Source organism: Micromys minutus (assembly GCF_963924665.1).
Source record: "Micromys minutus genome assembly, chromosome: 23".
NCBI classification, from domain to species: Eukaryota; Metazoa; Chordata; class Mammalia; order Rodentia; family Muridae; genus Micromys; species Micromys minutus.
Genome location: NC_137958.1, coordinates 17,527,198 through 17,671,376, shown reverse-complemented (window position 1 = coordinate 17,671,376; position 144,179 = coordinate 17,527,198). Strand labels below are relative to the sequence as shown.

Here is a 144,179-nt window from a genome sequence, read left to right as displayed (position 1 = left end):
TCAGTGACTGCATATCATGTCTGTTCTTTTGTGACTGGGTTATCTCACTCAGGATGAATTCTCTAGATGCAGCCATTTTCATAAGAATTTGGTTAAGTCATTGTTTCTGATAGCTGAGTAGTACTCCATTGTGTAAATGTACCACAATTTTTGTATCCATTCATCTACTGAAGGACATCTGGGTTCTTTCCAGCTCCTGGCTATTATAAATAGAGCTGCAATGAACATTGTGGTGCATGTATCTGTGTTGTATATTGGAGTGTCTCTGGGGTATATGCCCAGAAGTAGAATAGCTAGATCTTCAGGTAGTACTATGTCCAATTTTCTGAGGAATCGCCAGACTAATTTCCAGAGTGGTTGTATCAGTTTACAACCCCACCAACAGTGGAGAAGTATTCCTCTTTTTCCGCAACCTCACCAGCATCTGCTGTCATCTGAGTTTTGGATCTTGGCCAATTTGACTTGTGTGAGGTGGAATCTCAGGGTTGTTTTGATTTGCATTTCCCTGATGGCTAAGGATGTCTAGCACTTCCTTAGATGTTTCTCAGCCATTCCACATTCCTCAATTAAGGACATTTTATTTAGCTCTGTACATCATTTTTTAATAGGATTGTTTGATTCTCTGGTGTCTAACTTTTTGAGTTCTTTGTATACCTTGGATATTAGGCCTCTGTCTGATGTGGAGTTGGTAAAGATCTTTTCCCATTCTATTGGCAGCCATTTTGTTTTCTTGACAGTGTCCTTAGCCTTACAGAAACTTTGCAGTCTCATTAAGTCCCATTTGTTAGTTTTTGACCTCAGAGCTTGAGCCATTGGTGTTTTGTTCAGGAAATTTTCTCCTGTGCCTATGTGTTCTAAGGTTTTCACTATTTTCTCTTCTAATAGTCTCAGTGTATCTGGTTTAATGTGGAGATCTTTGATCCACTTGGACTTGAGCTTTGTACAAGGAGATAAGAAAGGGTCTATTTTCATTCTTTTGTATGCAGAGTGCCAGTTGGACCAACACCATTTGTTGAATAGGCTGTCCTTTTTCCATTAAATGTTTACAGCTCCTTTGTCAAAAATCAGGTGACCATATACATGAGGGCTCATTTCTGGATCTTCTATTCTATTCCATTGATCCACATGCCTATTTCTGTACCAGTACCATGCAGTTTTCAGCACAATTGCCTTGTAATATATCTTGAGGTCAGGGATAGTGATTCCCACAGATGTTTTCTTGTTATTGAGGATGGATTTCGCTATTCTAGGTCTTTTGTTATTCCAGATGAAATTGCGCATTGATCATTCCAACGCAATGAAGAACTGGGTGGGAATTTTGATGGGGATTGCATTGAGTTTGTAGATTGCTTTTGGTAGGATGGCCATTTTTAAAATGTTGATCCTTCCAATCCATGAGCATAGGAGATCTTCACATTTTCTGTGATCTTCCTCGATTTCCTTCTTTAGAGGTTTGAAGTTCTTGTCATATAGGTCCTTCAATTACTTAGTTAGAGTCACACCAAGGTATTTCATAGTTTTTGTGACAATTGTGAAGGGTATCTTTTCCCTAATTTCTTTCTCCACATGTTTGTCCTTTGAATATAGGAAGGCTACTGATTTGAGTTAATTTTATATCCAGCCACTTTGCTGAACTTGTTTATCAGCTGTGGGAGTTCTCTGATGGAATTTGTGGGGTCACTAAAGTACACTGTCATGTCATCTGAAAAGAGTGACGTTTTTACTGCATCCTTTCTGATTTGTATCCCTTTTATTTCCTTTTGCTGTCTAATTGCTCCTGCCAGGACTTCCAGTAATATGTTGAATAGGTAGGGGGAGAGTAGGCAACCTTGTAGAGTCCCCGATTTTAGCAGGATTGCATCAAGTTTCCTACCATTAAGTTTGATATTGGCTGTTGGTTTTCTGTACATTGCTTTTATTATGTTTAGGTATGGACCTTGGATTCTTGTTCTTTCAAGGATTTTTAACATGAAGGGGTGTTGAATTTTGTCAAATGCTTTCTCAGCATCTAGTGAGATGACCATGTGATTTTGTTCTTTGAGTTTGTTTATATGGTGGATTACATTGATGAATTTCCTTATATTAAACCATCCCTGCATCCCAGGGATGAAGCCTACTTTGTCATGGTGAATGATCGTTTTGTTGTGTTCTTGGATTTGGTTTGCAAGGATTTTGTTGAGTATTTTTGCATCAATATTCATAAGTGAGATTGGTCTGAAGTTCTCTTTCCTTGTAGGGTCTTCATGTGATTTAGGAATGAGGGTTATTGTAGCCTCAAAAAAAATGAGTTAGGTATTATTCCATCTGATTCTATCTTGTGGAATAGTTTGGAGAGTATTGGTATTATGTCCACAATAAATGTCTTATAAAATTCCGCACTGAACCCGTCTGGAGCTAGGCTTTTTTTGGTTGGGAGGCTTTTGATGACTTCTTCTATTTCTTTAGGTGTTATGGGATTATTTAGATGGTTTACCTGGTCATGGTTTAACTTTAGGATCTTGTATCTGTCTAGGAATTCATCCATTTCCTCCAGATTTTCCAATTTTGTGGAGTATAGACTTTTGTAGTAGGATCTGATGATTTCTTGAATTTCCTCAGTTTCAATTGTTATGTCTCCACTTTTGTATTATGTCTCTGATTTCTGATTTTGTTAATTTGTATACTCTCTCTTTGCCCTCTAGTAAGTCTGACTAGGGGTTTATCAATCTTGTTGATTTTCTCAAAGAACCAGCTCTTGGTTTTGTTGATTCTTTCGATGGTTCTTTTTGTTTCTATGTGGTCTATTTCTGCCGTAAGTTTGATTATTTCTTGCTGTCTACTCCTGTTGGGTGTATCTGCTTCCTTTTGTTGTAGAGCTTTTAGCTGTGCTGTCAAGTTGGTGATGTATGCTCTCCAGTTTCTTTATGGAAGCTCTCAGGGCTATGAGTTTTCCTCTCAGTACTGCTTTCATTGCATCCCATAGGTTTGGGTATGTTGTGTTTTGGTTCTCATTGAATTCTTAAATATCCTTAATTTCTTTATTTCTTCTTTGACCCTGCTATCGTTTAACAGAGCGTTGTTTAGTTTCCATGTGTATGTGGGCTTTTTGTTGTCTTTGTTGTTGTTAAAGACCAGCCTTAGACCATGGTGATCTCAAAGGATGTATGGGAGCATTTCAATCTTCTTATATCGCTTGAGGCTTTTTCTGTGTCCAATTATGTGGTTAGTTTTCGAGAAGGTGCCATGGGGTGCTGAGAAGAAGGTGTATTCTTTTACATTAGGATATGTTCTGTAGATATCTATTAATTTCAGTTGGTTCATAGTCTCTGCTAGTTTTACAGTGTCCTTTTTCAGTTTCTGTTTCCATGATCTGTCCATTGGAGAGAGTGGGGTATTAAAGTCTCCCACTATTATTTTGTGGGGTGAAATGTATTTTTTGAGCTTTAGTAGGGTTTCTTTTATGAATGTGGGTGCTTTTTTATTTGGAGCATATATGTTAAGGATTGAGAGTTCCTCCTGACAGATTTTCCTGGTAATAAGTAAAAAGTGTCCTTCCTTATCTTTTTTGATAACTTTTGGTTGGAAATTTACTTTATTCGATATTAGAATAGTCACTCCAGCTTACTTCTTGGGGCTGTTTGCTTGGAATTTTTTTCTACCAACATTTACTCTAAGATAGTGTCTGTCTTTGTCTCTGAGATGAGTTTCCTGTATGCAGCAAAAGGCTGGATTTTGTTTATGTATCCAGTCTGATAGCCTATGTCTCTTTATTGGGGAGCTGAGTCCATTTATTTTAATAGATATCAAGGAATAGTGGTTGCTGTTTCCAGCTATTATTGCTTTTGTAGGTTGGGTTGTGTCTGTGTCTCTTTCTCCTTTTGGTTTTCTTGCTTAGGAGATTTCTTGTTTTTACTAGGATATAGTTCCCCTCATTGTATTGGGTTTTTCACCTATATTTCGTTGTAGTGCTGGGTTTGTGGTCAGATATTGTGTAAATTTAGATTTGTCTTGAAATACCTTCATCTCTCCATTTATGGTAATTGATAGTTTTGCTGGGTATAGCAGCTTGGGCTGGCACTTGTGCTCTCTTAGGGTGTGCATGATGTCTGTCCAGGCTCTTCTAGCTTTCATAGTCTCTGCTGAGAAATGGGGTGTGATTCTGATTGGTCTGCCTTTCTATGTTACCTGACATTTTTCCCTTACTGCTTTTAGTATTCTTTCTTTGCTTTGGGCACTTGATGTTTTTACTATTATGTGTCAGGAGGCATTTCTTTTCTGGTTCAACCTATTTGGAGTTTTGAAGGCTTCTTTTATGCTCGTGGTCATCTCATTCTTAAGGGTAGGGAAAGTTTTCTTCTACAATTTTGTTGAAGATATTTACTGTGCCTCTTAGGTGATATTCTTCTCCCTCTTCTATTCCTATTATCCTTAGGTTTGGTCTTCTCACTGTGTCCTGGATCTCCTGGATATTTTGGGTTAGGAGCTTTTTGGTTTTTGCATCTTCTCTGGCTGTTTTGTCTATGTTTACAATGTTGTCTTCGGCCCCCGAGATTCTCTCTTCCATCTCTTGTAGTCTATTGGAAATGTTTGCATCTGTGACTCCTGATTTCTTTTTTAGGTGTTCTACCTCTAGGGTTATCTCTTTTAGTGTTTTCTTTATTGTGTCAATTTCCGTTTTAAATTCCTTCTTCCATTCCTTCATCTCTTTGGTTCTGTTTTCCTCTAGTTCTTTGAGTTCTTTGAGTGATTTTCTTGTTTCCTCTTTAAATGCTTCAGAATCTTTTTGCTTTTCCTCCTGTTCTTGTTTAAGGATCTCTATCATCCTCTTGAGGTATGATTTTAGATCTGTGTCTTCTTTACTGGAGTGTTTGGCATTTCACTGTTTGCTGTGATGGGAGAGCTGGGTTCTGGTGTTGCCAGGTTGTCTTGGTTTCCTTGGGATATGCTCTTTCGTTTTCCTCTTGCCATCTTGTTGTCAGTGATATGTTTTGGCCTTTTCCTTTTACCTGGTCTGTGTCCCTGGATCTCCACTGGTCCAGGTGGCGGATGGTCTGAGCCCTGTTCTGAGCCCCAAAGAGGCCAGGTGGGAACAGAGGTTCCAATGCTGGGTTCCTGATCCCTCTCTTTCTGTCATTTTTGCTTTAATATCCTTTAACCTTTTCTCCTTTTTTTATTAGATACTCTGTATTTACATTTGAGATGTTATCCCTTGTCCTGCCCCACTCCCATCTCCCCACCCCCTCCAGTTGCCTTCACAAAGCTCTGATCCCCCTCTCCACCTCATTTCTTTTTCATTCCCATACATTAGAAAAATGTACCCTCTCTGGAACAAAATTCTCTTCTCACATTTATGCCAGACACTGCTATCCTCAGCTACATATGCAAATGAATCAATAGGTCTCTCAAAGTGCACACAAAGGTTGGTGTTTCACTGCATAGGAGTTTTGGCGGGTTTGATTGGTTGATAATGTTATCTTCCCATGAAGTCGCAACCCCTTTCAGATCCTTAGGTTCTTTCGTTAGCAACCTCATTGGGATCCCTGAATTCAGACCGATGTTTAGCTACAAGCATGCTCAGCTGTATCTATATGACTCTAACATAGTCCCTGAGCTGGCATGTCTGTCTGGTCCTTTCTCTAGCTCTTTCATTGGGGTCCCTATGCTTAGTCTGATGGTTAGCTGCAAGCATCCTCTTCTGTATTTATATGACTCTGGAAGATCCTCTGAGGAGGCATCTGTGTCTGATTCCTGCCAGTAAATATTTCTTGGCATCAGCAATAGTGCTTGGGTTAGGTGGCTGTAAATGGGGTGGTTTTCCAGGTGCGGCAGTATCTGTAGATCTTTTCTCCAATCCCTGCTCCTCTATTTGACCTTGTATTTCCTCCCCTGTTTTTATCTCCCTTCTAAGACGGACTGAGGCATCCACATTCTGGTCTTTCTATTTTTGGAGCTTCATAAGTTCTGTGGATATTTCTTGGGTATTCCAAACTTTTTTTTTGGGGGGGGGGATGGGGAGGCTAGTATCAGCTTATAAGTGAGTGCATACCATGAGTATTCGTTTGTGACTGGGTTACCTTACTCAGGATGATAGCTTCAAGTTCCACCTATTTGCCTAGGAATTCCATGAACTTGTTGTTAATAGCTGAGTAGTACTCCATTGTGTAAATGTACCACAATTTCTGTATCCATTCCTTTGTTGACAGACATCTGGGTTCTTTCCAGCTTCGTTCTATTATAAATAAGGCTGCTATGAATATTGTTGAGTATGTGTTCTTGTTAGATGTTGAAGTGACTTTTGAGTATATGCCCAGGAGTGGTATATCTTGGTCCTCAGGTAGCACTATGTTCAATTTTCTGAGGAACCACCAGACTCATTTCCAGTTTGTACCAGTTTACAATCCCACCAATAGTTGAGAAGTGTTCCACTTTCTCTGCCTCATGACCAGAATCTACTGTCACCTGAGATTTTTATCTTAGCCATTCTGACTTGTGTAAGGTGGATTCTTAGGGTGGTTTTGATTTGCATTTCTCTGATGACTAGAAATGTTGAACATTTCTTTAGGTGCTTCTCAGCCATTCGATATTCCTCCATTGAGAAGTCTCTGTGTAGCTCTGTACCCCATTTTTAATAGGATTATTTAATTCTCTAGAGTCTAACTTCTTGAGTTCTTTGTATATATTGGATACTAGCCCTCTATCAGATGTAGGGTTGATAAAGATCTTTTCCCAATCTATTGGTTATTGTTTTGTCTTTTTGACAGTATCCTTGGCCTTACAGAAACTTTGCAATTTCATGAGGTCCCATTTGTCATTTATTGGTCTTAGAGCATAAGCCATGTCCTTAATGGAGGAGTTAGAGAAAGAATTGAAGGACTTGAAAGGCTTTGAAATCCCATAAGAACAAAAATAACAACCAAATAGAGGTTCCAGGTATTAAACCACTGTCTAAAGATCAACATGGACAGACTCACGGCTCCAGCTGCACATGTAGCAGGGGATGACCTTGTTAGGCATCAATGAGAGGAGAATCCCTTGGTCCTACCAAGACTTGATGTCCCAGTGTAGGATAATGTCAGGGTAGGTGAACCCACTCGTAGAAGGAAAAGGAGGGGGAATTGGACAGGAGGTATGAAGAGGAAACTGGAAAAGGGGATAACATTTGAAATGTAGATAAAAAATATTCTTTTAAAAAGTAAAGGGGGAGATATGGGACCATGAACGGCAGCCTGGTCCCTTGTTGAGTTAAGGCTAGAAATCCTGGTGACTTTGAAGGGAAGGTAGGAGCTTTGTCTGATTCCCAGGCACAAGACACCTGTCATTAGCCACAGCCCTCCATAGATTTGTGGCCATCAGTAAAGTAAGGGCAATGCCCCAAGCCCCTCCACAGGTAGAGAGTGTGACCCGTGGTCACTAGGCTCAAGGCTCAATGCAAATCTCCATTTTCATGAGGTATCTAAAGTCATGGAGGCTTAGCCAATAAAGTCTCCTTCCCAGACACTGCTCGCTGCAAAGAGTATTTAACCTCAGGCCCACCCTAAGAAGTGGGGTATGGTTCTACACAGCCACTTTCTGCCATGACAATAAATGCCTGAAAACCATAGACTGTCTCTTATCATCAGTATCAGTCATGGGGAGGTATGGAGAAGGCCTTTGCCTACAGGGCTGCCCCTCTAATCTTCAGTAGAAGGCTTCTCTGTGCTCCCAGCCACCAAGCCACCAAGCCTCCAAGCCACCAAGCCCTGCATGCTGTGCGACCAGCCAGAGCTCCCTTCTTTCCCCCTTCCGCCCTGGCTAGATCCAGTTTCCGGGCTCCCCACTCTGTTTTCAGCTATTTTGTGGCACCCAGGGGCACCTGAGCATCCAAGAACCTGAGAACCAGATTGCTTGGGCCCCCCAACTGTCCCAGTCCTCAGATTGTACTGTCCCGGCCCCAAGCAGTGTCTCGCGGCTTCCCAACAGCTGGACACCTGTATGACTAGAGCACTTGTGTTTGCGATGTTGACCAAATAATGTTGCTGGAGTTTTCTTTCTTGAAAACGTAATCCTGTAAGCTCTAAGGGTCATGGAAAATGATGAAGACTCTGAGAAGCCATCTTTGGACCATGAATACAGTTTGCAATTGTTTTTCACAGGTCAGTAGTACCTCCTGTGATGATTCACATCTAGCGCTTATATTCACATATTGTATTTTTAAATTAGCATTAGTAATTGTGAACACAGAGTGAACAGCTGTGATGAGTCATCCAGTGTCTGTTTTCCCTCCTAAAGTATCAGAAAGACTGAGCTTGGACTTATAACACATGGTATGTGCTATGTTGTCCCTAAAGTTATCTTTGCCTAATCTGTAGCAATCTGTTATTGACAATTGTATTGCATTTATTGTATGATGTCACTGCCTTAGGCCTTGATCATAAGTTGAACAGAGAGAGAGACAGAGAGAGAGAGAGAGAGAGAGAGAGAGAGAGAGAGAGAGAGAGAGAGAAATGGATAGATAGATAGATGGATAGATGGATAGATAGATAAATAGATAGATAGATAGATAGATAGATAGATAGATAGATAGATAGATAGATGGGTGTGGGTGGGTGGGTGGGTGGGAAGAAAGATGGAAGAATAGAAGGATGGATGGATAGATAGATAGATAGATAGATAGATAGATAGATGGGTGTGGGTGGGTGGGTGGGTGGGTGGGAAGAAAGATGGAAGGATAGAAGGATGGATGGATGGATAGATAGATAGATAGATAGATAGATAGATAGATAGATAGATAGAACCTTAATTGTGGAAGAATGAGGAATTCTCCCTTTAACTTGCTGCTTTTCTTCCTCAGAGACAGACTCACGACTAATACTTCAAGAACCCCTCCTGCACCCACAAGCAATTGCTGTGTCATCATAAATGTTTGGTCAGCACATGAGCAGTAGAAACTGGAAGGCTGAGTCCAGTGTCTTGCACAGCTCACTGGAAGCCCACGTCCAAGTGCTTCACCCTGACTAAGAGAGACAAAGGAAACTCTGAGTGTGGTACTGTCCAGTTTTTCTATTCATTTGGAAAACAAATAACCAAACCGCTTATACTGGTTCTCATTTATGCCACATACTTCAGAAAATACAAAAGTAAAATGAATATGGCATTGTAAATATATTTTGTCATAAATGTGTGCTAAGTTCCCCAAAATAGTGTGTTTCTGGTATGACAACATACAGAGCCACACTCCCCCCCCCCCTCTACTTATATCTGAGGGAGTTTCATTCCAGTGCTAGATGAAACTATTTTCAAAAGTCTGAGAAAGCTCCTCTAGTGAGTTTGAAGGTGCTGCAGCCTGCCAATAACCTCACAGTAGTGTGGTAAAGAAGTGTGGTTGGCGTCTCAGGATTTCTCTTCTCTAATGTTCAATTTCATGTTTTGGGAAGTGTCCCAAAGAGATTGGCTTCTCCTCTGAGCCTGCTCTCTTCTAAATGAGACCCAAGTGGAGGTTGTCACAGACCAACTGATCAGAATCTGTGGCGATTCCTTTTACTCAGTCTGGAGCCCAGTTTGGGAGGGAATCCTTACTCCTGCCCTGTAAGCTGAGCTGTGAGTGGTACAGTAGGCAATGGGAAATCCAAAGACGAAGTAGACTCAACTCTATGGCTCTTCATCCTCACGTGCGTTGTAAAGTGTGGTTTCTTGTATCATTGTGGTAAGAAGGAAAGGAAATGGTCATGGTTGTGGTAGAGGTGGTAGTGTTGATTGTGTGTATGAACACATGTGTGTATGTGTACACTTGGTTCCAACCTTTGCCTTCCATAGCAGTACCATGTGCTCTGAGTGCTTAAGAGTTTCACACTGTCACGTGCCAACTCTTCACATGAACTGCCTGCATTATTGCTCCTAGCAATTCATTTTGGTCAGTATGGTATCATTAATTCAAGTTCATAGTGAAGCCAGAGGGAGCCAGGTGACTAGTTTGGGAGGAAAACTGATAATTGAGTAGCTGCTCAGCTCCGGTGTCTATAAACTTTCTGTACAATCCCAGAATGTCACAAATGATGCTTTTGCAATTAATACTCCATGAAATAAATTACATATGCAATTGTGTGAGAAAGAGGAAGTTGAAAGTTTTGGTTTCATGGTGTTGAAAGCTAGAGAATATAGTGAGATGTTTATGAATAATTTATAAAATTATATTTTATAAATATTTTTAATTAAAACATTTTATAAATAATTTATAAAATGTTATATGAGAGAAATCATAGTCCAAAACCAGGTTTTATTTCCTTTATGATGACCCTAAAAAGAGAAAAATAATGCAAATAGAAATGAATAAATATATATTCATATATTTCAATTGTCAAATATGGAATTTATGGTAAAACTGTGGTGAAATTTATTAAAAAGAAACATAAGTTTTGTTCAATTATTAAAACTTTGCATTTCAAATCCTGATAAAATGTATTATTCCATTTTTATTTTGAATTAACAGTTCCAAATATTAAGCCATTTCTGGTATTGAATTGTTTTTATCCTATAAAATAAAGGGTTTCTTTGAGGTTAAAAACAGTGTCAATTCATAATCCAGACTGACATCAAAGTAGCAACACTATGTCGTCTGCCTTGGAGTACAAGGCAAGTGTAGGCATACTCATTACTGTTTTATTCCTTATTATTTTGAAGATCAACAAAAATAAAGCTATATTTGTGAAAACATTCAGGGTCCTTTTTCAGCAATACTTATATGACATGGAAGTTTTGTTTGTTTTTGTTTTTGTTTTGTTTGTAACTGCTGAAGCTGACACCTGGGAACAGCCCCATGTCTGTTCTCCTGATGTCACTTTAGCAGTGTAGTTATAGGAGAATGTATATATTTAAATATACAGGAGAGGGCAGCGAGGTGATAGAAAGTGCCACCTTCGATAAGAGAGACAGTGAACTGAGTAATGATTGTTTTACTGATTCATCTTGTTCATTTTTTGAAACACAGTTTAGGATTGCAGATGTAGTTCAGTTGGGTTGGTAGACATTTTGTTTAGCATCTATAAGGCTATGTGTATCCCCACCCAAAATCTCAAAGCATTTAAGGGCACTCTTAACTATATAGTGACTTGGTGGCCAGTGTGGGATAAATGACATATGGCCTCCAAATGAAAATCTACAAATACCCTTTTCAATACTCAAAGACTGTTTAACCTTTCCAGAATCAAGAGTCTCTTAATTTGAATATAACGTTTATGTCATAATGTTGTTTGAGGTTTGATTTCCTAATACTGTTAGGTCTTCTACTATTGCGGGCATACTATATCCAAAATCGTTTGTAATCATCAAATGAAAATGTCATTGAAGATAGAATTTTAAAGAATTTTGTTTAATAAATAATAAGTATCATGTTGGGTAAGTATATAGCTCAACTTAATGTTCCCATGAGCTTAGTAATATAAATATTATTATTCTCAGTTTACCAGGAGGCAGTGGAATTTCAGGAAAAGCATAAGCATAAAAAATTCATTAAAAAAGCAGTTTCCTGTTACTGTAGCAAAGATGCGACTCAAATGGTTGTTTGTTTGTTTGCTTGTTCGTTTGTTTGTTTGTTTGTTTCTATTGTGGTTCATCACTATTGACCACACACAACTAGAGAGAAAACGATATTAAAAAAAATAAGAAAATAAAAAAGCACTAATGACTAACTTTATAGACTTTCACATATGATATGACACCTGAAATTAACAGTGATAATAAATTAGTCTAGTTTTAAATGCTGAAAAATTTTTACAAGATATGTAACAATGTTTCTAGATGTGTGTGTGTGTGTGTGTGTGTGTGTGTGTGTGTGTGTGTGCTGTGTCATGTTGTGTATGCGCATCCTTAAGATCACATGGCACAAAGGATACATTTTTGAATCATAGGATAATTTTGTGGAATTAGTTTTCTTCTTCTATCTTTATGTATGTTCCAGGTTTTGAACTCAGATCACTAGGATCGTGTGTCAAATGCTTTTACCTCCTGAATGATCTCTCTAGTCTCTCCCAATTACTTCTTACTGTTTTATAACTCTGTGTCCTGTTAGGTGTTGAAAAATTATAATTAAAAAAATTAAAAGACTGTCTTCTTCTCTAGGTTAACATTTCTTAAATATTTTTCTATTCATTGTTGCCCAAGCCTCTTTTTTTTAAAAATGAGACCTGGGTTATGAAGGTATAAAACAGGTATGCAAAACACTTTTACTAGGAATAATCATAATGAACACTTTAGAACAATTCTTTAGTATGCACATAATTTTACCATTTACAGAGGATTAATATAAATTTTCATATTGATACATCAGACTTGCTTTTTTATTATAAAAATTGTAAAAGTAACTCTTATAAATTGTTGTTGAGGAGGATTGCTGCTAAATAAAAATCACCCTTTCTAACTCTTTCTCATTCTCTGGCTGGTCCATTAAACTCAGCTGTTCATACCCAAACTCCTCTCCAAGCTGAATGATTCAAACTGGCTTCTCTCGGCTTCTCACTGAATTGCTCTGCTTGTACTCTGATTAACTCTGGCAATTCATTCTAATCCAACCTTTCTCTATAAAACTGTCCTGGTAAAACTTCTTCCTCTCTCTCTCTCTCTCTCTCTCTCTCTCTCTGTCTTTCTCTCTGTCTCTCTCTCTGTCTCTCTCTCTCTGTCTCTCTCTGTCTCTCTCTCTCTCTCTCTCTCTCTCTCTCTCTCTCTCTGTTTCTCTCTCTTTCCCCCCCTGATGCTGCTGCTACTGCTACAACTCTCTTAATTCCTTTCTTTTCTGTCTGTTCTAAGAGTTGTGTTAACCTGTCTCTGACTCATTCTGTCAAATCTTTCTTGGATTCATCATTTTGTCTGCTCCTTAATTAGACATCACTTTTACATGTGGCTGCTTTTTTTCTACAAACTAGCCTTACCTCTATTGTATGGGATTAGAGGTATGTACTAAGGACATGTGTACATTCCAGTCAAAGAAATTAAAAGTGTATTATCCCATTCAGATCACACAGATCTAGAAGGTCTTTGTTCATGATTCCTTGCCATATTACTGCCACATTGCTGTATTAAAATTTCTCTACAACTAGTAAGTTATATTTTGACTCTAGATTTGATACTTCAGAATACAGAAAGTCTTCATGTTTTCATGAATTGATTGATAGATTGATGTTATAATCACCAGTGTTGAGAATTCCATTTCACACAAAATTGTAGTATAAAATACCTCAAGTATATTAATGTCTGTATAAGAAATTGTTGGAAACTTTAATTCTAAACCAAAATTTATTCAATGATTCTTTTAAAATCAAGGAACTCAACCAGCAAATTGAAATCTATTCTTGTAACATAATATATTCCAACGAGCAAAGAATTTGATATTTACATTCTAAGGAATAACAATAGGAATATATTAAGATTGTTTGGTTCTCATAATTAGACCATCGTGTTTCTATAAGAACGTAAAACTGTATGTAATTCCTAAGGTACAATAGTCTTGAATATGATTTAAGATGTTCTGGGTTGTGGTCCAAAGTGCTGTGTCATGTGACAGTGCAAACTATAACTCTGTGTTCTGAGCCAAAACTACTATTATGTTTTGTGATCTACCACAACAAGGCCAGAGAGACCTCTGATTTATTACACAGTAGTTTTGGGCTGAATTTTGGTCATTGATGTAACTTTCAGGTTATGTACAGAATATGGAGTCACAATACACAATTTAAGAAGCTAAGATGTAGACTGGAGGAAGTGCCTTCAATGCTTCAGCGAAAGATCATATAAAACAAGATAAAGTAGACACCACAGAACTTAAAAGGATCAAAGACTGTGGGGTAAAAAACTGGAGTGGCATATCAAAGTGTAGAGAGCAATTTTAGAGGATTCCTTAAACTCGACATATAAATCTGTGGTCAAGTATTTGCCTAGTATATGGCATAGGAGACCCTAGATTCATTTCCTAGTAAACCATAAAATAAAATAATTATAGTAATAATAAAACAAAGAGCACTCCATGAAGATAGAAAGAGATGTTTCTGAGTTTTGGTTTCCCTATGATTTATTTGTGTTCACTTTTCTCTCAGACTTTTCCATCACTGTTTTGTATCCCATAAATTCTCTACTGCAGCAGAAGAATCAATGCATACTATAGTGGCTAAAACCTGAACTGATAGGGAAAAAATGCATACCTCTCTCATTCCTATCCCTCTGTATAGAGTTCTTAGTGCAGCATACTTCAGTCTACCACTTTGCTCTCCATAATATGAGAAGCAGATGAGAAAGCATTGAGCTCTACTGTACTCCAGTTCAGACAAGACATGGGTTCAGGGATGTGCTCTGCAATTCTTAAAGGGAAGTCCTTGTGGCTGGCTAGATGTAGTTTCTGGCAATTAGGGCCAAGTGCAAATGTGACCATTGGTCAGAAATTGACATATGGAGTTTACATACTACATGCATATCTTTGTAACAGTAAGAGGTAGTACCACCTACAAACATATAAGAATAATTTTCACAGAATGACTCAACCATTAAGTGATAATATTTTACACCCAGTGACTGATTAACAGAAAAAGTGACTAATTAGCATAAAATATTTATTTTACTTTAGAGGATAAAAGGCCAAGTCATTATTTCCCATTTAGGAATGAGATTGATGTATTAAGGGGCACAAATGTAAATTCAGCGTAGCTCAGGTGTTCCATTTTTATAAAGTATATGTATAAGTACAGTATTTAATTTTTACTTACACCAAAATAAAAATTAATTTAGGTTGCCTGCTTTTCAGTTTATTTCACACACACACATATGCACAAAATACGTACACATTTGAAATTCTTTAGTGATTTTCATTTATGCATGCATATGTACATATGTACATACACATATATAAGTATATATCTTGGACTGTCACGGTACTCTTGAGAAATATTCATAGCTGTTTGCAAGGTGTTGCCACTGATCTGTCTTTTTCTTAAAGTTTATCCAGTCTTCACTGCACCATATTTTTCATAGATGCTATTATTTTTCCAGTCATGTGGATTCAGACTAGAAGTTTTGGAGTCATCCTTTCCTTTCTTTGCTCTTTCATCTTCTAATTATGACCTGTCTCCAAGCCTTACCATTCCTTCATCTTTGCCCCCACTTCATTCTCTCAGCCTTCTCAGTCCCTCCAGCTTTCATCACCTTAGACGTAAATTCCTGAGAAAGCCTTCAGGCTCATTCCCTTGCCTCCACTCCATCATCCTCTGCTTTGGCCTAAGATCAGGGGCCTGTCAGTTCCACAGTCACTAGCTAGTCCAAACACTTCTTCTGGGATGTCTGGGCTATTCTCATCTATGTCTGCTTTCTAAAGTAGCCCAGCATTTACTCTAAACTCTGGGGAGCCTGTTTCCCACCTATTCTCATACAGGCTATTATGTATCTGCTTTAAATCTCTCTCTCTCTCTCTCTCTCTCTCTCTCTCTCTCTCTCTCTCTCTCTCTCTCTCTCTCTCTCTCTCTCAAAGTTAGGGTCCTGCATATTTCTGTGTTGCATGTTGAAAGAAATGATCTTAGGTCATGATTTTCATATTATCATTTGCTTTGGTCATTCATTACTCTCTAGTATATTAATGTGTATATCTTACTAAAAAAAGAAGTATATAATTCTTGTGTAATATCAGTGTTACTTTTGTCCTCAATGGTTTTTGTAAGGAGAAAAGTAATAGCTTTACTTATTAAACAAACATCATTGCATTTATAAATACATATGAAAAGTGGGCAAGATTTTCCTCAATGTTAAATATTTCATGACTACTGACTACTTTATATTTCATATGTTTAATGAGTTTGGCTTATTTATATTCTTATCCTGACCTAAATATTCAGAATATTCTTCAGTCAAGGGGAATATGCTAAGAGGAGAGAGTTTGCTTGAAAGAGTTTATATATATATATCAAAATGCATTCTGTGTGCTACATATTTTTACTAATAGTCTTACTCTATTAAAAACTCAAAATAGAAGAACATTTGAGTTTACATATATACTTTAATGTCCTTACAGATAACCATCAGCAGTATAATTTTACAAACTAAAATCAGCAAGATACACAACTCATAGTTTAGTGTCCTTGGATTTAAATAAGAATGTGGCTATTTCAAACTTGTGATTTTTTTTTCTATAACTTACTCAAAACCTTCGTGAGCAAAGATAGAAAAGAAATGGGTTGTTTTTAGTAAAATGAAGCTGCATAAAATCCCCGGCAGCTCAAAAGTTGGCATTCTGGACTTTTTCACAAATTACAACTGCAAATTTAACAGCCAACCTTTGGGACTTCAATGCACCAGGTAGGGGATATTGTTCCATAGAATAATTGCTCTCTAGGGAAAAGGCATTTTGGTGACTTTCATGTTAGAAGCCAGCATAAGTCAGTGGGTCATTTATCATTAGTGAGTGTCACTGAAGAGGTAAAGTAGAAAGAAAAGGGCCCAACAATAGTAACTCTCAGAGGGAAAAAGAATAGTGCAAATGTTCATGATAATCTGTCTGACTTACATCATTGCTTCATGTTTAAAATACATGCAAATATCAAATTTAAAGGGAACCTGATAAAACATGTTTTAGAACTGATTTTATCGAATGAAATTTTAATGCTTTTACACTTAACTCATTAGGTCTGAATCAGAAAAACAGCAGAGAAATTTGAAAAGTTGTATGGTCTTAGCAGTCTGAAGTAAACATTTATTATTCTTTTCTTTTATTGGGTCTCTTTGATAAAAACTTTGCTTGTATATTTCTCTACTTCTGCATAAAAGTAGCGAATTATAATTAAAGATAATTATGTCGTCCCAGACTGAAATGATGCTGAAAGGGGCAAATAGGAGGGAATGGAGATGTTGCTTTTATGGTTTTATTTGAATTTTGGAGATTGTCACTTGGAGGGGGGGTCCTTTTCTCTCTCTCTCTCTCTCTCTCTCTCTCTCTCTCTCTCTCTCTCTCTCTCTCTCTCTCTTTGAGGTTGTAGATTAATTACAACATTTCCCCCTTCTTTTTACTCCCTCTAAACTCTGCTATATGGTAAAAGTGGAGCTTCCCAGTGTTCAGCTTCAGACAACAGGAAATTTCTGTGGACATCATGGGAGGGTCTGAAGGAGCTGAGCGGATAAGATAAGCTGAAGAATCCTCTAACGACCAGGATATTTCAATCGTTGTTTTTAGGACAGTGATGGCCACGCCCACATTAGCTGTGTTTCAGTGTAACCTGAACAAGGTGACTTGTATCACTGTAGTAGAATAGGGTGTCTCTGGGGGTACTAGCACTCTTTACACCAGTTTATTTTTCTGCTGTTGATGTCACCTCAGTCATACGTGTTCATACACCGTTGCCCTGTAACAGCATTTCATCCCTCTTGTCATCAGCCATCCTTTCATGCCCCATGTCAATATCGAGGGGGCGCGTAGACCTCGATGAAGCTAGAATAAATATGGTCAGAAAAAGAAAATTCGACTCCACTGAGATGTGAGGTACTATTGAACTGAGAGTAAAATTTTAGTGATCCAATATATGTAGATATATCCCCACACAGGACTGAGTTTCTCAGAAGAGGATGTAATGTGTGCACTGGTCATCTCACTCTTCAGACCAGAGAAAGGGCAATCGGTATGAAGAGCCACAGGGTGTGCCTGCTGCCTGTTAGCCCATCTCAGAGATCTGAAAACTAAAGCAGAGTCAACCTCAAGGCAAGATACATAATTGATTCATCTCTCAGAAGCAAATAACAGCGACAAAATGAACAAAAGTTCAGCATGCTTAAGAAAAAAAGGAAGAAAAAAAAGGATGCACGCCTAATAGAAAAGTGACACACAGGGGATTTTAAAATGGCTGATATCTGTACACCTTCTAGGACTTAATGTTGGGGAGAAATGACAGACAGAGTGTGGAGAACACAGGAGTCTCATCTACAAGAGAGCCTCTCTGATGTAGGTTACCACCAGAGACCTCACTATCTCCCCGAGTGAAAAGCAGACATTGGAATTTATAGTCCTCATCAATGCTACGGAATGTGAAGAATGGCTGCTCTCCAAAGGAAAATTACTGTAGGATTCAGAGAGGGGGAGGGGAAGGAGTAGGAAGAGAAGACAGCTTAGGCAATCAACTCAGAATCTTCCTCTGGTGCAGGTGGCCACAGGCACTGGGTAGTGACAGCATCCTCTCTGGTAGGAAGGGTGGGCTTACGTGCCAGGTTTACATTTAATTGTAAGTGTGATTTAATTGACAAAGTTGTCACAGTATATCAGAGAACCAGTGGTGGAACCAAGAGCTGAGTTTAGGACTCAATGCCTTAATTATTAAAATGACACCCAGAAACCCTGCTTACACAGCTGCTTCTCATCACAAGTAAAACAAAGATAGAGCTTCCTGTATAGTAAGTATACATTTAAGTGTATTTTGAAAATACACTTATATGTATATGTATGTGTACATATGTGTGTGTATGTGTGTGTTTGTGTATGTGTATATATATGTATATATGCATGCATATGTATGATATTTGATCTTTGGAATCAAATTCAAAGGAATAAAGCTTCATAGATGAGGCAGTATATTAAGACCAATGCCATTTTAGAAAAACTAAAATATTTTGAGAGTTTAAAAGTTGCCTTCTCAGAATGTTTTGATACACGTACCTTTCTTTTTACAATAGCTAATTAATTATTTTTACACTTGGGGCTTGAGAAAACAGTAATAGTGACTTTTCTTATCTCTACTGATCAGTCTTGGTTAAAAGTATATTTTTGTCAAATATTAAAATGGCTACACCAGTTTGCTTTATAGATCTAATTGCTTAAAGATATATGTGCATATGTGTGTGCATATGTGTATTTAACTACATGAAAATGTATTGTGTGTGTGTGTGTGTGTGTGTGTGTGTGTGTGTGTGTGTGTTTGGTTATGTGCATGTAAGTACAAATGCTCCTAGAAGTCAGAGACATTATATTCTCACAAGCTGTGGAAACAGATTGTTGTGAGCTGCTCTTAATCTCAGCCAATTCTCCAGTCTCAGACATTGAAATATCAATAACAGAAGTCACTCATGACAAAATCTTCCACCAGACCCATGCTACATGTTAAAAGATTGCTTTTCAAAGCAGAGTATAAGGAACCATACCTTTGATACCAGCACTTGGGAGGCAGAGGCAGAATGATTTCTTTAAGTTCTGAGTCAGCCAGGGTTCATGTAATGAGTTCTAGGACAGCCAGAGCTAATACAGAGAACCCTCACCACCACAAATAAAAATAAATTACAAGAAAACAAAGCAAACTAAAAAATCCTTTTTATAAAAGCAGGCAGAGTTTTTGACATCTATGGACTATTTTCACCCAGCTCAATATCAAATGATAGAAAAAGAATTGAGTTGATTGAAGTTTCATATGTTTTAATCTTGAATATCTTATATTTTTCAGTCAATATAGCAAAATTATGGGAATGACAAGGATAATAAACTCAGAAAATTTTTCATTGACTTCAGTTAGTTTCAGTGAGACCTTTCTATTCTTACATTTTTAAAAATGAGCAATTAAAAATTGTTAATGTTCTGATTTATGGAAATTTTAGAAATTCAGAAGAGCTTTGAGTCTCTCTTTGCTACTATTAGGAAAAACTCGAATAAAATATGCATATGTGTCTAGTTGTAACATGTACAAATATATTATTAAATACATTAATGTACAGGTTTGAGATATTTTGTGTATTTATATGTGCCTTTTACCTACAAATCTAGAGAGGAACTTGGGTATTTTTATGTCAACTTGATACAAATTAAAGTCATTTACTTCATAAAGAAGGGGACATCCATTAAGGAAGTGTCTTCTGCATGGTATCAGGCTGTGGGCAAGCCTATAGGGCATTGATGACAGGGGTCATGGGGGCAACCATTATGGGTAGGACCATCCCTGGGCTGGTGGTACTGCATTCTGAAAGAAAGTAGGCTGAGCAAACCATGATGAGCAAGCCAGTAAGCAGCACTCCTCCATGGCATCTGCATCCTGTCTCCAGGTTCCTTACTTGTTTGAATTCTTGCACCAACATCCTTTGATGATGAATTGTAAGCCAAATAAACCGCTTCCTCCCCAACTTCCTTGTTTCATGGTGTTTTATCATAGCAATAGTAATTCTAAGACAGTTGGTACCAGCACAGTGGTGTGCTGAAGTGACAGACTTGACCATGTTTTTGGAAGGATTGTGGAGGGAGTTTGGAACTTTGAACTTGAAAACTTACAAGATGTTGAGCTCTCAGTAGGAGCTTGGAAAATAAGAGTGTTAAGAGCAGTATAGAAGATGAGGCCTGGGTTTTGAAGTTTTAGAGGCAAATTTAAAGACTCTATCAGTCATTTGAGAAGAGGGAAACTCAATTAAGAAAATGTCTCCATAAGGTTTGGTTGTGGGCAAAACAGAACAAAACAAAAAACCAAACAACAACAACAACAAAAAAAAAAATACCCCACAATTTGTTGCTGAAAACTCTATTTCATTCTTTATACTATGCTATCTTCTCATAAAATCCTTTAGTTACTCACAGTATTCTTCTTTACTAAATCACTGGAAGGGAGTAATTGTATTTGAAAAAAAAAAAAAAACCCTGAGGAAGTAATTGCAGCCTGGATTCCAATGCATACCAGTGTCACTAGAGAGTAAGTGTCAGTCCATGGCAGCTGGAAGATTCCGAGCTCCTGTCTGTTGCTTCAGTCATAGAAGAAGGAGTTTTGTGGATCCCAAAGAACAGGGATGGCAATAAACTATCGTTAAAAGAAGGCTTCCAATACTTAATCAGATAAGTAAATTAAAAATGATGGGAAATGAAACACACTGAGATAGGTAGCCAGTCATGAGGAAGAGTATGTGGCTTTCCTGCTACAGAGAACAGCTGAGTGGCTGAAATTCTGCCCTGTGGGTCACTGCAAACCTTTGTTATCATAGCATAGAGCTAAGTTTGGTTTTAAATTTAGTTTTCACTTAAGCAATATCTTAAGTATTTTTATTTTGTCAATTATACTGCATTAAATAGTAACACCAATATTGAAAAAGAAATTGTGAGCATTTTTAACATTTACTGCAACACCATGTTTCCAGGTTTCTGTAGAGCTTCTTTCCTAGCTTCCCTTCATGATGAATTGTAAACTTTAAATAGAAATGAATCCTCTTCTCAGCAAGTTGGTTTTGGTCAGTGCTTTATCACAACAAAAGCAACATGGAGCAAGTAGCTACATAAAAAATTGGGTATAGTCATGCCCATCTATGTTCTTAGTTGGTACAACATGGGTATATAGCCAGACCAAACTGGCACATTAGTCTAGCTGACCATAAAGCTCTAGGTCCAGGGAGAAAGTGTGTAAAAATTAGGTAGTTAAAAATAAGGTGGTGAGCAATTAAAGAAAGACTGGAGTTAACCTCTGGCTTTCACGAACAAATGCACACATGTCCTCTCTCACACACACACACACACACACACACACACAGAGAGAGAGAGAGAGAGAGAGAGAGAGAGAACCACTACAAGTTTTGAATACTTTAGATGGTTTCTGGTATTTTCAAACCTCTATTGTTATTGTTTCTCAGTAATTCCTCTTTCTTTGTATACATATATATGACCAAAAGTTCCCAAGGGGGGAAAAATCCATTTTATACAGTCCACCATGTGTAAAGTTAGATTGATTTATAGGCATATAAATCATGTGTTTGCACCTGCATGAACAAAATACTGCATTTGGGAAGGATTTCTTCTTGTGAAGCCAGGTTTTAATAGAGCCAAACCTGGCAGAATGTGATACCTTCTGTTCCATGTCTCTTTAAGGACTTTATCCCATGCTACATTGAACCTATGTCCTCCAATCATATTAATAATGTTAGCTGTCACTTGTTAAATTCCTTTGGCATAGGAGGCATTTTATGAAATTATCTGTCTTTCAACTCAACAGAAGTCCGAAAGGTCTTGATTGTTTCCAAAGGTTTGAGATGAAAACAGTGCAGTTCAGACAATTGAAAGGAATCAAATCAATATTCTCATTGGTTTCATAGCTCCTATAACAAGGCTTCCAGGAAAAAGCTCTTCAGACCTTGAAGAGAGAACTTGGTATCACTTGCTTTATTCTTCTTACAGTGATTCCCAAAATCAGAGCAGTCTAGACCTACTTGGAGTTGAAACTCATTGTATACATGAAGCTTTCTAAATACTGTTTTTATTCCTAATTATTTTCTGATTTTTGATAGTTCTCAAGATCTACTCTCCTGTAGTGATATTTTTTCTCAATAATTTGCCAAAACCTATGATTACAAGGTAAAACTTTCTCAGTATTACATATCATAGAGAATCCTGAGATTAATGTTTCCAGGATTCAGGATTTACATGGGGGCATTAAATGAGTGAACACACTCTTCTAAAGATAGATGTATAATGCAACCAATTTAAGCTTATCCCTTACTAGCTTACAAATAAATGAGACTCAGACTATAGTTATTTAATTGGGCTTTGAAAATTTCTGGAGGGTAACCCATAATTTTTCTCATTGCTGGCGTAGCTACCTCCTCTGTGGTGTACCCCACATGTTTGCTATTTTTCCTAGCCACACGCTCATCCTCTATCTCCTGGATTACTCTCCTCCCCTGTTCTCTCCTTATCCAACCAGGTCACTTCAAACCCTCCTACTTCTAATCCCTCCAGTAACTGGCTGTAGCCAATCTTATTTAACCAACAGTTTCAAATCAAGGAAGCAGGTTTGAATAAGAAAAGCTTGCAAAAATAAGTAGGCCTATAACTTCCCATATAGAACTTAGCATTCCAATACACAGCCATAGAGCAAACCTCATCAATAATGTAGCTCAGTTGAAGAACATTTATTTGCCTAATGTTTGTGTGGTCCTATATTCCGTCCCTAGAACAAAACAGCAGCAACAGCAAATGAATCAAAACAAATATTGTGACTATAAAACACAAGCCATTTACTGAATGATGCTATGTCCCCATATTGAAAGCTTTAACAACAGGTTCCCCTTATACCAAAGGGTGGCTAATGTATGTGGGTCCTAGGTTCAGTTCCGAATACTGCAACAGAAACATCTAGCTAAAACACAAAATCGCATGAAGTAAACTGCTTCTCAATAAGAACCTCTACTTTGTCCTAGTAGAATATTTCTTCTCTTTATCAAAGATATCTATAAATGGAACCTTTTCAAATATGGCAAGTTCTTATGTGCTAGTATTTAGGTTCAGTTGCTTATGCCCAGTTTTATGACTTACACAAATACATGCAGAATCATTCATGACAAAGGCCATGGATTTGTTTGATTTTAAGAGTTCTCTGGACTTGAATATCAGATAAGTATATTTGCAATTCACATTTGCATTGGCTGGCTTTGCACACAAAACATATTAGTTTCTGACTCAAAAAGATTGCCTTTGATTGAGCTAAGACTAGTCACCTCTCTCTTATCTAAGACTCTACCTGATATCTGCTTTTATGTTGCTTTTATTAGGAAGTTGCAGTACCAAAGAATGAGAGAGTAAGGTTTTGAAATGTGAAGTTTTATTTCTTTTTAATATGAGTCTTCAGAAAAAAAAATCACTTGGTATTTTTGTTTCCTTATAATCTATTAAATTTTAGAATTGAATAACTTCGCTGTGTGTTCTTTGGTAGACTGGTAACTATTAACTTAATGTGACATTTCCTTCTTATTTTCTTTCCAGAGAAAAGAATCAAACTTAAAAGTAAACACTAGACCCCTTATTATTTCATTCTCTGTAACTGCATAAAATGGCTTACAAATAAGATTAGTATAAATTTGCGATAGAAATTTGCAGGTTAACCTTCCTGATATTAGTTAATTGTAACCTTCTGTTAGTCTGTGGTAACCTTATTTCCAGGGTTAGAGCCAATTCCCCCCAACCCCCGCATTAGTTCTTCCAAAGGGACCACATGTCAGAGATCCTTGGAGCAGGGTACAATTTAAATTACTGGTGGTCCACTAGTTATTTTCAGTCTAGGAGAACAAACACCAGATGTATTGTGGAAGGCTTTAAAGAGCATATAAAGAGACTGCAGTCCATTTTTCAAATGGTGGGATGCACAAAGTATCGTCCTGTATAATAATCTCACTGTAGAAGAATTCAATTCATGTATCAGCATGTTCGTTGAAATAATTCCATAAATGAAGAGTCCAGTAACTTTATAAAAGTAAGACATGATTCATTCTTGATCTCTAGCGACTGACCCAGTTTTACATGCCTGGATAAAATTGAGGCATGTTGGTTTATGTTTGGTGGAAAATCTTATTTAAGGTTGTTTGGTTATGTCCAGCCATTTTTCTTTATTAAAGAATCAAAATATCTATTAAACAAGAAACAGTTTAAAGCCACAATCAGTGTTATAATTTTGCTTATTAAGGATAAGACAAGTTTTAAACCATCATTCTTCTCAACAGGACAAATATATTGCTACTTTGCTAAGTTTGTCTCCTTCCCAGCCTCTTCCCCCATTTGCTTTCTCTCTTCTGCAGACCCCTGCTGCTTTCAGGGTGACATTGACACTCAGCACAGCTACTAAACATGGTTTTTCTAACTGCTCCATAAGGCCAGGTGTGAATTGAGCAGCCACTGTGGCCAGCTGTGTGACGCCTTTGATCTTTTATTTACATGTTGGTTTCCTGTTTTGGTGCTAGATGGGAGTTCTTAACCAATCTGAGCTAAGTGGATACAAAGTTTCCTACAAAGGTTGGATTTAGTCACCATCTGATATAAAAAGAACCTGTTATTAATGCTTTTGACATAGGGCTGTAGCACCATAAAGTAAATACCTTATGCTTTCTAGCCATAAGAAAAATAAGCACACTTTCCTATGGTGAAGGGATTTTCTATTGAGTGATCACTATCTACTAATCTCCATTTCCAATGAGAGTAACTTAAATAGAATGTATTACTTGTACTCTTTCATGAACTTAACTGGATATATTGGATGACATTGGAAAAGAATTTTGCACTTTAATGTAACAGATGGGGAAACCCCTTGTACCGTTTCCTAGGGAGATCAAAATCTGATGTGGGTAAAGCCTGTCACACTGTATACTTCCTGTTTTGGAAATAAAAAAATAAAAATAAAAAGGGGAGCAGGAAGAATCTGGATGTATGGCTTTCTACGTTAGCATTTACATATAGAAAGTTTAAGTATTTTCAAAATTTGTGGTTTCAAAAAAAGTTTCATTCTTTTTAAGGTTGACGTCACTGTTTATAGGACTAAGAAATGGCATAGGAATACGCTGCTTACCTAGCTTATACAAGGCCTGGGATCCATCCCCACCATTATCAACATGCATGAAGATATTTCTCCAACTTCTACTATCAGGTGAGCTAAAAAATGCACAAAATCAAAACAGTGGAAGGAATAACATTATTCCTTCACTTGTTTATGAATTCCAAGGCTCAGCATCTATAATGTTTAAGCTACTTCTTGGTGGTAAAATATTGTTTTGGGAGGTAAAGTGTTGGCCAGACCCATATTTAATCACAATAGATCTAGATACAACTAAAGTTATCAAGACTAACCACTTGGCTACCTACTGGAATGTAATGATGGACAGTTATTTGCCTCTGAAGATCTTCATTCTGGGTAAGAAAACTGTGGCTTCTGCATTTACCTTGCAAGTTAGAGGAGGACTGTTAAGTCAAATATGGGCTTAGAGATAAGAAAACAAAACAAAAGCAATGTGTTTCAGTTGCTTCTCTGACATTTCTTGTAGCGGTCACAAAATCAAAGGTACACGTTTCTCCTTTTGTCAGTTTTTAGTGCTCTAAATTCTGTCTGAAGGTATAAATGATTGCTAATCTTCTCCTTTAATTTTTTTTTCTCATTTTGTTTTGTTTGTTTTGGTGGGAATGATAATCCTGACATTGGTCAGCAAAAGCCAGTTCTACCATTTGGGGTTAATTTTGAAGCAAGATTTATTAAATATTAAATGCTGACCAAGAGATAAAGTTCAGTCAGGACCACTCCCTGGAATTTTCCAGCTGAAGAGCCTCAAAACACATGTTGCAGGGATGTATTTTGTTTGTTTTTTTTTTTAATAAGGACAAACCCATAGGCCACCACCATACTTTCTCATGAGGCTTTCTTATTTTCCAAGAACAACTCCCAGCATTTTGGGCATTACAGCACCCTGAGAATTTTTTCTTTAGTTTGTTTTGTTGATTTTTTTTGTTAGCTTTTTTCTTGTTTTGCGACATTATCTGGGAAATAGACACAAATGCTTACATTTTTGGAAAGAAGTTTACCTCAGAAGAGCATGCTCAAATAGGTTGTAGGTGAACCATCATAGGGAGATTATTAAAGGGACTTGAAATGACAAGTTTAGATAAACTTTTGAACTCAGGATATTAATTTAGAAAATACTATGAATTTAAGTTCAGGATTATCTCCAGAAGGGTATTTTTCTCTTGAAAAGAAAGAGACAACTATACACTATTATGTGGTTTATAAAGCCAAGTTTGGTAGGGAGCAGTATAGTGTGTAGGGTGGAACTACCTTAGTGAGCCCATGCTAAATCATCCCTCCCCTCTGAGGTACCAGCAATAAGACAGGTCCAGTATAGCATAGAGTTTATTTGGGTGAGGAGAGACAAGCAGAGGGAGAGAGAGAGAGAGAGGGAGAGAGAGAGAGAGAGAGAGAGAGAGAGAGAGAGAGAGAGAGAGAGAGAGAGAGAGAGAGAGAGAGAGATCAGCAAGGGAAAAGAGTCAGAGAGAGCAAGGAGAGGCCAAAAAGTCTTTTTTTCTTTTATAGCAAGCCAAGACTACCTGGCTGTTGCTTGCTAACTGTTGGGAAAAGCCTAGAAGGAATGATACCACAGTGGAGGTGATTGATTATGATGAGCCAGAACCGAATTTGTTTCTACCAACACAGTAATGAATTCAGAGACATGTGAAAGTACAAGGAAGCCTCATAAAGTTCTTCAATAGTTTTAATTTGCCATTGTGTTGAGTCATGAAGGCTAGCCATTCTGATTGGAACCAGTTTTACTGGGAAGAGGCTTATCTCCCAGATAGTAGAAATTATAAGAATTAATCAGGAAAAAATTATCATGTGATCATATAACGAGATTAGAAAATTCTTCCCTAGAATAATGTTGAGAATAATTAATGGAACCAGTAGAAAAATGTAGATTATGCAACATAAGAAATAGCTGACAGAATGAAAATAATATAGTATTGTGGTAATGAAAATAATTATAACTACTCGCAAAACAAAATCTATAAAAAGGTGAGTGTTTTAATGTTGAAGTAGAAAACTTGAGCTCTGGACTTTTTAGAAAATTTCTAAAGGAAATAGGGATAGGTCAGGAGCTGACAACAGAGTCATGATAGCTTCTCACGAGGTTGGGATATACCAAAGGCAGAGTGTTGGAGTATCCTGAGACTGATGGTAGATCAAAGTGTTGGTTATTATAGTAGTAGTCTTAATATTCAGAAAACACTGTCTTAGACAAAGTTCTATTGCTCTAAATTGCAGGTATGAATTATTGATCAAGACAATTGTGAAGGAGGATACAAGCCATGGAAAGAGCCAGGTATTCTCAGATTCTGGATTCTAAAAATGAAGCTTCCTGGTGGATAAGAAGAGAACTTAGCAGAAAAGAAACATCATTCACCTGTTATGGCAACCTGCAGCCATGTCAGGATTCCTCTTGAATAAAATTAATAATTGTTCAAGATCTGAAGATGAGAAATGTCTTATAGCAGCCATCAAAGTCACAAGCATGCAGTTTTCTTTGCCTTTCTTCATAGTCAAAAGGGCTGTCAAAACTAATATAGACTCATAGCCATTTAATCACTGTGACTTTAGAAAAATCATATATTATTGATCCTCTGTCTACTCCCCTGCTAATGGGCAGTATTCTACATCTCATTTGAATTTGTTAAATGTATGAAGTGCTGTGCGTGTTTCTGACAAAACAAAACAAAACAAAAAACTCAAAACAGAAATGCCCTATGAGAGGGGCACTGGTTGTGAACTTGCATGCTTTTAATCCCAGCACTAAGGAGGCTGAGGCAGGCTGATCTCTGAGGTTGAAGCCAGTCTGCTCTACAGAGTGAGTTCCAAGACAGAGGACTATAAGGCAAAATCCTATATCAAAAAAAAAAAAAAAAAAAAAAAAAAAAAAAAAAAAAAAAAAAAAACAACAACAACAAAAAAAAAAAAAAACCAAAACAAAACAAAAAAAAAAAAAAAAACAAGCAAACAAAAAAGCATCTCATGGCTGGTGACGGATAAGCATTATAACTATGTAAGGCCATAGAAGGAGTTAAAAGTTTATGGTGTTAATCTGTCCTGTGATTCTAGGACTTGTAAAAAGAGTGAGACGTGGAGAATGAATGGTTTTGGCTCTCTGTCACCATTTATGTCCAGTGTAGAGTGAATATGGGAAAAGTGTAGTTACTTTGGGAATCACAGTCTTTTCTAGTACTTTATACAATTTATAAGCAACTTAAATTAAAGGAACCTCCTGTATTTTGTTTTTATCTCATATGAGTCCATATAGGATAAAATAATTAGAATATTACTTGTTGATAAAGTTATGATTTTAATGTATTAGATGGTGTTAAAGGACCAACAATTTTTTTAATTAGAAAAATTGTTGATTCAATTGAATTATAAAACTTTAATAAGTTTAAAAAAGCAAAGTCAAGTGAGGACAATCATTGGAGATATTATGTCGTGTATACCTACTGTGGAATATGTCATCTTTGTTTTTTGTTTGGTAGCAACCTAAAATTTGGCTCAGTGTTTCACAGTTAAACACCATGTTACCATAACAGTGAGACCAGGAAAACTAATAGTCCAGTATACTGAGAGTAGCTAGGCATTCATGCCTCTAAACATATGATCTTTCTATACTTGTTTTTAGACTACTTAAATTCTACCATCTAGAGTTAACATACTTAGCCCACAAATGGTCTCTGAAAATGATTTGGTCACAAAATAGAGCTAGATATCTATAAGTAAGGTCAAATATTTTTGACATGAGCCCTATCCTAGGAAAATGTTTGCCAGAAGCAGTATAAGGAAGTCAGCTGGGCTGTATCACTTTCTGCTCATCCAACTTGACCATGGGTGACCGAGGATTTGAAAGCCAATGCTTTCTTATTAACTCTCTATTTGCCCGGATCATTCAGGCTGTTGTTTAGTCTAAGAGACTTCCAGCTTTGTAGGTTCCATTCAAGATTTTCTAATCCCCTCCCAGTTGGCTCTTGTAGTGCATTCTTGTGAATGGGTGGGTCTCCTGAAGGTTACCATTTTTCTTACTTAGAAAGAACAGGGACATAGACCTATTTTAATTTTTATTCAGCAGAATGGCATTCTGTAAGACTTTTCCTGCGAAAAGAATTCTATCACTCCTGATAGTAATGTAGTTGAATGTGTGTGTACTCAATATGCACAGGGCACTGCTTTGCCTCTTATCAGGCACTTGCCATTGTAGTCAGCTCTAAAAACACTCATTCTTAACCCTGTAGCATCTACTGACATTTGAAGAATGCAGTAGAGTGATGATAAATGACTTCATTTCATCACATAACAAGTTAGTGGTCAAATCTGAATTTATGCCTCAAGTGTCAGCAGATCACTCTGAAGAACTAACTATTCTTGTTTGAACTTCTAAGGACTTGGAAGAAACACATGCATGAAGTGAGTGGTACAAATCTATTATACAGATCAAAAGTATACTCTCAAGTGTTGTTATAGTCATTAGGGAGAAGCAAAGAGAATTTGAGAATTTTCCAAGAAGGTGCAAGTTTGTTTGTTTGCTTTTTAAAAAAAAAAATAAAATAAAAGTTGAAGTTAAGAATTTTAGAGGGGAAGAGCAGGTGTTAGGAGGGAAGGAAGCACTCTCATATTCCGGGGGGGGGGGGTGGTCCAAGCCTGAGGCTTTTGCAGCTCAGGCACTTGCCTCCAATGCATAAAACAGAAGAGAAATGATCGAGGAGAGCAAGGAAGGGGATTTCACTCTGAAAACAGGATCAAATAAAGAGATCCAATGACTCCAAGTTATCTTTGGAGTACTGATATGAAGTTTGTGTGTAAATGGTTTACTAATGGTATGCACTATTAAGTTGTCCTGGTCAAGGTGTGCTTCTACTCATCACTGGCCCTTCCTACAGGGTGCTATATAAGTTAAAAGGACTGTGGGAAAGAAGTCTACTCCTGGGAGGCCAGTCCCTTCTTTGCCTCATGTCAGGATATCTGTCTTTCACTTTAGCCTGCATGGGATCCTGTGGGAAGTGTTTTTTGTTTTGTTTGGTTTGGATCTATTGTTTTCATAGTCTGGCAGTTGAGAAGAAGGACACAACTGTCTCTTTAGAAACCATTTCTCCTTTCAAGATGGTTTCAGATACATTTCAGAAACAGTATAAAATCACTGACAGGCCAGGGCACCCACATCCAGAGTAGACAGAGGTGCATGAACAGCACCTTCTCAGAGGCTTTCCTGAAGTCTTCCTTCTGTTTCTAGAGCCAAATAGCAGCATGCTTGCTTCACCTGGAATTGCTGATTTTTTGACATTCATTGTACTTGGATGTGCACTTTGGCAGACAGTAAGCAGGAACTGGAATCATAGTTGGACATTTGGCACTTGTGGTTTTCTTGTCAAGAGCACCAAGAACAGAGCACATCTATTGATAGGCTCTGCAGTGCACACCACTGACTATAACATCTGATCTTCTGTTCTTTCCCACAGTCTGGAGTAAAAAGGTGCTCAGTAAATAATGAATTAGAAAAAAAATCAGAGAAAAACTCTCATGGTTGGTATAACAAAGATGCCTACTTTTTTACCCTCCCCCTATGAGATTTCTAATTGGTCAAAAATTTAATTGGTATTATAATCTTTTTTTTTCTGGTATGGAGTGAGAGAGAGAGAGAGAGAGAGAGAGAGAGAGAGAGAGAGAGAGAGAGAGGAGAAAAGAGAAAACTGGGTTTCTTTTTCCTTGCTTATAATTATTCTCTCCAATCAGGAGGTAGTTTCAAGGGTGGCCAACACTGTCAATCACTCTGTCCCCTCCTTTGAAACTCACTGATTATGGGAAAGCGCTTTGCATGTAATCACTTCAATTACTCAGTAAAACTTCCTGTGTTCTTTCAGCTGTGCCTGAAATGTAGGATTTTAAAGACACTTTGGTACATTCTCCTTACATTCTTATACACAAATTAAGGAAACTAATAAAATAACTCTTAAATATGACCACACATTGAGTTATCCAAATTAGCTTGCCCTGCGTAGTAGACGTCTAGGATTAGCACAGACAATAGAGATGGCAAAGGCATCACAGAAAGGAGCTTTCTGCAGAGGTTTAATCCAAGACTTCAGATTCCAGGGAGATTGCAAGCTGGGAACTTGGTCAGCAAGCTATTGCATTTGAAACCATTCATTTTGTCAGAAATTCCTCTGGCATGAAGTACTGGGGTTACTTTATGGGTGATACACTTCTCTGGCCTTGAACTTGGATTTAAACAAAACAAAAAAAGCAGAATTGAATAAATATAACAAAGTCCTGAACCATAAAGCATCCCCAAACAAAGCATCCATAGCAATTCCCTTGCCCTTGACTGAACTGTACAACACAGGACCTGGTATATTACAAAAGAGATTCTCTGCATCTTTGAGGGCAATGACCTGCTCCAGTATATTGTTATTAGTCTGCTGGCAAAGTGGACAGGGGAAGTTGCCAGGTTTCAGACCATGGGTGGTGTGGGGTTTGCAGGACTAAACTGAGGACTCCTGCCCCAATTGGCTCAGTGATGGCTGTCTTTTCAGAATGGCCAGTCACTCAAGCAGCATGGTGCCAGGGGTCATAGACTTCTCCGTGTGAACCTCTGCACCCTTAGAAACCCAGTCATGAGCAGTATAATGAGATCTTGGTGGTTTCATGTTCCATTGATAGCCTTCTGTAATTTAAGCACTCAAAAGTATGTCAGCATCTTAGGAAAAAATATAAACACATCTGTTTTAATCACCCACAACCTTCAGAATGTGTGCCACACACTAATGACACTGAAGTGCATGAGGCCTGGACTGGTACTTCAGGAGGTCGTAGTTTAAGAAGAAGGACCCTTTCCCAGTACAGGATGATTAGAAGCCTCCCTACTTTACACTGGGCTCAGGCAATCATTCCCAAGGGTAAGAATAAGTAAGGTGACTGGTAAAAGTCTGTCTCCATAGAAGTTTCTGGAGATAAACATTTCTTGCATCTATTTATCTATCTATCTATCTATCTATCTATCTATCTATCTATCTATCTATCATCTATCTATCTACCTATCATCTATCTATCTACCTATCATCTATCTATCTATCTATTTATCTATCTATCTATCTATCTATCTATCTATCTATCTATCTATCTATCTATCTATATATCTATCATCTATCTACCTACCTACCTACCTACCTATCATCTATCTATCTATCTACTTACCTATCCATTCATCATTCATCTATTACTCATCCATCTATCCATCCATCATCCATCCTTCCATCCGCCCATCCATTCATTCATCCATCTACCTATCATCTATCCATTCATCATTTATCCATCCCACTGATCTATCCTTCCATCATCTATCTATCTATCTATCTATCTATCTATCTATCTATCTATCTATTTAACACTTATTATCTAACTATTATCTGCATGGTTATGCATAGAAATGTGTAAGTCACAACTCATACGTGTAGAGTAGAAGACCTTGAAAGAATCATTTTTTTCTTTCTTCATGTAGAATCTAGGGCCCAAACAGTCATAGTAAATGTTTTAACTGATGATATATTTGCTGGCTTAGCTTCTGAATTCTTGAACCTATCCTTAGGTAGAGCTAGTTAATAACATTTCACTTAAAAATGTTTATGTGCCCCTAATATAGTGGTAAATAATATGGGCATGAAAATCAACATTTACCAGTACTAAATTATACAGACATTTACTTTCAAGCTATATATATCTATATATCTATATCTATATCTATATATCTATATATCTATATCTATCTATCTATCTATCTACACACACACACACACACACACACACACACACACACACATATATATATATATATATATATATATGAATATGTTTAGGACCATTTCACAAATTATTGTAACATTTGTCCTAATTAATAAATTATTTAAAATGATTTTTATCAACCTCGTTATCAAACAGCCATTAAATCAAAGCAAAATGAACCAATCAACCTACCAGACAAAAATGGTATAACTAAATACAATCCAAAGATAGGTAAGTGCAATTCCAAAAATTAAGGTAGGAAAATAAAAACCATTTTTACCATAATTAAACATTTTTCCCAGGGGAGCATAAAAATGTGTATGTACAGAAAGACCCTGCTGCTCACAACATACAGTCTCTTTACATTTGAGCTGAAGTGTCTTTGGCAGCAATTTTAGGGTTTATAGGATTCAATGGAACATAATGATTACTGTGTTCTGAGCCCAGGTTACAGTGAAGCTATGTAAGGCAACACAAGTCGGTGTTCCTCGTAATTGCCTGGCTTCATTATGAATTTGATTTTAAAATATCTTTTGGTCCCTTCATTGTTCAGAAACTTTTATTGTTAGAATTGAACGAAAATTATTGTCATAGTTGCTATCAGGACTTGACATGCAGTTTAGAAGCTGGGTGTCAGCACCCACATCCTCATTTTATTTATCTCTTTCTTGCTCTCTTTACCCCTCTCTCTATGTGCATGTGTGCACGTGCATGCATGTGTGTGTGTGTGTGTGTGTGTGTGTGTGTGTGTGTGTTTGCATGTAGTTTCAGAACTGAGAAGAAGGTATAAGATCCCCTGAAGTTGGAGTTCTAGGTGCTTATGGGTTTCCACCTGTAACAGAGGTGTTAGAAACTGTATTTAGACCTTCTGCAATAGCAGCAAGTTCTTGTACCCATTGAGCCATCTCGACAGCCTCTACGTTTTGATGTATACAGCTCCTGAATATTTTCACTTCATTGTTCTTAATATGACAGAATTTAAGGCAGAAGAACTGTGAACTCTTCATTTAGAATCTGTTCAATTTGCTCTGCTGTAACAAACTGTCTCAAATGGATAACTTATAAACCATACAGATATATTTCTAACAGCATTGGAGACTAGAAACTCTAAGTGCTGTAGGTTTGGTATCTGCTGAGGACACTCCGTTAATATATGATCTCCTGGTGCCATGTGGTACTATGAGTCTTTTACAAGGGCATGAACCCTAGTTATATGAATGGCTGCCCCTACAATCTAATACTTCTAAGGCCCTATCACAGCAATAATCACTTAATATCTTTGGGATTATGATTTAAAGACAGCAATTAGGGGAGAAATGATTAACAATTTAAGCATAGACATTTTGAAGGCAGTTTCATAAGTTTACCATTTTGCAAATAACAATAGTTAGGAGGTTTCCATGCATGACGAATTATCTCTCAAGTCACGAACTTATGAAGAATTTTATTATTCCAGTCATCAGTTCCCTACAGTCATTTACATCAATGTGTATAAGATGATAAATAGAACCAGAAAGCAATTGTTTACCCCATAGTCGTCATGACACAATGGCATTACTAGGCACAGCTTACCTGGTAGGTCTGTACTGTATGTAGGGTTCAGTGCTAGCTGATGTCTTTTCTCTATCAGAGACCTCCATAGCTCTTTCTAGTGCTATTAAATATATCCAGCCATGGTGGAAGTTTCTAAATCAGTTGGAAATAGATTTTTCTGGGTCCTTCAACCAATGCATGTAGCACCTTAGTAGCAGACAGTCAAGAACAATAGAGATAGTTTTTGTGTTTTGGAGACCTCTGAGGCCTACCTGACCAATAACACATACAAACAAACCCCATGCCTGACACTGAGGAGTTTTGTTGTTCTTCTTCTTGTTTGTATATTTGTTTAATAGCTGGTGAATTCTGGGCCAATCATTTTGTTTCTGTTAAAACCCTTTACAAAATTGACTAGTCTGTTTCTGATAAGATTTCTTCACGCATTTTTAGTTTGATAATGCTACCTGCAATCCCCTTATGTTCCTCATGCCCTGTCGTCATCCACTGTCAATTTTTGACACCCAGTGTTTACTCCACATTTTTCATATCCTGTGTGTTCTACTTTCCTCTCAAATCATACCTTAAGTGCATTGAAGAATAGCAGGCCCCCATATGGCCTTCTCACACACCTTCATTTCACTCACCTCTCCCTCATTTCCATTTCCCTATCCCTAATCCCTTCTTGCTTAAACTTCTCCACCCCAATTATTCTCCTCCTCTTCTTTACTTATAGTCTACTTACTTCGATCTAGTGATAAATGCAGACCCTCCCCCAATGGCCTCTTTCTTGTTTCTGGACTTCTATATCTAGTTCAAGTTAGACTTTACTCTAGAAGTGTTTTTAAAAATAAAACTAGATATAGAATTACCATATGATATGACCCATGTATATCAGTTCTCTGATATACCTAAAGAACTTTATGTCTACTACACTGATGCTTGTACAACCATGTTCACTGCTGCTATGTTATATGTGCTATATTCACACATGCTATATTCACACATGCTGTATTTCACACATACTATATTCACACATGCGATATTCATACATGCTGGGGAATAGAATCAACATAGACTGTCCTTTAGGAAATGAATAAATAAGGAAAATGGGATTTTAAAAATTCATCTATAAAGAAAAATGAATATTTTAGGTAAATGAATAAAACTGAAAAAAACATTATCAAGTGATGTTATCCAGTCCCAGAAACACAAATGTACTCTGTTCACATATGTGCATCGATCGGTTCTGGTTCTTTTTTGTATGAGAATTTCCTTATTATTTATAAAACCACTAAGCAAGTACATTTATTTAGTAGTAAACATAATTATACAAGGAAACAGGTTAAATTGTTCCATTCAATTCTGAGGGCAGTAAGGAGTAAGCCAAACAATAAATATATTTACCCCTTTCCAAAACCCAATTTCAGTAGTATTCTGAAAAAATATTAGCTATGTTTTACACATGAAAAACTGTTTTAAGGGGGTCATGTTATAGACTTAGGCTGGCACATTTAAAGAATTAAGAGGAAATCAGACATATGAACAATTTTAAACATATAAATTATTTTAAAAACAGCTTTGCATTTTAAAAATGGTCTTGAGTAATTCGAGTCTGATGCTAATGATTCAAAAAATGCCACTGAAGATATTACAGAGTCTTAGGTTTTTTTAAAGGGGAACTTACAGTTGGAGTGTGTTAGTCTGACACTGAAATGCTTTCTACAATGCTGAATAAGGCTGAAGACAACTGAGAAGTCAGATAACAGGTGCGTCCTGGAAATGCAGCTTTCCAACTATGTTGCTCTGCCTGGAATTTCTTCTAACTGATTGTAGAAGATTGTAGGCTTAGATTATTTTTAAAACCCACTTTTAATAAGGGTTCTTACATGCTTTAACCTCACTTTAAGCCTGCCATCTACCAGGGGTCATGGAAGGAGAGGTTAATAGAGGAAAGGAGGGTGTAGACCTGTTTAGAAATAGGGTTTTTTAAGGAGCAAATTCAATCTGTGTTTTCAGGATATCAGCAGCTCAGTTCAAACAAATAAGCAGTGGCAGTTTGATTCACTCTCAAACACCATGTACAAATCGGCAACAACTGACTCTGCAGAAGTGGCAAGAAGTCCCAGAACACCAGAAATATTTTAGTGCTTTTCTCTCTATGAAGTCATGACAAATGATGACCAGCTAAGAATGGTAAGATGTACCAATACCACCCAGCCTTGTCAGGGAAAACCAGGGTCAGCAAAGCCCAGTGATGACCAACAAAGAATGGTAAGGCATACCAATATCATCCAACATTGTCTGCTTCCACTGTCTGTTGGTTTATATTTATATCCTTCCCAGATATCACGTGTTCTCTCAAGCATCTGCTCTAGCAAAACAGCACATAACCTTTTGTCAGGCTGCTTTAGAAAACCACCAAGTGCCTGCTCTTAGCAACACATCTTCCCATGTGTCTGCTTCAGCAAAAGCATCCTCTCATAAAATTTCCAGGAAAGCATCACATGACTCAACTGAGTTTTCAAAGAAACCAGAAAATTTTACTTCACCCGATTTTCTCCAAATCATTTAATAACCATAAGACACTCCTAACGTATTATTTCAGCTTAGCTTCATTGAGCCCAATTGAATTTTTCTATCCTGCTGGACTTCCAGACAATCATGCTTTCTATCATTTATAAGACTTACTATTGGAAATCATTTAAGTCATTATTGATCTAAATATCTGTTGTCTCGTCACACTAAATATGTCATCTTTGAATACCACGTGAATTCCAGTTGGTGGTTTGTTTGTTTGTTTGTTTTGTGCTAGGAATCAGTCTCAGGTACTTGTGCATAGTTTGGTATTGCTCTTCCAAGTGATCTTCATTTCTAGCCTTAAATATTTCTCATTCATTTTTCCCCTTTTTTTCCAATGTTATCCCCTTTCCAGGTTTACCTCTCTTCCATATTCCTTCCTGCTTGCTTCTGTGAAGATGCTCCCCATCCAACCAACCTACTCCTACCTACTTCACCACCCTGGCATTCCCCTACACTAGGTAATCAAACCTTCACTGGACCAAGGGTTTCTACTCCTATTGATGCTAGACAATGTCATCCTCTGCTATATATGAGACTGAAGCCAGGATTTACACCATGTGCATTCTTTGCTTGGTGGTTTAGTCCCTGGGAGCTCTGGGGGTGGATGACCAGGTTGGTTGATATCATTGTTCTTCCTATGGGGGTGCCAACACCTTTAGCTCCTTTGGTCCTTTTTCTAACTCTTCAATTGGGGTCCCTGTGCTCCGTCTGATGGTTAGCTGCAACCATCCTCATCTGTATTGGTAAGGATCTGGCAGAGACTCTAAGCAGACATTCATACCAGGCTCCTGTCAGCAAGAACTTCTTGGCAATCAGCAATAGTAACTGTGTTTGGTGGCTGCATATAGGATGGATCCCCAGGTGGGGCAGTCTCTGAATGGCCTTTCCTTCAGTCTCTGTTTCACTCTTTGTTCCTGTATTTTCTTCACACAGGAGCAATTCTGGGTTAAAAATTTTGAGATTAGTGAGTGATCCCATCACCCAACAGAGGACCTTGCCTAATCTCTGGATATGATCTCTACAGGTTCCCCTGGCTTTTGTTGGGTGGTTCAGCTAATCTCATCACTATTGGGTTCTCGGCAACTCTTGCTTTCCTGGAACCTGGGGCTTGCAGGTGGCTACCTCCAATTCCCCATCCCCCATTGCTAAACACCTGTTTCGAATTCCTGGCCTTCTGCATATCATTCCAGGCTACTCTCATATCTGAACCTGACACCCCTTTTCCCTTTTATCCTCCGCTGCTTCTTCCAAGTCCCTCCTATCCTTTACCTCCTATGAATATTTTGTTCCCCCTTCTAAGAAGGACTGAAGCGTCCATATTTTGGTCTTTCTTCTTCTTGATCTTCATAAGGTCTTTGAATTGTATCTTGGGTATTCCAAGATTTTAGACTAATAACCACTTATCAGTGAGTGCATACCATGTGTGTTCTTTTGTGACTGGATTATCTCACTCAGGATGATATTTTCCTGTTCAAATCATTTATGCATAAGAATTTCATGAATTCATTGTGTTTAATAACTGAATGAAAATTTACCACATTTTCTATATTCATTCCTCTGTTGAAGGACATCTGAGTTCTTTTCAGCTTCTGGGTATTTTAAATAAGGCTTCTATGATCATAATAGAACATATGTCCTTGTTTTATGTTGGAATATCTTTTAAAGATATGCCAAGGAGTGGTATAGCTGGGTCCTCGGGTAGTACTATGTCCAGTTTCATGAGGAATTGCTAGATTGATTTACAAAGTGGCTGAGCCAGCTTGCATCACCAACAACAAGGGAAAAGTGTTCCTCTTTCTCCATATCCTCACCAGCATCTGCTGTCATGTGAGTTTTTGATCTTAGACATTTTGACTAATGTGAGGTGGGAACTCAGGGTTGTTTTGATTTGTTTGCATCCTAATGACTAAGAATGTTGAACATTTCTTTAGGTGCTTCTTGGCCATTCCATATTTTTCAGTTGAGAATTTTTTGTTCATCTTTATACCCATTTTCAATAAGGTTATTTGGTTCTCTTCAGTCTAACTTCTTGAGTACATTGTATGTATTGGAATTAGCCCTCTATCCGATATAGGATTAGTAAAGATCTTTTTCCAATCTGTTGAATGCCATTTAGTTCCATTGGCAGTGTCCTTAGCATTAGAGAAGCTTTGCCATTTTCTGAGGTCCCATTTGTCAGTTGTTGATTTTAGAGCATAAGCAATTGTTCTGTTCAGGAAAAGTTTCCCTGTGCGTATGTGTTTGAACCTCTTCCCCACGTTCCCTTCTATTGGTTTCAGTGTGTCTGGTTTTATGTGGAGGTCCTTTATACACTTGGACTTGAGATTTGGACAATGTGATATGGATGGATCAATTTGCATTCTTCTACATGTTGACTGCCAGTTAAACCAGCACCATTAGTTAATTAGTTGGCTACTGGTTTGCTCTATGTTGCTTTTTCTATGTTTAGATATATACCTTGTATTTCTGATCCTTTCAATAGTTTCATCATGAAGGTGTGTTGAGTTTTGTTAAGTGCTTTCTTGGCATGTAATGAGATGATCATGTGGTTTTTCCTTAAGTTTGCTCATATACTTGATTATGTTGATGGATTTCTGTATGTTGAAACAACCCTGCATCCCTGAGATGAAGTCTACTTGATCATGGTGAATGATCATTTTGATGTGTTCTTAGATTTTGTTTGAGAAAATTTTATTAATTATTTTGACATGGATATTCATAAGGCTAATTGGTCTGAAGTTCTCTTTCTTCATATGTCTTCATGTGATGTTGACATAAATGCAATTGTGGCTTCAAAGAAAAAATTGGGTTGTGTTTCTTTTGTTTCCATTTTGTGGAATAGTTTGAAGTGTATTGGTATTCGGTCTTTTTTGAAGGTCTGATAGAATTCTGCACTTAACCCATATGGTCTTGGGCTTGTTCTGATTGGGACACTATTAATTACTCTTTCTATTTTTATAGAGATTATGGGAATACTTAGATGGTTTATTTGATCTTGATTTAATTTTGTTACCCAGTATCTGTCTAGAAAACTGCCCCCCCCCCTTTTTGGAGTACTATCTGATAATATTTTGAATTTCCTCCATTTTGCTGTAATGGTTTTCCTTTCATTTCTGATTTTGTTAATTTGGATACTGTCTCTGTGCCTCTGGTTATTCTGACTAAGGGTTTATCTATCTTGTTGATTTCCTCAAATGACCAGCTCTTGGTTTTGTTGGTTCTTTATATAGTTCTTTTTGATTCTACCTGGTTGATTTCAGCCCTGAATTTGACTATTTCCGGCTGTCTACTCCTCTTGGGTATGTTTCCTTTTTTTTGTTCTAGATCTTTCAGGTGTGCTGTCAGGCTGTTATGCTCTCTCCCTATCTTCTCTCCTGATTCTTTTTGCAGCTACTCAGAGTTATGAGTTTTCTTTTTAGCACTGCTTTCATTGTGTCACATAAATTTGGGTATATTGTGCCTTCATTTATATTGACTTCTAAAATGTCTTTATAATTTGTTTCATTTCTTCTTTGACCAAGTTATCAGTGAGTAGAACACTGTTTGGCTTCCATGTATATGTGGGCTTTCTGTGGTTTTTGTTGTTCTTGAAGACCAGCCTTAGTTCATGGTGATCAGATAGGATGCATGGGATTATTTTGATCATCCTGTACCTGTTGAGGCCTGTTTTGTGACCTATTATAGTTTGAAAATGTACCATGAAAGGCTGAGAGGAATTGTTTTATTTTGTTTTAGGTCGAAATATTCTATAGATATCTCCCACTATTATTGTGTGAGGTCAATGTGTGCTTTGAGCTTTAGCAAAGTTTTTTATATTAATGTGGATGCCATGCATTTGGAGCAGAAATGTTTAGAATTGAGACTTTACCTTTGTAGATATTTCCTCTGGTGAGTATGAAGTGTCTTTTCTTTTCTTTCTTTCTTTCTTTCTTTCTTTTTTTTTTTTTGATAACTTTTGGTTGAAAGTTGATTTTCTTTTATATTAGAATAGCTACTGCAGCTTGTTTCTTGGGGCCGTTTTCTTACAAAATATTTTTCCAGCCTTATACTCTGAGGTAGTGTCTGTCTTTGTCACTGAGGTGCATTTCATATAAACAGCAAAATCCTGGGTTCTGTTTATGTATCCAGTCTGTGTAGTCTTTGTTTTTTTATTGGGTAATTGAGTCCATTGATTTTAGGAGATATTAAGGAGTAGTCATTTTTGCTTCCTTATATTGTTTTGTTATTAGAGTGACATTGTGTTTGTATGGATATCTTTTTGGTGGATAGTTGAAAGAAGATGACTTTTTTGCCTTTTCTAGGGTGTAGTTTCCCTCCTTGTTTTGGAATTTTATATTTATTATCCTTTGTATGGCTGTATTGTAGAATTTTCATCATATAATATCTTGCTTTCTCCATCTATGGTAATTCTGAATTTTTCTGGTTATAGTAGTTGGGGCTGGCATTTGTGTTCTCTTCAAGTCTGTATAACATCTGCCCAGGATCTTCTGGCAGTTAGAGTGTTTTTTGAGAAGTCTGGTGTAATTCTTATAGGTCTGCCTGTATATGTTACTTGATCTTTTTCCCTTACTGTTTTTAATATTCTTTCTTTGTATTGTACATTTGGTGTTTTGACTATTATGTGACAGGAGGAATTTCTATTTTGGTGAAATTTATTTGGAGTACTGTAGGCTTCTTATACGTTAATGGCAATCTCTTTATTTAGGTTAGGCTTTTTTTTTCTTTAATTTTGTTGTAAATCTTTACTGGCCCTTTACATTGGGAACCTTTACACTCTTCTATACTTATTATCTTTAGATTTGTTTTTCTAATTGTGTCCTGGATTTCCTTGATGTTTTAATTTAGTAACTTTCTGTTTGTTGCATTTTTTTTTTAACTATTGTGTCGATGGTTTTTATGGTACCTTTTGCCCCAGAGATTCTTCTCTCTTCTATCTCTTATATTCTGTTGGTGATGCTTACATCTATGACTACTGGTCTCTTTCTTAGGTTTTCTACCTCCAGGGTTTTCTCCCTTTGTGAATTCTTTATTCTTTCTATTTCCATTTCTAGATCCTTGGTGGTTTTGTTCAATATTTTCACCTGTTTAGTTGTGTTTTCTGTAATTCCTTAAGGTATTTTTATGTCCTTCTTTAAGGGCTTCTACTTGTTTATGTGTATTTTCCTTTATTTTTTAAAGAAAGCTTTCATTGCTTTCTTAAAGTCCTCTATTATCATCATAATATGTAACTTTAAATCCAAATCTTGCTTTTTCAGTGTGTTGTGGTATCCAGGACTTACTGTGGTGGGAGAACTGGCTTCTGATGATGCCAAATAGACTTGGTTTCTGTTGCTAAGGTTCTTTCCCTTGCCTTTTGACATCTGGTTATCTCTGGTGTTAGTCGGTCTTGCTGTCTCTAGAGCTTTTCCTTCCTGTGGGCCTGTGAGCTTTTGATTTTAGGAGTGAGAGCACTTGTGGGAGACTAGTTGTCTTAGAGCAGGATTTGGGTATGGAAGGCTATGCCACAGCCTTCGCTCAGGGGTACAAATGGAGACCAGGAATATTTCTCATTCTTAAATCAAATGTATTGGTTTGATAAATTTTAAGGAATTTAGTTTTGAAAAATGTTACCTGGCTAGACATGCTTGGTAAGCAGCCTCCAAAAGTTTTGTAAATAAATGAAACACAATTTGGCAAGATTATTTTAACAATGATATTCCCAACTACTGACTACTTAAAGAAATATTTTTGAATTTATTATATGGACTTTATCTAAGTGCATTTTGAACATATGCAAATGTAATAATATGCATAATATTATTATCAATATATCCTTAACTTATTATGTGTAAAGGAAAGCAAATCGTAGCATGCAAAATTTGGAAAGCACATGATTGCTTAGCTATTCATGATGAAACAATCTGGGTTTAATATTTCAAATCTAATATTATTATCTGAAGCAATATAGCAAAAGAATTATTTACAAACTACCATATTATTTCAAGCTGAGTCTAAGGACTGGGTGTATAGGTCATTACTACAGCATTTGCTTAATATTAATAATACCAAGCATTTGATCATTAGAACAGATAAGAAAATGACAGGGGCAAAAGTTAGTGTGGAGCATTAGGGTGTTGCAGTAAATATTGAATATGGAATTACTTATCTCTTTATCTACTCCAGAGGTCTTCCTCCATGGACAGACTCTGTCACTCACTTTATAAGTTACGCACTCCACGAGATTCCCTTCCTAGGTGGTTCACTCTGCCTGCCCTGGTGTTTCTGCCCTGGCGTGTTTCTTTATCCCACTGCCTGGTACAAACATGACTCTAATGCCTGATAACTTTTTCATACAGGTTTATAATTACATTTTCAATCCACAAACCCTCTATACCATAAGATTACATCAAATGGACAAAGATACAAACTGCCCTTTTATAAGAGATAAAAGGCCTATAGCATCCCTTAAAAATATTCAATTCTACCTAATATCAATTACCCAGGTCTGCTTCCTCCGGCTTCATCTTGATCTCTTTTTCTCAATCTCTGTTCCTCTTCCTTTTTCCTACCTTTTACTGCCTACCTCTCCACTGTCCAATCATGAATCTACATCAGAGTATATGACAGTTTCATTGTGGAATGAGGTTTTAATCTCTCCTTTATTTAAATGACAAAGATTTACCTATTGCCTTCTCCAGTTAAGAGGCAGGAGGCAAGAGCAGAAGGAGGCAGGTAAGTTTGAAACTTGCTTGTTTGTTTTTAAAAGAGTGGCTATGTATATGATAAATACTTAGGAAATGTAGGGTTTCACCAGTAACTGCAACCTGCTTTAGGCTGGTTGAATTTAAGTGGTTATTTTTCTTACTCATTTTAAACTTCCTCCTAAAAGAGGGGTTTCTTTTTCTTCTTTTGCTTTTGCACAGGCAATCTGCCAAATGTTAATAAATTTAGTGAGTTCTGACAGGTCTGTTTATATATTTGTGAACCATGAGATCAGGGAGGTCCTGAAGCTGATATGAAAAGAGTGTAAGGTGTCACTTCAGTAATTTAAAACACATTACTGGACAGCAATTTTTGCTCCTAATGCTATTGTAATTGAATTTTATTCCTATTGAAAAACAAGAAGAAAGCATCTCTAATTTGAATGTGAATAAATATTTCAAAATTTTTCTTCATGAATTCTTTTGTAGAGACCCTTCCTTCACTTTTGTATTTTAAACAACCTTTAATAAATGTGTCTTTTCTGAATTATTATACATTTCATCTTGGATGAACAGCTGAAATTTGTATGATTAAATATTTACCTCTTATAGCTACATAACTGAATCACATGTAAATCTATGAGCTGACAAAACCTTGTAAGTAGAAAAGATTACTTGGAAAAATCACACTTTAAAATTATTGCATTTATGAAAATTTATTATGTGGGAATGGTTTTACTACACAGTTTTAATACTGCTATAAAATATATTTGTGCACATTTATACTTTATTACTCATAAATATCCACCAAGTAGGTAGAAGGAGTGTCACGAAGCTGCTGAGAGAGTGATGCTGAGACAGAGGGACTATAGAAGCAAAATGTGAAAAGAGATGTTTGCATCTGGATGGAAATAGTGTACTGCACCACCAACAGTGCCTAACTCATTGCTATGAGGATTAAAAGATACAGTGTTATACAATAATCTTTCTAAGTTTTTGATGTATAATAGCTTGCCAGTAGATAGTAGGGCTAGGGTCTGAATTGAACTCATATTGACATCATTATTGATTTTTAGTTCATAAACAGAGACAAAGGTCTACTCCATCTGTTTGTACATGTTTACACAAGAGTGCACATGTGTGTGTATGTGTGTGTATGTGTGTGTACGTGTGTGTGTGTAAGCCTAATGCTAAAATTGGTATGCTCTTTAATCCTTCATTGCTTCATTTTGAGAAAGGGCTTCTCACCAAACCTGTTGCTCATTGATTCAGCCAGTCAGATTGTCAAACAAGTCTTGGATCCATCTGTCTTTCCCTCCCAGTACTGGGATGTATGTACTATTCCTGACATGGCTGATAGGAAGCTGAACTCATGTTCTCTTGAGTGACACATTTGAAGACTGAGTTATCTGCCTAGCCCCCCTTTCTCTCTCTTATGCTTTTTCTTTCTGTTCTTATCATCATTCTTCTCTTTTTTTCTTTTCTTCCTTCCCCTCTTTTCTCCTTCCCTCATTCCTTCTTCTTCCTTACCTTATTTCATTTCCTCTTTCTTCCTTTTCCTCCTCCTGTTCTTCCTTACTTCTGCTTTTTCCCCTTCACACTTTCCCTCATTTTCTTCCTTGACTTCATCTCTTGCTCCCCTCCAACACCAGATTTTTCTCCTCTTCCTTTTTACTTCTGTTGGTACTGAAAATTAAACCCAGAGGCTCACCCCTGGTAGATAGCACTTTGCAATTGAATAACATTCTCAGCCTTTAGATTGCCAGTTTTGATACACTGAATTGAGTTTCAAATAAGGGCTGTACATTCAGATTGACCTAGTGGTTTTGTTTTCCACATGAACTAGACAAGGGCTGAAAATGAATAGTTACAGGACTGTTGTCTGTCTATCCTATAACTTACGACTACTTTAGATTATTGGTAGTAGGTTGATTGTTTGTTTGATTGATTGATTGAGTGATTGATTTTAGAAGGCAGAATTATGATGGAATTTGAGATTAACATGAGGGAGAACTTTCTAATGGTTCAATGAGCCAACAGCAGAAAAAAATTGTACAAAATTTTCTGAAGAAGAAATAGGAAAGAAAAATGACTATGTCAGCTGAAGGTGTTGTTAAAAGCAATAGATTAACTAGGATGTTACATTCAATATTTTATTTAAATGTCTAAGAAATGTGTGTATCATTTACAGAGATCTTGAGAAAACCTCAAAGTGACATAGAATGATGTGAGAGGTTGGCCAACCATAGTTATGACTAAGACAATAACCCTTATAACCAACTAAGAAATAGAATCTTTATTACTATCAATGAATGTATTTCTATATAATTTCTACTTTCAATTCAAGTTCAGAATTGAAGAAAACCCCTCCCATCTCTAGGCTGCTGCGCTATTATTTTCCTATTCTTTACAGGTTCATAGCATGAATATTTGAGTTTTTTATCTAACTTTATTTACACTATAATTCTATATTTGCTGTTTATAGTCAAAGTCAACACTCACCTGTTAAATGGAGATAGTATTAGCACATAGGACATATGCCTTGCTATAGAGAGTAAACCAAATTAGAAAGCATGAGTTACACAATGAACTCAGAAGAGAAAGGGGATTGAGAAATTTTTATTTAGGCTCTAGAGTTGATCCAATTAACTATTTTCTAAAACTTAATATGAGAGATAGTCCAAAAATTTACATACATCTTTCTTACATGAGTGAAATACCAGTTTTAGCTATGGCAAATAGTATAAATATAAATAACTAGAAAAGAATGGATATTTGTCTATATTTGACTGACAAAGTCTTGAATTCTAGGAAAGTTGAAGAAGAAGGGAAGAAATACAAAATGAGCTATAGTTACTCATCAGTTAAATCATTACAAAGTAGTTCAGAAAACAAAGTATAAAAAATTTTGAAATAGTGATATGAACATACATATATAGTATAACTTTAAAAACTTTACTCAGGTTATTGTTAACATGATTTCTTGGTAGAATATTTCTTCATGGAATGGTGACTATGTCTCCTATGTCTTTAAACGACTTCAAATCTATTAGTACATAGAGTACACAACAAATACAATTGTCATTTCTGGGCAGGTTCAAAGATTGGATAATGTTTTAAAAAATTATTCATGTTTGTAATAAGATATATAAATGCAATAGTCATTGAAGGTATAGTAAATGGGCAATAAGAATGGGAAGGGGAAATACTTTTAATTACTTACTTTACACCCATAGGTCCTGAAGGACTTGACCAGGACCTTTTTTGTTTGTTTTGTTTTGTTTTTTAAGTTCTGTTTGCCAGATTTTATCCAATTGCTAAAACAAGTTTTTCTGTTCTTTTTAAATAAACGCTGTGTTGTTTTCCCTCCCTCCCTCCCCCGCTCTCTGCCTCTCTCTCTCTCTCTCTCTCTCTCTTTTTCTGCTACATCAACTTTTCTATTCTATTTTACACAAGCACTTTGGAGCTACATCCCAAAAGAGGCTCTGGGAAGCCTTAGGGTATCAGATAAACTTGTACTGGAGAAGAGCCAGCAGTATAAAAGTGTCTCCAGCTAGGATAATACAAGTTGTAAATTCCTCTTTCCTAAGGAATCTCAATAGATAAAGGCCTCCGTTAGTTTTGCAACTTCCCTTTTCAATGATAGAGATCTCTGTCTTTCAAAATAGCACTATTGTTTGCTAATCTTCTTGCAAAGTCAAGTGTAATTTTGGGGCTTTCTCCAGATCTCTTGAATAAACAGCACATTGCAACACGTTTCTCTCAGAAAAAGGTTAATGCATCATTGCACAGGCAAGGAAGAGACTGCTGGGAGGCAAAGATTACCACCAGAACCTAATGAGGACAAATCATTTTTTTAGAAGAAGCTTTGGTTTATCAATCACTCAGTTGAGACTACATTTAACACTAAGTGCATAGCATAGAAGTAGTTAAAATCTGGAACGTTACAAAAAGACAGACCACTCAGGGAGGCAGGGCGCACACAATAAGTTTCCAATTGTATGGGTCCAGATTACTACAGAATTGGTGCCTAAAAGAAACACAACTACGTCATCTTTGAAATTTTAAGTTTTAAATCTGACTTTTTATTTTTACAAGAATAAACTCAAGGTGATTTCCAGAGAGAATTCATTCCTGGAGGATCTAGGGGAGAGGTTCTTGCTCTTTTCCAGCCTTTATTACTCCACATCATTCAGTCTGCCGGTGCCTTCATCCATCTTTAAAGCCAGTCACTTTGACTTGATCCCTCAGCCATCACACATTTCTTTGAACATGGTTGGGACATTTTCTCTGATGTAAAGTCCTCATGGAATGGGCACACCTGGATGCAAAGGTACTGGAGTTTGGTCCCTAAATATACCCCAAAAGTCTTAAGTTAAAAATTTGATCACGCGGCTAGTGCTTTGGAGAGATGGTAGAATCTTCAGAAGTATAGTACAATGCCTTTCGTTCACTGATGGAGGGAGGCATGGAGCCTGGCTCTTTTTTGCTTTTGACATGTTCTCCTCTTCAATGTGCTGCATTGCTTTTAGACACAAAGCAAAGGTGCCTATCCTGTCAGTGAACAGGAAGGTTCAAAATTATCTGTCAACACCTCTCCCCAGTCTTTGTATGTTGTTTATTTAAGGTGTTCTTGTTATGACAATGAAACACACAACTATCATTTCACAATTGGAGTCACTCCTGTCACATGCATGCAAAGTTCTTTTTGCTGTGTGAGATATCAAAATTTGGGAATGAGTGCATGGGTACCTTTGGGAGGCATCATCTAATACAACATGAAAAAAATCCCCGTGTAATTATTAAAAGCGGTATGACAGCATACTCCATAATTTTTTTGAATCAGTGAATGAATGTAAAGGTGTGTGATGTAATAAAGATTAGAAGAGTATGTTTAGAGTCATGTACACTATAACACTTGTATAAAATCATCTGACTCATGTCTGGCTCTAGGAATATCATAAAACTATTTCAAGTCATAAGATATAATGATTTTAAGGTAAAATTTGTAATGCATACTTATTTATACTATTGAATGGCTTTGGAACAATCAAAATTAATATCTTGTAAATTTTAGTACTATAAACCACAAGCCAAAGATAAATCAGTCTTTTCAATGGATTGTCACTGGGTGTATCAACTATACTCCAGGGAAGTTCTCATGTCTACAGGTAACTGGCCAACACACAATGAACCCCATGGTTTTTATTACGAAAATGGATTTTGGATTTTGTTCTGGATCTACATAAGAAGACAAGTATTATAGAATTAGAATATTTTAGAGTTCCAGGACACAAGCCCTTTCTGGTTTTGTTTATTTGTTTTGCAAATTGACAGATCTTAAGTGACTGACAGGCCTAGTTATCTACTCTCAGGTAGCAGGCTACCCTTAGAGTCATTTATGATATTGTATAAACAGATTTTACTTAAATATTTCTGCATGCATACATGGTGTGTGTGTGTGTGTGTGTGTGTGTGTGTGTGTGTGTGTGTGTGTGTGTATTTGTCCAAAACTAAATGGTAAATTTGCTATTTTTTCTTTAGTTTAAGGCAGTGGTTTTCAATCTCCCTAATGCTGTGTCCTTTTAATACAGTTCCTCATGTTGTGGTGACCTCCAAGAATAAAATTATTTTCATTGGTACTGTATAACTGTAATTTTGCTACTGTGATGAATCATAATGTAAATACTTTTGTGGTAGAAGATTGTCAAAAGTGTTATGATCATAAAATAAGGTCAAGCACAAAATACTGACTAGGTGTATACTCGGTGTCTATGTAGTTGTTTTAGCATTCTGTTGCTATGGAGAAACACCATGCCTATGGCAACTCTTATTTATAAAAAGTATTTAATTGGGGCTTGCTTATAGTTTCATACATTCACTCCATCCATTATCATCGTGGTGAGAAGCATAGCTGCATTCAGGCTGACAAGGTGCTGGAGAAATAGCTTAGAATTCTACATCTGAATCTAAAGGGAACACGTAGAGGGAGAAAGAAAGAGTACCTCTGGGCCTAGCTTCTGCTTTTGAAAATCTCAAAGCCCATTTGCACTGACACACTTTCTACAACAATGGCACATCTTCTAATCCTTTCAAATATGCTATTCCCAGGTGACCAATTATTTGCATTTATGAACCTATATCAGCTGTTCTCATTCAAACAGACAGTAGTTTCTGGTAGTTGTTAAATTACACTAGACACTGTTACAGGCTCCTGCTTACAAGATAAAACACATTTATTCAATCACATACTCTATATACAGTAGTGAGCTGCTATCTTTTGAATTAAAAAAAAAACAGTTAATATTTTAGCAATGAGAAACTTTAATATGAATGTTTTAGTCCAAGCGTATTATTACTAAGGCTGTGACGATGGAACAAACACAAACATTATTAATTTCTCAAGACTCTATTTTCCTTAAGTAATTTCAAGTAAATAATTTTAAATTGTGGCATAGTGGAATACATCTTTAATCTCAGCTCTCAGGAGGCAGAGGCATTGGAATGTGAGTTCAAGTCAGCCAGGGCTACAAAGAAAGTTCCAGGACAGCCATGACTATAGCCATGACTACAGAACCTGCCTCAGAATTTAAAAAGAGAAAAGAAAGAAAACATTATGACACATAACCAGGAAAGAGGTCAAAACAAAGTTGGGCATACTAAAAATGCTTTTATGTTGTAAAATTATCTACTTAATAAAATTTTCATTAGCAGCATGTCATATAATGGATTTCTGTTTTTTTTCTTCCCCTTGGCATGAGTTAATATATGGACACATATGGAAAACCTAACTCATATTTGGTTTCACATATAATTTATTATAATATTAGCAGACACTTTGGATTAATAACTGTAAAACACTAAGGGACTTCCTAGTACCACTATGCCAAAATCGTGTCTTCACTCTTTATTTTAAATTAGGTGTTTTTTATTTGAGATAAATTAAATGTTTTAGTATATAAAGTAATTATAATAAGTAAACCTTAGTGAATCCTAAAGTGTCTTTTGTGTTTTGTGTGCCTATTCTATGTAACAAAGAATTGCACTTCTATTTTATGTGATAAATATAACATACACATCTATTGCAATTGCTATTACTGTACCTTTGCAATAGAGCACAACAAATTAATTTTTTAGATTTTCTAATTAGTTATTGCTATAATTAGAACAACGATTTGAACCATCTAATGTGATTTTTACATTATCTTAGTATGCTTATTAACCTAGAAATAAATAAATCCACAACAAGAACCATTAAGAACCAGGCATTGAAACTATAGATCATGGAGAATTCCTAAATAATTAAGTACTCGTTTTTGATAAGTAGCGCTCAAGACAATACTGACATGAAAGTTGTAATAAGGTTGAAGAATTAAAGACGCATGGAAGAATGTTAGCACTTCTTTCAGTGTAAGAAATGCTTAGAGAGATGCATGGCTTGACTTCTCCAGGAGAAATCTGTAAACTTTCATATTTACCTCACAACAATAACTTGTTTACTCAAACATACACCAAGAGGTTGTTGTACAAATTTAATGAAACATTTTGTCCATCCAGGCAAAGAAATTTTGTTTTCTTTTTCTTCTTCTTAACCCAACCGTGTGTTTTGTGTGTGTTGTGTTTTGTGTGTGTGTGTGTGTGTGTGTGTGTGTGTGTGTGAAGGTGTGCGTCTGGAGGTTAAAAACAGTCAAAGTAGGTACTCAACCACTGAGCTACATCTCCTGCCTCACGAAAGTTATTTTTTGGAAGAAAGTTATAATCTAGCCTTCTTCGTAGTGGGTGTTCTGCTTAATGTCATCGCCTATTCAGTATACGAGGCGTGATTCTGTTTTAGAGGTATGGTGTGAGAACATTTGGCGCATTTTCCTTTTCTCTCTTTTCTTCCTGGATTAGATTAAAGTTTTGGGAAAGGTACCTCGTCTGTCCTTTACACTTTACATTTTCTAGAATTTTGATATTTCCCAATAGCTTCATTGTGACTTGTAAAACCACGTGAAAGGTTAAATTGTTTAACCATAGCAAAGTTTTATATAATTAAAAGGCACAAGAGTTTCAGATACCATGGATTTCTTTTTCATCTCCTACGTTCCAGGTCTAGAGAAAAGCAAAGTTTCTGGTGGATTTGATAGTCCCTTGGCTTTCTACAGTCTCCAAAGATCCAAGGAAAGCCACTAACCTTAAACTCAAGACAAAGGTAAGACGTTTGCCTAGGACTCTACCACTTACCATGAGGATTCTGAGGAGTACAGATTAAGGGACTACTGTGTAAGTTATTTTTTTTTTTAAACTTCAGTACTGCCATGAATTGTAAATCAGATGTATACTCAGCCATTCAAATGTGTACAAAGATTAATACGTTATATAGGACCACACTATCATCACAATAAATAGGTTATAGGTCATAAGTATTTCTAAGTGCAACCAATATACCAGATGAATTGTGTACAATATAACATGTCTATCTGTGTGTTATGTATGTAAGTATGTATGTATGTCTCTATGTATGTATATATGTATGCTTGTATGTATGTGGAACATTTTCTCTCAAGTTTGAAACATAACTCCTGGTGCCTAGTGCCATCTGGCAAATGGAGTTGCCCTCAGATATCCCCAAGACCACAATAAATACGCAACATGTACATATAGTGAAAGAGGAACCTCCATTTTATGACATGGCTTTTAAGATGCAAGATGAATGGATTAAACAGTTGCTTTAAAAAATTCCTCACTGCGAAGAGTGAGTTTCGTTTTTCTTTTTTTCCCTGAATCTTCATTGGATTCTAAAGTCAGACAAAAGAAAGCATTTTCCCCAATTCCTGTATTTTACTGATATGCCTGGGTTCACATGCCAGGTGTGGCGTGCTTAGGGTTTATAACATTCGGGTACTTCAGATTTAACAAAGCAACCAACACCTGGAAATACATAAAAGCTGGCCTCTAAGCTCAAGGTGATGAGTGTTAGTTAACTAGGCCCTCTGGATCCAGAGAACAGTCCCACGTGGCTCAGAACACAAAACCTAAGAGGCAGCATCAGAGTTTAGTTTCAGCTCAGATTTCCTTGGGCTCTCAACGCCTGTCTTCTCTCTACTCCCAAAGGCAAGCAAGCCTCACTCAAGACATGCCTGTTTTAGAACAATCTCTCCATATGTACTATGGTATCGTTGATTCATAGATATTAGTAAGCTGTATGAAATTTTTCCTGCTAAAGTTTATTTAGCAAGTTTCTAGAGAAAGAGTGACCCTTCCATGTTTTATGAACATGTCAATTCCTACCCTTGATGACGTACTCCAACTCTTCCTGTCATTTTCCAGGAGGCTGTATTGTGGTCTCACCACAAATTCTGCAACAAATTTCCTGAGGGGGTGGCCAAAGTCTTTGGGGGGGGGGAGTTTCTGAATCTATGAGTTGATTGAGTAACCAGTAGAGTTCTTTTCGAGATTCATCAATATTGAACTAATTAAGAAAATCAACTTTGCCTTAAGTCTATAATGTGTTCTAAAATCCTGTCACTTGTTTCCAATTAAGCCATGTGTTTCTTCTGTAAAGCACAAAGCCTTGCCATGTTCTTAGCTCTCAGAGACTGCTTGGCTGGGTGTGTTACATCACATTCCTCAGTAGACAGGTGTTTTATGAAAAATAGCTATTTGGAAACACTTTTCTTGTGACTATGTTCCCAAAGCTCGTGTCTCAAATGAAAAACTCGACATGCCTCCCAAACAGTGAGTTCTTTTTTGTCCTTGTTTCTCCGTGTTCTGGAAAGCAATTATCATTTTTCCTAGTACCTAAAATACGACAATCAGTATTGGATCTCACATTACAATAATACGACCAGACACTTGTTAGTATATCTGGGTTGCTTTTATTTTGATTGTTTTTTTTTTTTTCTATTTCCCATCATTTCTTGTCATAGGTTGGTTGAATCACATTTTAGATGGCATTTAATGAACCATTCCAGAATAATCAGTATTATATCCAGGGATTCTATGAAATGGTGGGTGTCCTGCCTCAATTTTTGTCGATTTGATTCAAACCTAGTCATATCTTCAAAGAGGAATCTGGAATTAGAAACCGCCTCAAAGGCAAGTTGTGGGGCATTTTTCTTAACCAATGGCTGCTGTTGGAGGGCCTTGCTCACTGTTGGCAGTCAGTAGTGGGCAGTGGTCCTGGGTGGTATATGAATGCAGGCTGAGCAAGCTCTGGAGAGCAAATCAGTTGGCTGCATTTCTCCACAATTTCTGCTTTAGTTCCTGCTTTGAGTTCCTTAGATGATGGGCTATAAGCTCCAAGCTGAAATAAATCTCCTTTTCCACAAGTTGCCTTTGGTCTTTATGTTTATTCCAGCAGGAGAAACTTAACTATAAGAGAATATTCTATATCCTTATTATCTACTATGGGCATTGCTAACTATACTTATGAGCACCCTACTTCTTTTTTCCTTAGTTGTTACTATTTAAATTTAAATCCTAAAAATAGCTTGTGTAAATCACACAGGACTATCTATAGCTAGAGAGTTGTACTGCCATTGTATCTGTGCTTCAATAATTTGTAAATGATGCCAAATTTCGCATGCCTCCATTAGAATGGTTTCTCTTTGGGCTAAAAAAAATATTTGAGGATTCCAGGTAGTAGTGAATTTTGTAATGTTTCTTACAGCAAGGATGAATCAGCATAAATTATCCAATAGTGAGGTGTAAGTGAAAAACAATTTCAAGAGGCAGAAACAAAAAGTAAAGAAACCAGAGGAAAGGTGACCAGTGGCACATGTATGTGGACATATGGAAGAATCCACATACATGGAATGGTAAGACTTTAAGGCTGGAAGAAATGTTAGGAAACTCTTAATATAGAGTCTCTGCAAATGTTGCTGCAAATCATGTGCTAAATCATTTAGCCTAAACTGAGTTACTTTTCATAACTAAGCCTCAGTTTCACTATTTGTAAATCAATGGCATTATTAACACATGCTTCTTAGATATGCATAACACCCCTCCCCAACTTTTCCCAAAAAGAAGGAGGAGTGAGATAATGAGTAGAAGGGGGTTAGCTAGTTCCTGCTTGTAGTATCTTGGTTTGGTGATAGGGAGGGTTAGTATTAGACCAATTGTAATTATCCCCTAATAAATTCAATAAGTGACCCAACTAGAATTTGAAACTAGGCATATGAATGACTTGGATCTAAAGAGGGCCAATCAGAAAATGGTGTGTGCCAGAATCTTATTCAGTGGAATGTGTGTATTCACATGCAGGCAAGTCAGTAGTGGTCTGAGACCACAGGATCCATGACATCACAAGATTAGCTCGATGAGGATCACCTCTACAAACAAATCACTTGTGTTGACAAAGGTGGGTTTTCAAAAAAGTTAGCCATGTGTGTCATTCCCCATGCTCTGAGAACTGGAATAAGGGCCTCACACATGCTAGGAAAGCACTCTACCAAAGAGCCTCCTAATCCAGGCAAGTGTTCTAAAGGCACAGGGAGCCTGGAAAATGTGCACTAGAATACGAGCTTACTTTCAATCTAAATCATATGACAGACAAGAGAACTCGATATCAGGACAGATTTAGAATGACAATTTTTGACCATAGATATCTATTGTGTATTTAAATAATTTTACAAATTATGGCATATAAGATATTCTCTTAGAAAACTTCTCATTCTATGAAAAAAATCACAAATTTGAGGGGGCTTATAAAAATATGAACACTTCGCAATTAGCATGGGTAGAGGAAAGCTTTATGATTTAGAAAGAGTATATCCTGGCAGGCACAAAAATGGCAGTATTAGTAGTTATTAAATTTAAGTAATCTATTACAGATTTTGAGACTTTAAGTTATTTATATATGTGTCGAAATTTTTTTTAGAGGTGAAATCTTACTATGTTCACAGGTTTGTTTTGAACTCATATCTTCCCATGCGGCTGGGAGGTTAACATGGCCTAGAATGACCCCATATGTTCAAATCCTTACTGCTTGGTAAGGATTAGGAACTGCACCTTTGTTGGAGTAGATGTGTCTTGTTGGAGGAGGGGTGCTACTGGGGGTGGGCTCTGAGGTTTTAAAAGCATCTGGTCCAGACTCCCCATGCCTGTTTCAGGACTATCTGGATAAAGACTCTCAGCTATTGCTCTGGCACCATGCCTGTGTGCTTCCTGCGGTGATGATAATGGAATAGCCCTCTGAAGCTGCTAGCAAGTCCTCACTTAAATGCCTTCTTTTATAAGAGTTCTCTTATTTAAAAAAAAGTCTTATATTAATGGTAGCACACGCCTTTAATTCCCGCACTTGGGAAGCAGAGGCAGGTAGGTCTCTGTGAGTTCTAGGGCAGCCTGGTGTACAGAGGGAGTTTCAGAATAATCGAGGCTACACAGAGAAACCCTTCCTGCAATGCTCCCCCCTCCATAAAAAAGAAGAGTTTTCTTCTTCATTCTGCCTTTTCATAGGAATAGAATAGGAACCGGGATAGCCCTGTACCAATATGCCTTTTGTAATTTATTATTGAGTATTTCTTATGTATTCAGTTTTAGACTGATTCTGCTCATCACAATCTCGATCAATCAATCCTAGCTACACATGAGGCTGGAATGAATTTCTTTTTCCTATAGAGTATGGCTGATCAGCTTGAAACTAAACCCGTGTACTTATTATTCTTGTCACCTGAGTATAAACTGCTTTTTTAAATTTTGATGACTATAAAATGGGGACGATAATGGTCCTTCTTATGTTTATCCCAAAGTTTCCATAAAACAATATGAGGACCCAAAGTGTTTCACATGTACCAAAAGCCCAGTGACTATTAGCTAAGATTTCAATCAAGAGGAACCAATAACCTGTCAGAATAAAAGAAAAGGAATGGATCATTTAAAATAGGTGAAGGGTGTTTATTATACTCACTGACAATTACATTTATGAAAATATCTGTGTTGCACTGTTTTATCACAGATTAATTCAATCCCAATCTTTTAAGAATGCTTTTATTAGCAAATATTAGTCACATATAACAATGGTTTTCATTATGACATTTTGAAATAGTGCATTCTGATCAAATTTACTGCCAAATTATCATCTTTCTGTCCCGCCTCTACCACTCACCTTTCTCTTCTCAGAGAGTCTCCCTTCTACCTCTTAAGTCTCTCTCTCTCTCTCTCTCTCTCTCTCTCTCTCTCTCTCTCTCTCTCTCTCTCTATCACTCTCTCTCTCTCTTTGTGAAAGATGGGGTTTCTAATGAGTGTCATTAGGCTGGTTCACAAGAGTGTGGGCACCCACAGAAGAGAACTTAATTCCTTCAACAACTATTAACTGGCCATAGAATGACAATACCCTCAAGGAGGGCAAGGTCCTCATGAGAGAAGAGAAAGAAAGTAAAATACTTTAGTCCATTTATCCTACCTACAAAATTCACAGGGGAAACAGTTTCCTTGACTTTCCAACAAAGCTCTAGAAATGCTGTGGGGCAACTCAGAGTCCTGGTTGGTACCAGATTGAAATTGAGATGTTTTAGAAAAAGCACATGCACTCTTTAAAAAATGAAATAGATAATCGGGACATGGGAGGGAAACTTTAAAATAATGTGTGTTTGAATTAGCTTTTCTGTGCAAAGGAGGTGAAGGGAAAGAACTCCGGGAAACTGGTGATAGAAAGTATACCCTTCAGCACTGATTGTTCTTCCAAAGTTTGTGGGACCAAGGACAACCGTCTGCAACTCCAGGTCCAGGGGAGCTGATGTCCTCTTTTGGCTTCTGTAGGAAATAAACGTGCAAGTGGTCCACAGAGATAAACACAAGCACACCACTCATACACATAAAATTAATCAATAAAATTCTTCAAAACAATTCTCCTTCATGGCTAGATCCTTCACAGCCCCAAGGACCTACCAGCCCAGCTTCTTTCTTTCCTTCCTTCTCCCTCCCCCATTCTCTCCTCTTTTTTTTTTTTTTTTTTTACCTTTCTTTTTTTCTTCCTTTTCTCTTTTCTTGCCTTCCTCTTCTCTTTCTTCCTTTCCTGAACTTTTCTTTTCTCTTGGCTTTGCAGGTGTTTGTAGCTATGCTTTAAGAGGGTGGAGGTGGAGAAAGGCCAGCCTGCTGCTGACTTTACTCTTGCTCTTGGTTACCTCTGTAGGGCAGCAGGCTACTCTGGAGAAGGTCTCGAATTCTGTTGACTTTTTCTTTCTCGAAAGAGGTGCTAATTCTTCCGGGTATCCATCTAAGAGATACACAGAGAGGTAACTATTCCTCAAAATCCATGAGAAACAGTGGTCTCTGTTCTCTGACGCACCAGAGCACCCTTCCTGATGTTGTAATAAAAGGAGAAGTCTGGGCAATGATCTCACCAAAACGTGATACTCAGGGATCAGAGTCCCTTTGCTTCCTCCCTCCCTGAAGACTGTGTGATGCTGTGGGTGTGTGTAGGAGAAAAGCGGTTAAGGCCTTATTTAGGTATTAAAGTAGCCCCGTGGGTCTCAAGTGAAAGTCTTCGTGCAAACACACTGACACCTGAACATATGTGACTGTGTTCAAGGTCACAAAGACCAGTATCTATTTGCTTGACACGAATAAGCAATGGGACATGTCTATCCCTTAGATGGTTTAAGAGAAATGATCAACAGATACACCAGAAAACAGACATTTGAAAACTGTATTTGGGATCCTTTTGTAGTGGTTTGGGGTAGCTCTTCTGAGAAAAGCTATCCTGAACCCACTGGACAGGGCAGTTTTCTGGCCTGAAACCCTGGGTGCTTTATTTCTGTTGCTATTTCTTCTCATTCCTCAAGGCCACACCCTTTTCTTACCTGCCCTCTTTCTACCTGGGCTCTGCCCCCCTGACTCCTTTCTCTGCTGGGACTATCTTAAAACCCCTGGGAGCTGGGGTCAGTGTTCATTCCTGCATGTCTCCAGCACTGCATGCTAGCAGCCTAGGAGCTGGGGCTCATGTGGCAGAAGGGCTGCTCCGTTCTGTTCTTAGGCTGCTTCCCCTTCCTCTTTTCCCAGATAGATATGTAAACACATGCATTTTCCTGTTCAAACGGGGCGAATTGGTGTTCTGCCTGTGCCTTGACTTAGCGATTGGGCTGAGCCTTGCTCCTCCCTTCCCTACTCGGATAGGAGCCACAAGGATCTGGAGCTCAGGCTTCCAAATTGCAGCTGGCCTCGGGCCAGGTGACCTTTGCTTTGTAAGTTTCTTTCTGGGAGGGGGGAGTGAGTGGAGGGGGGAGCTGGGATCTGTTGCTTGTTGGGGGGGGGGGGTTGAGGAAAGGAAGGGGCTGGAAGAGAGTAAAGGGCTGTTGTTAAACAGTTTCTTACCGTAAGAGGGAGTTCAGACCTAGATCTTTCCAGTTAATCACACAACAAACTTAGCTCATCGCAATAAAAGCAGCTGAGAACCGACTGCTTGCAACAGGATTCTCTCTCAGCCCGGCATCTCCTGCAGAGGGATCAGCCTGCTCAAACTGCGAGCGTGATGTGGGGGACCAAACTTCTGCCGGTCCTGTTGCTGCAGCATGCCCTCCTGCATCTCCTCCTGCTCCCTGTCGCCATCCCCTATGCAGGTAAGTTTACTTGTGCTTCACGGAGATTGGGGTTGCTTTAAGCCTCCCTCTGACCTTGCTCTTTCTCTACCCTATTCCCAGCATCTTTTCTTAATCCCATGTGTGGTGTGGGGCTTCCAAACCTCTCATTATGCTTTCTTTTGACATTCCTTTTCTGTTTGAAAAAAAAAAAAAAAAAAAAACAAAACATTTAAAACAATTAACATCTCTCAGTGATACCCCCATCCCCCCACCAGGCCCCACCTCATTTAGCTAAGCAGTCCAAAATTATGGGATAGGAATGAAGTGCTAAGACTGACTGGAACTTTGCTGGTTTGGCCAAGTTTTTTTTTTTTTTTTTTTTTTTTTAAAAAAAAAAAAACAAAAAAAAAAAAAACGGAGACACATTCTGACTTGAAGAGAGGAGAGTGATGGTCAATCTAACCAGGGACTCATGATTTCCCCAGAGGAGAATTTCCTATAAGTGTCGATCCAGTTAACCTTCAGGTCCGAATTGTGACATTCTGCAAGTCTTCATTTGGAGGAGGCAGATTAAGTTCTGAGTACATGCATGTTATAAAAATGAAACAGAAAGCTTTCCCTTCCAAGCTCCCCTTCTGGGGGTGGGGGTGTAAGGATGATTGCTCTTGATGCTGCAGTGCAGACAGGAACACGTATGAGGACTTGGATTGATGCAGCCAAATTGTCCCCTTGTCTTACTCTGATCTGCAGATTGAGGAGGAGACTGTTGGACTTGTTCAGATTTCCTACGCATTTGGGGAGCCCATCTGCTGGTATAGGAGCTTATCTCTTATTATCAAGTGGAGAGGAAACAGCTGTATTTAGTTGTGTTGTTATTGTAGTGGCTTGCCGGGGTTGCCAGCAGGAGAAGGCAGCGAACTTTAGGATAGGCACAGGGAAATAAAGACCGAAATAAATGCACAGCTAGCAGACAGGTAACCTTTTTAAAACCGAAAAAACAAAGAAACAGCTTCATAATCTGAGATAAGTTAACTATGACATTTATCACACCTCTGATCTAGTATCTGATGCAATACAAGAAGTAGCCAGTGCCAATGAAAAAAATATTGAACCCACCTTTTTTTTTTTTTTTTTTTTTTTTATGCATTGGGAAGCAATCCCTGTGGGGGAAAAAGACACTTTGGAAAGGGTTCTTTTTGAAACGATGTAGGCAAAGATTCTTGAACAAGTGGAAAAGAACTTAAGGATGTGTCATATTAAGGTTGATCATTAAGACATTGCTTATTTCCGGGTGTTAGTGTAAGTTTAAATCTTGGTCCACTTTGCTGGTTTCCCTTTTCAAAGGTTAAAATGCTATTCTCTTGGAGTATGGTTACCTGAGCTGAGCTGAACTAATGTAAGATTTCAGTTTGGAAAACCCAAACAGTAGATTGACCATAGACAATGTCTATTTGTTTTTTGGCGTGTGTTACACAGTTTTGGCAGGAGATGTATATTTGTAATTATATTTCACTTTGGCTCATGTTGAAATGACTGCGTTTCCTGAGTGTAGAGAGAGCGGCCTGAGAGTATGTTGGCAGGCCAGGAGAGAACTATTGGGAATTACAGATATATGTTATGAATAATTTCTGAAATGGATAATGCTAAAATTGTCATCAGAAGAGGGGCCACATCTGCTGTGTTTGCAACCTTGATTTAACAGTTTCCACGTTTTAAATAACTTCCATAAAGAAGACAGGTAGCTGTCTTAAAATATGTAAGGAGAGTTTGTATTTGATTCTTTTTTTCTTTAATATTGAACAGTTTGTTGTTGTTACCTGCATGGCTATTCTTCATACAGTAAAAGAATTATTATGCTGACGGGCACTCATGAATAGAAGGCATTATGTAAATACATTATTACATTTTTTTGAGAAATATTTGATGTGGAAGATCCAAGCAGTTTTGATAGTTGATGTACTACATAGAATTAAGCTCTCTTCACTCATATTAAACACTCTAAACAGATCTTGAATACTCTGCTGAAGAAAATTAAACACCAACTGACTACCTGACGTGTAGTGTAAGATTCTTGAGGAATACAAAGCTAAACAAATGCAAGAACCACCTGTACACTGTGCTAAGGAATGAGCTGTAAAGTAAACTTTCCTAGTTCTGATAAGGCCCGAATTTTTTTTTTTTTTTTTTTTGGTTTATTTGACACATAAAAATTGAGGTTTGAACATCTTAATTTTATCTTTTGTACTGCACAGAATTAGTTCAGTTAGTTAAGGAACTGAATTGAAATTTCTAGATTCTAAGTGAAGGAAATATGTAATTATTTTTTTCATATCCCGAAGCCAGCAACACGGCTGCCATCTTTAGCATACTTTTGAGAACTCATTTGGCTAAGTGGTAGTTAGTAAGCAACACTGTGAAACAGCAAAACAAAACAAACTTTTGGTCTTAGAAAAATGTTATAGCATATTTGAGAGTTTATTAGTTTAGTGTTCAAGCCAGGGCAAAGAGGTGTGTGGTACCCAAGTCAAGTATGAGAAGATGAGTCAGCCTGACAGTCAGCCTGACGGGCAATCTAGTTAGGAGCTTCCAAGTTGCCTGAAATGCAGATGAAAGAAAGTGCAAGATATGTTCCAGGAAGATCTACAGAGAACAAGTGAAAGTCACCTTTTGGATGGGTGTACTGGGTCCCTAGTAGGAGTAGAGCCTGCGGTTAAAAAAGTGCGATGGGAGAAAATGGTAGCGCTGAATGTCACTATAAACCAAGTGGTCTCTGCATTGAATATTGGGGGAAACAGCTGACTACTTTTTCAGAAACAGGACACTAATAATCCCACTTCAATGTGGTTGCTGTCTTTGCTGTGTGGAAGAGAGGTGCAGGCAGAGAAAGAGGGAGGAGACAGAGAACTGGATGCAGCATCTACAATAAGGATTTCCAGAAAAGGAAATAGAAAAGGGGAGACTTCAAAACTCACCATGATCAATTTATTCTCCATATGTCCTAGAGAGAGACATTATGTTGCCTCTTAGCTACCAGTACTTGATGTAAATCTGCCAAAGCTTCTTCTGTCTCCCTGACTTCATTTACCATGAGGCTAGCTTCTCCCAGAAGGGGGTGTGCATTACTGTCAAAGAGGGAAGTCTGAATCCTAGTTAATAACAATAGAAACTGGGGCATCTTTTAGGGATGCTCTTCTCTAGGAGTTAAACATCTCCAGTCACAAACCCTTGCCTCCTCCCATCAATTACTTGTAGACTTTCATCTTAATGTCTTGCCATTTCCAACTGTTAATCACTAATCACGGGGGTAGTTTTGCAGTTATGGGGAGCCAGATTCCTGCTCTTTCCACACCATTCAAATCCTTGCTTTGCGTGACTTTCCTTTGAAGTTCCTGGTTCTTCCACACAGAAGAAAATATATGAAGTATTGAGAGAAGCTCAGGGACCAGTGGGAGAAATGTGTCTTTCTTCAACCACCTTGATATATTTGACACCGTGTTTGGTTTATAACTTTTCACCAGGATTCTGATAGTCTCCGTTCTAAAGTAGAGACTTCAGGTTCTTCAAGAGATATAACCTTAAAAAATATTTTTTTAAGCTGAGAGAAGAAAAAGGAGCATAATTTAAAATATGGGAAAGCTTGGCAAATTCACAATGCTCTCTTACCCTTTGATTTCATTTTCATATTCTTGTTTATTAATCTGTACTAACAAACACATTAAAAATAGACACAAATCAGAACCAAATATGCTTCTGATTTTTTTTTTTCCTACAAATTAAGCTTAATGTCTTAATTTTTTTTGCCACAAAACAAGCGCCGGTTGATACTGGCTAAGGAGATAGTGAAATCTATTTTCAGCAAAGGAATCTCTTCTTTCAGATGCGGATTGAATGACTTCTATTTTGACTTTTTCTCTAATTAAAGTAATCCTTAGCTTTATAGAGACATAAGTTAATTGATGTATAGGCCTTTTGAACGTCATATTTTTGAGTAATGAATTACTGATCTAGTATGCAGGACTGAGTTAAAAAGGGAGTTCACATGTCCCAGTATGCAGGGATTCTCAGTATCTGGTTGTGATTGATCTATATTAGCACTAAAGTGCTGGCATTTCTACTTACTATGCAATAAAGGGAGTTTAGGAATTTATTTATTTTTCTGAATGCTTTTTGATCTTTAGTCATGGAACACTTACTAGCAAGCAAGAGTAGCTTGTTTTATGAGGGAAAACTATACATTAACACATTTCAATAGGACAACTGAGGATCTGTGAAACTAATCAGAGCCAATAACTGCAGAGGCCTCTTTCCTACAGAACAGTCTTCATGCTCACTTTTATAGCACTGACCGGAGGCTCTGTTTTGAACGATAATTGCTTAAATGCCTTAGAAACTTAATGCTTATCATTAGTAATTTTGAAATTATTTTCATGTTCTTATTTGACACTTAGACACATACAAAAACGCATTGTACATAAGACCAATGCCATATTCTTAGCTTTAAGAATAGCAGAATTTATACACACATATGTGTATGTATGTATATGTGTATTATAAGTTTATACATACATATGTGTATAGAATATTGTATTATACAGTATGCATATGTATATATATGTAGTCAATTTTGGATACAGTTGTTTTTAAAACAGATTTTTCTCAATGTATACTCCTATCACAGAAAATATTTAAATTTATAAGAAGTTAAAATTTTTTCATACTGTGAAATATTTAGGAGTGCCAAGGAAGTAATGAGATAAGGTCACAGAAAGAGACACACATGACAGAAATTTATATTCTTTAATAAGATTTTGTGACAGAAATGTCAGTCTTAAAATTCATACCTCCCTTCATTGTAAGAATAACAGTTATCCAGAAGTTAAATGATGAACCTATAAGAATAATACCAAACTCTTTTTTAAAAAAAAATCTTTTATTTCAATTACTAACTATATTTTCAATATTTTCCTAAGATTATACTTCAAGTAACTCCTTACTTTAATTTTTTTAATAAATTAAAACAACTGATATTTTTTGAAATTTCATGTAATTAAACAAAGTCATCTGGCAAGTCAGTAAAAATGTCATATTCACTTGACTTTCAATGCTATTCAACAATTTGGACTCTTATTCTTTAAATAATATATTATTAATAACCTTTAATGACATATTAACAACATATGTTGAATAAGATTAAATAACATAAATAACATAGATTAGTTGGTTGAATTTATATATCAAGGTTTTTTTTTTTTTTTTAAATATATTCTCTGACATCATAAGATTAAATCTTATAGGCCAAGGAAAAGCATTGCTGTAGGGATCAGTACCAGACTTCGGGAGACTATGTTCTGGAGTTTCGCAAAGAACTAAGTTTAGAGAAATGCATGTAGTCTCTTGTTCATTGTGGACTTCAGGTTAGGATAGACATTAACGAGTAGCATCTGCACGCTTAGTAAATTAACTGGAGCCAGTGGTTGCTGGCAAACAGAGTATGATGCCATGTTTGTTACCTGCTTCACTCTGGTAGCCATTTTTCCAGCTTTTCTTCAGGGAGAGTTTCGTTCTCTTTTCTTGACACATTTGACCACAGTTAAAGACCAGGAATGCATTTCCTGCTGTGGCATCGAAGCTTCCTGTCAACTGATAGCTCTGAAGCAAATCTTCAGAAAATGTTTCTAAATCACATCTCCACATACATTCTTAGCAATTCTTAAAGAAAAGATGACATTGCAAGTGGTGCTGAGTGCAAGCTTCAAAGAAGGTCCCTGCCTCCCCAGCCTGAACTCTTTGGAGTGGTTAATTAACTTCTCTCTATTTCTCTAGTTACATCCAGTTGAAAACGAATGACTAAATTATCACTGTCATAAGGGCCGTTATACAAATTCACATGTAGGTGTGTGTGGCTCCTTAATTGTTATGCAATAATTGTGGTCTAATAGATTTTGAATAGTATTACATTGGGGTATTTTTTCAGGAAATTGAGAATAAAGGAACATGTTCTTGTTACATTGAAGTTATTCATTCACTGAAAAACTTTAGGCTCTTTGATTCTGTGTTTTGACTTTGTAGTAGGTTTCATGCTATCTAAGGGTCTTTTTCATTCATGATGAAAAATGGCATTGCTATATTAAAGGATAAAGTTTTACATACATATGATTTACAATGTTTGACCTGATCTCAACACAGTTTTGTGAAATTGAGAAATAATGTCCCAAAGACTGAATACATTTTTTGTACAAAAATAAGATGAGGGGTCTAATATATATATATATATATATATATATATATATATATATATATATATATATATATAGTGTGTGATAAATGTAAAGAACAAACCCAAAGCATTTTTCCAGGGAAGACCTTTAGTGATAGGTTTCTCCCATGTCTTTGGATAGAGTTACCTAGTTAGCATTGTAACTTACATAAGAAACCACTGTGGGAGAATGGATAGCTTAATTATAAAGCATGGCATGCTATGCTTCTGGCACTGATACTTGATTCTATGTTGTCTGGAGAACATCATTTCTTTAGGGTGAGCCTTGTCCTAATTTTAAAATAATTATTCTTTAGGGTTATTTATTCTTTGGAGTGAACCTTGTCCTAATTATTCAATACCTCCTTCATTTGAAAAGACATAGATTAATGAATTTACATAGCAACTGTCTGTAATTGTAATGCTCATCTCTTTTGCTCTTATATATCCTCACCATGTCTGCCCTACCCCCTGGAGGTATACTGTGTTGCCCCAAGTCCTATAAAATCCTTATCTTGAAGATGTTCCTTAAGGAATTTTCTTTTCTGTAATCATTAAAACATTTTTTCATGTTGAATTCTTTAATTTTTGTATTGTTAGAAGGACAGAAGAAAAGAAGAAATACACTTCATGAATTCAAGAAGTCAGCAAAAACTACTCTTACCAAGGAAGACCCATTACTGAAGATTAAAACCAAAAAAGTCAACTCTGCGGATGAGTGTGCCAACAGGTGCATCAGGAACAGGGGCTTTCCCTTCACTTGCAAGTAAGTCACTTCACTGTGCTTCTTGAATCATTGTCAAAGAAAATAAGTATGTCATAGTCATATTCTTGTTTCCTTTATGATAGTCAACACAGTCAGTCTTTTAGAATAAATTTGAGCTTTAACTCATTAGAACAGAGACAGAACTCTCTCTCTCAGCTGATGTAAAAATTGAATGAGTTTGGGAGGCCCTGAAAACTGTCTTCCAAATTACACAGTTGCTTTGGCTATGGATTTTGAATAAATAACATTGAACTAAAATCAAATGGGATTGGCTTTCATCTTGACTATTTATTATTGTTATTATTATTGTCATTATTCTAGAATATTGTGTCTCTTATTTTCTTCTGTAGCAGAGCAGTACAAGTATTCTCTGGGTAAAAACTGGGCCGCAGCCAAAAGCTACTGAAACTTACATCATCTCTGTAGGGATTTCAATAAAAGGTGTTGAGAGAATTATATAAAAACCTAGAGTGACTGGTGTCAGCAGCAGAGACTGCTTCAAAGAAGACAGGGCACAGTGATGGAAAAGGTTTTCTGGGAAGTGATGGAACCATTGAGAGGCTCCAGTGGCTTTCGGAAGTACAGTTCTTATCATTTGATAGCTCTCTTTATTATCTTGCCACTTATCTCATCGGTGAGAGCATTCAATTTTGAGGTAACGAGGTGAAAACTTCATCTTTATGTTCTACGAAATAGCCATAAGAATATATGTTTTTTAAAGAAGGTATGGTGATGCACCTATAATGCCAAACACAGTAAGCAAATCAGTATAAGTTCAAGACTAGCCTGGGCTACAAAGACACACACAGACACACACACACACACACACCATATCATCCTTCTAAAATGAATTTTTTTTGTTTATTTTCTATTTTCTTTTGTCCCTTAGAAAATAACATTGTGTATCTGCGTGCTGAAGAGATGGTTTGGTGGTTGAAAGCACTTGATGCTTTTGCAGAGACATTATTTGGCTCCCACATCAGGGACCTTGCCACCACCCATATCTAGTTCCAGGGTACCCGTTGTCCTCTTCTGGCCTGCAAAGGCACCTGAACACATACTTTTGAGCATATTCTTGTGATAATAAGTACATTTTTAAACAAAAGAGTATGTGGCTGAGATGTAACTCGGTGTTGGGGTGCTTTCTTAGAATGCATGAGGCCTTGGCTTTTATTCATAGAATTAAAAACATGAGATTTTTATAAAAATGTTATCAGTGTTCAGTTTTAACATATCCTGCTTTCACAGTGGCTTTTTATGAGAATACAGAGTTCAGTGATTTCATGGGGAGAGATTCCCATCTAGTTTCCCTTGTCTCAAGAAAATAAGGATTATGGGTCTGTTGGGAAGGACATGGCCACAGAAGGTTTTCAGCAGGCTTAGGCAGAAAAAAGACTATCTCTTTCCCATTTTCAAATCCAAATGGTCCCTCTCAGGAAGACATTTCCTGGCAACAGCAGTGGGAATTGGATTTGTAAGCTTATCCATAGGATAATTGTGTTTCATTCTAACTTTTGGGTAAAAGCCTTGAGATTGGCGAACACAAAGCGGGAAAGATTACTCTCAATCAGTGTATGAGCTGTGTAAATCTATGGAGAGGTTCTGTTGGCAACTGGGTTGAAGTTAAAACTTCCATTCTCTGGGTTGAAGGGTAAAGGAAAGCAATAGGAGAAGTACAATCATTGTGTGTTTTTAATGCTGAGCTGGAAAACAAGGCTAAGGTAAATTTAGGGAAAAACTGAACACAGGGAATATGATGGTCCCACACACTTCACGCAGGAGTGAAAATAATTTGGGAAAATCTCTCTTTTTCTGAAATACTACACTCTTATAATTCAAGAAAAGTAAAAGTTTCATAGACTAGAAATTATATACACTTTTGTGGTCAAAATTACTTTAAAAATGTAAAGTACTTTGGGCATTTATCAGTTTGTTTTGGCAAATAATTTAAGCTAACTAAAAGTAAGTATCTTAGCTATAGGAACTGTGGGGACAAACACATGTTGACATCTTTCATAAGAACATTATTAAAAGCATATTCTTTAGTGATAATAATTTTTCAAATAAAATGTGTATTTAGATAAACACTTATATAGGGAACATTGACTTAGGGAACAGAGCATCCTCACAGTTGGATTGTGATTCTCTTTAATAACTTTTACATTCTATGACTCACCAAACAAGAGTATCATATGTGACAGTTTCCAAACATTTCATTCTATGTTTTTCTTTCCTATGACACTCTCTGCAGGTGGCAATTTGCCTAATACATTTTTTTCTTGAAAATTTCTTATGTGTTTACAATATATCTTGATCATACCCAGCTCCAGGGCTTCCAACTCTTCACAGGGCCCTCAGTCATCTTTCTGCCAAATTCATTTCATTAAAATAAAAATACCCACTGAGATCACTTAATGCATGGCTTTGGAACATCCTTGGTGGTATGGTCAATCTACCAGTGACCACACTCCTGAAAGGAACAGGAACCTTTCTCTCTTATCAGCTATCAGTTGACCATGGCTCCTCAGGTAAGGATACAGCAGCAGCAGCCTGTTCCCATTCCATGCTGGCCCTCTCAAAGGCTTGGTCTTATGTAAACAGGAGTGGGTACTGCTGTGATTTCCTTTGTAGGGAAGCCAGGTTGTGTCCAGAGGACAGCATTTCACATTCCTCCTTCTCTGCTTTTAGCTCTTAGCCTTCCCTGCTTTACTATAATATTCCATGAGCCTTGGGAGGAGGGGTGCTGGGTTCCAGCAGTTCCTTCTTCTTCATCCCTTTGAGTCTGTACATGAAGCACTACCTACTTCACTAAGACTGTTCTCTGGCCTAGAGGGACAGCACCACTGTTTTGGGAGCCTGGCTACTTGTGCTAATGCATATCAAGAAATACCATTTCAGTTATTTTACATGAAGAACTGAGGGTAGGATCTAAGAGTCTTCATTCATGCTCAGAACTCTCTCTCTCTCATTGTCTCAGATTCCTAGACTTTTTACATTTTGTTTGGAGGCAGTGTCTTGCAAAGTTGTTCGTGTCTGCCTTGAACTTACTCTGTAGTTTATAGAGGCCTCGAATTCATTTCTCCAATCTCAGCATCCCCATAGCAGGAATTGCTGGGTAACATCACCAAGCCAAGAAGATATGTCATTGTAGAATATATTTGTAAACTTAAAAACTTTGCAAGGTAATTATAATAACCCAAGCAAATCATTTGCATATAAATACAAACAAAGCTTTCAACTAACTGGGAACATTAAAAAAACAATAAAAGCCTTCAGAAAACAGTCTAGGCAGTTGTATGTCATGATTTACCTGTTAAAACCTTTGTTTGTTCTATAAGTCATTGAGATTAATGTCAAAACTTTCCACAGAATATTGATCTGCTTTTCTAATTTATACCTGCAAAACCTTTGTTTTGTCTTTCTTCTTTGTTCCTTCAAAGTAGGAAACACACACACACAACACACACACACACACAGACACACACTCTCCTCACTGTATTTTCATATGTAGTAATGCTGCATTCTATATATCTTCCTTGGTAAACCATGTTCTCATTAAAAACAAACCTGTTAAATTATAGTATTCCTTCTTCTCATTCAGTTGTCTTTTTTTCAGGGCCTTTGTTTTTGATAAGTCAAGAAAACGATGCTACTGGTATCCTTTCAATAGTATGTCAAGTGGAGTGAAAAAGGGGTTTGGCCATGAATTTGACCTCTATGAAAACAAAGGTAACTGCCTTCTTTGCCTTCCTCCTAAGCATACCGTAAAGAAATGAAGAATAAGATATACTTGGTACTCCTCGCTACACAGGCCTTCCTTGTGGATGATTTGTGCCACAATCAGTCATTGATTAACACTGATGCAAGTGGAGCCCTGACAATATGATGGCTGTCAGTGCACAAATTAGATAAAGGCTGTGTTTCCTGGACTTCCCCTAAGTTAGATCCCTCTCCCTCATCAGCTTGTCTTTTCTGCCTATTCTTCATATTATAACATGTCCTTTAGGGTATTAAATTAGTGTGCCTCAAAAAGTGGTAAATTGTAGGATTAAGGTAGTATTTTAAGTTATAATGACTTAGTATAGCTCATGTTATAATGGTTTTCTGATGGTAACAAGGCATGGAGATTTGGGGAAAATATGTTAAATTCATATAAACATGCTTGAAAACTTGTTTGAATGAGGAATTGGAATTGTTTGTTACTTTCTCAATTATGTGGCACAACACATATGAACGACTTGGCATATGAAATATTTAAATAGTTTCAGAACAAATATATATTAACAGAATAATTATAGAATAGTAAATATACATTTCACAAATTAAACATTTCAGCACCATTAAAGATCAACTATGAATTGAACTTATGAAAATAATTCTTTTTTACTTGTTTTTTTTTACAAGAAAGTACTGTGTCCCATTGAATTAGAATACAGATGCCAAATATACACATCTTTCTGTCAACTGGATGGATGTTTAAATAGAAGCTAATAATAGGAAATAGGGTGATTTTACATATCCCAACAATCTCATACATTTGAACTCTAGTTAGTGATCAAACATGAGTTATTTTTAATTCAGCCCTCCTCTACTTGGCTAGCTGCATAACCTATTGTCTGGTATCTTACTAATATTCCTATTTCCATGTTTAAAATTCAGCTTTATTAGAAGCTGAGCTACTAGTAAACATATGGGGAATAATAATTAAACCAGTGTAGTTATTCTCTACAAGCACATACACACACACACACATACACACACACACACACACACACACACACACACACACACACACAGAGAGAGAGAGAGAGAGAGAGAGAGAGAGAGAGAGAGAGAGAGATAGAGAGAGAGATGGAGAGGGAGAGAGAGGGAGGGAGGGAGATGGAGACAGAGACAGACAGAGATAGAGACAGATATTTAGAGAAACTAAGTGAGAGGCAGAGAGAAACACACAAAGAGAGAATTAAGGAACAAATACAATACAAACCCATACATTTTTACTGAACTGGATAAGGCAAATCAGTATTATTTTTATTTCAGAGTTTAAAATAGATTTTGAAAGTTACTTAAGTTTTGTTTCTAATACTTTCTTAGGTTTATTTATTCAATCAAGTGACCATGGCTCACCCAGATGAATATATAACTTAATCCAAATTAAGGATAAAGAATAATCTAAAATTAGATTGTTTCATATACTCAAAATAAGAATTTATTTCTATTTGATGTGTTTGTTTTGTATTATTCTGAAATGTGCTATGTTAAAAATACTAGGAGAAGCTTTAAGCCAGAACTTTCAGTGTTATTGGAAACTGTTTACATGAGCTAATGACTTACAGGCTTAAGTGGATTCTTATTTTTTTTCTCCAGTAAGTACAGCATGTGTTTCACATAGTTCTAACATTTTTCTGTTTGTTATTCAATAGACTATATTAGAAACTGCATCATTGGTAAAGGAGGCAACTATAAGGGGACAGTATCCATCACTAAGAGTGGCATCAAGTGTCAGCCTTGGAATTCCATGATCCCTCATGAACACAGGTAAGAACAGCATGAAGAAAAGAGGGGCCGCACTTTCCTGTCTGCATGTGAACATGTACTTACTTGTCCTCTGAGATAACACTGCCTGATCACCATTTATTCCATACTGCTGAATTGCACAAGGCCAACACTTCCATAAATTCAGAATTAATTAGTACGAACAGATTTATAAAAATTACTTATATCTGGCCTAACATTTTTTTAACCTCAATGTCTTAATTTGTAGATGTTCTTGGAAATGATTCTCTCTGCTTCTGCCTTAGAGAGGGTACTATGTCTTCATAGGGAAGCCCTGATTTAGACCTGTGATCTCGCAAAGGGTGTTTTTAAACCTCAGTAGACCTCAGCTTTGGCAGCATGTTAAAATGTTTCACTGCAAATCATGGGGGTTCCTATTTCCCAAAGTACAGAGAGACCAATAAAATGAGAGCCTCCAGAGTAGGGGACAAGGTTTCAGAATATCTGGGCTCCTTGATTCCTTGTAAAACACCAGTAAAGCTGAGACCCACTAGTCAGAGTCCTTTCAATCCAGGTTGACCAGCTGCCTCGTCTTTATTCTACCTTTTGCCTAAAGTGTGGAAAAATACTTTTTTCTTGGACACTAGAAAAAAATAGTAATTGAAGATCAAAAAACACAATATTCATAGGCTTATGGGATTTTTAATCATCATGGTGAAAACAATAAATATATTATGCACACAAGAGAACTATGTGTCCATTGTCTCCAGACCTAGTTCACTAATCATTTTAGTAAGAGCTCAAATAGTTTAAAACAGTTTTACCTGGTTAGAAACTTCACTCGAAGGTTTAGTTTACCATGTCCAAGGATGGCTTAGACAGTTAACTGGCCCATTTCATACATTCCTTACACAAATAGCACAGTGCATTGTTTTATGTTCTTAGTTCAGTGTCATGCAGTATTGGTAAGGGACATTACCAGAGTACAAGTTTGGACAGTTTCACAATCCAGTGTGTGCTTTCAGCATGAGATTGTCTCTCCATCCATAGCATAAGTGCTATGACTTGTGGTAGAAAAGGATGATATTCATTCCTTTTGAATTTTGAAAAAGCATGTGTTTGCAAAATGATTGATTTGTTTTAGCAAGCATATATGAATTAAACAACTCACTCACTCATAAAGTAAAAGTTAAGTTGTTTTGTGCTGTAATGAAACCTCTGGGCTGTGCTTATGAATCCTAGCTAGTAACTGTTTAAGTTGATGAGATCTGTAGTATTTCATTAATAGGAAACAATATTTTTTCTAAGTTATTACAACAGTTATAAAGGAATACCTCTAAAACATAGAATTACCTCTAGCTTAGAAAGCAAATAATATAGTGAGTTTTGTTCTCCCTTAGGGGTGTACATTCTAAAGAAAACCTGTTGGTTTAATAGTTAGACATAAATTTTCATAAACAAAGGAATACCACCCACATAAATCCTCTCTTAGTGTGCTGGACTCCCTAACAGAGGTTTTATTTCAGCTTAAATTCTCTATGACTGTCATCTTCTGCTATGTTATTATAATGGGAAATAAATCTCCCTGGGACCTAACTCTTCTGTCCAATCAGGTATATTGCCAAGGATTATTTCCTTGCAATTTAGAAGCATACAGTGGAGGCTATATTATATATTATTCAAATCCCTTTTTAAAAAATTTAATGAGAGCAATATTTAATTTTCATCAATTAGCAGTTGTATTGGAATAGCTTCATGATAGATTAACACTTTTAAATTAGGTGCTAACTAAAGATTACTTTTGTGGGCAATGGAAAAAGCAACATGTTTTTGTCTAGCAGAGTGATTTATTGTTGACTTTCTAAATAGAAATATTTTACAAATGGCTTAATGGAAAGATGATGATAGATGTTGAAATTAGTATAAAGCTTAACAGAAAAATCAGGTGACCTGATATCTACATCTATCTCCTTCACTGGCCTCCTAACATTCATTAGTGAAGCAGATGATAGAATAGATCAGGTTTCCTATGAACGCCATTTATATTAAAAGAGGCAAAATAGGGGGAGCACCCAGAAGATCTAGTTTATGGTCTAGAATATATTTGGACATAACCCAGTTTTAAATATTTTTTTTCACTTATCTCTCTTAAACTTTGCTAACAGCAAGGACAGAGATAAAAATAGCATCTGTGTGAGTAATGACTCTGTATAGGCCCCACAGCCTGGCACAGGCCCTTTGTGTAACACATTCTCAAAACATTTGTCTAATGAGCACCTAAGTGGAAGAGTGAGCTAGGCTTCGTACCCTGGCCAAGCATGAGATGTTGAAGATAATCAGGCTGAACACCGTGCATGCAAAAGAAGGGCAGCTGGTTTGAGGGAAAGGTCAAAAACACCATATAAAGAAATGAGAAGTTCTTGAGCCTCTTTGTTCTAAGGAGGGATTTGAGGTGAACCGATTCATAATTAGGAAAGCAAACACATTTCTTCATTTTCTGATCACATCTCCAGTGAGACTATGTTTTTCTACTTTTGGCTATTTTTAGTATAAATTTCTGTTTCCCCCCCTCTGATTCTTCCTAATTATAGTTTTCTTTAAAAAAAAATAAAACAAAATGAAACAAACAAACAAAATGACCAAAAAGACTACAGTATTGATATTTCACATTTCTTTTTCTGCTGTACGCCTCGCTTTCAAATCTCACCCCTTCCCCCAGCTCTCTCTTAACAATAATAAGGATAGAGAATAAGAATATATTGAACATGACTTAGTCACTATGTTAGTGCATTTTTATTCTACATGACAATTTTATATTATGATTTGACAGTTTTTTCTTCTATTGAAAGTAGAGGTTCATTCTCACACATTAAATTCTGATTATGCTTTTTCCTCCCTCTTAGTTCCTCTTCTTCTCCCCTTCTCCCCAGTCCCACACCATATCTGTCTCTCACTGGACAACAAACAGGTTTCTATGAGATAATAATAAAAATATCAAAACAAAATATAATAAGATAAAACAAAAGTTATCCCATTGGAGTCAGACAGGGAAAACAAACGGGAGGGACAGAGTCAAACAGAAGGCCAACATAAATCAGGGACCTACTTGTTTGCACACTTGGGGATCCCATAAAACACTAAATTGGAAATACATATGGGGAGGTCCAGTGCAGGCCCAGTGCATGCAGACTCAGTCTCTGAAATAACTAGGGTCTTAAATAAAATATTGTTAATAAATAGTTGTCTGGGGAACTTCATTTTCACACCAGCCTGGTAATATATCCATACGATACAATGATTACTACTAAGAAATACAGCTAATAACTAATAATAACTACTTTTTCCTAATGTATAGTTACAGTAACATTTTTCTTAATTAAGTTTCGTTGATGAGTTACTTCACAAAATATACAAACCTAATGACCAATTAATTTCTGCTAGAGAAATATCTTGTTATAAATTCATTATAACATTTGGAGAAATGCCAAAAAATGAAATAAAAAGTATTTTAGGCAATAATGTGAACATAAGATTCATACACAGAGTTCTAGAATGATGGACTATGATGATAAAAACAGCTTATGTTTTGAACATCAATTCTTGTTACACCTTTCAAAATTATTATTATCTTTAGTTATATTATAGCTTCTGTCAGTCACATGAGCAGATAGATGCTTTATTTTTATTTCTTTTGTTTAAAATGCTGGTGAAGTAAGGATATAAGTACTTTACTGAGGTTTATTTTGCCATTGTTTAATTCTCACAGTACTAGTATGGTTACCAGCACATCTTTAGTAATATTATAGAATAGACTATTTAATTTTGATCATGGATTTATGTGTTCAGAAAGCCTGAGCCTGGTGTTATATAGTGCTCAGACAAAAGTTTTCCTTTGCAAAATGTTGCTTGGAATATGATGTTTGTCAGTATTTATTCTGTGGTTTAACATCTCCAATTTATATAAAAAAAGATTTTTGTTTTGATTAACAGATAATAACTTTAAGTGTAGCATGTGATATTTTGACATATATATGTGACCAGCTCAGTATAATTAGTGCATCCATTTCTCAAATAGAATGTTTCTGGATAGAAAACACATTTGAATCATATTTACTGAGAGACTTAGATCTTTATTTTTTGTATTCACACAGAATTCTGAGGCCAATAAAAGTAGAAACAGCTTCTATCCAAAGCCCAATCAATTACTCAATATATAATGAGGCTGAAAAACTTTACTTTTATTGCCTATCGAGGAATGTTCTTCACTTATGATGTTTTGTAGCAGACAAATATAGGAACCAATATAACCAAAATTACAAAAATAAAAGGCTTTCTGTTTTTTCTCTTGTTAAAGGGTACTTCTGGGCTACTGAGTAACATTGGCTCTTCAGATATTTTAGGTGTAGTTATTAAATTGATCTCAATACACTCAGTGGAATGAACTTGTGGGCAAAAACTGAAAACATCAAATCTCAATCTCAGCCATCATCATTAAAATAAATTTGAACAAAACAAGTCATTTGTTTCTTTGTTATGACAATGACAATGGGTGGGGCGTGCTAAATTATGGTTAATATAGTTGACATTTGTCAAGTGACACCTACTCTTCATCTCCTCTACCTTCTCAAAGTAACCATATAAAGTCAAAAATAACCATATAAGTCTCGGGGTTTTCTTAGTAAGCTAATACTTCAGAGCAGTTAAATTATGTGCTGTGATCTTACCATTCATGTGGGAGAGAGCTGAGAGTGGTTTTCAGGCTTATTTTGACTCTGGGTTCTATATTCATTCTATACCATTTATCTTTTTCTCGGTTGTGAAGAAACTAAATTGTGTGTGTGTGTGTGCTCATGAGAGAGAGAGGTAGGGAGAGGGAGAGAGAGAAGGAGAGTCCTCAAAGCAGTGTACAAACAGAAAAGGTCCCTGGATCAACAGTATAAGAATGAGTTCTGGTGAGCCAACTGCAGAGATGGCTCAGTATTCCTAGGCAGACTTGTTTGAGCTTGGGCTGATTGTGATTGCATTTTTGAACTAGTATTTTATAAAACACAATTGTATTTCAGGATATTTCAGCTTGAGGAAATTCAGAGGCTAGTAATTATTAATTTGACTTGGGATACAGAAGTTCTCAATGAGTGAATGCTTCGTAGGGGTTAAATTATATCCTGGAGTAAATTTGAATAAAATTCAAGTATTTTAATAATATTGGAAGATTGGACTTCAGCTATGCAGAGTTACATGAGATAGAAGAGTTTCTCTACTTTTGGGAAGAAATAGCTGGTATAACTGATAGGTCAACACAAAAGTCGCATGCTCTTATACTGTGATGATTGTCATTTTAAAACTAGCTTTTTGCCTTCGAGCTATCGCGGTAAAGACCTGCAGGAAAACTACTGTCGCAATCCTCGAGGGGAAGAAGGGGGACCCTGGTGTTTCACAAGCAATCCAGAGGTACGCTACGAAGTCTGTGACATTCCTCAGTGTTCAGAAGGTAAATGAACCTGAATATCACACGGGGTGCTCCCCTGATCTGTAGAACTGTAACTCGTATTAAAGGCTAACAACCGTGAATCGCTCACACTGACTACGCTGTTCATTCAAGTGCAAGTATGGTTAGTTATGGGAGTGTTCTCACACCATGTGTCACACATCTGTGCTCAGCAGATTCATGGAAGATTGTAGAGCCAGTTATCAATGTGAATTTCACTAGCAGTCGGGGGCCATGTTTCTGGGAAAAGAACTATAGGCCTGTACCTGTCCACTTAAGCATGCCTACCTCTAATTCTGCTCCCAGAGACCACCAGGGAGGACCTACAATATAGGTCAACTTTTGGGGATCACATACAAGATATTCTGCATATGAGGTATTTATATTACAATTCATAACCATAGGAAAATTACAGTATAAACATTAATAATTTTATGGTTGGCAGAACCCCTGACCTGGACAAAATAAGGGGTTACTAGTCATTCTGGTGCTATTCACACACAAGCTGCTTCAGAAGATATCAGCTTAAAACAGCTCTGAAGTGTCACACCCTATGTTGTATAGAATCAAGGGTGATGTGCCAGGGTGTGTAGAAACTCGCCATTTCCGTGTGGTTTTGGTGAAATGTAAGCACAACCAAGTGTGAGACATGGGTGGAGTACAGTACCATTCAAAACAGTATCTGAGGAGATTAAGGCTCACAGCCCAAGGTTCCCCGAAGGCCAGCACCTGAGCCAGGTTCTCACCTCGTGCGCCGTGTTTTCACTGTGAAAGATTTTGATATTTGCTTTTGCGTTGGAAAGCTGAATATCCAGCAAAATGGTAGAGTGACCATTTTGGCATTGTAAACAGTTTTCTCTTCCCCAGTTCTTTGGCTGTAGAATAAGCTGGGCTTTTTTTTGGTTCTGTTGAAACGTCTACAATTTCACAAATCCAGATGAAGCACAGATTAAATCATTTTCAGATTTATTAGGACGTTGAAGTACTCGGGGAAGGGAAGAGGCTTCTGGAAATCTGTCCACTTTCACGTAGGATACCGTGCCTGTTTATTAACCAAGTATTTTCTATATCCTCCATGAAGATCCATTTCATATCATGTTTCTATTTATTCCCTAACAAGTAAAGGCATTGTTAGCTAATTGTCATGGAGAAGGTGGATATGTTTGTCATTGGTTAAGTTAAAATTCTTGGGCTCATGTGCTGCAGACAGTTTGTCTCTGTAAATTCTTACTCACCATCCCATGTCATATTCTGTTCCCTTCGACATCCTCATTGTTTTCTTCTCTTTTTAAAAATAATAAACTTATTTGTGATAACATTATGAATAAGTCTGTTTTGTATGAATAAGTCTGTAATTCGTATTTGTCTCTAAGTTACACATGAAGAAAATAAACCCCTACTTTTAGGTAAAGCTCCACAATCACGATTTTTTTCTGAGGCTGAGAATCTTTGGCAAGTATATTTACTGGATTTTTTTGGTGTGAGAAAGTAATTTTGAGGGCAGGCAGTTTTTAAAAACTATACAACCCAACTCTTGTATTACCTCCCCAGTTCTAATTGGGTTGTGATTTTTTTCAACCCCCACTCTTTTTATGAAGTACATTGACATTTACTCTCAGAGGTCATGTTTAAAAAAAAAGTTCTAGGAATGAAGTGTTTTAAAACACTCTCATTATTAGTTATTCTTAATAAAATCTAATTCCTTAAAATCCTCAATAATTCGAGGTCATGAAACATCTTGTAGAGGAGAGAACTTTGTTCATTAGTGTGAAAGAATGCTCTCAGTCCCCCTGTCACGGAAGGTCTGAGATAGCAGAGTTCTGACCACAGGAGAATAAACCGTCAGGAGAAGTGCATAGACACTTACCATGTGGGTTAATCACAGTCCAGGTATCATGAGTTGAACAGTGAGATTTTAAATTTGAACTAAGATGGACCAGGTTTGATATGTATGTTAATGAAGGGGATTCAAAATAAGCAACATTGTCAATACACCCATGAACAGTAGAGCTATTCATAAAAGGAATATTATGAAGCACAAAATCCAACATGCATATGATGTAACTAGAATTAAGAAAAAGAACTCAAAATCCATTGCTTAGACAATAGAAGTTGGCTATCTCAGTTATTCGGTTTAATGTATTAATTTATTAAGCAATAAGTTGAATGAGTTAATAATTATCAAATAGGTTTATATATTTGAAATTAAGTAAAAGCCCATGGTAAAATTTTGTTTTGTATTTTTTGAAAAGAGGGACTTCTCAGGCCTCTGAGAGGACCTGTTCACTTTCTTTACCAGCAACAGTGGTCTTGCCTTTTAAATATAACATTGTTATTTTGCAAATTGTTCCTAAATACTTTATCAACTTTAACCTACATTTTAAAGTCTAAGAAAATCTACTTTCCTAAAAACTATTACTTCATATACTTAGAAGTTTAGGATGGATCATGCAGTGAAGCCCTGGGCTAACAGCATCAGTACCTTCTGGGACTTTATTACTGATAACCTAGTCCAAACTTGCTGAACAAGGATTTGACCTTTAAAGTTGACTCTTATGCACATTAAGTGTGGAGGTGCATTGATCTACCACATTTGTTCTGGAAGGTAGTCATGTAGTCATTAATTTCATCTATGTAGCATTTTTTTTTCTAAAGCCATTAAAAATCCAAGTCTGAAAATATTTTATAATAATTCCCATAGTAATGCTTCCCAGAAAATAATTACATTCAATTTTATAGCAGATATGTTATTACAAACTGCAGAACCAGTTATGAGCAGTACATTGCAAATGGAAATTGGACATTTGGGAGGCGTATGGATTATGTGAAACTAAGTGTAGGTAATGTACTTCTGTACTAAATACAAAGGACCAAGGGACAGTAATAAATGCTGCACCGTTGTCATTTAAAACCTCAAACCTCACTTCTCTGAAGAAATGGGGATCACTAAATAAATATGTTCCATTCATATGGAAAGCCGCACTGTGATGACGCACAACCTGTGTGGAGTCTTGCAGTGTGGAAACAACCATGCTTAACCTGAATGCGTTTCTTCAGCTCTCACAACACCCTCAGTTACAGCTCCTGTGCCTATTGACTGTATCCTGAGCCACCTTCACATTGCATGAAAGGAACTGAACTGGCCCCTTGTCTTACTTCACAAACTATCCTACTTGAAAAGAAAGTAGATGAACCAATGTAATGTAAGAATCACATATTCCGGACAGTGAATAGTTAATGGCCGGTGACTTGATAAAAGTAAACATTTCAAAAGAAAACATCATTCTTATGGCACATACCAAACCATTCCCAATATGTATTAGGCAAGAATCCAGTGGATAAATTAATTACAACGTTAATATCTTTCCGCACTTCAGAGAAAGTTAGATGATCAGTGCTCACGAGATACAAATGATGTGTGTGGGGAAGTTGGCCGGATTCGTAGGCCAGCCATGCAGTGATTTATTCCGCAGGATGTTTGCTGTGCTACAAATCAACCTTCTGTTGGAGAAATCTCATTTGCAGCTAGTTGATGTGACTCTGTTCTCAGTGTGACTTGAGACCAGCCAGAGGTGAACAATTAATTAACCCACAGAATCATCAGTATGATCCTGCATAATTAGATCAGCTTATACATTTTTTAAAGAGTGGGTGCGCGGAGTTCAGTAGCAGGTCATCTTCTGTCCTAAGGTAGGTAAGAATGTTAGCTTGCCCACCTACGCAGCATGAACATTTACTAACAGAACGGAGAAGCAATTGTGTATATGTAGAAGCTTGCGTTGTTTAAGTTGTAGCAGACCAATTGTTTGGTCTCTTAAGTATATCAGTTCTTAATGGAATGTAGTAATAATATATACCCAGTTGAAGTCTTAAGACATTGTATGTGTTCAGATGGCAAGTTGACCAAAAAGTACTATTCTATTCAGGATATAGACATTGAGATCTTGCACAGTAGTTCACAAGGGATCATTTTATAATTCTATCTTATATGTTCAATTTTGATGTATTTTTATATAGTTATTGGATATTAGACAGCATTCTGTCCTTATGCTAAATCTATATGGCACTAACTCAGACATATTTAAACCACATGATATACTCCATAGGTATTATTTTATGTTGCTATTTATGGGCATAAGATCCCGATCTAAAATTAGAATGGTATGTACAACTGTATGACTTTTAAAATAATGAATTAATTTATCGTTCTTTAAACAGAGCAGTGATTTTGATTTTACTACCAGAAACAATTAATATAGCATACTTTAATTTTATTAGTTGAATGCATGACCTGCAATGGTGAAAGCTACAGAGGTCCCATGGATCACACAGAATCAGGCAAGACTTGTCAGCGGTGGGATCAGCAGACACCACACCGGCACAAATTCTTGCCAGAAAGGTAACATGTCACCAGACCTTGCGCCCATAGATCTCTTTCTTTACAAACTGTTGTTCATTCTGTAGAATCTCCTTCTGAGCTTTCCTAATGGGACATGGAAAGATAATGTGGAATTATCCTTAATATTCTGGCTCCTGCCCTGGCTGCTGGAGGCTTTAGGTTTGCAGACAATAGTCCCGGGGTGATACGATTTATGAGCAGACATTTGAGAACAGTAGCTTCACTTTTAATTGAGTTGCTGAAGTCAGGAAGATTTTGAGCAAAACTGCCAGGTAGGTGCAGATTGGAAGCTGTAGCCGGAGACTCCTCTAGTTTCCCATAGCAATAAACAAACAAAGACAAAGAAAAACCAGCTCAGTGTGCCTAACAATGCAATGGCTACAATGACCGGTCCAGCCTTTCTGCAGATAGCATATTACTAAATACAACCAAGTTCCATCAGGCGTCTTCTAGATGCTTAAGTACCATTTGTAATATCGTAACCTAGTTCATGTCCATAAAAAGAAAGGTGATACAATACAATCTCTGGCTGTTTTATCTTCATGTTTTTTAAAATTGCTAACAGAAACATTTATTCCATATGGAAATTTTACATTAGAAAAAGAAAAAAATGGAATTGACTTCATAATAAAGATCGAAGATGCAAATAATTAAAGTAGTCTAACTCCTTTGGAAATTGGTATAAATTGTGTTCTACACTTTTCCCTCTGTTTTTGTTTGTTGGTTTCTCTATTTTTTGTTTTTTTAAAATAGAATTTAAATTCTTCTTTTTAAGCGTGCACACCATTTCTCTTAAGTAAGAACAGAAAGGATATGGTAGCAATTAAATTCCAATCACCAGCTCAGGACACTGCTAATTTAATGGGAGGTGAGATGTGGAGAAAGTCCTGTGATGGAGTTTGTCTCTGCTCTGGTGGAGGTGAGGGCATGACCTGGTGAGGCTCCACTTCCAACACTGAGCTGTCATTAGAAGCAGAGCTATTCAGTTTGAAGTTTAAGCCTGCCTTAGAAAAGAACCTGCTCTTTTAATGAGCATTCTACACAAGGTCATGTTTATGGAATTTGTCTTTAATTGGACTCTGTGAAAAGAGATGCAGTTGGAGATCCTAAGTGGTGGACCAACTCGAAATTAATTTAATAACAGAGAGGACACTATTGGATCATCTGTGAAATGTGAGTTAAATCGGACAATTAGGGACTGGCAGGCCTTATAAAGGTAAAGGATTGAAATTGTCCTTTTTCTAACTCTAGCATCCAAGCTAAGTGGGAAAATATTCTGTGACTTGAGGGTCGTGTGGTGTTTTGAGGCAGATTTACACGACACTTTTCTTGGTGTGGTTTGCAGATATCCCGACAAGGGCTTTGATGATAATTATTGCCGAAATCCTGACGGCAAGCCGAGGCCATGGTGCTACACTCTTGACCCTGACACCCCTTGGGAGTATTGTGCAATTAAAATGTGCGGTAAGTTAGAGTCAAATTTATTGCTTCCTTTTCCTCTAACAGGCTTGATCTAAGCAGTCTTTATTAGGGAGATAGGTTAACAACTATTTTATTTGATTTCTTAGTATGCGTGAGTTTTAATATTTTAAGATAATGTTGTGTTATCTTATTTAATCTTTACAGTTTTCAAGTAACAGTTGTTTTGAAAGGGAAACATGCAGAAGTGTACACAAATAAATACATTTATATATGTATAATGATAATATAGTTGCAGGTTAATGCTGCCAAGAAATTCAAAAACAAAAGTTCAAAGAGAGAAAACAATCTGGAAATTTGTATACTAGTCCAAAGTTCTTATGCTTGCAACCACTTCAGAGTTTACCATCTGGATCATTTTTCTCCCTATTGTCTCTGACTTGGACCTTAAGCTGCAGACTGATGGAAAACCTCTTTTGGACAAAGAGACCCAGTGATGGGGAAAACTATGCTTCATTGAAGCTTTTCACAGGTGTCCTTAACCTCTGGAGGGTGGTGTCTTCCCTCTAGATAATGTTGATTATGGCCTACATTTTGTTTCAATTTGCTATATTCCTAAGCTCTGCTTCTGGATGCTGATCCTTAGCTAAATGCTCATGATACAAGCTAAATATCTTCTTACATGTTATATCCCTTTAAATTTGTGGTCATGGTTCTCTCTTTAATATCTAATCATGTCTTTTCTCTTCTTTGAAGATTTGCTCTGTAATAATAATTAGAGACATGCTTTTACATTTCCGGCTTTAAGATCAGTAGAAACGCTTACATTTATGAAGATGTATAATGCTGTAGACAAGCTTGACAGTTCAAAGTTATATATTGCTATAGAGATATATAAGTAAATCACTTATATAAAATCATGTACCTGCACCTAGCACAAAATTATGAGGTTCATGGATATTTGGATGTTTCCCTGTACCGGCATGATAAGGAATGTCTGCTGAAAAAGGCTTGAAACATTATTCAGAGTGCTAACTGTCAGTGTTAGTTTTAGACCCACTAATGAAATCTAGCCTTTGGGCAAGTCAGAAAGGCGCTGAGAAAGGACATGGTGTATGTGAAGTGATCACAGAATCTGGAAGCCTCTTAGCTGATACAGAGTGTTCCAGGGAGACTGAATCATCTGTTTTGTCCTTTAAAAATCTAAGATGGCTCCGATGACAGTATTGCTCTGTTGAGACTGGATTAGTTCCACCCATTGACTTATTTAATCACCCTCAACTTTCCATCTTTTTAGATTCGTCAGCTACAATGCACCAGTTGTTTCTCTTTCATTGTTTGTGATCTAGGAATTATTAAAACCTTCTTCTAAAACAAGGACTAGTAAACACACACATGAATGCTCGGAGAACCAACCCACGAATGCACACTCAAAATGCATAAATACACTTTCACATGTGTACTCATATACACAAGTATTCACCCTGTGACTGGTACAGATACCCTGGGAAACCTGAGCCCTGCTCTCCTCTGTGGATCTAATTCAAATCATAAGGGTGTTTTAAAAGGTTGGAATAAGAAATGAAAAAAAAGTTACTGTTATCCTTTTCCTTTTCTACCTTTTGGAACCTAAGCACTTATCTAACACAACCTATTTTTTAGTATAATGCATTGCCTTGAAGTTTACAGGCACTAGAGACAATGATAAAAATATTTGAGCATACCTTAAATGTATTTATGACATTCATCCACATGGATTATTAATAATTGTTTATCTCTGGGTATCATACAGGTGCCTAATGAACTCATATGCACTTGCGTGTGTGTATTCTAAAATCACAGGCAATTTAATGATTCAGTTTCAATATAACGTTATTACAGAGCAATATAATGAGGTGAGAAAGAAAAGACACTCAACAAAAGTACGTGGATTGCGGTCTCTGAAGGAATAGAGTGGAAATTGAAGGAACAGGCAGTGAGATGGCAAAGTGGGGAAGGATGTGAGCACTGTTCATGGAGAATAACGCAGAGTAGACATGAAACATTGTGAGGAGCCAGAAATGGCAGGAAGATACGGCATAGTTTCCCCAGGGTATTGTATAGATGCTCATGTGAATACTGTTCATCTAAGGTGAAGGGTGAGAATCTACTTTAGAGGGGATGAATCTAAATCCACTCTTCTGGATGATATTGGAGAATGCCATTAGTGACATTGGCCATAAGGCAGTGTTAGCCAGCAGGGAGAGAACACAAGGCTCTGGGCCCATTTCTGTGGGTTTGGATTTGCTGAGCAACTGCTATGTGTCACAGACTCTGTTGTTGCAAAGGAAAAACATGAGGCTGAGCTGGACCAAGTTCTATGAACACCCCAAAATTTCAGTGATTTCACATGAGCTGCCATTGTTTCCTAGAGCAATGTGTGACTTTCAGGGTCATGATTTGAATGATATTTCTCTTTCTGATGAATGAACTTCAAATAAGTGCCTGTCACTTCTCATAAGCGTTCCTTTAGTCAGTGTGTCCCTGGAAGTTAAAGATGGATGTTGCTCACTGTTTGTAAACTTGTGCCTAGGTGCTCTACAGAAGGCTTCTTCATCTTCTTTCACAACATACTCTTCACAAAGGGATGTCTCTATAAGCATCAGAAACCCTCACACATTTCATCTGTAGAAGTTTTGAGAGTCACTAGCATATGAAAAAAATTAAATTATTTTATTGGATATTCTCTGTATTTACATTTCAAATGTTATCCCCCCTCCATGTTCCCATCCCCCTTCCCCTCCAGTTGTTTCCATGAAGATGCTCCCTCAACAAACAGATAAGATTGCAAATCCTGGGCAGTCCCTGGATGGACTATGGTTATGCTATTCTCTGTGGCAAGTTTATATTTTAAATAAGTTTGTTCTGTATATTAGTCAGAAATAATATTAGTTGAGATGAATTGTATCATCTGCATTAGTCTGTTGGTCCTTGTGAAACTTCCTTATGACTCACATCCCTTAAAAAGCTTCAATGATTGTTTAAGTCAATTTACAAACTTCTTGGAAGGAAAACTTCTTCTACGCTGTCCTTAGGATTCTCATTGTATCTCTGTGGATTATGTGAGCCAATGCTTTTTATATTAGAAATTAAAAACATATGAATTCATTAGAAATAGTTAAAACATTGGATACTAATAGAATTAATTGTAGTGAGAAAATATGTAATTTTCAGAAATAGAGAAATCTGTGGTGTATTACTTTTGTAAATTAAAAAAATTTGTGTTAGAGTTTTGTTTGTTTTTAATCCAATTTACTAGTGTCACTTTAAAAGGAGGCAGGCATGTATGTTTGCTTGTGCCTTCAGACTTTTGGGTGCAAGTGATCTTATAGTAACATTATTGAGAAGACAATTGATTCTGTAGGTTCTGGAGGTTCTCACAAATGTAAGGTATACCTGAACGTGCCCTTTTCCATGTTGGATCACTGAATGTTGATTTGTTTCATTAGAGTTCATGGAATAGAATAGATCGCTTGCCTGTCACCACTGATCTCAGTGTCTCACCGCAGTTAACTTACCTACTTTTCAAATCTTCCTCTGAGTTTCTTCATTAATCTTGCAGTAGGGCCTGTTCTGTGATTTAAATGCTTATTTGTATGCTTACTGCAATCATTTATCTAGTTCAGAATCTAAAATCCTAGAATAATCCCAGCCCTGGAACTCTCTTCCACATTTCCTGTTTTATGCCTCACCTAGAGATGTCTGTCTAGGCTTCTGTGAATTTCTTCATTGGACATTTGATTCATCAGTCTCCTCCTCATGCTATAAAGGACTGTTGCTCATCATCAGTGTTTGGATCAATGGTTTCCTGAGTGGAGTCATCATTCTGTTCACTGTTGTACCCTCCAATTTTCTTCTTCTCACTACAAAACCAATGGCATTTTCAAAATTCTGGTAACATTGTTTTTGATCCTTAAGCTGAACTGTAGCACACACACACACACACACACACACACACACACACACACACACACACACACAAACATACACACACCCTGATGTGGGGAGAAAGAAGGAAAGAGGGACGGAGGAAAGGAGAGTAGGAGGGAGTAATAATTGAAATAAACTAAAGATTTCTTTGATTTTAAATGAAGACAAAAATCAAGCATCCTTAATTAATCTTCCAAACTTTTTTTTATTATTTTATTTACATTCCAAATGTTGCCCTTCCCCTGGTTCCCCTTTTTATAGTTTCCAACCCCATCTCTTCTATCCTTTGCCTCTGACAAGATGCTGCTTCCCTATCCCCAACTCTAACATCCATCTACTCTGGGGCATCAAGTCTCAACAGGACTAGGCACATCCTCTCCTGCTGAGGCAAGACTTTGATAAATATAAGTTGAGGGCCACAGACTAGCCCATGTATTCTCTTTGGCTGGTAGTTTCATCTCTGCGAACACTGAGGGGTCTGGGTTATTAAGTACTTATGTTCTTCCTATGTGGATGGCATCCCCTTTACCTACTTCAATAGGGACCCCTGACCTCAGTCCAATGGTTGGCTGTAAGTATTTGCATCTATCTCTGGTAGAGCCACTCAGAGGACAGCCATGCTAGGCTGGTGTCTGTAAGCACAACTTAATATCAATAATAATGTCAGGGTTTTGTGCTTGTCCATGGGATGGATCCCAACTTGGGCTGGTCACTGGATGGTTTTTCCTTCAGTCTTTCCTCCATTTTTGTCCTCATGTTTATTTTAAATGGAAACAATTATGGGTCAAAAAAGTTGAAGGTAAGTTGGTGTCCCCATCCCTCTACTGAGGACCCCATCTATCTACTGGAGGTGGTATCTTTAGGCTCCATCTCTTCACCATTGGTCATTTTGGCTAAGATCATCCCCATTGAGTCCTGGGAGCCTCTTTATCCCAGGTCTTTGACTTTCTAGAAGTTCTCCCACCCCACTCCCTACAGCTGAATATTTCCATTAATTCTCTTGACCCTCTGGGCTTCTCAAGAACCCCTATATATTATTCTGCCCCCTTTCCTCTTCCCTTCTCCCACTCAGTTATCTCCCTCCTTTAATCTCCCATGGTTATTTTCTTCAGCCTTCTAAGTGGGAAGCATCCTAGATTGGGTCTTCCTTCTCATTAAACTTAATGTTGTCAGTCTATGAGCTGTATCATGAATATTATGTACCTTTTGGCTAATATCCACTTATCAGTGAATACATACAATGAATGTCCTTTTGTGTCTGTATTACATCACTCAGGATGACATTTTATAGTTCCATTCATTTGTTTGCCCTTGTTCTTAATAGCTAAATAGTATTCCACTGTGTAAATGAACCACATTGTTTGTATCTATTCTTCAGTTGAGGGATATCTAGGTTCTTTCCAACTTCTGAATATTATGTAGCTGCTATGAACATAGTGGAGCATATGTTCTTGTGGTATGCTGGAGAATCTTTTGAGTATATGGCCCAGAGTGGTATAGCTGGTCTTCAGGTAGAGAGAGCTATTTCCAAATTTTTAAGAAAATACTGGATTGGTTTCTAGAGTGTTTGCACCAGTTTGCAATCTCACCATCAGTGAAGGAGTGTTCTTTCTCTACATCCTTGCCAGCATGTGTTGTTACTTGAGTTTTACATCTTAGACATTTTGATTGATGTACGGTGCCAAAAAGGTCCTTTTTATTTGCATTTTTCTGATAACTAAAGATGTTGAAATTTTCTTTATGTGCTTCTCTACCATTCCTCTGTTGAGAATTCTCTGTTTAGCTCTTTACACCAATCTTTGATTGGGTTATTTGATTTTTGGAGTCTAGATTCTTGAGTTTTTATATATTTTCGATATAAGCCTTCTGTTAGATATGGTGTTAGTGAAGATTTTTCCTAAATTGTAGGTTGTCGATTTGTCCTACTGACTATGCCTTCTGCCCTACAGAAGCATTGTAGTTTCATGAAGTCTTATCTATCAATTCTTGATCTTAGAGCCTGAGCCATTGGAGTTCTGTTTAAAGTCCTCTCTTCCCTATTGCCAATGAGAAAGGCTCTTTCCCACTTTAACTTCTATTAAATTCACTGTATCTGGTTTTATGTTGATCTGCTTGGACTTGAGTTTTGCACAAGATGATTAATGAGGTTCAATTTGCATTTTTCTACATGCAGATCACAAGTTAGACCAGCACCATTTGTTGAAGATGTTTTTTATTTCTAGTTTATGGTTTTGACTTCTTTGTCAAAGAACAAGTGTCCATAGGTGTGTGGGTTTATTTCTGGTTTTTAGTTCTATTTCATTGATTGTCTATCTTTTTACCACTACCATGCATGTTTTTTTTATCACTATTGCTCTGTAGTACAGTTTGAGTTCAATGATGGTGTTTTCCCCAGAAGTTCTTTTATTTTAGAATTTTTTTTTTTTTTTTTTTTGCTATTCTGTTATTTTGTTTTGCTTTCCTATATGAAGCCTAGAATTACTATTTCTACCTGCAAAAATTTGTTGGGATTTTGATGTGAATTGCACTAAATACATAGATTGCTTTTGATAAAATGGCCATTTTTACTATGTTAATCCTACTGATCCATGAGCATGAAAAATCTTTCCATCTTTAGAGGTCTTCTTCACATTCATTCTTCAGGGACTTGAAGTTCTTGTCATACAGATCTTTTACTTGCTTGGTTAGATTTACGAAAGAATTTTATATTACTCATAAGTATTGTGAAGGATAGTATTTCCCTAATTTCTGTCTCAGCCAGTTCATCATAAAGGAGAGCTACTGATTTGTTTGAGTTAATTTTATATACACCCACTTTTCTAGAGTTGTTTATCAGCAGCTGCTAAAGTTCTCTGGTAGAATTTTAATTTTTCTTATGTATACTATCAAATTATCCATGAATAGTGATACTTTCACTTCTTCCTTTCCAGTTTGTATCACTTTGACCTCCTTTTGTTGTCTAATTACTCTGGATAAAACTTCAAGTAGTACATTGTTTTGTTCTTGATTTTAGTGGGATTGCTTCACCTTCTCTCAATTTAATTTGCTGTTGGTTGTTGGTATTCTGTATATTGCTTTTTATGGTTAGGTATGTGCCATGAATTCATGATCTTTTCAAGACTTTTAACATGAAAAGGTGTTGTGTTTTGTCAAAGGCATTTTCAGCATCTAATAAGAGGATGGTGTGATTTTGTCCTTGAGTTTGCTTTTATAGTGGATCCCATTGATGGGTTTTCATATATTGATGCATTTCTGGGTAGGAGCCTTTTTGATAATGGTAAATTATAGTGTTGATCTGTTCTTGGATTTGATTTGTGAGAATTTTATTAAATAGTTTTGTGTCAATATTCATAAGTAAAATTGGTCTGAAGTCCTTTCTCTTTGTTGGGTTTATGTGTGGTTTAATATCAGAGTAACTATGGCTTCATAGAATGAATTAGGTGGGGTTTCTTTAGCTTTGATTTTGTGAAATAGTTTGAAGAATATTGGTATTAACCTTGTTTGTAAAGTCTGGTAGAATTCTGCAGTAAAAACATCTGGCCCTGGGCCTGTTGTTGTTGTTGTTGTGTGAGAGGCTTTTAATGACTGCTTCTATTTCCTTAAGAATTATTGAACTGTTCAGGTAGTTTATCTAATCTTGATTTAACTTTTGTATGTGTCATCTTTCTAGAGAACATTCACTTTATGTAGATTTTCCAGTTTTGTCACATATATTATTTTGTAATAAAATATAATGATTGTTTTAAATTTTCTCAGTTTTTATTCTTATGTTTCCTTTTTAATTTCTGATTTTGTTGATTTGGATACTGTCTTTGTGCTCTTTAGTATGGCTAAAGTTTAATATGTCTTTTTGATTTTCTGAAGGAAACAGCTCTTGGTTTTGTTGATTTTTTTTTTGTATCATTCCATTTGTTTCTAATTAGTTAATTTCAGCCCTGAGTTTGGCTAGTTCCTACTCCCTGCTCCTTTTGAGTATGTTTGCTTCCTTTTGTTCTAGAGCTTTCAGGTGTGTTCTTAAGTTGCTGGTATAGGATCTCTCCAATTTCTTTATAAAGTCACATAGTGCTATAAATTTTTCTCTTAACTTTGCTTTCATTGTGCCCCATAAATTCAGGCATTCTGTGCCTTCATTTTCACTGAATTTTAGAAGGTCCTTAATTCTTTTCTTTATTTCTTCCTTGATCAAGTTATCATTGAGCACAAAATTGTCCGACTTCCTTTGAGTATGTGGGCTATCTACTGAAACTTGTATTGTGTTTGATTATATGGTCAATATTGGAGATGGTTCCTTGTGTAGTGAAGCTATATTCTTTTGTTTTAGGGTGAAATGTTCTGTCGATATGTGTTAAATACATTTGGTTTACAACTTCTGTTAAATTCACTGTGCCTCTGTTTAGTATATGTTTCAATGACATGTTCATTGGTAAAAGTGGGGTGTTCAAGTATGCCACTATTATTGTGTGACTTTCAATGTGTGTTTTGGGCTTTAGTAAGGTTTCTTTTACCAGTATGAGTGCCCTTGAATTTGATTGATTTTTCTTTCAATGAGTATGCACTGTTTCTCCCCATATCTTTTGATTACTTTTGGTTGAAAGTCTATTTTATTGACTATTAGAATGGTAACTCCATCATGTTTCTTGGGACCATTTGATTGAAAATCTTTTTTTCTAGTGTTTTACTCTGAGGTAGTCCTGTCTTTGTTGCTGTGGTTTGTTTCTTCTATGCAGGAAAATGCTGGAACCTGTTTGTATATCCAATCTATTAGCTTGTGTTTTTTATTAAGGAATCAAATCCATTGATGTTAAAAGCTGTTAAAGATCAATGATTTTTAGTGTCTGCTATTTTTGTTGTTGGAGATTTTATTATGTGTATGTAATTCTCTTCTTTTGGATTTGTTGTGAGATGATTAGTTGCTTGCATTTTTTTTTTTTTTTTTTTTTTTTTTTTTTGGCTGTAGTTACCCTCTTGTGTTGGTTGGACTTTTGTTTCTAGTATTCTCCTTAGGGATGAGTTATAGAAAGATATTGTTTAAATTTAGTTTTTTTCATAGAATATAGTTTCTTCAACTAAGATGATAGAGAGTTGAGCTTCTTGTACTAGCCAGGTCTGACATCTGTGGTCTGATAGTGTCTGAATGACATCTGTTCAAGATCTTCTGGCTTTTAGTGTCTCCCTTAAGAAATCTCATGTAATTCTGATATGCCTGTCTTTATATGTTTCTTGTCATTTTTCCCTTACATTTTTTATTGTTCTTTGATTTGTACATTTATTGTTTTCATTATCATATAGTGGGATATTTTCATTTTTCTTTTTCCAATCTACTTGGTGTTCTGCAGGTTTCTTGTGTGTGTGTCTGTGTGTGTGTGTGTGTGTGTGTGTGTGTGTGTGTGTGTGTGTATACACACATCTCTTTCTTTAGGTTAGGAATTTTTTCTATGACTTTGTTGACTATGTTTTCTGGCCTTTGGAAATGGGAATCTTCATGCTCTTCTACTGCTATGTTTTAGGTTAGGAACTATTTGTATTTCTTTGTCCAATGTGTCTATATCTTCTATGGTATCTTCTATGCTTGAGATTTTTCTCTTCCATCCTCTGTATTCTGTTGGTGCTCCTTGCATCTGTAGCTCCTGATTTCTTTCCTAGGTTTTCTATCTCAAGGGTTGCCTCCATTTGTGATTTCCTTGTTGTTTCTATTTGCATTTTTGGGTCTTTGGTGGTTTTGTTAAATTCCTTAACCTTTCAGATTTTATTTTCCTGTAGTTCTTTAAGTAATTGATTTGTTTCCTCTTTAAGTTCATTTACATGTTTACCTGTGTTTTCCTATATTTCTTTATGGGGGTTATTTTTATCCTCCTTAAGGGCCTCTATCATCTTCAGGAGATGGAATTTTAGGTCAGAAACTTGCTCTTTGGGTATATTAGCATATCTAGGGCTTGCTGTGTTAAGAGAACTAGGTTCTTCTGTTCATGCCAAATTACATTGGCTTCTGTTACTTATGTTATTGTGCTTGCCCTTTACTGTTTAGTTATTTCTGGTGTGAACTAGCCTGAGTGTCTTGCACTAGAGAAGGCCTTCTTGAAGGAAGGTAGATCTGGGGTAAAACAGGACTTACGGGAGGCAGGCAGTACTGTCTCTGTGTCTTTGTGTCCCTGGTTAGAGGCCATCTTCTGGGTGACAAGCTGGCTTTGGAATCTTGGAGGAAAATGCAGATTTATCTGTTTTTTTCATTATTGGAGACCTCCTAGGAAAGAAGTAGGCTGTGGGTTTGGGATAGGCAGTCATGCTACTGATCTGCCATGGGTTGAGATGGAGGTATAGACAGGAAGGATGATGGGGCTCAGACTTGGCAGAATAGATTCCAGGTCTGCAGGGATCTGTGGGGTTTCCAGCTGGTGTGGGTATTTGGGTAGGGATTACATCTGTTTACCTGGTTATGGCAGATCTCCTGAAAGACAGTAGGTTATGGGATCTTGCAGGGGTATCATGCTATTCCATCTGCCATGGGTACAGTTAGAGGTGCAGACCAGAAGCTTCTTCCATGTTTTTAATGTATGAAGTGACTTAATAATCTTACCAGTCTTCTTTCTAGGAGTACTTTTTCTCTTCCACATACAATGTTTTTTGTTTTATTTCACTTTCTTTTTAATATCTCATGTATATTGAATTTTCATGGCAATTCCTTTTCCTCTTGCATAATCTTCTTCTCTCTGTCCTTGTCTAATTTAAAGCTATACCTTGTATAAATTTTAACTTAGCCTTCATTTCATCTATACCAATTCTGTTTTTCCTCCTTCCCCTTCTCTTCCTCCTCCTCTCCATCCTTCTCCACCTCCACATTTTTCTTTTTCAAATAGGATGACACTATGGAGCTAGCCTAGAACTAATTGTATAGTTCCCATTGGCTTAAACTTGGGACATTTGTCTTCCTTTGCTGACCAACTGCTGGGATTATAGTTTAAGTATTGTTTTCATTATAATTTCCAAATTTTATACATGACTTGGTCAATTGTTTATTTATTCATTTATTTATGAATTACTCTTTTTTTAAACGACTTTATTTTGCAAAACAAAGATAAATGTAAAGATTTTAAACATTTTTTGCTTAAAATTATACATTTTTGTCAGTACTGTTTTTTCAGACATTAAAATAAATTTTACATAAAACCATGAGAATGTTTTTTAGTCAGTACTTGATTTTTTTCAAGGGCTTGACAGTATGCATTGAAAACGTACTAGTTGCAATAAGCTTAAAGTACATGCAAAACAAAACACAACATGAAAATAGTCAAAGTCTTCTTGTTTTGTAAATATATGTATATTTTTTGTTTTCTTTATTTCTTGGACTTCATACAGTCTGTGAGTTGTTTCTGGGGGAGTGCAAGCCTCTGGGGTTAGCATCCCACTATCAGTGACTTCATATTATGTCTGTTCTTTTGTGACTGGGTTATCTCACTCAGGATGATCTTCTCTAGATGCAGCCATTTTCTTAAAAATTTGGTTAAGTCATTGTTTCTGGTGGCTGAGTAGTATTCCATTGTGTATATGTACCACAATTTTTGTATCCATTCGTCTTCTGAAGGACATCTGGGTTCCTTCCAGCTTCTGGCTATTATAAATAGAGCTGCTATGAACATTGTGGTGCATATATCTTTGTTGTGTATTAAAGTGTCTCTGGGGTATATGCCCAGAAGTGGAATAGCTGGGTCTTCAGGTAGTACTATATCCAATTTTCTGAGGTATTGCCAGACAGATTTCCAGAGTGGTTGTATTAGCTTGCAACCCCACCAACAGTGGAGAAGTGTTCCTCTTTCTCCGCAGCCTCGCCAGCATCTGCTGTCATCTGAGTTTTGGATCCTGGCCAATCTGACTGGTGTGAGGTGGAATCTTAGGGTTGTTTTGATTTACATTTCCCTGATGGCTAAGGATGTCGAGCACTTCCTCAGATGTTTTTCGGCCATTCGGTGTTCCTCAACTGAAAATGATTTGTTTAGCTCTGTACCCCATTTTTTAATAGGGTTACTTGATTCTCTGGTGTCTAGCTTTTTGAGTTCCTTGTACACCTTGGATATTAGGCCTCTATCTGATGTGGTGTTGGTAAAGATCTTTTCCCATTCTGTTGGTTGCCGTTTTGTTTTCTTGACGATGTCCTTAGCCTTACAGAAACTTTGCAATCTCATTAAGTCCCATTTGTTAATCTTTGACCTTAGAGCTTGAGCCATTGGTGTTTTGTTCAGGAAATTTTCTCCTGTGCCTATGTGTTCTAAGGTTTTCCCTACTTTCTCATCTAATAGTTCCAGTGTATCTGGTTTAATGTGGAGATCTTTAATCCACTTACACTTGAGCTTTGTACAAGGAGATAAGAACGGGTCTATTTTCATTCTTTTGCATGTTGAGTGCCAGTTGGACCAGCACCATTTGTTAAATAGGCTGTCCTTTTTCCATTGAATGTTTACTGCTCCTTTGTCAAAAATCAGGTGCCCATATACATGAGGGCTCATTTCTGGATCTTCTATTCTATTCCATTGATCCACATGCCTATTTCTGTACCAGTACCATGCAGTTTTCAGCATAATTGCCTTGTAATATAGCTTGAGGTCAGGGATAGTGATTCCCACAGATGTTTTTTTGTTGTTGAGGATGGATTTCGCTATTCTAGGTCTTTTGTTATTCCATATGAAATTGCACATTGATCTTTCCAATTCCATGAAGAACTGGGTTGGAATTTTGATGGGGATTGCATTGAATCTGTAGATTGCTTTTGGTAGGATGGCCATTTTTAAGATGTTGATCTTTCCAATCCATGAGCATAGGAGATCTTTCCATTTTCTGAGATCCTCCTCAATTTCTTTCTTTAGAGGATTTAAGTTCTTGTCATACAGGTCCTTCACTTCCTTAGTTAGTGTCACACCAAGGTATTTCATAGTTTTTGTAACTATTGTGAAGGGTACCTTTTCCCTAATTTCTTTCTCCACATGTTTGTCCTTTGAGTATAGGAAGGCTACTGATTTGTTTGAGTTAATTTTGTATCCGGCCAATTTGCTGAACTTGTTTATCAGCTGTAGGAGTTCTCTGGTGGAATTTTTGGGGTCACTCAAGTACACTATCATGTCATCGGCAGGCAAAGAGTGATGTTTTTATCTCTTCCTTTCCGATTTGTATCCCCTGGATCTTCTTTTGCTGTCTAATTGCTCCAGCCAGGACTTCCAGTACTATGTTGAATAGGTAGGGAGAGAGTGGGCAGCCTTGTCGAGTCCCTGATTTTAGTGGGATTGCTTCAAGTTTCTCGCCATTAAGTTTGATGTTGGCTGTTGGTTTGCTGTATATTGCTTTTATTATGTTTAAATATGGGCCTTGGATTCCTGTTCTTTCCAGGACTTTTAACATGAAGGGGTGTTGGATTTTGTCGAATACTTTCTCAGCGTCTAGTGAGATGACCATGTGATTTTGGTCTTTAAGTTTGTTTATATGGTGGATTACATTGATGGATTTCCTTATGTTAAACCATCCCTGCATCCCAGGGATGAAGCCTACTTGGTCATGATGAATGATGGTTTTGATGTGTTCTTGGATTCGGTTTGCAAGGATTTTGTTGAGTATTTTTGCCTCAATGTTCATAAGTGAGATTGGTCTGAAGTACTCTTTCCTTGTAGGGTCTTTGTGTGGCTTAGGTACGAGGGTTATTGTAGCCTCAAAAAATGAGTTGGGTAATATTCCATCTGATTCTATCTTATGGAATAGTTTGGCGAATATTGGTGTTATATCCCCAATAAATGTCTGATAAAATTCTGCACTGAACCCGTCTGGACCTGGGCTTTTTTTGGTTGGGAGGCTTTTGATGACTTCTTCTATTTCTTTAGGTGTTATAGGGTTATTTAGATGGTTTACTTGGTCCTGGTTAAACTTTGGGACCTTGTATCTGTCTAGGAATTCGTCCATTTTCTCCAGATTTTCCAATTTTGTGGAGTATAAGTTTTTGTAGTAGGATCTGATGATTTCTTGAATTTCCTTAGTTTCAGTTGTTATGTCACCACTTTCCTTTCTGATTTTGTTAATTTGGATACTCTCTCTTTGCCCTTTAGTTAGTCTGGCTAGGGGTTTATCAATCTTGTTGATTTTTTCAAAGAACCAACTCTTTGTTTTGTTGATTTTTTTCAAAGGTTTTTTTTGTTTCTATTTGGTCTATTTCTGCCCTAATTTTGATTATTTCTTGCCGTCTACTCTTTTTGGGTATATCTGCTTCCTTTTGTTCTAGGGCTTTTAGCTGTGCTGTCAGGTTGCTGATGTGAGCTCTCTCCAGTTTCTTCTTGGAAGCACTTAGGGCAATGTGTTTTCCTCTCAATACTGCTTTCATTGCATCCCATAGGTTTGGGTATGTTGTGTTATCATTTTCGTTGAATTCTAGAAAGTCCTTAATTTCTTTCTTTATTTCTTCTTTGACCCTGCTATCCTTTAACAGAGCGTTGTTTAGTTTCCATGTGTATGTGGGCATTTTGTTTTCTTTGTTGTTGTTAAAGACCAGCCGTAGACCATGGTGATCTGAGAGGATGCATGGGAGTATTTCAATCTTCTTATATCGATGAAGGCTCGTTCTGTGTCCAATTATGTGGTCAATTTTCGAGAAGGTGCCATAGGGTGGTGAGAAGAAGGTGTATTCTTTTACTTTAGGATAGTATGTTCTGTATATATCTATTAATTCTAGTTGGTTCAAAGTCTCTCCTAGTTTTGCAGTGTCCTTGTTCAGTTTCTTTTTCCCTGATCTGTCCATTGGTGAGAGTGGGGTGTTAAAGTCTCCCACTATTATTGTGTGGGGTGAAATGTATTTTTTGATCTTTAGTAGAGTTTCTTTTATGAATGTGGGTGATTTTTTATTTGGAGCATATATGTTAAGGATTGAGAGTTCCTCCTGACAGATTTCCCCAGTAATGAGTAAAAAGTGTCCTTCTTTATCTTTTTTGATAACTTTTGGTTGGAAGTTTACTTTATTCGATATTAGAATAGCCACTCCAGCTTGCTTCTTGGAGCTGTTTTCTTGGAAGTTTTTTTCCCACCCTTTTACTCTGAGATAGTGTCTGTCTCTGTCTCTGAGATGAGTTTCCTGTATGCAGCAAAAGGCTGGATTTTGTTTATGTATCCAGTCTGATAGTCTATGTCTCTTTATTGGGGAGTTGAGACCATTTATGTTAATAGATATCAAGGAATAATTGTTTCTGTTTCCTGCCATTTTTGCTTTTTTGGGTTGAGTTGTGTCTGTGTTTTTTTCTTCTTTTAGTTTTCTTGTTTAGGTGTTTTCTTGTTTTTACTAGGCTGTATTTTCCCTCCTTGTATTGGGTTTTCCACCTATAATTCCTTGTAGTGCTGGGTTTGTGGTCAGATATTGTGTGAATTTTGATTTGTCTTGAAATATCTTTGTCTCTCCATCGATGGTGATTGATAGTTTTGCTGGGTATAGCAGCTTGGGCTGGCACTTGTGCTCTCTTAAGGAGTGCATGATGTCTGTCCAGGCTCTTCTAGCTTTCATAGTCTCTGTTGAGAAATCGGGTGTGAGTCTGATTGGTCTGCCTTTATATGTTACCCGACCTTTTTCTCTTACTGCTTTTAGTATTCTTTCTTTACTTTGGGCACTTGATGTTTTTACTATTATGTGTCAGGAGGTATTTCTTTTCTGGTCCAACCTATTTGGAGTTCTGAAGGCTTCTTTTATGCTTGTGGTCATCTCATTCTTGAGGGTAGGGAAGTTTTCTTCTATGATTTTGTTGAAGATATTTACTGTGCCTCTTAGTTGATACTCTTCTCCCTCTTCTATTCCTATTATCCTTAGGTTCGGTCTTCTCTTTGTGTCTTGTATTTCCTGGACATTTTGGGTTAGGAGCTTTTTGTTTTTTGCATCTTCTCTGGCTGTTTTGTCTATGTTTGCAATGTTGTCTTCTGCCCCCGAGATTCTCTCCTCGATCTCTTGTAATCTGTTGGAAATGCTTGCTTCTATGACTCCTGATTTCTTCTTTTGGTGTTCTGACTCTAGGGTTATCTCTTTTAGCGCTTTCTTTATTGTGTCAATTTCTGTTTTAATTTCCCTCTTCCATTCCTTTATTTCTTTGGTTCTGTTTTCGTCTAGTTCTTTGAGTTCTTTGAGTGTTTTTCTTGTTTCTTCTTTAAAAGCTTCTGAATCTTTTTGCTTTTCCTCCCTTTCTTGTTTAAGTAACTCTATCAGCGTCTTGAGGCATGATTTCAGGTCTGTGTCTTCTTTCTCTGGAGTGTTTGGAATTCCGATGTTTGCTACTATCGGAGAGCTGGGTTCTGGTGTTGCTAGATTGTCTTGGTTTCCTTGGGATATACTCTTTCTTTTTCCTCTTGCCATTTTGTTGTCAGTGATATGTTCTTGCCTTTCCCTTGTATCTGGTCTGTGTCCCTGGTACACTTTCCGTGTGCACTCCGCAGAGATCTCTCTACTCCCCGGCAGCCCAGGTTCCAGGTGGCAACTGGGCCAGGCTCCGCTCTGCGTACTGAAGTTGCCTCCGGGTGGGAACAGACGTTCCTAAGATCTGTTCCTGGTCACAGATGCTCAGCCTCTCCGAGCCACCTTTCTGGCTGGCAGGTGGGCCAGGCTCTGCTCTGTGTCCTGAAGTCGTCTCCAGGTGGGAACAGAAGTTCCTAAGATCTGTTCCCGGTCACTGGATCGGGGAGGACAGGGCAGGTCAGGGCAGGGGGTGCCCTTTCCGTGTGCACTCCGCAGAGATACCTCTGCTCCCCTGCAGCCTAGGTCTCCCACTCACCAGTTGCTCAGCCTGTACGAGCCGCCTTTCCGGCTGGCAGTTGGGCCAGGTTCCGCTCTGCGTCCTGAAGTCGTCTCCGGGTGGGAACAGAAGTTCCTAAGATCTGTTCCCGGTCACAGTTGCTCAGCCTGTACGAGCCGCCTTTCCGGCTGGCTGTTGGGCCAGGCTCTATGAATTACTCTTTTACTATGTTGCTCTGCCTGATTTAATACTCTCTATGTAGATCTTCTGAGTAAATACTCTTTATGTAGACCTTCTGAGTACTGAAATTAAAGGTATGTGCCACAGTGCCTAGCTAAGTACCCTTTTAAGTCCTTTAGTATATTTACAGAATCTAAACTTCCCTTCTTATGTCTTTAACTCATCTGAATTTTTCAGGTATTTACAATTTTTTAAATTTTTATTCTTTTGTCTTTCTACTAAAATCTGGAGATTCTATTTAAGCAAAGTATTTGGCTATTGCAAGATTTTAATATAAAGGTGTTGTTAAGTAACAGTTGACTCTTTGATACTTGGAGTTTTCCACTATCATTAATTTCATATGGTGTGTGTGTGTGTGTGTGTGTGTGTGTGTGTGTGTGTGTGTGTGTTTCTTGATTTGCACAGGAATTAGGCCTAATGTATTTTTCATATTCTTCTGCCATGGCCTAAGCTCACGCACAGGCTTCAGGGTTTGATGGGCTATTGTGGTTTTCCTCCTTATTAACTTAATTGATTTTGTTTTAGTCTTCTCTTATCTCATGTCAGTTATCCTATTGCTTCTCTCTTTTCTTTTTTATGTAAACTAGCAGATGATTTATATTTGACCACACACATTTTAGAACTATGTGCTGCCCAGGTCTTTCACAACTCAAGCATCTATTTGTAGCATTACAATAGACTGAATCATTAAGTTCCCTTCATTTAAATATTGTGGCTCTAAATCCCCACATGATTACATTTTGGCATAAGTATTTTAAATGGGATTTAATATTAAGTAGAGTTCTAAGAAAGGGCCAAAAGCTAGTGGAATGATGGTCTTATAACAGAAGGGAGTTTCTCCTCCTGTTCCTCTGTCATGTGAAGACAGGGCAGGAAGCCAACTATCTGCAAGTCAAAAGGAACTCTCATTAGGAGCCAGCAGAGCAGGACATTGGTCTGGAACTTCCCAGTCTCTAGAACTGTGATAGAATAAATTCAATTGTTTAAACTACAAAGTCCTTGGCATTTTGTTATGACAAAATAATCAACTATAACTGATACAAAAAGCCTCCCTTGTGCTAAAACTCAAATGAGACTCTTTAAAAGAGAGTATCATTATCTTTAAAACTTCAGTGTATTTAGATGATGGGAAAATATTTATGACAAATTGCTTTTCCTCTTAAATAACTGACTGTTTCACTGAGTTTTATTAGAAGTTCAAGGCCAGAGTAGAGACTCATAGAAATAAGAATTGTATTATAGTCTCAGTTAGGAAAAAGAAATCATGCTATCAATACCCTTCTCAGGGGAAAAGCCTTCACTTGGATGGCTCTTCCAAGTCATCTTCTAAGAAATAATATTATAGACTTGAAGACCTTTCATGAATGCCTTGTCTCCTGTGTATTCTGTACCAGAAAAGGCTTGGATGAAGTCCAAGGCAATGTTTCAGTATGAGTACTGGCTTCACATAGAGAGCAAACGTGCAAGCAATTTGAGGTTTGTACTTTGGAGGTCTTTACTACTTTCCCATGTCAACTTTAAAACAAGAAGCTCTTTAAATTTACAGTGGGTCTGATCCTGCCTTTTGTGGTCCAAGGAGCACAAGTCCTGTTGACGGGAGGGTGGCTTTATAGACTGTACTCACGTCTCTGGAGCCCATCATGAGATAAACCCTGGGTTTCATTGCTCCTCGGTAGCGATGTTTGTGAAGCTATGAGGCAGGATGAACTCCAGGGCATAATAAGATATTTGTCCTCTGGCATGATAAGCAATTTATTTTAACTGTTAAGAGGGGAGGGATGCATGAAGCAAGGGGGGGGAGAGAAAGTGACAGAAGGAGGGAGAATAGGAGTATGCAGCTTGAGAGGTTCATCAGGGTTAGTGAATAGGAATGATTTCTCTGCAATCGTGAGGGCCCAATTCTGTATCTCCAGAACCTATTTAAGAATAGGGCACCTGACTCCTCCACTGGGTACTTGAGTCTCAATCCAATGGTCGTCTGCAAACATCCACCTCTGTATTTGTCAGGCTCTGGTAAACCTCTCTGGAGACAGCTATATCAGGCTCCTATCAGCATGTACTTCTTGACATCCTCAATATTGATTTAGTTTGGTAGCTCTTGAAGGGGTTTGCAACCCCATAAGAACAACAATATCAACCAATCCAAGCTCCCAGGGACCAACCCACCATCCAAAGAATACACATGGACGGACCCATGGCTTCAGCTGCAGATGTAGCAGAGGATAGTCTTGCTGGGTATCAATGGGAGGAGAAGCCCTTGGTCCTGCCAAGGTTCGATGCTCCAGTGTAGGGGAATGCCAGGGTGGGGAGGCAGGAGGGGATAGGTGGGTGGGTGAGTATCCTCATAAAAGCATGGAGTGGGGGATGGGATATGGAGGTTATGGAGGGGAAGCTAGAAAAAGAGATAATATTTGAAGTGTAAATAAAAATATTCAATAAAATAATAATAAAAAGAAGAACCGGGAATGTGCTCTTTTTTTCTAAAATACTTGCTGTATTTTTCTGGTCTTTGCACACATATTTATGTTCAGAGGGGGAAGTGTCAGGCTGCTTTCCTCTGATGGAAAATCTTCATTATTTTTGGCAAGGATGGTAACTTGGGAACGGATAGTGAATGTAAGTAAGGGTTTACTTGATTGTGTAAAGCTTATTAATCCCCATGTATGGCTCTTTTACACTATTACTTCCTAGTTAGCATTCATAGACATCCATTTAAAAAATACTGTTTCTCTGCAAAGATCTGGCAAGAGTTTCACAGAGAACATTAACTAAATATATTTGTTTGCTTACTTTTTAAAAAAATAGTATGTTTTCCCCCCAATTTTTTTTATTGGATATTCTTTGCATTTACATTTTAAATGTTATCTCATTCTCACGATTCCATTCCCCTGCCCCTCCCACTGCCTCCATGAAGGTATTTTTATATAGTGCAAGCTGGCCTTTGTCTTATGAGCCCCCCTCTTCAGCCTGCCTAAAGCTGTATTGCAGGTGTATGCCACCATGCCTGGATTGATCTGTTCTAAGTGATCTGTTTCTACTTATGCCTGTCTGGGAAGGGTGCTTGCCTTAGAAATTAGATAAATTGATCATCTTTACTTAAAATCATCTCTTCAATAACACAAAATGCCTTCAAATATTCTGGCAACTAGATAATACTGCATGCAACCCAATGAAGACAAGCAAATGTTCCAAGAAGCCCCCATTGGTTTCCATGGTTTTCTAAGGAGACAGTGGAAATTTCAATACTGGATGCTGTGTTCCTTAACGTATTTCAAAATAGAAAACTGTGCCAGTCATCAAGGTCAAACATTCACTCCCACCCCTGGTAGTATGTTGCATTTGTGAGGAACTCTCAAAGGAGTCTCTGCTATGTTCAGTGTGAACTTAGTAGACATACTTGTTAAAATAAGCTGTGTGTGTGTGTGTGTGTGTGTGTGGTGATGCATTTTAAAAATGTGTAGTTTTATCTTGAGCTGATCAGCTTTAGCAGATATTTGGCTATGGTGCTGCACGTCTTTAACTCTGAATATGTCTGCTAAAGACTCTTTCAAACCTTCCTCGATCCAAGTCCCATGTTGAAAGATTAAGTACAAAGGAATGCCTTTCTTAACATTTGACAGCCCTTTCCAAATCAATTATCATGAAGCGTTTGTTTTACTTTTGCTCTGGCTTTTGGTATTTATATAGTAGGGCAGCAGAAGGAGTCTATTTTATTGTAGTTCAGAAATAAGTTGTTTTATTTGAACAGTAAGTATGTGAACAATGACATCAGGCATTTTTATCATAGTTAAATGGTCTATGAACAAATCATTTATCATGGATAATATTTATCACTCATCAGATAATATTTATTGAGTGGCTTTAACAAGTTTCATAAGAAGTCTTAGTGATTAAAGTTACTTAGTTGCCCTAAGTAGTTGTAGGAAGATATCTTCATTCATCTAAATTATTTATTGTATGCACTGCAGACTTATGAAGTTCTTGTTGAGGTCATTTCTAGTAGTTGAATGTGAAATGAAATGAATACTGATATACTAATGCTGAATTTGATAGTTAGCAAAAGCACTAGCTTTGTGGTTAAAATTACGACACATTTCCAAGAAGTTAAAATGAGGAAAAATAAAAACCAAAATATTTAAGATTTTGTTTAGTTACAAATTCTTATTAAATTAATAGGTACAATAATGATTACTGTTTTCATATGTTATATCTCTTTGAAGCCTAATGAAACATATTTATGTGATATAATATTTACTTTTCATATAATACGTTTAAGATTTTATTTTCTACTACTTCTAAATTAGAATATTTTATGTGATCTATTTTTGTGCCTATGTTACATATGTGTGTGTGTGTGTGTGTGTGTGTGTGTGTGTGTGTGTGTGTGTATGTGTGTGTATAAATACATCTGTGTGCAGGCATGCATTGTGAAGGACAAAATTTGGCATGACCTTTTTTTCTTAATTATTCTGCCTTTTAGTTTCAGGAACAGCGTCTCTGAACCTGTAAACCATTGATTTGGCTAGACTATCTATCCAGTTATCTCCATGGATCTGCCTGTCTCTGTCCACCCTCACTGACCATCTGCTCTATGCTGGATTACAATACCCCCAACAGACTCAGTTTTTAAATTGGTGCTGCAAATCTAAACTCACATGTTTTACTTTCATGAGAGAGTAGCTTTATCGACTGAGCCATCTTCCCAGCCCCTCATCACCTTGGTTTTGTTACCATACTACCATATTTTTATTTTTATTTTTTTAGCAAAGAATGACTTTACAAAGTACTCTCTCATCAAAACCTTTAGAATATTCTCCTGAAGTGCCAAACATTGTGGTTTAGTATTGTAAGTCTATCATTTGTGAGACTAAACAGGAAGACAGTCCTCTGTCAAAAAAGGAAACTCAAACAATAATTATGATAATAATAACGATGATGATATAAAAGATGCTGTATTTTAAAAATATGTGAGTGAATTCTAAGATAAATAGCCAACTTAATGGTTTAAATGATGAGTATTTTATAATTGCATTTAAAAGTGGAATGTTCTTTAATTAGCTCTAGTTAGAAAATTCTTCAGCTGACAGAAAGTGAACTCTAGCAACAGAGGCTTCTCAGCTTGACCTTGAGATTAAAGTGGCTAAAATATTAGTGACATATTTTTTCCATATCATTGTGCAACAGATTTCCTTTGCTTAAATTAACCTTTTCATTAATATATTTTGACATATTCTCTCCTCTCTCTAAACTCCTCCTGGCTCCCTCTACTTCCATACCCACCCAACTTCATGTCCTTTTTTTTATTTGATTTTATTAAAGTGAGAATTCTTATAATGCAAGTGTTCTTGAAATTTAAAAATGGGCTATTTCTATGAAAATTATTTGTCTTTTATTGCTTTTTAAAATTTGCTTACTCCATGTTTTTCTGAATATTATGTTATTGCCTACAGCCATTCTTTCATATGCCAGATATTGATTTCCTAATGAGTTATTGTCATCTATATTTGTCATGACAAGCTTTTTTACTAAACATATTTCAACTTGTCCTTGAACTGAAGCCTCTATGTAGTGATTCAGATATAACTAGGTTTTATCCAATATTTCTCATACTGGATAATGAATGGTGATTTGAGGCAGAATGTCCTGCTTCCAGAAACCCCTTTGTGACATCTTTTTTTTTTTTTCTATCTAAAAGAAGAAACAGCCAAAAAACAATAGAGAATGCAATCTTTAAAACCTGTCTATATATGAATACATTCCATCAGGTAATGTCAAGTCAAAGCATGTCCATTTCTTTGGAATTAGCTTTGAATTAATTTTTCAGGGAAATTATCAGCTCATATCTACGAAGTATGGCTCTGACTTGTGTCAACTGGGACTGAGCTGTGGGTCACAAGATCACAGGAGCAACTTACCAAGGATAGTGCTAAAGAAGAACAGTACACCAGTGAATAGAGAAAAGAAGACAGACAAATACAGATAGAAGTGAGGAGATAAGGTGATTAAGGCTGGTGACATAAGTCTCGAAATACTAATAGAAGCAGGGTTTTCACTGGTATCCCTATCTAAACTCCATTCCACCTTTGGGACTCAAGTTCTTATTGCTGTCACCAGTTTGTGATGTAAGAACTTGTGCCTAATAGCTAAGTGTCTTAGTCTCTCTTATGTTTCTATGATAGAACAGGTCAATTGTAAGGTAGAGCATTATCTAAGCTTACAGTTCTGGAGCTGCAAGTTCAAAGCTGAGTCACAGCAAATGGCAAGGCGCTGATGCTGCATTGTACATCTTGGAAGGCAGAAGAACCAGTGGACATATGAGAAGAAGAAAAGTTACAAAGAGGCTGTACTTTATCCATCTACCTTCCGTAGAATGGATCCAGTCTTTGAAGGAAGTGTGAATGCTTCTTAATGATTTGATCACATTTGAAGTTCCACATCCCAGTACCAACATAATCAATGGCAACCACAATTCACCAGCAATCCAGAGCAAATGGCCATAATGAAATCATAGCAATGGTGGAAGCCTTCTTCTAATTTTAAAGTAAAGAACCTGTGGATTTTTTTGGTCCTGATTCCTATCAATCATAACATTATAGAAATATGTTCAATATATTAGTACAGGATTAATCTATCTTAGAGTTATTTTTATTCAAAGATGTTCCACATAAATATAGTTCTTTATATTATATTCATTTGATTCTAAATTATCCAACTTAATAGTTCTAACTTTGATGAAATATAGTTACTAAGACTATGAAATCTGTCTTACTTTACATCATAACAAAGACTTTTAGGTAATATTGAATTTAAATCGTGGAAGCTCAGTACAAACTACTATCTAAGTGTTCCTGTGTTTTATTTTTTATGAAGCTGTCATCTATTATCTCTCTATTCATCTGTCTATCTTCTACCTATCACTATCATCACCATATGTCATTTTATGTATTACTCACAAATAGCAACATACAGGTCAATCTCTGAACATTTTATTATCAAATAAATTTATTTATAAATCAGAATATTTCTGAGCTACAGCTCTATTTTCCAAAGGAAATACATAAACTATTAAACACATTAAGACAATTAGAGCAAAGTTATTATTGTAATAAATTTTAAGGGGAATTACCCATTGTCTCGCTGTGAGAGAATTCCCCTGGCTCACAGTTTAAAGTCACAATCCACATATTGGGAATGTCAAGATGTCAAAGGCTTGAAGTGCTGGTGCAAGTGATATCCATGGTCAGGAAGCAGGAAGCTTGAATGCATGATGCTTTGCCCCTTCTCTAACCATGCCCTCCTGTTCCCTGCCATGAAATTTTTGCCACTCATACCATGGGGACTTTCGATTTAGATTAAAATAATCAAGACCAAGGCATGTCCTGATGTCCATCTCCCACGATTTCTAGGTTTTATAGAGTTGATGAGATCTTTTGTCTAGTTTGTAACTGTTCTGTTTACCTTTATTGTTAATATTTACAAAGTTTGATAGAAAAATGGTAAACTCATGCAGTAGTTATCTTTCGTAAGCATAAGCATAGCCCAGAGAACTTAGTGAAATGAAACATCTATGTACAGATAAAGAAGAAACAAACTTAGGAAAAGAAGTTGTGAACAATCTTATACTGCTACTCGTAGAAAACATGTATAGACCATTCTGTACCTGTGAATGGAACCCATCTTGTTCTACAATGTTACACCACACAAAATTTAAGTTGGAAACAGTTTAATATGGTGAACAAAATGGCTTTTATCTAAAGATCATTGCATGACTATTTGTCATAATGAGGATTTAGGGTGTTTATATTTGAGTTTGTGAAACCAGTCAGATCTTTCCACATTTACTTTTTGTGATTATTTGAGGCGGGATGTGAGCACATTCCAGGAATCAATTCATGGTCTTCTCTCCTCAGCTTTTTAAGTGCTGGGATTTCTTATGTCCTGGCTTATTGGAAAATTAATTTTGTGATTATTTTAAAGTAACTGAAATATTTTATACAATTAAAACAAGCACAGACCAAATACATACATACCATCTACACATGGATTTATGTATGTATGTATATCCTGAGTGTATGTTAGAAAAAACTAGGAACAACTCAATTTTTTAAAATCCCCAAAATCTTCTTGATAAGAAAATAACATATCAACCTATGAAGCATTTACCATAATAAAGAAAAATGTTAATGATTAAATTGTTCAATTTGTATGTCCTGAAGAAACTTGTCTTTAAGAATGACACTATACTCATTTTAGAAGGAACTTATTTTAACATGTACCTCACAGAGCCATATGGAAGTAAATATCTTCACAAAACTTCTGGAAAAAAATTAGAGTTGAGTTGAAAGGAAGATTGGAATGAAAATAGTCATCTGTTAAGTTATATTTCTCACTCCATTTATTTATAATTTAAACTTTAAAATTAATTGAAAAACGTTCCTCACACCTCAAATGCACTGGGTACTGGAAGGATGATTGCATGCTACAGTTTCCTTTAAGCTCCTTTTTTTTTTTTTTTCCCCTATCGATAGCCCACAGTACTGTGAATGATACTGATGTCCCTATGGAAACAACTGAATGCATTCAAGGCCAAGGAGAAGGTTACAGGGGAACCAGCAATACCATTTGGAATGGAATTCCCTGTCAGCGCTGGGATTCTCAGTACCCTCACAAGCATGACATCACCCCAGAAAACTTCAAGTGCAAGTGAGTGGGTTTTAGAAAATGCTCCAAACTTCAGAGGATCCCAGGGAAATGCGGAAGGTTGCTTTTCGCTCACTCTCTTTGTATTACAACTTAATGGACTAGGTGTATTTCAGGGCAAAGTGGGGGATAGTCTTCTTTTCTGGCCTCAAATAACCATGTTTAACAAGCATTCTAGGTAATGATAGAGGGATGGTAATCATGTTTTATAAAAATACATCTTTAGGTTCTTCCTCATTACAATTTTGCTTATAAAGACTTATTTAAGAAGTTAATCTTTCACGATGACTGGTTTCAGACTAGATCCTTCTCAAGTTTTCCTGTTTGCATGAAGGCAAGGATTACATTTTCTTTCTTTTACAGTGAGGCGCACTTTGATTTCCATCAACGCTTTCTTCAAATTGCTAAGTTTTCAGCCATAAAAGTCTGGGAACAAAATTATTTTCAGTAGTGTAAGTGTTTCCAATTATTTCTGGATCTGGGCAGATAATGGGAATCAGAAGTATGTAAACTGATCAAATCAAAGAAACTGGCTTCCAGTATTAATTATATTGTGGACATGAACATTCCCTATAACTTTTTGCCCACCAGCTGTAGGAAGGCTGTAACAATATTGTCATGTTGTTCAACTTGTTGGAAGAAGCTTAAAAAAGTTGCTTTTAAAATGTATGACATACATAATATACAGAGTAACTTTGCTGAAATGGCACATATAAATAACCTATATTGCTTTTATATAATTGGCTTTGAATAGGACAACCTGACAACAGGATGGAGAACTCTACAATCTAGTGGTCCAGCTAGGAAGGAGATTTGTGGTGTGTGGAAGTGTGTGTTTATGTACTTGTGAGCAGTTGTTTTTGCTTGCTTGTTTTGCTTTTATTTTTTAAATTGGATGTTTTATTTACATCTCAAATGTTATTCTCCTTCCTAGTTTTCTCTCTAAAAACCCCTATCCCATCCCCCTCTCCCTGCTTCTATAAGAGTACTCCCCACCCACTTCACATCCCTGGCATTTCCCTACACTGGATCATTGACTCTCCACAGGACTACGGGGCTTCCCTCCAGGTGATGCCCTACAAGGCCATCCTCTGCTACATATGTAGCAAGAGCCATGGGTCTCTCCATGTGTACTCTTTGGATGGTGGTTTAGTTCCTGGGAACTCTGAGGAGTCTGGTTGGTTGATATTGTTGTTTTTCCTATGGGGCTGCAAATCCTCTCAGCTCCTTCAGTTCTTTTCCTAATTCCTCTATTGGGGTCTCCTTCCTCACCCCTGCCCCGCTCCTGCTCAATGCATTTTTTAACTCACTACATTGTATTCTGATTTTCATTGTTGTTAGTTTATAAGAACATAATTTATACTTGTCATTCTGGTGTAAATTTTCTCATGTCCTTCACAGGAATCTATTTTTTATTCCTCTCGCAGTATCTAACACCACAGCAAGAAATAACTATTAGATTAGCAAAAGCAGCAAAAACAAGAACAGATTAATAGACAGCACAAAGACGACCATGCTGTGTTATCTTTTGCTTATTGGAAAAATTCAAATAAAAATTGGTTTTTAACATACATATTAACATGAGGCCCACTCTGAGGCAGAGAACTAGTCACCTAATGAGCATTGAGAGGGAGAATTAGCCATCCCATGGGTGAACTCTTTAAACCTTGGCTGGTTACCCAATACAAAATGGTCAGGCCTGAAACCATAGTCACATAAACAACAAAGTGGAGTTGGAAGCTTATATTTATGTTTGTACATACATAACAATAGTGATCAAAGAAAAAGAGGCCATCAAATTTGGGAATTCGGTAGTGACAAGGGAGGGCATGGAGGGGCAGGACATAAGATGGGCTGGAGGAAGGAGAATGAATAAAAATGATGCAATTATATTTTAATTCAAAATGTTAAAATAAGTAAATGCATAATATAAATAAAAATACTGTTAAGCAAAACTGAGCATATGAAAATACGAAGTTAATGTTTATCTAGGAAGAAAAAAGTGATCATAAGAATTTATTTGCAAACTGCTTACTTGAAAATAAAACACTGAACATTAAATTCTATATCTTACTGGAATTTAAGACCTTCTTTCTTAATCAACTCAGTTGTCTAAAGTGTCCTGATATAAATTTCTCTCCTAAGTCTGGGATGCTGTAATACTATAAAAATGTGACACAATACTTTGCTCAGAACATTGGTTTTCTATTTTTTTTTCTTTCCAATCTAGCAGAAACAGGAGTTGTGGTTGGATGTTTCTTCTTCTATTAAACCAATTTTTCCCTCATAAATACAATACTGTAACTGAGCAATGCAATTTATGACAAACATACACACATGATGTAGTAATAAATTCCCTTCAGAAGTTATAAACAACTCCTCAACTAAGAAAATGGGGGCAATTGGGGCAATTCTCCATATCTGTTCCTGTCTGTTCTAAGCTAATCTGGGAATTTTAGGGATTGATTCTGAAGCCAGGCCATGAAGACTTTGGGAGTTTCAGATTGTCTTAATTACTTTGCTTTCAAATGAAAGGACAAATAAAATAACAGAGCAATTATGTATTTAACATTGTAAGCTTTTTGAATTATATGAAAAATATTATATATACCTTATATAAGCATAACAGTTTAAATATAATTTTATAATATTTTAAAGGATATAAAAATTTATGTTTTTCAGGGATGAGTTTGATAAGTGTAGGGGTTTGGATATGGGTTGTTATGTGACTTTTCCCACATTATGACTAACCATTGGTCATATTTTCACAGATACTTTTTTAACAGTTTGTGCCAAAATCTAGTCTGAGAAGATAGATTATTACTTATTGATTTTCTAGCTAAATGTAAGCTTATGCCTCAGAACTTTCCTGTTTCTTGTCTTCCATTTGGACATTAATGAAATTGAAAGGCTCTTAATTGTACTGGCATAATTACTATTCTTTCTGGATGATTATGCACGCATGCATGTTTCCACATTTTAATATCACAAGAAATAATAATGTGGCTGGTGAGAGAGCTTAGTGATGGAACATTTGTGGAGTAACTGAGAACATCTTGTTTTGATTTTTAGCACCACAGTAAGTAGATAAATATACCAGTAAAGTGGGTATAAAGAACTTTAATAGACATCTTAGACTAGGGAACTCTACATTGCTAATTAAACCACTGATCAAACATATATATGGCCTACACTGACAACTTCCTCTACTGTTAGTCATGTGTATTATAATTAAGTCATTGTTTAATAATTCTTAAGATAATAAGTGACTACAGAGAAAATGTTTTGATTAGAAGAAATATATACACCAAACTACATGTATCAAAGAAGTACATGAATCAAGGAAGAAAAGGACATTTATCTGAATGTTTGGATAGTTTCAAACTCCATTTTAAGTAACAAAAGTGGATATTAGTAAGTTTTCTTCTTCAAAGGGAATTATAATTTTCCCTATTTTATATATATATATATATATATATATAATATATAGTGGGAGTCAAACTTTGAGAGTGAGTGAGGAGAAATGAGAGCTGCTGCCTCTGTGGTCCCTCAGGCACCAGTGAACCTGGAAAACTCAGGTTCAGGAGACAGTGTTTATTTTACTACCCCACAGAGTGTGTTTGGTATATACAGAGTCCCAAGTTATTATCACTGTTCTAGTCCAAACCATTCATACATCTGGGATAGTAGAAATGTAGTGGTGCTAACTTCACCAGGCGATTTACCTTAACATGCTTCCTCTCAATAGGGACCTTCGAGAAAATTATTGCCGCAATCCAGATGGGGCTGAATCACCATGGTGTTTTACCACTGATCCAAACGTCCGAGTTGGCTACTGCTCTCAAATTCCCAAGTGTGACATGTCAAGTGGACAAGGTAAGGACAGTTTGTAGTATGGGCATGATTAAATCCAGGGTAAAGGAGGGAGGAGGACACATTCTATTTCTTGTTTAACTGGTCTTTAGACTTCCAAGGAAGATCACTAAGTTGGAATGGTATATTTTGTGTATTCATTCATTTGAAAGTATACTCAATATGTATTTAATCATGTAGCTAATTTACCATTATTCAAGGGAGGGCATAGTTCTAAGGACTGGCTATATAAAATCGGTACCAGTACACAAAACTAAATGCCCACCACCAGAGAACTACTTTCTTCCAGTTTTTTTTTTTTTTTTTGTGAACCTAGTCTTTAATAGCCAAGGTATTTCTACTTTTTGTAGATAGAAATCTGTAAGATGTAAATGATAGTGGACTAATCTAAGTGTGTGGCTACCTACCAGAGAGAAAATGAGCTGCAAATGACAGACAAAACATGTCATTCTCTTGTGTTTCCATGATTAGGGAGGTTCATCTGTGTATAGTGTAGGGTGATTTAAGAAAATCCAGGAGGGCAGAGAGCTGTGTCCTCCACCTTTACATGTATAAAGCATCCTGGCAAACAATAAATGCACATAGGAGACAAGGGAATACATACACATTTGAACAGAAAACTAATTCTGTCATTCTCGCTGTTACCAGATGAGCAAGAAGGGCAGCAAAGAAGGTTATAAAGACATTAGGGCTAATTTGTGTTGGCCTTATAGGAGCTCTCAGGGTTGATGAAATTGGGAAAGTATGTGATCTGATGTGAACTTCAGCTTCTTCATACTGGTGGCCTCAAGGAAATAGAAATCTCAGTGAGGATTACATATAAGTGGGCCAAAAAAGCCATTTCTGCAGATCCTGAAAAAGAAAGTTACTGGGATCTGGGTGGTAGTGTTTCCCTAACCTTCGGAGCAGGGTTAAGGGAAAATGCAACTGACTTGGAAATATAAAGACAGCTGATTCAGGGAGCAGGAGGAGACAGATTGAGTTCAGTCTGTGGAAATCATTAATCAGTTGCACCCTGAACACATATTGATGTGCAATAAATTGACAATCATAGTTTAATGATCGTATTCTGGTTCATCTAAACTTAAAAACTGATGACCAGTTTTCAAAAACGTCCATTTTCTGCCTTAATGTTCCATTTCTTAGGCTCATTGGCCTACACATGCTTCTGCCCTTTAACGTGTTCTCCAGTGCCAATGCTATGGAGAAGCTCTGAAAACAGACTTGTAGGATGAATCAGGAAAAAGTTTTTTTCAGTCAATTTCACTGTGTGTGCGATTTAAAGGTCAGCTAAAAATAACATTAAAACCAACAATTAAGGGACATTTGTTAGTATCTAAGTATTCTCCATGCCTGTCTCATTCACTAGGGCAGTTGCTGAAACTGGTACAAAAAAAATGAACTCAGCTGTTTTTATAACTTCTGGTTTGTACTGAGTTGTTTCTATACATACAGGATCACCTACAACAGAACCATGGAAGAGGATATATAAATATTTTATTTGGTATTTAAGTAGATGGTATTGCTTATCTAATGTATATATCTAACTGAAGACCAAAAATTTACATTAATGAACAAAGTAAGGTGCTCAAATTATTGAACAGATCATACAAGAGTCATTTAAACTTTTATAATAACCTGTACATTTTCCTATCTTTTCACTATTCAATTAATTTCAAACAGATAGGATAACAGTAAATTTACCTGATACATGCAAGAGTCTCCTATACTCTTTGAGGAATACTCGATGTAGAAAGCACAGAGCCACTATTTAGAAAGTACTGCCAGCCAATTTAATATCCAGCCTTGAAATTTTCTCACTTTTATGATAAATATACTATGCCAATCTGAAGCCATACCTATCAATCTTCTTATCCATTCACCCACCCATCTACTATCCATCCATCCATCCATCCATCCATCCATCCATCCATCCATCCATCCATCCATCTATCTATCTATCTATCTATCTATCTATCTATCTATCTATCTATCTATCTATCTATCTATTTCTGTCTTTTATATCTACCTACCTATTATAAGTCTATCTACTATAAATATTATAAATATATATTATAGGCTAATTAAATATTATAAATCTCTTTCTCTTTTTCTCTAAGCACAAACATGTAAATAAGTCTATATACAAACATACCCATTTACCTGTCCTAAACACAAACTTTGGAAATATGGTTACAGTAGTTAATTTTTAATTAAAATTCTATTCCTTCATCCCAGTGAGATCAAGAACCACACCACTTTTCATCTGAAAAAATTTTACACAATCTTGGGTATATAGAAATATAGAATCAAGCATTTATAAATCAAGCCTTTATAGCTAATATATCATAAAAATTATTGCAAAATATTTTGGGTATATATGTTTGATACTTTTTAAATATTAAATGAATTTTACATACTAATGAGATGAATGATTATTTTAACAAAAATAAAATCTTGCCTGAATATCTGATATTGCAAAACACAGAACGAAACCAATGCTTCTCAGAGTTGGTTTGATATTTTTGTTTTATAGCATTCAGTGTTGAAAATACCTTCACTTAAATAATTGATAAAAGGTAGATGTAGTTTAAGGCTGTTTTGGAAAATTTTACTAATGCTATTTTAATCTCGAGAAAAGATTCTTTTACCTATCTTATGAAACTCAAGTTAGTAACTCAAAGGATAATGAAAAAATTAACCCTTTAACTCCAAAGAATCTGATTTGTACTTATGTGCTGAGTGATGGAGATGGAAACATTCTTTATACCTTCTTCTCTGTCATTAAACTGCTACCTTTTCATAAGAACAGAGACACTTGTTAAGTACAGTGAAAGCAATGGCACTCACAGCATGAGTTCACAGCACATCTGAGTACAGGTATTTCTAGTAGTTGTCAGCATTGCAGTGACATGCGGGTGGAAATGTACATGTAGCATACAATATGTAGTATGTGCAGAATCAGAGCTGGTGTACATTATGAATCAGTGAAGTGAGCTCTGACAAAATAGAAAAGGGGCAATTTAAAGGGGCTTATGTTACTTATTTGAGCATTTTGAACATCAAGAGAAATGAGGAGTGAAATATACTTCATATATGTATATATGTATTTCATATTGGTGTATAAACACATATACAAATGTATAGGTTCATTTGAATAGAAATAGAATCTAAAGGTCTCTATGTATACTGCCAATTCTACAATTAATTCCCATGTGGAAGATTTACACAGAAAACTAGAAGTAGAACAATGAGTATTCCATGTGCAATACAGTAATAACTGACTCACAAAACCCATCAATACATGACTCATCATTTTGTGAAATTTGTTTAGAAATAGGATAGTTACTCATGTTCAAACCCTGGCAGAATTAGGATATGTTGTTATTGCTACATACCAAGAGAAGCTCTTCACTTCCATTGCATAACTGATGGACCAGATGCATCAGCTGTGATTCACCAAATTGACTCCATGTCCCAAAGCTTTCAAACTCTGCAGAGGACAACTTCATACCTGTCCAGTATTTCTGCCAAGCATCTTTAACTTGACCTCATAAATGAGAAAATAATCCGACCAAATGAAAGGAAAGAACATTTTTACAACAGCTGTCTTAAGTGACTCAGCACGTCACCATCACCCCCCGCCCCCCAAATCTAAACACAAGTAACTGACAGGCATAGGCTTTATCTTACTATTCTTGTACATTTTCTGTAGAGTGAAAAGTTTCAAAAACAATTCTGGGAACTACAAAGATTACTTTAAGCCTTTTTATTTCCTTGTTGTCCCAAAGAATAGCCTGCTTGATTATGATTTTATTGTGAGGGGTGTTATATAAACATTTGTAATTGGAATCGAAAGTGGACTGAGAATAGAGGCCGTAATCTGAGCTATTTCTCATTAATTCACAATGATCTTAATTTGTGTTTTCATTATTATGTTGATCTTGCTGTTTTCACATGCTTACAAAATATTTATGTTTTATTATTTACAATTGTAGTGAGTCTTGTGTATCTTAATCCTAGATTGTTACCGTGGCAATGGGAAAAATTACATGGGCAATTTATCCAAAACAAGGTCTGGACTTACATGTTCCATGTGGGACAAGAATATGGAGGACTTACACCGGTACATACATTTCTTTCTTTCTACCTATAGCGTTATGATAGTGCTACTGTGTATATTCAAATATACACAGGTATTTTCTTCTATTCTTTAACAGAGGGAGCCAATAGAAATAATAGATTGATCCTGTCTGTATAACTCAAATCAGATTTCTCTTTAGCTTTACTTTTTTTATGTATGTGATCTACCCAGTACATGTATGTTGAGTACTTGAAACACTTAATATTAGATCTGAAGCATAGTAGGTGCTGTGGGAAACAGAGAAATACAGACATGTAGTTTGATCTCAAATTTTATTGAGAATTTATTCTCACTGACAAAAGCTTTATGTAATTCAACAGTGTAGTGGCCAGGTCAAGGGTGATAATGTTAATTAAAGTGAGACTAAGAACAGTTTGTTAAATGAATCAGTAAGTGATCTTTTTATATGCATATTTATATTAAATATCCTTAAATTTTATGGAAACACAATCACTCTAGTAGCTATAATGTATAAAAATTTAAAGTCATTATGGAAATATACTTGTAACTTAAAATATTTATACACTTGAAATATACATATTTATGGTAGAAATGTTCTCAAGGAATGTAAGATCACATAGTTACTACAAATGGTATCAGCCTCTGTAAAAACATAAATGAAGACTAACACATAATTTCTACTTAAAACAGATTGGTGGTGAACACTAGCATATATACACACTAGAACCACAGAAAAGTTAAGTTAGTATTCTTTATGTAGATTCCTGCCACACAGCTTTTTATCACAATATTGTTATATGGAGGATATCTCTATTGTGAATGAGAAATCACGGGTTCTGAGAAGTTGGATCACTTCAGGTTGCATGTAAAGGCGGCCGATAGTTTTTGAATTAATTGAACTCACAAACGAATAGGAATGGAATAATGTTATGTTTGTAGACAGGATGTCAGTGTGTAATCCAAGCTGGCCTTTAGCTAATGATCACTGACAACTCAATTTTGAAAGTTCTGAGAGTACAGGTGTGCCAGTACTCTCACCACCACCTTCAGTTACTAACCACCTTCAGTTAAGCAGCCCTAGCTTTATTTTTGGAGGAACAATTAAAGGTCACATGAAGACATTACGGAGGAAATTAGTGAATTACTAAGTTGTACAGCATCATTTGGCTTAAGAAGCATTTACTCTAGGACCATGTAGACAAAGGTAGTAGACTTTGAAAGCAGCCATTGGTTCCAATGCCACCTCTACTATTCACAAGTCATGTGACTTACAATAATTAATCTTCTCTTGTGTTCTTTGTTTCCTCAAGTATAATACATATAGCATTGTCTTCAGTCTTCTCCTATAAGATCCACTGAGGTGTGTGTCAATCATAGCCAAACCAAGCATGTGGAAAACACACTGATGTTTTGCTTAGTTTGGAAAGTAAACCTACAATTGTAAAGGTGGTCCAGGTTTCCATGTGCAAGCTCTGTCCAGTTATATTTTAAATATTTAGTTATAATAAAAATAGTATTAATTACTGACACAAAACATTCATGTATACTTTATAGTGACTTGATCAGAATCAAGTCACTGAATGTAGAACTTGGCTTAGTTCATATTCTGGAGACAAATGTAACCAAAGATGTGACAAGAATGGTCATAAGCTTATGGAATAACAATTTTTTCTTTTGAAGTGAAGGTTAATCTGTAAGTTGGGACTTATGTGCAATTTGTTACTCACCTGTCAAAAACTATTTTGCCAATATTAAATCAAAAAAATTTAGAATTTAATTAGCAATTTATTTATAACTTTTTCATTTATCATGACAGTTATGGTCCATATGACTCTTCTTATATATTTGAAAGATAAAAAAATTTATAGTAGTTTATATTTTATATTTTATAATTTAATCTTCAAATTTGATACACTGAGGTTTTATGGAGTGTTCGTTTATCTTATGCATAATTTTTATTTTGCACTATAAATATTGTATAGAATCCATTGTGTAGAAAACCTCATAATAAATATAGTATTTATGGAGTCTTATTTTATAGTCCCTAAACTTCTTAACTGAAGTTGTGCTTCCAAACTATGAGAATAGCAACCAAAGGTTGTGTTGGATGTGTAATAAAAGAGGTGTGTTAAGATTACATCTACTTGTGACATTTTGTTTCTCTTGGCTGGAAGAGGCACTTCCCAATGTTTAACTTGTTTTTATAGTCATATCTTCTGGGAGCCAGATGCTAGCAAGCTAAATAAGAATTACTGCCGGAATCCTGATGATGATGCCCATGGACCTTGGTGCTACACAGGGAATCCTCTTATTCCTTGGGATTATTGCCCAATTTCCCGTTGTAAGTACATGTCATGTTCGTGTTCAGTTGGGCTATTTCAAATGTACTATATCTCCACTAAAACAGTCATTTAATCAGAGGTCACAGTGATGTAGGACTCTGCAATTGATTCCAAAATTGCTGTTTGCCAGAGAGCAATCCATGCAGTCCACATTCTGCCTCCTCTGTCTATTCTCTTCCTCTCCCCTCCCTTTTCTACTCTTCCCCCTCTCCTTCCCTTTCTACCCTTTTCTTCCCCCTTTTACCTGTCCCCTTCCCTCCCCTTTTCTTACTTCCCCTTCTCATTTTTCCTTGGCCCTCTTTTCTACCATTTCTTTTCTAAAGAAGAAGCAATTGAGCTTAGTATAAGTTTTCTTACTCTGAAAAATCTTTCTGCTCAAAATTAAGTAGTAAACTATCATGGTGCTAGATAAAAGACTCACCACAGCACGATCATTCCCTGTTCATCCTTGGACTACAGCAAAGCTTGTGGTGAACTTTCTAATTTTGCAAAGTTTGCAAAAAGACCTGGAATCATGTTTAACAAAATACCAAAATGCATGGAGGTTTAACTCTATTTTGTAAAATACATTTTATTATGAGTATTAAACTTTAATATTAAAGTTAACAAGATAAAATTCTTTAAAAATATTAATGTAATAGTCAAAGGTGCTAAGTATGGAATATATTTCATTAAAAGTGTGCTTCATATTTTATATTTAATGAAATACATGAATTCATAAAATGTGAGAATTCAGGAGGAAATGATAAAAATCAAACTTTTAGAATGACTACAGTTAACAAACAAATGCAAAGATATTAAACTAACAAGAAAGAAGACTGAAAGATCAAGAGAAAGAATTTTTAAATATCAACTGGCAAATAATAAAAATGATTATCAGTCCTCAGTATTGGGAAACATATAGACAATAGTGTCTTTCAGTGCTGTACTTCTTTGTGTTGTGAGCAATGCTGTCTACAAGTCAGGTTTGTCAAATGTATCAATAGGAATAAGAAAGCATATGTGTTTGCACTATAACACTTTTGGGGAAGCTGATCTGCAGACCATAGGACACTTGGTTTCCTTGCTGCTACCTGCTAGATGGCCAGAAGCAACATTTTCCCTACCAGTCCTAATGATCAGAAACAATGTCTCACAAGCAGAAAGGAGATCCTCACTAATTAAATACCTACATATATACACATATAAATACACATACACATATACTTATATCTATACATATATATATGCATACTTCATATACATACACACACACATATATATATATATGCATACATATACATGCACATACATACATACATACACACACAAACACACACACATGCATTGAAACAGATATGCATTCATCATCGAGTGAAAACCCAGATCAGAAAATAGGTGGTAAAAAAACATTTTTCTAATCTTTCAGTAGCTGTGTTCATAGTAACCGGGCTTCTACATCACCCTTAAAGGTCACTTTGAGGGCAGGAGAGATGGTTCTGTGTTTGCAAACACAAACTGCTTTTGGAGAGGACCAGCATCACAGTGGATGACTCAGGATTACCTGTAAATCCAGTTCCATGGGGGGCTGCTGTCTCTCTCCATTTCAGGCACCAGAACTATCCACAGAAACACACACAGTTGAATTAAATATACTGAGTTAAAAAAGTCATAAAACAAAATTTATTGTAAGAGTGTGTGCTTTTTAAATATCAATAAAAACCCTATTTAAAAATAGTTCAGTTGTTGAACAATTCAGAAATACGTATTTTAGGAATATCTGCAAAAATCTTCCCATTAAGAATATTTCTGGGCCATAAGTCGGATAAGTAGTAGACCCTCTTTTGAGCAAACTCAATGACCTGAGTTTAATCTCCAGATCTCATAACAGGAGAAAAGAATCATCTCTTAAACCAACTCTTATATTTACATGTTTATAGTATGTGCACAATGACACACACACACACACACACACACACACACACACACACACGCACACACACACACACACTAAATTAATTTTTAAAATGTTGTATTGAAAACATAATGCCACTTTTAAAAAAATGTAAATCCAGCTTTAATTTTTGCAAAACTTCATGTTGAGTTAAAGAGAAGCCAAGAAGAGCTTGCTGAAAGGAGCCTGATGTAGCTGTCTCCTGAGAGGCTCTGCTGAGCCTGAGGCAGATGCTCTCAGCCAACCATTGGATTGAGTGAGCACCAAGATCCTTATGGAGGAGTTAAGGAAAGGACTGAAGAGGCTGAAGGGGTTTGCAACACCATAGGAAGAACAACAATATTAACCAACCAGACTCTCCAGGTCCCCCAGAAACTAAACCACAAATAACCAAAGAGTACACATGGAGGGACCCATGGCTCCAGCTGCATATTTAGCAAAGGATGACCTTTTCTGGCATCAATGAAAGGGGAAAACCCAGGGTCCTATGAAGGCTCGATGCACCAGTGTAGGGGAATGCCAGTGTGATGAGCTGGAAGTGAGAGGGTGGGTAGGAGAGCATCCTAAAAGAAACAGGGAGAGGGAGGGGATAGAGGGTTTGTGTAGGGAAAACTGGGGAAGGGGATAGCATTTGAAATGTAAATAAATAAAATATCCAAAAATGAGAGATGATTTTTCTCCTCTTAACTAGAAATGCAATCTTGTTTTAGTATATAGGAAAATTAGTTATAATAATCAATAAATACCTCATATTTGCCACAAAGTTATACTTTTGTTATTACATTTTATGCCCTCTGGTTATATATAGTCTTTCCAATTTGATGATCTTTTCTAATAATTTTCACTTTTCCTGATTATTGATTTCATACCCTAAAAAGCTCTCCCAGATAAGATAGCTTCCATGCTTCAACAGCAAAACTGAACAAATCTACCTCAGCAGAAGTTAGGAGAAAAAAGTATTTTTAAATTAATATCTAAGAAATTGTTAATCTTTTGTAGCTCTGGGCTCCTAGCCAAGGCTTCCATGCTGTACCATCATTGTTGACTAACATCTGTCTCATCTTTCCTTTCTCTACACTTTCATATTCCTTCCTTGTATCATTCTGTAACATTCTATGATTAAAAATAACAAAGGCTTAAAGAGTATACAGCCATGGAAAAATAAAGAAGAAATATATGTTCTTTAAAATAGATTATGGTGATTTCCATGTTAAATCTAGTTCAATTTTGAACAAATTTATAGATCAGAGGAATTAAGCACTTGTGGCTTGACTTATAAACTTAAGATAGGCAGAAATCATGATTTTTCAAGTCTTAAAACACAGATATTGAACTGACTCGTGCAAACTAAAGTCATCAAGATGTTGTTGAAAGTTGTCAGTGTGTTGCTAGTGTTTGATTAAGTACTGTTACCAATAACTCATTTTTATTTCAATGTAAACTAAACATTGATTGCAATAAATATTTTCACACTGCCATTTTTCCAACTGATATTTATAGCCAGGATTTATTTACAGTTTCTCCCTGGTGAAAGGCTAATACAATTTATCTTTAGAAGATTTGAGTTCTTGTTATTTATTTAACCTCAGTTACAATATTCATCATTTTTTCACTATATATTTTTTTTCTCACAAAACATATTAAGATTTGTGTTTTTTAAAATTACCAAATATTATCTACCATATATTGTGGTGTGGAGTTTATCAAATAGAAAACAATGAAGAAATGGCTATGTATTTTTCTATGCTTATGTACACACAGACACAGACACAGACACACACACACACACACACACACACACACACACACACACATGTCTTAATGTATCGTGAGTAAACAGTAACCATTGAGAGTGGAGTAGTTGATTTCAACTCAAATAAGTATGAAAAAACGGTTCCATAGCTCTGTAAGTGTAGAAGCCAAGCTACTTACTGTATTTATGTCTTGTATTCTGTATTTGCAAAATTCTATCACGAGAGCTATATTTTTGCTTAGCTATTGTGAATAGAAGCTTATACGTACAAAATGGCCTTTATTTATTTATTATTATTAATGTTTATTGAGCTGCTGTTAAGAGCTCCTATTATATACAAATGCTTATATGATATGCGACTTATGCAAAATTATTTACCTATTGTTTCTTAATCTTAAGTGATTTGCAGTATGGAGGAAATAAACAGTCATGAAGCACTATAACCATGCTATGCATATACATTAATATTAATATATAAAATAATGCTGGGAAATAGATGTTTGGTTGGAGACATAAGCTATATTCGTAATAGTTTGGATTTCAGCTGAAATTTGGACTATAATAAATGAGGCTTATTCATGTTTTCAGTAAGAACCCAAACACTAGAGTCTAAGGCTTTTCAGACAGACACAGACACAGACACACACAAACACAAACACACACACACACACACACACACACACACACACACACTCACACAATATTTCAAACCTTTTGTAAGTAAATTTATAATTGACAAAAATTGCAGACTGTTTTCCTTCATATTTAAATTGAATCATAGACACAAAAATTATCTTTTCTCTTTAATTAATAAATATATTTATTCACATTATATCCTGAGCTTGGGTTCTCTTCCCTCCTTTTCTCATAGTCCACCCTTACAAATCTCTCTCTTTACTCTCACTCTTGTCCTTCAGAGAAGGTGAAGCCATCCTTGGGTACCACCCGGTCAGCCACTCTAATTTTCCTTGTTCATTTGTCAAATGTAAGTAGTGGAGTGGTTTGAGGAAGGAAAGCAAAGAAAGCAATGAGTAGCTGTTGTTGTATAGGGAGACAATATTCTAACAAACCCAGGAAACTACAATTTCAGAAGCTGGTTGTACCTGACATGTCAGCTTATTTTGAACTTTGAAATTACTGAACTAGAAGAATTATGATAACTGTTAATTATTACTAAACCATTAGTTATTAAAACTTCTGATATAAAATTTCTTTAAGTGTTTCAGACCAAATAAAGACATAACCATTGAAATAACCAGAGGTGGGAACTGATCATGTTTAATGTGGAATATATTGTAGAATACACATCTTAATCTTTGTTGTGAAAAATGTAAGAGATGAGTATCAAATTACTCAAACATTCAAGTAATAAACTTGAGTAGACCAATGAATATCTTTGCCGAGTTTGAGGCTACACATTGCCTCAGTCCATCTTTGTGCTATAAACCGAAAACCTAGTCCTCAGAGGACCCTAAGGGAATACCATCCAAATAAAGTAAAGGAAAATGATGGAATTTATGTTTGTCTGTATCTTTATCCACCTATATAATATCTCAACCTGGAAGCGAACATGAATCAAAACCCCTTTGCATGCATTAATTCTCTCAAGTACTCTCATAAATAACAATCACATTTGCATTCCAAAGGTGTCTATGTGTCATTATTGTTTTGTTGCTGGATTATCTGAGCTCAGGGCATTTCCAGGGATTAACGGCCAGCTGGGTCTAAACTGAGCCTGGCTGAACTCTATGCCATCAATTCTGAAGAGTTAAGACATAAAGCTTCAGGAAATGTCCTGCGTCTCATTCATTACTGTTCAAGTACTTCCAAAATCCTAGCATCTTTTAAGCTTTTCTTTATGCAGCAATTAAACTCCAGTAGAAAGTTCATGGAAAAGCAATAAGTCATGGGAGTTCAGGTAGAGGGTTTTTCCCCCCCAAACATCTGGAAAAGCTAATGTCTGGCATATTCTATCAACAAAAATAATTATTTACCCCGTTTCAACAGAGATGACATTAATTTCTATTTTCCAGATTCTTGCATAGGTTTAGAAAGCATCTGTATTCTCAATTATCTTCACTCAAATATAAATAAAATAGCTTTTAGAAAAAAAACAAATAGTTCAGATTGCAGTGAAAATAAAGCAGTCTACATGGAGTCTTTACTCAAACAATAATAACATGAATGCTAGTATATGAAACATCTATGGTGTATAGCACCGGATATCTTGCAGAAAGAGGTAATCTTCTAATACTGTGTAGAATTCAGTCTGTCAAAAGCCATAAAGCCACAGTCACATATAGCGTACAAAATAACAAAAAAAGACATTGCCAACATTAGTTAATACCAAGAAGATACTGACAGTTTTAAATAGGAAAAGAGCAGAATTACTTAGAAAAGTTATATTCCATTTATAATTTATCTTTAGAGCAATAATGTTATAAATTATTCATTTTGAAATAGATAAAATGTCAACAATTTCAGTAAATTATCATGAGTAGTTAGATTTTAGTGTCATGGTTTGGTTTTATATAGATGAATATATACACATGAATTATATTATTTATCATAATATTTGTTTCTACAGGTGAAGGAGACACTACACCTACAATTGTCAATTTAGACCGTGAGTAGTATTCAAAATATAAAGTATAATTGGCTTTCTATGTGTCACACGTGATTTCATATTGCCTTCATAGAATAAAAGAGGAAAAAGTTACAAATAAATCTCTGGTTTTATAAAAAATATTTAACACTATAATAAAAATGTGTGTGTGTGTGTGTGTGTTTGTGTGTGTGTGTGTGTGTTTGTGTGTGTGTGTGTGTTTGTGTGTGTGTGTGTGTGTGTGTGTGTGTGTTTGTGTAAGAGGGATGTGCACATTGATATAGTTGCCTGAGGAGATCAGAAGATGGGTGTCAAATCTCCAGGAGCTTACAGTGAGCTACCTGATACAGGTGTTGTGGCATGAACTCAGGTCCTTTGTAAGAGCAGCACTGACTGCTGAACCACTACTCTGGCCTCTACTTGCCTTTATTTCAAAACATATAATTTCCTGATTGTAGACGTGAAATAGTTAAACAAAACTTCATATCACTTTGAAATTATACTTACATTCTTCTAGTTTTAGAAGGACCGTATGCAATGTGGCCTCCAAGACACTTAAGAATACTCACAACGGAAATACGGAGGTCAGGTTTTGGACATTCCATACCATCTATATTCTTTTCTGCCTTCAAGTTTTTTCGCCAGCCCTGTGGTCTGTTCCACAAGACATGATCACATCTAAGATATTTGCCTAATCCTCATAATAAGAATCTGGTGGGGACATTTGTTTTTGTTTTTCACATATTTCTTAAGGTGAAAGGAGTTATTCGAATATTTTGTTGTTTATAAAAAATTAAGACATTTGTTATGCCCCAGGCTGAGGAAGCAAGAGAAAATCTAATCTAGACCATGGACCAAGTACAAGAGCCTAGATAGAGAATCCAGCACAGGGTCAAAGAAAACATCCATTCCAAAGAGTCTGAATTAGCTCATTAGAACATAATGGTCTTATGTTGATAATGCTATTAATATATACATTTTATAGATAGAATGGTAGGAAGGGATTTTAAAATTCTTACCTCTCAAATTCGGGATAATCAATTGCAGCTTTGTGCTTTTCTCACTTTGGCTATTTCCTTGCTTATCAATCAGTGGCTCATAATCCCTTCACAGATTGAATCACCCCTTCACAGGGGCTGCATAAAAGATATCCGCACATCAGATATTAACATCATGATCATAACAGTAGCAAATTGTCAGTTATGAAATAGCAATGAAATCTGTGCTTGAGGGTCAGCACAACATGAGGCATGGCATTAAAGTGTCTCAGGAAGGGTGAGAATCACTGGGCAATTACAGTGTGTACAGAGATCAGTGAAGTAAACACGCGAGTGATAGATTCGAAGACTTTGTTCTTGGTGCTTGGCGAGCAACACATTGTCCCCATCACTACAAGCCTGTCTGCTTTTGGGTGATGAGGTTTTCTGTGTCACTCAACAGCAAAGATGAGGATAGCAAGACTCTTGGGCTTAATATACAGTTGTGAACTTTCTTCAAGAGGCTCTGCTTTTTTCCTACCTTTTATTGGATTGTTTATGTATTTACATTTCAAATGTTATCCCCTTTCCAGGTTCTCCCCCTCTCCTAGACCCCTCCCTCTGTTTCTACGAGGATGATCCCCTTCCTTCCCACTCACTTCCACCTCAGCACCCTGACATTCCCCTACACTAAGGAAACACAAGCCTTTTAAAGCCCCTACACTAAGCCTTCACAGGACCAAGAGCTTCTCCTCCTATTAGTGCCAGACAATGCCCTTCTCTGTTCCATATGCACCTGGAGCCATGGGTCCCTCCATGTATACTCTTTGGTTTGTGGTTCAGTCCCTAGGACCTCTAGGGGGTTTGGTTGCTTGATGTTGTTGTTCTTCCTATGAGGTTGCAAACCCCTTAAGTCCTTTCTCTAACTCCTCCATTGGGGTCCCCATGCTCATCAGTTCAGTGGTTGGCTGAGAGCATCCTCATCTGTATCAATAAGGCTCTGGCAGAGCCATGTTACATTTGTCTAGCAATCACTGGACTTAATAAAAGTTAAAAGCTCTGTCTTGACTAATGTTTGATGTGGTCCTGTTTTTTAGATCCTGTAATATCCTGTGCCAAAACCAAACAACTGCGAGTTGTAAATGGTATTCCAACACAAACAACAGTAGGGTGGATGGTCAGTTTGAAATACAGGTAATTATTAATGGTCATAAATCATGATATTATGAATATTTGAAAAAATGTATTTTCAGCTTAAGATTGCAAGATTACTCTTCATATGAAACACTAAGCTTGGGACCAGGGACTGATTTCTGTCCTTACCAAAGTGCATATATTGGATTGTATAATAGTATGATATCTTTGTTAAGTTTTAACAAAGCTTCCACTAATACTGATTCCATGTGACACCGTGTCTGACAAACTAGAAGAAAATGACAGAAGAAACCTATTTATACCTTCATGTTACCTTGATAGCTATAGTACATATATTAATTATCAAATCTAGAATATTTTAAATATATGTCTTCTAAGATGTTTATACATAATCACAGAATTTGCCCATTTGTTCTTAGTTTCCAACATTAGTGAAATGAGAAATAGTAATATTACAGTTTCATTGTAGAAATCAATGACCTATTACAATAATTGTGCAGTTTTGATTCTTGTAATTAGCTTGGATACAGAATTTTTAATATGTTTATTTCTGAGAACTCTTAAGAATTACTGATATCATCTATGTAAAATCAATCTGCCAATTATATAACAGAAAAGCTTAGAACCATGTCATAAAAATCAAGTATCTCACTTACATTGTTGATGTCCTGTGCATATTAGTCTGCAGAGCATTTTTAATCCAAGTACTTAGTAACCACAGCTGTTTGGTTATTTTTCCAAAACCTACACTGAAGGGAATAGAAGTTAAGACTCAATATATACTGTCATCCTCCTGTGTGGTAAGCCATAAATATCTGCCTCTTCAGCTGAGAGTCTCTAGCATTGCCCTCTGCGGCCTGAGCAGCTGCTCTCCTTGGAAATGAAAATTGTGAAAGCTGTAGTCTTTCCACATTTCAGCTAAAAAGAAACGATTTTTACTGATTTTGAAAATCAGCAAGGAAATTTCCCCAGTTTTTAATTCTTCCGAAAACACGACTTTACATTTTCCTAGGTGCTTTATTCTCAAAGTTATTTCACTTTCATAGGTGAAGAACCAAAGGACTGACCTTACACTTGGCCATTTATTCAAACCCAGTTGTACTTTGTCACATCAAAGCTAAATGGTAAAGCTAAAGGAATCAAGAGTTCGCTGGAGAAAATAGTTTCTACAAGGCCTTTAGCATATCCAGTGCCCCAAAACAACAAAACCCCAAATTATTAAACAGTGGTTGAGGAAAAATGAAAGGGTGTAAAGATTAAACATAATTGCTACCACTGAATGGTTTAATCCGAGTTTTTTAATGGAATCACATAGCATTATTGTTATGACCAAATGCTGATATTTAAACACTTGCACACTTTTATTCATGTAAATTATTGCACATGTGAGCGTGCACTATAGGTGGATAGAAATACAAATACAATGGAAATGTAGTGACTATATTTTCTCTTGTCACCTTGATGGCCTAAAATTTAGTCACACCATAAAAGCAATCACTGATGCTACAGTCACCAGATACCACCAAAACACTGTTGTGTGTCTTGTTCTAATTGGCCTGATTATTGTCATTTTACTTGACAATTCATTTAGTTCTGATAGATGAAGCTATTATATATACATACATATATATATATATATATATATATATATATATTTACTGATTGGCAGGCAATATTTCTTTTGTTTGTTTTTCTGCTAAGATCTTGATTTTTATTTTTCTCATTTTATAGAAATAAACACATCTGTGGAGGGACACTGATAAAGGAAAGCTGGGTTCTTACTGCAAGGCAATGTTTTCCAGCTAGGTAAGCAATATTTGTTTCTGACATTTAGATGTGTCTTCTGTTTTAATTTTGATATCAAGCATTTATTTTACAAGAATTTAATTAAAATCAGTGAAGCTATTTACATTAATTTAAATTAAAAGTAAATTGTACTGTGTATATGTGTGCGCGTGTTGAGGTCAGAAGACAACTTGTGGGATTCAGTTTTCTCCATGTGGGTCTCCGATCCAGTCGAGACTGACTTGTCAAATTTTCCTTTTAAAATTTAGTTATAAACATTGGCTGCACTAATATTTTCGTATTTAGTGCTAATTCGGTGATTAACGTTTATTCATCTGTTTATCACAAGTGACCTTAGTCTCACTTGGGAAAAGGATTTCTTTGAATTATGTAAATATATCATGTCCTTACTTTCCACTTGTACCTTTCTGATGTCTGTCAGGCTTCTTTGAATCCCTGCATTTCATTTTCTATGTAGAGAGAACATTAGGACCAACTTGGGAATAATGTCAAAGGAAATTGCATCAGCAAAAATAAGGATACTGTACTTGGAGCATACTTCTTGCTTCTCTTCTTATCTCTTGTTTTGTGAAAAATCTTCAGTCTTAGTAATAAACCAAATATATAAGCTGAAAGCGAATTAAATGTACACTCAAATTATAATTCATTTAAAGAATATCAGGATGAAAAAAACCGACATCTTACTTTATAGCAAGTATAATAAAACATTTCATAAACATAGGAGTCTTTTAGAATTTCTGCAACTTCAAAGCCTTCTCTGCCTCAGTACATTTGTGGTGTTCAAAAATCTCTCTGAACAAATGTGTTGTGTTTTTATTAGGCTTGGAATCAAAATTTAAATGCAGGCGTTATTCTTACAAGTTAATGTGACAATGTAAATGAATACTGATCTATAATTATAAATTATAGTCTGCATACCACTTTTCTATCTAGAAACAAAGACTTGAAAGACTATGAAGCTTGGCTTGGAATTCATGATGTCCACGAGAGAGGCGAGGAAAAACACAAACAGATCTTAAACATTTCTCAGCTGGTCTATGGTCCTGAAGGCTCAGATTTGGTTTTACTGAAGCTTGCTCGGTGAGTTTCTCAGATTTTATATTTTAATGGAAACTAGATTTACTGAAATATTTTCAGCTGGTTTTCTCTTTCTCTTGCATGTGCATTTATTATGTTATAGATTATGGATATGTATTTCTGTGTCCATGTATATCTATATGTGAACATATATTAGAAAGTTATCACATGACTTTCAAATGCAGTAAGTAGATTTGGTGCAATATTGTTATAACCTTAAAATTGAAGCTTAATAAGCAATTGTTTTACTTCTTAGAAAAATTAAGATAATAATTTTATATAGTGAATGTTTATCAAAAACTATTTCTGGTAAATGTTTCTTTCCTCTATGACGTATGCAAAGCTTATTGTAAATTAATTAGGTAAATTAATAAATTAATAAATACTCGTTTATGTACGTATAAACTCAAGATTCCCCTGTCGTAATATTGCACACACAACGCATGTACATATTTCTTTAGAGTTGCGCCCCACAGAGTGCTCACACTATATTTTGTCTTTTCAGCCCTGCAGTCCTGGACAACTTTGTCAGTACAATTGATTTACCTAGTTATGGCTGTACGATCCCTGAAAAGACCACTTGCAGTATTTACGGCTGGGGCTACACTGGATGTAAGCTGATTTTTCAGACATGAGTCTATAGTTATCGAGCATATGGACGTTTTCTGCTTATTACTCTTCTTGCCTTTACTGATGCTCATTAAACTGTATGTTTTTGGGCTGTTCCAGTGATCAACTCGGATGGTTTGTTACGAGTAGCTCATCTTTATATTGTGGGGAATGAGAAATGCAGTCAGCACCACCAAGGCAAGGTGACATTGAATGAGTCTGAATTATGTGCTGGGGCTGAGAAGATTGGATCAGGACCATGTGAGGTAAAAACCAGACAAATCAACACAACTAGGGGTTTAATAAACAGTACATCATTGGAGACAGGCAGGTGTAGCATTGCAAGAAACTCAAACCTTGGGAGGCTGAGGCAGGAGGATTTTAAGTTACTGTCAAGAGTCTGTCTTAAAAACAAAGGTAACACAAAAATATCTGAAAAACCAATGCCATTTTTTCTTGTGTGTTTTCTGTTTATCTTTGTCAAATCAAAATACTTGAATACCAACCTATTCCTCTAAAGAAGTATAGAAATCGCCCTCTGTAAGTTTTGTTTACTTCCTTTAATGCTCTAGTGAATCAGTCCATGCTTCATTCACAAAACAAACAAACAAGCAAACGAACAAAACAAAAAACTAAACAGCAACAACAATACAAAAATACTAAAGGCCTTTATTTGTCTTTAAAAAGAATGCTATACAAACTCCAGAAGTCTCAGAGGCAGCTATGCTGGCTAGAAGTATTCGGATTAATCTTCTAGTGTTTTTCTAAGTGTCTACCTTTGTGAGTCTCTTTTCCAATATAAACTCTATTATTAATATTGAGAATGCTTTCAAAATCTGTACATGTATCTCTATTTTTTTAAAATAAAGTTTAAAAATAGTGAGAAATACATGCTATGGGCAGTAGAAGAAACATGGTATACATATTTCTCAAGAAGTTCTTTTTGTTTTAAAATCAGTGGTCAAGGTTAGTGACTTTAATAGCTTGGTTGTTTTATTTGTTAAGCAGTTGCTCTTATAGTTTGGCAGGATTCCCGTTCTAGTTTTACATAGACAAGCTGCTAGGCTATCATTTTGAATATACTCCAAATGTGAGAAGTATCTTTTTTAAGCTTCATAATAGTTAGATACATGAATATTCTGTGTAGTAAACTTAGTCATAGTAAAATGGTTGTTAATATGTAAAATAATATATATAATATATGTCTTAATATAAAATATAAGCACACTGAAATGTATGCATGTCATATATATTTTTCCCTCTGGAATTTTATTCCTGAAATTATGTGTTTATTGAGGTCTGGACAGCTGCTTTAAATGATAAAGTTAAAAGGTGTTGAGTTCTTTCTATCCAGCGTGCATTATTATGGTATAATGGGAGAGACATTTCATATGGAGAGAAGATACCTTTTAAGTCCAAGAGTTTTGTGAATAAAACTCAGGAGTTTGGAATCAGATAAAGTTGTAGGATTCTCTGGTGGGAAATGTATGTACCTACTCCTGTCTCATTACTCATAACTTGGGAACTTGAAGCAATCCTTCTCTATAATTATCCATGTGTCTTTTCTTCATTTCTGTCCATTCCCCTTCTATTATTTGTTCTTTTCTCTCTTGTTCACAGTACCTACACGCACGGAACAGACTTAGCTTCTTACTACTTTCATATCCTCTACAGAGGACAACCATCATCCTGAAGACACACATGTTCACATGGACCTTGCATTCTCTCTGACCCTCTCTTTCTTCATGTCTCCTTCCTAAATATTTTTCCTATCTCTCCTTTGATTATTTCAACCTTCAAGAATATTTGAATAGAATGGTGCTAAATTTCAGTATTGTAAAAGTAGCATAGCATCTACAGAAAGTCTCCAAAGGAATTAGCTGTGAAAAATGCCTGACAAGGGTCACTGGTGTATTATTTAGACATCCATTTTATTACCTGATGAAGTTTGTATGTAAAAGACATGTTAAGATAAAGGAATTTTGTTTTGTTTAACATTTGACTTCAGGTCTACCTTAATTTTTCTACCCAAAGTATCAATGGTTCCTTCACTCTGTATACAGTATAAAAGTAACTTTCACAGCATTTAATTTATTTTTAAATTGTATCACTTTTAGTGGAAAATGAAGAAAATTGTGAACATTTTTCTTTATGTAAAGGTGTCCAAATCTAGCCACTGTGTTCTATGTGAGTGTGTGTGTGTGTATGTGTGTGTGTGTGTGTGTGTGTGTGTGTGTGTGTATGCATGAGTACTTAAGTGTATATACTATAGACTGTATGCTATATTGTAGACAGTATGTAGGCTTGATGCTCATGGAAGCCAGAATAGGGAGACAGGTTTCCAGTAACAGAAGTTATACACAACTGTATGTCACATTCTATGGGTGCTAGGAACCAACCCTGAGTCCTATGAGTCTTCTTAACTATTGACCAACACATTAAAATCTCTGCCCTGTGCATGAGTTCTTAAGACACTGTATAGTAGTCTCTGTATGGCCTACCTTCAGTCTTTGCTCCACTCCTTTCCCCTGCATTTCCTCCTGTGTGTATTTTGTTCCCCCTTCTAAGAAGAATTGAGGTATCATATTTTGGTCTTCTTTCTTCTTGAGCTTCATAAGGTCTGTGAATTATATATTGGGTATTCTGAGCTAATGCCCACTAACCAATGAGTGCACACCATGTGTGTTCTTTTGTGACTGGTTTACCTAATTCAGAATAATATTTCCTAGTTCCATCCATTTGCCTAAGAATTTAAGAAGTCATTTTTAATAGCTGAGTAGTACTCCATTATGTAAATATACCACATTTTCTATATCCATTCTGTTGAAGAACATCGGGGTTCTTTCTAGCTTCTGGACATTATAAATAAGGCTGCTATGAACATAGTGGAGCATATGTCCTTATTATATGTTGGAGAATCTTTTGAGTATATGCTCAGGAGTGGTATAGCTGGATCCTTAGGTAATGCTATGTCCAATTTTCTGAGAAACTACCAGACAAATATCCAGAACAGTTGTACCAGCTTGCAAACCCACAAACAACAGAGGAGTGTTCCTCTTTCTCCACATTCTTGACAGAATCTTCTGTCACCTGAGTTTTTTATTTTAGCCATTCTGATTGGTGTGAGGTGGAATCTCAAGGTTGTTTTGATTTGCATTTTTCTGATGACTAATGATCTTGAACATTTCTTTAGGTGCTTCTTGGCCATTTGGTATTCCTAAGTTGAGAATTCTTTATTTAGCTCTGTACCACATTTTTCATAGGGTTATTTGTTTCTCTGCAGTCTAACTTCTTGAGTTCTTTGTATATAGTAAATATTATCCCTCTATCAGATATAGGATTCTGGGGATCCATTCCATATGCATCCACCAAACCCTGTCACTATTGCTGATGCCAAGAAGTGCTTACTGATAGAAGTCTGATATGGATGTCTTCTGATAGGCTCTGCCAGAGCTCTACTGATACAGATGAGGATGCTAGCAGATAACCATTGTACTGAGTACAGGGAGCCCAATGGAGGATTTAGAGAAAGGACTGAAGGAACTAAAGGGGTTTGCAACCCCACATGAAGAAAAACAATATCAAGCAACCAGACTCCCCTGAGCTCCCAAGGAATAAACCACCAACCAAAACGTACACAAGGAGGGACCCATGGCTCCAGCTTCATATGTAGCAGAGGATAGTATTGTCTAGTATCAATAGGAGAAGAACGCTTGCTTTTCCCTTTTAGAGGAATGCCAGGGTGGTGAGTTGGGAGTGTGTGGGTGCAAGGAAGAACATCCTTATAGAATCAGGGAGAGGGAGGAAGGAAAAGGGGGGAACCAGGAAAGGGGATAACATTTGAAATGTAAATACATAAAATATTCATTAAAAAGTGGCTGCATGGCATATAAAAGTGGTTCAGCACAGTTATAACAGTTATGGATAAGAAGTGTAGTATAAATATATGCATATTAATTTAGTCAAATTTTATATATTTGCATATATACAATATATATGTACAAGTTAATTTATATTCATTTGTCGGATATCTTTACCCAATTATATAATATTTTATCATATAAAATAGCCATGGAATCATAGGTACACTTTAGAGAAAACATAAGTTATAACTATATTAATGACTAATATCAACTGGATATTTAGCAGAAGAATATTTCATGTTCAGAAAATATTTTTTAAATTATATAGCATTAGTTGTTCAATGACTAAATTCTTGTTTAAATTGTTCAGATAATATGTTGGAGGAAAGGTGTTTTAAATGAAGAGAAAGTTTAATAATGTTTAATCATTGAATTATGTAAATAAAAGTAGATTTTCATTGCATTTTATAATTCTCTCCATTTCAACTGTCAATATTGAACAGGCACCAAATATAGACATAAAAATAGATATAATATTGACATTATTAAATGACTATACCCTTTAGTTAACAAATCTACAGTGGATGTTATTGATGATTTTCTTATTTTTATGTCCAAAATAATTTGTCGCATTTTTATCTTTTCTTCTTAGGGGGATTACGGTGGCCCACTCATCTGTGAACAGCACAAAATGAGAATGGTTCTCGGTGTCATTGTTCCTGGTCGTGGATGTGCCATCCCAAATCGTCCTGGCATTTTTGTTCGAGTCGCATATTATGCAAAATGGATACACAAAGTAATTCTGACATACAAATTGTAATAACCACAGAAGAGACCAGTGTGTTTGAAGCATCCATGGATACATGAGGATTTCGAAGACTTCAGGATTAAAATGTCACCTAAAACAATCCTAGAACCACTACTTGAGTGTTGTGAGTGTTCAGATACTCATTAATATATGTGGGTGTTTTCCGTTGTATTGTATGTCAGTGTCCTTCTGTTAATGTTGAAGTGAATTAAGGTACCTGCAAGTGCAGTAACATATCTCCTGAAGATACTTGAATGGATTTTTAAAAAGTTACAGAACTAGAGTTGCTAGATTCTAAAAGTTTTAGAGAAAAAGGTTAATCACTGTATATGCTGCTTTCCAGGGTAATATCTTAACGATGATAAACATTATTTTAACCCCACCAAAACAATTTATGCATTTTGTTTTAAAATTGTAACTCTATATTAAATTATATTACATTTCATATGCCATATGTTAGAGTTCATTCATTTTTTTTTACAACATGTATCCTTCAAATACTGGCACACAAACTTCCACTTAGAAAAGCACATGCCCATAACACATGCAGCATATATTATTGTTTAACCATGATTTATCTAGTATAATCTCTAAGTATTTTGAGTGTATGTATCTCTGTTTCTTCTAAAATTTAAATGTTTTGAAAGATCAGTGGAAATATTCAGGAAAGGTACAAGATATATTCATACATATATGTATATGTATATGATCTATGACCGCCACTGGACAGTTTTTAATGTGAGGACAGGATCCATAGGATAAAATGACTAGCCTTGATGTTTATTTATATTTATTATTCTAGTTATTTTGTGTGCTTTCTAATTCATAAAAAGCAAAATGAATTCTGTATATTAGTATTATTTCTTTCCTCTAAATTTGGGGTACTTATTTATGCTGGATTTTGGTAGGTCAATTTTCTTAAAACATCTATTCAATTTTCAACTGTCTTTTTGAAGACATTCAAAAAGCACTTCTGTCTCTAAAATTGTATTTATATGGTTACTTTGAAAACCTGCTGCTATGATTGGCTTTTAGCTCATTTTCCTTACATTTAAAAATATTAACATAAAATGGTGATGACTGAAATGCTTTGTGAATGTCCCTTCATTGTATTCTACTTTGAAATATTTCAGGAAAAAAATGCCTTCTCAATCTAAAAATTCTTAGCCTGTGAATAATAGGAAAAAATATCAAATGAAAGGAGGAACTAGTCTTTCTAAATTTTTATTTCCATTACTTTAAAAAGTATAATTGTTTCTGAAAAATCAGGTATGTTCTAAGGACATTATCATATTATCTCATTCTTTCTAACAAAGTTCTTTCCCAATGGTATGGAATATTAATTTAAATTTTATAATCTGTATGATAATATTCAAATTTTAGTTTTTTTCTACTTACCATGACTGGAGAAGAGTTGTGTATTTATCTAAAAGTAACATATTAAAAAGTAACAAGACAACTTTTAAATTCTCACAGTATTAATGTTGAAATTAGGAATCCTAAAAGTTATTGCCTGGGAGTTTTGAATCCAGGGTTCACATTTTCCAGAATGGATTATCTTAAATTCTTTACCAACCAAAGATCCAAATAACTCAACACATTCTCCTGTGTGTTCAGTGAGGAAGCCCAGAAATTCTCTCACAAGCTATGACATGTGTATGTATATGTCATATATTTATATACACAGATATGTATGCACATGTTTTCTATCACGTAGGTACTGTGTCAAGAAACATTGTGTGCAGAGCCCCATCAATTGCCAATCCATATTATTCTATGTTCACTTAACTTTTTTTCCTCTTTCTAACCCACTATTTTTATGAAACAGAAACTTAAAGTTATATTATTAAAATCTTAACGTACTCGCTTAGCATCTTCCTGAATTATCTAAATTTTAGTGCTATATGTAAATTATATTGGTAAATTGTAATGCTTTAGCATACTGACATTTTACAATACTTTTCAGTGTTTTTTTTTTTTTTTTGGTTAGAATTCATGAAAAGAGAAACAGCAATAACATAGGAACCATATACAGTCAAATTTTCAGATACTTTGGAATCAGTATTTTTAATTTTTTAGAGAGGTAAACAAACAACAGCAACAACGAAGTCACAAAATGTGGTACATGAAACAACTCTCCCAATGAGGCTTTCCTAGCAATAGGGCATAGAAGGTGGCTTCCATATTGAACAAGATCTGTAGTGTATGACTTGGTAGGAGAGGGTATATTTATCTTGTCAACAATACTATGTACAGGATGGTTTTCTATGAATAAAGTTCAAAGGAAAAAAAGAGGAAAGTTTCAATCTATCTAGAAATCTATATTATATTGTGTCAAGGACAAGAGGAGCTTCCGAGGCTGGTTTTGTTTTGACCAAGTAACAGTTACACACTGTTATAATTGTAGACATTTTCTTATGTCTGCAGGGATAAAAGTGTAAAACTAAAATGTTAGTCAAATGCCTCTGCTGTGCAGAGGGATAATAATACTTTTGTATATGCTTTAAGGTAATTGTAAAATATAAAGTAAATTTTACCTATTTGCTGTGGGCAGGTCCTCAGTGTAATGGTGTATAGCAAGTCAGTCTCTGGCATTAACAGACTCCTGCTTGCTATCTATGTGTTTCAAGCTATAGGAATGTGAAACACTGGAAGGCAAGAAGATTAACCATAATGGCATGTGTTAGCAAAGCTGTATCTCACTTATTCCTGTGGATATTTCTTGCTGGTACAAATGGTACTGTACAGAGTGAATGTTCCAGCCTCAACATCCCCTGGAATGAGCACTGTCGAGAATCGAGAGTCCTGTCAGGCATGTTCTTGTTTCTATGTATTCTACAAAATAAATACTAGCTTCGCAACATAGAGGAGATAAAGTAGAAAATGTCAGTACTATCTCATGCTCAGTCAAAGCAAACCTGAAATTGATTTACTGAAGTACAAAAATAACTACTTCCACTCACTGTGTGTATAAAACCACACGCTTGCATTTATAGAAAACTCACAATATAAAAAGTATTGGGGTCAAGACAACACATTTGCCTCTTCACAATAAGTTGTGTGTAATGAATTGCTCTTCATAATTAAGTACAAGGAAAAAAATGTATCTTTCAAAATTCAACTGACATTTGTACCGAAAATTTATTAATAAGAACCAACAGACAAACCAACAAAATGAAAATGTCAAATTGTCCTCGATCCTTGCCTCTTGACAGTGCCACTCTAAGATAGATAGGCTCGTTCCTGATTGCACAGAAGGCTTCCGTCTTTTGGAAGCTGAAAACTGCCTACTGTGGATATGGTGACTTGTCAGCCTGTGTGCATAGGACAATGATAAGCTGCCAGTTGAATGGAATGGCTGGATGCTTACCCCCAAAAGGGAACACTGTGGTGATGTCCTGTATTATAAATTCTCTGTAGTTAATAAAGTTGTTATTTTTATAACCATGATTATATTATTATTCTTAATAATAATAAAATATTTTACCAAAATGTTTCCTTTCTCTTTTATACTTGCATGTGACGACCAAATGTATCTGTCCTGGGATTTTAAATTGTCAAACAGCAGCAACATGGATTGATTGACAGAAATGCCCTGCATTTTAAGAAATATAAAACTTATATATGTATTCGCATAGAAATGAGATTTTTTTTTCTGATTTCTTTCCATGATCAGGGGTCATCAAAAAAATCATTAATATCTATATTTTTGAAAATCTCAAATGAAAAATAGGGTTATATTGTGTTATTATTTAGATTTGCTAGGAAGCTACTTTGCTGTTTTCTGCAACTATATACAAAATATTATAAATGTTACTGACATTCTCATACAACTATAAGTTATAAAATTGTTTTGAATTTTTAATTAATTTATAGCATCTTTACAGAGCACTCAATAATTTCATAATGCATATGAATCCAAAGAGCTTATTTACCTCAAACTGCCAGAACTCATTATTAATGTTCTAACGAGGAACACCTGAAACACCATTGGTTATTTATAAGTTTACCATACCATTTCTCCCCAACCCAATGATTGCAGAAATAGTACTCTTATATAGAGTCAGATTTCAAATGATGAATCATATATAACTAAACAGATGTTGTAAAACAGCTGCTCACTGTTAGTGATTATGCTTAAAATAGAATGTGTGCACTTGTTCATTTCTTACCGTATAATGTCTAAACAGATATACAATGAATTAAGAAAATTCACTTGATTCTCTGAAAGTCTATCTCATGCATTCTTCTAAGTAGAGCCCAAAAAGCTTTAAGAAATAGAATTCGATTAATTTCTCAATAGGAGAGCAAATTTCATAAAGAAACTCAGAAAGTTTGAATTCCTAATGAAACATTGTTTTCTCCTCTGTAGAGTGAAACTGATTCACCTCTAACTGATCATTAAGTCTCATGTTTTTACCATAATTATTTACATGTTTAAAGAGTCATAACTCACTCATGCTTTTTTTAGAGCTATTTTTTTCTGAGGGGCTAGTATTGAAATTTGATTTTAGTTGGTGAATTAGAGTAATATTTAATGGGTGTTTAGCATTTGAGAATCTTATACCTGTATACAGTATAATTCCATCATATTCACCGCCCTCTCAACTCCTCCTAAATCCCTTCACATCCTCTCCTAACATCATGTCATTTATTATTATGACCCACTGAGGCCAATTAGAGCTGTCTATGTGCATATGTATGTGGGGCAGTCCACCGGGGCCCAGTAATTAATCCCTATTTGTCCAAGACCCTAAAGAAATACCTTCAATCTGCATCCCCGACATGCATTGGTCCAGTTTTCTCAGAGTTCTCTGTCATTAATCTCCTAAGGACACCATCCTTCAAGTCAGCAGCTCTAAACTAGCTCTCCACACCCCCTCAATCAATGACAAGCTTGTCATGCCTAAGTAACCCTAAAAAGCCTGTGGTTATCTTTTGCTGTTTACATTCAGATATTCCTGTTGCGTGTGCTATTTTGGAAAGAATAAATTCATTGCAATTTCACCGAAGATTTGTAGTAACAAAGGGAAGAAAGGAGAGCGTGAGGATGTGTTCCTTCCTAAAGTGCATATAGTGAGATAGAAACATAGCATCAATAGATAGAATAATAGAACCATAAGAGCAAATAAAACTCACTTTCATTTCATAGAACGTGAAAGGAATAATGCATCATTGACTAATTGTGAGCTAACCTTATTGTTTTAAAAATAGAAAACAACATTTAAATATACAAGTGCTGCAGCAACACAAACTAAATCTGTCTTAAAATGTAACTCAGATTTTTATGTTAATTATCTTTAGACATTTTCCTGTGTTATCTTCATGCCCCTGATCACTAGCTTTTCTCTTGCATCACTAAACTTTCAAATCTCACGGTTTGCATTTGTGTGTACATTGTCATCAACCATCTAGAAGTCACGATCAAGTCTACGTACATAGCCCCTTTCTATCCATGCCTGATCACACATGACTGTACTGAGCCAGGCCCGTTCTACTGGGCATTATGTTTAATGTTCATTGGGTTCCACTAAGTTTGTGCTTCATAAGCACGAACATTTCTAAAGTCTTTACTTTTCAGAGTAGTAAAAAAAAAAAAAAACCATGGTGGTAAAATATTTTATAATCAATAATATAAAATGCAATCTCTTTAATTTTTAAAAATTTTAATTAATGTATTTACATTCTTACATCCTGACAATAGTTTCTCTCTCTCTTTTTTTTACAGGTTATTTTATTTATTTGCTTTTTAAATGTTATCCCCCTTCCTGGTTTCCCCTGCGTAAACCCCCTATCCCTTCTCCCCTTCCCTCTGCTTCTATGAGGGTGCTCCCCCACCCACCCACACACTCCTGCCTCACCGACCTAGCAATCCCGTAAGCTGGCCATCCTCTGCTACATATGCAGCTGGAGCCATGGATCCCCCCATGTCTGGTGGTTTAGCAGTCCTTGGCTGGTGGGGGGGTCCTGTTTGGTTGATAGTGTTGTTCTTCTTATGGGGTTGCCAACTCCTTTACCTCCTTTAGTTCTTCCCCTAACTCCTCCCTTGGGGTCCCTGTGCTCAGTCTGGTAGTTGGCCTAGAGCATCGTCATCTGTATTTATCAGATCTGGCCGAGCCTCTCAGAGGACAGCTATAGCAAGCTCCTGTCAGCAAGTGCTTCTTGGCATCAGCAATAGTGTCTGAGTTTGATGTTTGCAGATGGGATAAATCGATAGGTGGGGCAATCTCTGGATGGCCTTCTCTTCAGTCTTTGATCCACTCTTTGTCCATGTATTACCCTTAGACAGGAGCAATTCTGTTAATATTTTTTGAGATGGGTTGTTGGCCCCATTCCTGAACTGCTATTAGGCCATGCCTAATCTTTGAATATTATCTCTACAGATTCAATCTCCCCTTTGTTGGGTATTTCACTATTGCTTGGTCCTGGGATCCCCTTGCTTTTCTGAAATCAGGGACTTTCTAGTGACTACCCTAGTTTCCCATCAACCACAGCTACACAGCACCATTTAAGTTTCTGACCGTCTGTACTCCATCCCTGTCTTCTCCCACTCTGAATCCTGCCCCTATTTGACTGAAGCATTCACACTTTGGTCTTCCTTCTTCAGCTTTGTATCTGACCAGTTTCTTCTCCCTCCTCTTTTCCTGATCCTCCATCTCCTCACCTCAACCTACTCTCTACCTTTTCTCTTCAGAAAAAGAGAAGCCTCCCATGAATATCAACTAGCCTGGGCATATCAAGTTGCAAATGTAGTCTCTTTTTGAAGTCTGAGTACGATTTCTAACAGATTTTAATTTGTTTAAAAATTGTGCAATTATTACTAAGCATTATACATTTTCAAAGTGCCATTTTTGCTAGAATAAGTAAATGGGGCTATTTACAAAGGACTTTTGAATTATAAGTGCTAGATGTCACTTGGAAAATAGTTTGCATTTATTAACTGATCCACAGGATTTTGCATAGTATTTGCAGGCAGTGTGCGATATTTGACAGAGTGCATCTTGTGCAATGTTCATATCAGAGTTAAGTATATTCCTTCAAAACACATCTTTTTCTTCATAGTTGTTCTAATGGTTTTGAAATAAACAAGGCTTATTTATTATCTCGAGTCATTGTATTGTTCAGTTGCACACCAGAGTGTCTTGCCTTGCCCATTCTCATTCTTGAGTGGGCACACTTGGCCTGTGACTGTACTGGGCCAGGATTGCTTTTTTGGGCATTATGTTTAATGTACATTGGGTTCCACTTTGTTTGTGGACTAAATGTAATTAAATACCTATTGCTCAACTCATCTCCATGCTCCAACTTTACCTAGATTCTGGTATTTATCCTTCTACTGTCTATGAGACTTTGTTTTTAAAGTTGCATCTATGAGTAAGACTGTGGTATTTTCTTTCCAGTTTCTGGCTTATTTCAAGCATTGTAATGATCATTGGTTTCATCCATGGTGTTACAAATAGCAGGATTTAATTCGTTTTGATGTCTTAATAATAGTGCACTGTGTCTATCTGCCACACTTTTATTATCCATTAATGGGTAACTAGATTGCTTTTTTGTCTTGTCTTGAATGAAATGTGCTGAAATTAACTTGAGCGTGAGGATTCCTTGCTAGCAGACAGATTTCATTAATAGTACTGAGATGGCTGGATTGTGTAGCAGTTCTATTTTAATTTCTGAGTAATTTCCTTCTTGTTTTCTACAATGGCTGAGCTTTCCAATGTGCACCGGCATTCCCCATTTTCTACCCTCTCAGCTCGTGTTTGGCTTTGTGGGTTTTCAAAAGTCATTCCTTATGGCGAAATGATGGCTCATTGTGGTTGAATTTGTGTTTCCATGATGATTGGTGATCTTGAGCATTTTATATATATATATATATATGTATATATATATATATATATATATATATATATATATATGCTGTCCATTAACCATTCCTTTCCTGAGTGTCTGCTAACTGCTGCTTTATGTCTACTAAATATTTCCACACTTTCTACTTTGCTGTAGACAGCTGAGATTGTACATAGTGTAAGTATTAGCCTCGGGACGCTTGTGCAGCTTCTATTTATTTTCTCCAGTACTGTGAGCTGTCTTTTCCATCTTGATGGTATCCTTAGCTGTGTAGAATGCTTTTAGTTTGACTTCCTATTTTTATAATTTTGTTTTTGTTTCTGGTCCTCTCCTTTTCCTTAATTAAAAGAGAAAACTCCAATTGTAAGGTGTTGAAGTATTTTCATTATGTTTTGTTTCAGTGGTTTAAGAGTTTTGGGTTTTTGTGTAAGTCTACAATACTTTTAAGTTGAAATTGAGATGAGAACAAACCAGAGCCTGAATGAGTTTCATTTGATGAGAAGTTAGTGTAGAGTTTTATTCTTCCTATGAAAAGACAGTGTCCCCAGTATCAGTTAGTTAACGAACTGTTTTCCAGTAACGTTTTTCAACACTTCTTAAAAAAATCAACTCAATGTATATTTGTGAGGTTAC

General features: G+C 36.3%; 1 protein-coding gene across 2 annotated transcripts; it reads left to right on the top strand.

Moving 5' to 3' along the window:
- Positions 1 to 59,279: 59,279 nt before the first annotated feature.
- Positions 59,280 to 135,710, top strand: HGF (hepatocyte growth factor; the record flags this gene model as incomplete). Of its 2 annotated transcripts, none has more annotated exons than XM_080936407.1 (18): positions 59,280 to 59,367; positions 66,185 to 66,350; positions 69,967 to 70,079; positions 71,774 to 71,888; positions 77,210 to 77,337; positions 81,613 to 81,733; positions 83,079 to 83,197; positions 108,621 to 108,795; positions 112,541 to 112,668; positions 116,689 to 116,791; positions 118,978 to 119,111; positions 125,386 to 125,424; positions 127,478 to 127,574; positions 129,267 to 129,341; positions 130,275 to 130,421; positions 130,924 to 131,030; positions 131,148 to 131,293; positions 135,543 to 135,710. In XM_080936407.1, the coding sequence occupies 18 exons, from the start codon at positions 59,280 to 59,282 to the stop codon at positions 135,708 to 135,710; spliced, it is 2,169 nt and encodes a 722-aa protein (XP_080792533.1). The 2 variants fall into 2 exon arrangements, with proteins under 2 accessions (XP_080792533.1, XP_080792532.1); XM_080936406.1 differs by having other exon boundaries at positions 77,195 to 77,337.
- Between the last annotated feature and the right edge of the window lie 8,469 nt (positions 135,711 to 144,179).